This window comes from Ammospiza nelsoni, chromosome Z, assembly GCF_027579445.1.
Source record: "Ammospiza nelsoni isolate bAmmNel1 chromosome Z, bAmmNel1.pri, whole genome shotgun sequence".
NCBI lineage: Eukaryota > Metazoa > Chordata > Aves > Passeriformes > Passerellidae > Ammospiza > Ammospiza nelsoni.
Genome location: NC_080669.1, coordinates 49,553,361 through 49,697,539, shown reverse-complemented (window position 1 = coordinate 49,697,539; position 144,179 = coordinate 49,553,361). Strand labels below are relative to the sequence as shown.

Here is a 144,179-nt window from a genome sequence, read left to right as displayed (position 1 = left end):
TCTCACCCAGGAGGCAAGTGATGGTCAAAGCAAGAGCTACATACAGCATCGTAGATTTGTACTCTCTTCTTGAGCATGAATGGCAGCTGCTGAAGAAGGATCTAGAAAATGAGCTTTCCCTCGTTTTGCCCTCTGTCCATGTGCTTGGCGGCCATAGCACGCCTCCCTAGCAGAGCTGCAGGCTGGCTGTACAGACACAAGTGAGGTCAGCTGACACAGCTTTAAAAATGAACTCACTGAGGTGAAAAGATCATTTTTCTCTCCTGACATTTTCAACTACTTAGTTGCTTAATTGTCTGTCACCAGAATATCTCCTATAAGCACCAGCAATTTTGCCAATTAGCAATTAGTGAGAACAGTTATTCCACTGAACTTTGTGCAGTTGAATAATAGATTAATGTCCATCCCTCTGAGTATGACTAGATGGGGCAGATTCCCAGCTGGAGCAGGCTGACTTAGCATCACTCAGACCAAAATTTCACTTTCATGTTTAAAAAAAATAAAGGATATGTATTTTATTTCTTTTTCAAGAATAATGACTCTATCTCCTCTTGTTTGGGTATTCTACCAACTACGTACACTTTTGTCTTGCAAATAATTTCAACAGTAATTCAGTGAACAGAAAAATTTCTACCTTGCCCATAATGAGGTTGTTGATATGCTCATTTTTAGAAAGAGCAGCAATAGAAATCCCCCCAAAGACAGGGGTTAGAGTGAGGGTTAGAGGTTTAATGGAACATCCTTTACACTATGTCTTCCAGTTCCATAATATCACAAATATTTTAAAGAAATGAACTTCTAATGGAGTTATGTCACAAGCAGTAACTACACAAGACCATTAAAATTTGGATTGGAAAATTCATACCCCAAATGTGATATTACAATTAGATCCATTCTGTCATCTACAGATAAAGTAGCCATCTCCCTCCACAAATTAAGCAACCAAGTCTTGTCTTTCAAAGGCTTTGCAATACAGCAAATTCAGTATTTGTAGGTGAGGAGTTCCTGTATTAAGAGCAGACTAAAAATAGGGCTGAAATACATTTTGAAAGAAAAGTAGTATTCTTCAGAAACTCCTAAAGAGAAAAAGAAAATTGGACAAGTCCATTTCTCAGGGTTTTCCATTGAAGTTTTGATGAGGCATTTAAAATTACATCCCCAAGAACTGATCTGTGCTGTTTTAAAACTGTTCCAACTTTTGCAAGCATGCATAGATTCTGCAAGTAATTCACAAGGTTTTCACTTTGAAGAATAGCTACAGGAACATTGTCCCTTTTTTTGCACTTAAAAACAAAAAAAGAAAAAAAGTATATATAAAAAACCAAAAGCATCCTTAGGACTGCAGAGAGCTACATGTGATTTTGATTAAAGCCAGGTTAGAGAGATCAGCCCCATTCGTGTTTACGTCCGTGATTACAGAGCAGCTCCTCTGTGCTGCTGCTGGCCATGAGGCAGCAGGGGTGACACTGAGGCTGGCGTGCGTGCGCTCAGTTCCAGCAGGGAAACATGAGATAAGGGATCCGATATCCCACAGCCCGAGGTGTAAGCCAGCCCAAGACATTTCTGCCATTCGCTGACCCACTTCAGTGTCTGAGGGCAGCTGAGGGAGGCTGCTGGGTGCCCAAGCCTGTGAGACATTCAATCCCTGTGCTGCCAGGGTCACACGCCACGTTGCCGCGCACACCACGCACAACCCGGCTGCCCCGGCACGGACCCAGCGGCTCCGGCAGATCTGGACACCCCTCTCCACCCTGGGCCATCCCACAGGGCTGTCTGGGCTGTCCCGTCTCTGCAGCAAGCAGAGACAATGAGGGCAAATGGAGACGTCTGTGTTGAATTCAGGCAGATACAGAAACTGAGCTGATATTCTCTGCCACACCCTCCATGAGATGCTTAACGGGAGGTACACACCCACCCCGCTGCCTTTGGGGCAAGAGGTTAGGAGCTCAGCCGCCACCCAAGGACGGCTTTTTTTCACATGGAGAGGAAACAAAGTCAGAAGAGGCCACGAGGACATGGAAAGGATAAATTCAAAGCCTGGTAAGGGAAGTGGTGAGTTTACAGCTGGTCTCCTCAAGAAGCTCCCGAGAAAGGTTCGGTTGGAGAGGCAGTGACATGACTGACCAGCTCCAGGGATCCTGGCATGTACCAAGGGATCCACATTATGCCAGATGCTCATCTCAAATTGCCCCTAGGAAGAATGTTTACACTACTAATAGCTACTCACTGAAGGGTATTTATTTGCAAGAAACCCATACAATTTTGTGTGTGTGCCCTCCCTTTCCTACCTCTCCAGTGTGACCACATAAATGAGTGTAACACAAAAGTAAACTTTCCATGGATAAAATCTTTTAATAGAAATCTCCAAAGCATTTGCTCAGCAGTGAAGCATGGTACACGTGCACAGTGGCCTTCTTAATTTCTGAGGAAAGTGACCTTTTCCAGAGGGTTGTGCTAAATATACACACAGAACTGTGAAAAGCAGATCTTGGAGAAGAAGCTGACTCAGAAAGGGAGGGAGGGAGGGCTTGCCTTCTGAGGCAAGCCATGCCTCCACACAGACATGCTGCAGAGCAGGTCATGCCAGTACCACCACATGAAGACACCTACAGAGCAGCCCAGGCTCTTATCTCACTGGCTCCTGAGAGAGCCTCAAAATTTCTCCTTATTCCATAACTGACCATGGCAGTGCAGTACATTGGATTTTGCCATTACAGCCCTAAGTCCCTTTTCTCTGTCAGCTTTTTCAATACATGCCAACAAGTACTGATTTGCAATTCTATCTTTTTAAATAGATTTTCTAAGTTGTGCCCATCCTTTCTACCATCATTAAAGTTTTTGGCTGTTCCAGGAGAAAGTCTCTATCCTTGAGAAAAAGCACATAACTGTCTGTCATGGTTTGGGCCTGGCACAATGCCAGTGCCCCCATGAGAATACCCTCTCCCTGGTGTCTGCTGTGAGATGTGACCAGGAATAAGCAAAGCAGGCTCCTGCTTAGAAATAAAGAAAACTTTATTAACTAAACTACAAGAAAAGAAGAAAAAAAAAAAACGTAAGGGAAAAAATGAAAACCTTACAAAAGCATTTTCCTCCTCCCCCCCCACCAAATTTCCCAATGCAATACATTCCCCCAAATCACCAACTCTCAGTCCAGCACCACCCTTTAGAATACTCAATCTTCAGTCCATCAAGAGGAGAGGAGTCCTTCTTGCACCACAGGCTTCCCCTGGAAACACGCTGAAACCTCGTGTGCTTCCATGTCGCTCAGCACCGCCCAGAAAGTCCTTTTGCCATTTTGTGACACCTTCCTTCCATGCCCAGTGCTCTCACCACTGTGCATGGACCAGAGCTGCTTTTAGGGTTGTCTTTCAAGGATGCCTTGTCTCACTCCAAAAAAGGCACAGTCTCTGCTTTGGGACATCTGTCCCCCTCTTTATTTCACCCCCTGGGGCCGAGGGGTACCCACACTGAACCCTCCCGGTTCTGAGGCACTGCCTCCCCCTAAATGCAGTCTCTGTGTCACAGGAAAAAAACTGGTTCAGTCTATGGCCACACAAGAAAAGTCCAACCAGAAGGCCACAACATCATCTCTCCCCCGACTCAAGAGTCTTCTCCACTTCCCTCGTGGCCTGCCTCTTCTTATCTCATCTCTTATCTCTCTTCTCATTCAGCTCCAGGAGGATCAGCATTTGTAAGGTTTCTATCATGCAAGAAAAGGGTTAAAAATTTCAATCTGCTTGTCCCAGAGCTCCGGCACTCCCATGCTGCTCTGGCCGGGCACCTTCTCCCCGCATCCCCGTCCCCGTCCCCCCCCCCCCCATCCTGGGCCAGCCGCGATCAGATTCTGTCGCCGGCTCTCCCTCTCTCTCTCCTGGGGGGGGTGGCTGCCCGATGTCTCTTGGGGCTCCTCCACCCTTCCATCGTCAAGGGCCTCCTCACCTCCCATCTCTGTCCAGCCCCAGGCCTACCACATGGCTGCCCCTCCCCCGCCCAGCAGCAGCTGCTGAACCGGGGAGGGAGATCCGGCCTCTTTGCCTCGAAGTCCCAAGAGAGCTTGCCAGTCCCGCAGCTCTGGTTCTTAACCCCTGGGTTTTCTCAGAGGCGGATCTAATCCTCAGTGGTCGTACCAAATGCCAATCTTAAAATCTGAACATCCATTGGTGGCCTGATGGTAGTGACCACAGCATCGCAGAAATCTCATTTCTGGTCCAACCACCACACTGTCCCATGCTGCCTTTATCACGCTGGCCCCAGCTCTTTCACTCCTCTGGCTGCAGGCATGATCAACAGGCTACAACTCTCCTACCACTCTTTCTCCCATGTGTTCGTCTGGATAAACCTTGCTTTGGTCCTTTCCCCCATTCAAACAGAAATGTCTCCCCACAGAGCTGCTAAAACAAGTTTTCTGCAAGTGTTGAGTTTCAGCAGCTCTAAATTTAATGCATGAGTAAGGCATGACCCATATGTTCAGAACACATTTAGAAAAATTTGGGGAAACCTGTCTTGGGAACTGTTCCTTTCCTTGGTCTAACCACTGCAGCATACCCAAAGCTGGTATGAGCTCCATGCCTTGCGGCTGAATGTGCCCTCCTGGGCACCAGCAGAGGTTGCCACAGTTTCTTCAGGGGGTGATGGCTGTGTGTAGCACACAGCTCTTGTTCCAGGTGTGTCACCAGGACACAGTGGCCCTGCCATGGCTTGTCTGTGGTCCTGCCCAACCTGGGTTGGACCCCCAGACTGAGGAAGGCCCCATGCAGAGGCAGAGGAAGGACCTGGTGCACACAATCCATTCACCATGTACAAAGGAACATCTTTGCTGAGGCTGGGGTGGCAGAATTAAGGAAGAATAACCAAGGATCAGGATCACCCATGGCTTCTCAGCCATATCCCTGACAAGCTATGATAATAGCCCAAGCATTCTGAAGCAATGATTTACTGATAACCTTCAGGAGCAATCTGATGAGCTCTTTGGAGGCTGACAGGACCTCCGTCCCTCTTGAATTCAGTGTTTGTCAATGCTCTCTCCTTACCTGGGGCAGTTCATTTGGGTTTGGTGCTTTCCAACATGAATTTCAGTGGAAGACCAGAGAAGTAAAATAAAATGAAAGTGCAAATGAAGCCTTATTATGAAAAGCTTAGAGTGGTGAAGAGATGGAAGTAAAGCAAGCACAGAAACAGACAAAACACTTGTGTTACTGACCATGGTTGTGTTGACCATTCAGCATTGGAGACTGCAGAACCTGCAGCCATGCCCATATCCATTCTTGGATACACTGGACATTGTTATTAGAATTTATAGTTTCATATTGAACTGTTCTGAAGGCTTTGTTCTGATTCTCATTACTCTTTCTTTTAGTTACTGCTAATAGTTTTTTTACACCCTTTTAAAGTTTTGAGCCTACTTTGCATTTCTCCCAATCCCATCTTACAAAAAGAAATAAATAAGTACATTCTAGTAAGTGCACTTATAATTAGCTAACACTAAACCCACCACAGTTATTTAGCTACTTAGGTTACTGTGGAGTCTGAATTTACCTTACAATCTCTTCCAAAATTTAAAAACTTGTTGTTCCATTAATGCAAGCAGCTTTGCTCCCAGTGCAATTCTGTCTACCTTTGGCATCCTCTTTTCTAAAAATACACTGAAAACTTACAGATATTGGAGGTAAAGGTTATATAAATTAGTTCAGGACTGGAAGAAGAACAGCACAGGGAAAGATTCAGGAGTTTGATTAGCACACTTAGGAAAGCAAAGTGCTTTGCTGTGGCTCCTTTAGGCAGTGAAGATGCTCAGTCATAGAGCACCTTTTATGCTCAAGATAAAGGCACAGGTAAAACTAGTAGATGGAAATTTAAGATGGAAATGTAGCTAAGGAAGAGGTCACCATTTTAAATAGTGTAGGGGACAACTTTCAGACAAGCTGCCAAGGAGTGTGATGGCTTCTGATTGAGAGAAAAATCTTTAGAAATTTTCAACAAAGCTAGAAGAAAATGCAGATAGCATGTAATGTCTTCCAGTGTAGAAAAAATAGAGGAGTCTGGAGCAAATAGCCTTTTCTTGCTTCAGTCTTGGTGACTAAAAAGTGACTTTTCTGCAGATGTGAAAGGCAAGTTTGGGCCTTCCCATGCTCTCTGTGAAGCGCTGGGAAACTCCTTTGATACACTGAAAATCATCATGTTTTGCACCAGAAAGGAAGGTAGGTGATTTTGTAAAGATGAAATACTCATATCTGAATGCCATAGGCAGCCTTGTCTACTCATCTTACTTATTATAAGAAATTAATAAAACCATTACCTCATCAAAGCTACTCTAGCCAGATGGTTATCTTGCTAAATAGATGGCTCTGCACAGTAGATCAGCTTCATGCTGAGGCAGAAGTCCAGAAGACTTTTGATCTGTCATCTAGAAGATGCTGCAACCACTTTCCCTCCCAAGAACAGCAGGGCTTTTCTGTTCAGGCAGGTGGTGATGGAAAAGATTGCCAACAGAAGCAGGCCCTTGGTTCATGAATAACAAGGGCATTAGCTACTTTTGCAGCAAAAATTAGTAGTTACCAGAACAAATCTGTGATTTAGGGCTCCCAAGAGGAGATGTTCTTTTATTCCCTCTGTTTTTATAGCATGTTAATGATCATGGGCAAATAAAGTTACAATTATTTTCTGATGCTGCATCTTGGAACTATTATTTATAGCCTATATAATTCACCTCCAAATCCTGATGTTTTGGCAATGCGAAGCAGTAGCTAGGCCAGGAGTTAATGATTATGAGCTAAGCATTTATCTCACTTGGTGCCATTTCAGCTTGTTCTACTTTCAAATATTATTTGCTCTTATGCAAGCTGCTCTTATGCCAAACCTGAAGACAAATTGCTGTTTTTCCAAGAAAAAAAAATAAAGCACCATGACTTGATTCCAATTAACACTGTAGGTTTTAAGTGTAATCCTTGCATTGCTCCTTTTTGCCCCCTTTCTATTTATCACTATTGAGTACATCTCATCTGTTACACTCTGCACTTCCAATGCTTTTCCTCCTTTCTGATATCTGAAGATATACTTGAGGTAGAGACATATTAAAGAAAAAGTGAATTTTCAGCCTCTGATCTGAAAAGATAGGGGCCTCACAGATCATACAAGTTTTCTAGCATGTTTTTGCATGTTCAAGAGCTGTCCCACTTACAAGTATTTTCTAAGTAGCTTTCTCCTGCACTGTGCCCTGCAATCCCTTTACATTTGTCCTTACCTTTCATTTTTCATTCTGCATGATGGAGCCCCAGGTTACTTTCAGGACAGACCTGTTTAATGCTCCCCAAGTGTTACTGCTTCCTGAGCAATTGAAGAGGGAAATAGTGTGCAGGACTACAAAAGTCCAAACCAAACCAAAGCAAAACAAACCTATTCATTTTATTCTTTATCTGGGGATTGTTTCTTTGTATCTTGACTTCTCAATGTCAGTGAATTGATCCAAAGATCAAAAAGGAAGGTATATTTCTCCATGGACTATGTTCCACTCTGAGAGTATATTTTTCTCTGAAGTTAGAATTTAGACACAAAATCTCTATCATATTTTAAGTTGTTACACAGAGAAACAACAGACAGTGTATTATATAATCCACCTGTGTTTATGCTTTAATTTTGATTGAAAACTGGAGCTTTTGTAAAACTCAGTAGTGAAGGCATTTGAATTACTCAGACCTTTAATATACTGAATATGCAGTGAGAAATGCAGAATATAGGAAGGTACTACTCCCTGTGAAGATATATACATGTAAACCCAGTAAAAATTTAAGCTAGTCAGAATATTCTCATGCTCTGATTTTCCTGATCATTCCCTTCCAGAAGGGAAACCTTTGCTTGGTTTTCACAAGTAGCGGGACCTTATCTAACACTCTTTTCATGCTTCATTAACCTATTGCTTCTATCAAATTAATTCTGGATTCTAGTCTACTTTTTGTTTTGTTAGTTTTTTGCTGATGCAGTAAAAAGATTTTTAAAATTTAAAAAAATTGCTATAATTAAATTTTGATTCACACTTCTTTATTAAAACATATTTTACATACATCATTCTTGTAAGCTAGGTCTAGTTTTTTTTATTTTTCCCTTGTATTTAGCATTTTGTACAATCTAAACCAAAAGGTAGTTTATGCTTTCAGGTTTTCGGTAGCTCATGTTTTTTACCCACTTTTTACACACTTCTCACTCACTCCAGCAAACCTCAAACAAATACTGTCTAAAACTTGTCAAGTGTCATGAAACATGAGGAAAAGTCTGCTAGTGACTTTATTCATTATGTATTCATCAAACTGCAGTATCTACAAATACATTAAAAAGCACAGTTAAGTGTTGTGATTCATAAAAGGAGACAAAACATTCAGAAAATTAGGTAGATGTTTAAATTCATACATGAATTTGTGAATCCATGAATTTTCAAAATTGGATAATAAATAGAGTGTTTGACTTTTTTAGTAAGAGAGATTCAGAATAAAAAATAATGGTAATATTTCCAGCAGTGAATGCCTAACATTAGAAACCACAGCAGATAAGACCATTTTACTAAGAGAGGCTATCTGCTAAGTGATATTGCCAATTTTTTTTCTTTTTTAATTTTCTCTGAAAAACAACAATACAACCAAGGAAATAATGTAAAGTTCATTACACAAGTGATAAAACATCAGCTTTAGCCTGTTTTTTACCTTGAGGCATATAATCAAGACAAAAACCAAAACATAAAATCTTAGCAAGAATAGCAGAAATAAGCAAATCTCACTGCTATTTTTATCTGCTTTTTCAGCACCTCTTGTTCATATTGGTGCAATGATTTCTAAAATAAGAAAACCAGTTGGCTAGAAATTTCAATTCATTCCTACTCTTTAGGATTAAATAAAGCCTGAGCAGCTAGCATCATGCTAATCATACCTGGAGCCACTCCAGTGTGCACGGCATTCTTTTTGTTGAGCAGACCAATTTGTGGTGAGTCAAGGCATTGGAGGCTTCCTTAGGCCCCAGCAAAGGTGCATCTTCAGGAGAGGTGATAGGAAACTTGCCTGTGGTGAGAGAGCACGTTTTGGCCAAACCTGCAGCGGTGCCTTCAGCAGTGCACATACCTGTCTTGAGGCATTCCTCTGAGCCCCTGCAGCCTGCGCACACGGTCCTGCCCATCAATTGTTAGTGTGCAAAACCATGTCTGAGAGCAGAACCCAAATCACCTAACCTACCAGCCCCTCAACTATAAGGTGCCCTAGAAAGCAGAATCATGTGATAAAGACCCATGCTGTGTGGAGCAAACAAAACAGGTCTTCTGAAAGCCTCCAGGAGTGCTCCAAAGTGCAGACTCCTGCCTCTCTGTCCACTCAGTAGGAGGGGAGCACTGACTCTTGGCAAGACTGGTTTGTACAGGACATAAAATCTAAGTGCAAGTTTGGTGGCAAAGCCAGACACCTGAGTTAGGCTGGCCAGCCCCAAGCCCAAGATGTTAGCAGTCTGGAAGAGTCCCCCTTCCAAGAGCGCAGGGCCCTGGGCACACCGTGCTGCCCAGGGCCTCCCAGCTGGCAGCTGCAGGCAGCAAGCTGCAGGGCACAGAGCAGCACAGCCCCTCCACACCTGGCACTGCTTAGTTAAAGGCGTTCGTGAGACGTAGAGGCTTCAGAGCCCGCTCAAGACTGTGTCCCAAGAGCAGAGGAGCGCAGAGTCACTCTGCATATGTGAATTCCAGCCATCCAAGCCTCAAGCTGAAGGTGTATTAGTGTGTCTGTGATGCTATACCAGTGGTATGCAGAGTGTCATATTCTGCTCCAGATTAGCCCTAACACTTCTATGATACATGGGCTGATTAGCTTTCTAGGTAGACGCTCCTGCAGTTCTCTTTTTAAAAGAGTGCAATGTCATATGATCCTTGCTGTTTCTCTAGGGACAACAGACTGCTCCGTGAGGGAGGCTGTGCTGCATCTGTCAGTAGCTTGAAAGCTGGCATGGACACGGCAGACAGTGACATCACAAGCCCGCTCAGACCTAGCACAATGCCAGCTGGTGGAGTTCTGCCTTTTTTCCCCAAGGGCTTCTTTCCCCCTGTACAGTGCTTCTTCTCTGTGGAAGCTACAGCCCAAGGCAAGAAATGGCAATTGCACTGACAGCAGAGGACAGAGCTTGTGGGCGTCACTGCTGCATTTCAGCCAGCTCGGAATCACCACACAATTCAGGTCTGAGCACAGCAACCGTTCCTTGTGCCTGAAGCTGCACAGGCATGCAGGAGGACACAGGAGTGTGGCCAATGCTGTTAGCGCAGCCATCTGTTAACAGATCTCCTACCTTCAGGAAATGTGCTCGAACCTCCCTCTTGACCTCCTGCTAATTTAATTTAAATTGACAAACTAGTTCAAACATCATCAGAGTGACCAACCTCACCTCACCAGAGGCTGAGGCTGTGTAAGAAACAAGACATGAAAATGAGGAATGAGACAAAGACAGAGAGAGAAGAAAGTCTTTACTACTTGATTCTGCTTTCTTAGGCACCTTATAATTGAGGGGCTGGTAGGTTAGGTGATTTGGATGCTACACTCTTACACAGGCTGAGGCTGTGTAAGAAATGAGACATGAGAATGAGGAATGAGACAAAGACAGAGAGAGAATAAATGTTTTCTAGGATACCATAGATGAAATACATGTAGTATCCAGTAACCATCCAGCTAAGTAACATGGGTGAACATCAGTCACCTGGCAGTAAATGGATTCTGACTTCTATAATGCAGAAAAAATGCTTAAGAAATACTGAAAAATTAAAGCATACCCTAAAAATAATCACATTTAACATCAGGTCTGAGACAATAAAATGAAGAAAACAATACTGTGGTACATGGAAGAAAATAAGAATGGCAAATATATTTCTCATTGCAAAATAAACTTGGGCTGCTCTTTAAATCTCTTTCCAATTTGCAGATCCAGAAATGAACAGAAGGAAAAATATGCGCAGTCTAAGAGAACATTTGTTTTTAAAAAATGCCTGTCTATTTGCTGGAACATCAGAGAATCGGATAGCTAAATACTGTATACCAGTCAAAAAAAAAGAGGAATTACAAATAAGTCGAAGTTACTTTGGGGAGCAACTATGTCTATGCACAAAAATAAAAATAAAGACCTGTAAAAGCAAAAAATAGAGTTTATTGTGTTTTACCTTCTGATCCCAATCAGGAAAGCAGTTCTCTTTCCTAACTGCTTAGTTAGCCCCACCTGCCACATAAATAGGTGACAAATGAAGCTGCGACCATTATACCAGTGTCTGGGAAGGATTATTGTCACTATAATCTGAAGAAAAAAATCTAATAAAAGAAATACTGATACATGGAGATGAGGTCTCCAAAAATAAGCATAATGATTTTGTATGGTCTTTGTCAGCAATCAAATATTTTCCTGTGCAACTGACCAGCTTCCCTGAGCATGTACAAACCAACCCCTGTAACCCACTTGTCTACTGGCTCCCCTCTGCACTTCCTCCCCTCCACACTCCCCAGGATATGGCTTAAGTTGCCAATAACAGTTCACAGTAAAGACAGAACATGATTAACTTTTTTTCCAAGGAGTGAAGACATCAGTCTACCTGGCAAATTAATGACCCCATTCCACAACTTCTGGTTTGAAACTCTCCATGATGGTCACAGAAGAAAGACTGCACTGCTATCTCACTCCAGCACAGTGTCTGAGCTTTCTCTCATGACAATAGCCTCTTCTAACATTCTCCCACCTTCTGTTTCTCTTCCAGACAATTCAAAAACATGCAGGATGGTGTGAAGTCCCAAGAACACAGTGGTTTGTATCAGTGTACACATCCTATTCTATGTGCAGGAAACACACTCTGCATAAAGTGTTTCAGTATGTCCTTCAGGAAAATGGTTCATCCTTAATTTTATGTTTATTTTCTTTCTTTAAAAAAACATAAATCATCTGTTGCAAGGATACCATCACCTGGGGTTTTCTTCATCTTCACCTTTTTATGGTTGACATGGGTCATAACTCATGGCAATGAGCTTAAAAACATTTCTGTTTCTGAGCCAATACTGCATTTGACTTCTCATCTCTGAGAGAATAGGCCAAATGGTAAGAGCATGAGAACTGCCATGGGAAATGCAAAGAGTTATGAGGTGGGAAAATCATCAGTAACTAGCCATCCTAGAATCAACCACGACCTTAATGTTATTTGATACCTTCACATCATTGCCAAGTGCAGGGAAAAGGGGCTCTCCCTAACTTCTGAGAAGAAGGGCGTGGCTTCCAGCCAAAAAAAACATGGTGGAAGGGTGGGGAAAGTTGTCCATCATTGTTCATTTTTCTTGGGGTCTGTGGTGAGAATTTTTGCATGTGAATCACCCTCTCTTTCACAGTACTCCTGCAATTAATATTGTTGGTTTTCTGTTTGTTTCCTTATCTCATTGCTATTTCTAGTAAATTGTTTTTAGATCAAGCCCTGATTTTCACCTTTTGTTCCTGCAGTTCTCAACTCAATCCCACTGCAGTGGGAAGTGGGAGGGAAGAGAGAGCGAGAGATCAGCATCCGATTTGGGAGAGTTTCTGTGGAGCCCTGAATTGGGCAACACAATAGCTAAACCACAATGCTAATCAAGACAGACACTAACCAAGAGGGAGGTCTACTTAGTGATGAGACTAGTAGCATGAAACAAAACTCAGTCAGATGTGGAGACCCAGACAGCTCCACATCTCGTGGTCACTGCAGCCAAGGCTGCCCTGAACCTTCACATCCACAATTAGACCTTTGTTTGCTGGTGCAAGGTCCTGGAGCCCACTTCTCATTGTCTCCTCCACCACCTGTGCCAAAGCACTACCATCAATGCTCTGCAGGAACCTCCTGGACTGTGTGTGCCTCACTGTGCTGCCTTGGAGTGGAGTGATTGAATTCCCTCACAATAACAAGGGCTTCTGACTGTGAAGCTGCTTCCAGATACCTGCAGAAGCCCTCATCTACTTCTTCCTCATGATCAGATGGCCTCTAACAAACACAGCAGTGTCACCCATGTTAGCTTCTCCCTTAATCTTTACCCGTAAGCTCTGAAACCATTTTTTATCTACCCCTTGGCAAAGCTGGATAATTCTGGTTTCTTTCTCACATAAGGAACAGATCCACCAACTTGCCTTGATGGACTACCTTTCCTAAAAAAAAGCATGTAGCTGTCCCTGACAGCATTCCAGTAATGCAAGCTATGCCACCCCGTCTCTGTCGCTGGAACGAGACCATCATGGCAGTGACAGCAAATTTCCTGAAATTTTTTTGCATTTTCAAAATTGTTCTTTAGTGTGTTCAGAATCACCCTTTATGCACAGAGCTGATTTCTAGTGCCTAAAAAACCTTAACACTCATTTAGTACACTGGTGTTTAACTGAATGCCTGAATTTCAGTGATTTGCATTCTACTGTCAATATTCAGCTTTTTCAGTGCCAGTCATGAAAGAGGGAATCCTTACATTTAACGCTTTAAAGTGGTGAACAAGCTACTAATATGGTGGGATTACTGTGCTGATCATGGGATTTTTACACACTTCTGCCAAAATTATTTTGATTGCTTGACATTTATCTAGAACTTGGCCACCTAATATCTCTGTTGCTAGATAAAGATCAAGGGGAACTGCCTCATTACTTTATCTCTGTTGTTACCTCCTCAAAATCAATATAATCTGCCATTTCCCTCCAGAATAAATCACATTGCAAAGGCTTCCATCATAGTGTAAAGCTGTAACTTGTAAGTACTCCAGGCAAGACATGGAGTGCTATGAGGCAAGTCTGTATAAACGTATCTTCTATTGTACTTCGTCACCTGTATGTGGGTTGAAACAAAATCATGCCACTCTTCATTTACCCACAGCTAGGTGAAATAAAGCATGACTACAAGGTCACGTTCTTAACTGGTATAAACCACCACCATTCTGTTGTCTTCCATGTTTTCTCATCATCCCCATCCTCTGCACCTTTAGTCCAGAGGAGGAAATCTAAAAAGTGTCTACTACCCATTGCAGAAGCTCCATATTCCTTTCTTGTTGATGTCCCTTCCACAGTATTTCTCATTCCTTGCTATCCAAAGCTCCTGTTATGACCACATACAGAAGGTTTTGTTTCAGGATGAGATAGAATTAAAGGAAAAGAGAGAGATGCCTGTGTGCATGTAATTAATAAAAACCTCCAAAAGAAGGTCTGGTGGTTTGCTGTACTTCACAACATACAGCTAGCATTAATAACAAGGAGACAATTAATTGAAGAACAACTTATTCAGGCTGATTATCCATAGAATGTGAACTTATTAAACATATTTCATCTAATATGTTATCTCTTAGTCTAATACTAACATATTAGTTAGTAAACAAGATAAGATGGAATTTTCTGACAGCAAGATTGGCTCCCTATGGAAAAATCAAAGACTGCTGTAGATTCTTTATCACTTGAGGTATTTAAAACCTGATATTCTTCTCAGGGTAATGCTCTACCCAAGCATAAACTGTGTGTAAAAAGCGCTTTCCAGTAATCCATGTTGGATGCCTATGAGTGCTCTGACCTGAAGGTCAGTCATGGTTCCATCTAGATCAAGATCTAGATGAGAGAATCAGGTAGAATGCCCCAAAATAGATTCAGTGCCAATAAAGACATATAGCAACAGACACTCTGGCCCAGAGAGTGAGGGAAATATATCCAAGTCCAAGACATAATTAAGATGCATGGAAAGGCTTTTCTTGATGTCTGTAAGTTATGAATAACAGGCTCAGAGGGTGGGAGCAGTGCAGACAGCTTGCAGTGACCAGGCAAATCACTTCCAGCAAGTATAAGGGGACACTGCCCTCAGATGGTCAAGGCAGAGCAGGTAAATGCTTGCTAATTCTTAAATTTAACAACTGGCTAGATACATTTCAAGCAATGCACTGCAAACAAGTCTCCATCACAATGAATTCTTGAGAAAATGGCCATTTCTTTGTCTACAGCTACCAATAACCTGGAGTGAGAATATTCCAGAGAACAATGTGCGCTACAGAATAGACCTCCTGCTGCAAAGGGGGAACAGGAAGAAATTAAAAAGAAAAATCCTTCTCAACATAAAACCTTTGTACCATAGCTAAATTTGTCTAGAAAGTTAACATTTGGGAGATGAAATGGCTCTGCAAAATCCTCCATTAGCTGAAAGAATATGATATTTACAGCAGATATAGAATAAACTTACTTTTTTTTAAGTAACATAGTACTTTTTAATAAACTTACTTATTTTTAAGTCATCTTTTATGCTGAAGATATGAGAATGCTCTGCACAGAGTGAAGCTGGAGATGCTGTAATAAGTTATACCACATTTCTACAAGAATTAGGGGTAATGGGGAAGCAGTTTAAATAGACAGGGCTACAGGAGGAGATTCAGGTTCCTTCTTTAAATTAGGTGTTTACAGGTTTTCTGCATCGTCTTATCATACCAGTAACACAATCCTTCTGAGGTGCAGCAAGCTCAGGCATCTCTTCTCTGGTTGTCTTCCTGCAACATCCCTGAGGAAGGCTGGCAGCACTGGCTGCAGGAGAAAGAGCAGTTGTCACTGCTGCAGCTCAGCCTCTGGCTGTACAGTCAGGACAGCAGCACCTGACCATAGGATGAGCCATGACACTCATCCTCTTCCAGCTCCTAACAAGCACACTTGCCAGTCCATGTGTCCCTAGTGCCTGCTCTCACCAGGGAGGATGGCTGGAACCCCTTCCTCACCCTCAGTGGCTGAAATGCTGTCCTGGGCAGTGGGGTGTGGGAACACCCTGGGTCCCCAGGGACATAAGGACTGTGAACACCCTCCAAGGACTTTTGTGGTGTGACACCAACATTCAGACAGAGCAATTGAAGCTACCAGTGTGGTTCAACCAGAGACTCAAGCTGTGATTCATCTGAGCTAATCTATGCTTGTGCTTCAAGACAGAATGAATCACATTCCTGGGAGTCCCACTCGCCTGCTTTGGTCATGCATGAGCTGCAAGCGAGCCATACAGACAGGGGCATCTGCACTGGGGTGTCCAAGTTTGGAAACCACAGACAGATAAGAAGTGTCCAACTCTCTTGACTTAATTTAGGACAAACTGAGTTAGAAAGATAATTCACAATTTTTTCAAGATTGGAGGAAGAAACTCCATCACACACAAAAAAATTCAAGCCGACTCCTCTGAAGTTTGAATTGATTAATATGGAATAGGAGAGATCAGAAACCAGCTCAGAGGGCACATTTTGCTATAGTAAGAAGCTGCCATTTTCCCTTCCTTTTTGGTAAAGTTGATACCTTCCTGCTTGCTCAGGCTAAGCCAAAAAGATGTTTCTGTCCAATATTCCAAATTTGTCTAAAGCCTATGTAAGGCTTTAATAAAAACCCAAGGAGAACCAAGTTCCAAAATCCTTTTCATTTATCTTATGAGAAAACAAATAAATAAAATCTCATCTTGTGGTTAAGCAGATTAATGGTGGAAAACATGGCTGATGGCAGGAAAAACGTGCCTCTGTTAAACAGTCTGTATAAGGTCATTCTCATAATGAAAAGAAAACGAATCCTCTTCTGCTAGATAACAGGCTTAGCTAGCCAGTGATTTTACTACCTCAGACAAAAGTTGTCTGAATTCAAAGATGAAAAGCAACAGATTTCAAAATGCTTGAAATGCCTATAGCAGAAAACATCAAACCAACCAACTTTCTGTCTTTGGTTTTTTTTGTTGTTTTTGTTTTGTTTTGGTTTTGGAGGGGTTTTTGTTGGTTTGTTTTGGGTTTTTTTTTGTTTTTTTTTTTTTTAGAAAAGACAGAAATTAGGGGAGAAGGACACTATTCCACCTAGACTTCCTTCATCATCGTCGTTGTACACTGTTGTGTCAGCTGGGGATTGAACCAGGCCTTGCCAATAGCCACCAGACAAGAATTACAAAGGAGCAGTTGTGCAAAAGGCACAGTGCAAGATGTAAATTGACTGTTTTCACATTTCTGCTGCAGTGATACCTGCCTTGGCTCTAGCATATTGAAGCAATTCTGGTTTAGGCTGCAAAAACTTCCAGATTTGCCCAAAGCTAGACAGATACCTACCAGTTCTCCTGCAGAGGCTTTTCTCTTCTTTTCATTGATCAAGAAATATAAAGGACAAACGTCCTTCTCATTAAAAAGATTAAAAAAAAAGATTTGACTAATTAAAATATTAAATTTAACCCAAAACTGATTATTTGAGTTGGCTAAACTAAAGATGCAACTCTGAATAATTTCAGCTGAGTTCCTCTGCTACCTCTGAAATAAAAAGTTCAAAACTGAAACAACCCAATGCAGATTTAAAACAATTATATGTTTGCCAGTGTTTGAAAATTCTCATCATGATAAGTCTACTCTTCAGGATCTCTGTGAAATTTTGATAAGAGTTTCTATACCACAGAAGGATTATGGCAATGAAACTGCATAGAATCAAAGAATCACACAACCATTGAAGCTAAAAAGGACGTCCAAGATCATTGAATCCAGCCTTTGACTGATCACCACCATGTCCATTAAGTGCCATGTCCAGTCACTTCTTGAACACTTCCACCTCCCTGGGCAGCCTGTTCCAATGCTTAACCACCCTTTCAGTGAAGAACTGCTTTCAGGCAGTTGTAGAGAGCAATAAGTTGTCCTCTGAGCCTCCTATTCTTCAGGGTAAACTACCCCAGCTCCCTCAGCTGCTCCTCACAGGACTTGTGTTCCAGATCCTTCATCAGCTCCACTGTCCTCTGGACACACTCCAGCACCTCAATGTCCTGCTTCTCATAAGGCACAAAAATAGTGTTGAGGAAAACATTCAGTGCAGGTGACTCAGGGTGCAGCTGCAGCAGAGCTGCAGGTTGAGCTCTGGGCTGACCTCTGGCAAGAGCCCCAGGCAAGAGGCCGTGAACTGCTGGCTCTGTAGAGCAGGGGACCTGGGGGCCTGTGGCCCTGCCAGGGGAGGGGACATGGAGACATGGCGGAAGGGTATAAAATTCCTTTGTTCTGGGTCCTTCCTCAGAGGCACGCAGCTCAAGCTGTTATTCTGTTATTATGCCATGATCAAATTATTTTAAGGATTTGGACATCTGAGATTCTGCTAAGAGAAACCTGGGGTTGGGCCAGTAAGGAAATCCCATCTGGCTGTGTGGGTGTGGGGTGTGCAGCTGAGATTGGGCTTCAGTCTCAGCTCAGGTGGTGCGAGAGTGACTGACAGAGTGGCTCCTGGATGGCTGGGCAGGGACATTTCCTTAACAGCTGGACACAAGATTCAAGGTGTGGCCTCACCAGTGCTGAGTACACAGGGCCTATCCCTGCCCTGCTCCTGCTGGCCACACCATTGCTGATCCAGGCCAGGATGCCATTGGCCTTCTTGGCCACCTGGGCACAGCCTGGCTCATGTCCAGCTGCTGTCACCAGCACCCCCAGCTCCTTTCCAGCCACTCTGCCCCAGCCTGTGGAGCTGCCTGGGGTTGTTGTGACCCAAGGGCAGGACTCAGCACTGGGCCTTGTTGAACCTTTTATCAGTGTCCTCAGCCTGTCAATGTCCAGATCCCTCTGCAGAGCTCTCCTGACTGAAAGTGTGCTCAATTCCTTCATTCAGATCACTCATAAAGACATTAAAAATAATTTGGCCTCAATGCTGAGCCTTGGGGAACAGCACTGGTGACTGATCACCAGCTGGATGTAACTCCACTCACCACCACTCTGTGGACCAGGCCATGCTGGCAGTTTTTTCCCAGTGAACAGTTCCAGCCATCAGCTGACAGCTTTCCAGATAAATGCCATGGGAGACAGTATCAAAACCTTTACTAACATCCAAGTACACAATATCTACAGCTTTTCCTCCATCCACCAGGCATGTCACCTGGTCATAAATGGAGATCAGGTTGGTCAGGCAGGACCTGCCTTGCACACAGCCATGCTGATTCTCCTGTACATGCCTTGTGTGTGATGACACTCAATATGATGTTTTTCATAACCTTCCCCAGCACCAAGGTCAACCTGTAGTTGACCAGATCCTCCTCTGATCCTTTTTGTAAATGGGCATTACATTGACCAATCTCCAATCATCTGGAATGCCCCTGATTAGCTAGGACTGATGATAAATGATGGAGAGCATCTTGGCAACCTCTTCTGCCAGTTTTCTCAGTACCCTTGGATCCCATCTGATCCCAGAGACTTGTGAGCATCTAAGTGAAATAGAAGGTCACTAACTGCTTCCTCCTGAATTTCAAATCGTCTTTTCTGCTCCCTGTCAAGCAGATCAGGAGGCTGGTTGCCTTGAGGATATCAGGTTTTTCTGTAAAATGCTGAGGCAAATAAGGCCATGTTCAATAAAGGATAGAGATTTTCCTTGGACCTTCTTTAGCTGCCTAAGTACTTGTAAAAACACTTTTTATTATGTTTCAAAGCAGTGACCAGACTGAGCTCTAGCTGAGCTTTCACCATTCTAAATTTCTATCTACATGACCTAACGGTATCCTTGTACTCTTCCAGAGTTTCCTACCCCTGCTTCCAAAGGTCAGAAGTTCTCCTTATTTCCCTGAATTCACTCAAAAGCTCTCTGTACAGCCAGGCAAGTCTTCTTCTCCATTGGGCTCATCTTTCAGTACATAGGGATGCTCCTGCACCTTTAAGATTTCCTCTTTAAAGTATGTCTAGCTTTCATGGAGCCCTTTGTTATTAAGGAATGTTTCCCAAATCAGGAGATTTGCTGAACCAGTTTCTGAACAAGCCACTGTTCACTTCCCAGTGCAAGCACATATTTCTGCACAGGCCGTATGTTGCTTTTCACTCTTTCCTGTACTGTGACTATGAAATGTGGAGCCAGGCTGTAGATGGTGCCTGCCCAGTGACTGTGAACCAGTGACACTCACACAACACCACCAACACTTATAACAGATTCAAGCTATGGAGACTAATGCAGAATCTGGCCTATATTAAATGCTTCTTTAAAAGTGCTTTATTCCCAAAAGTGGGAATCTCTAGCCTCTAAGAGAGCCTAGGATCAGTGCCTAGGACTCCTTTCTTGCAAACTCATCCAATTGTATTCAGAAAGCTATTATCCAATGTTTTACTTCTTCTTCCCCTTATCTTTTCTTACACTGATGAGAAATTAGAATGTTTTCTCACTCTACTATTTCTTATAAGTTAACAGCTAGCAGTATGGTTTTGTATAGATAGAACACCCAATATATAGGCAGTAAATTATTCTGAAGGAAATGTTAAAATATGGTAAGCCAGTGAAATACATCACAGTTTTGCTTGTAAATTAGTTGAAGCTCTTTTATTTAACTTGTGAAAAAATTTGCACTTTGTTAGACTGTGATTGAAACATGGTTCTTCTGCCCACAGGCTGATGGACATGAAGGAGGAACCTGACTCCAAAATCTTGAAATGCAAACTGCATCAGTCCAGAGGAAGCATGTCCAGGGAATATAGTGTTTTTCACTATATCCATGCATTTCTATAAAATATCCTTCTACCTTGTGCTAGTTAGGCCTTTTTATTTTTTGTCTTTTCCCACTCAACTAAGATGCAACAATGATGTGGGAAGGAAAATTTCTTGCATTTTGAAAAGGGGACAACTGGTAATTAAAAAAACAGATCCTGATAGAGGTTTATTGAACAAGCTCTTTAAAACAAACCTGCATCAGTGAAATCTTGCCACCTAGAAGGGGGCCTGGTATTGAATTTATGATTAATGGTAGGCAGATGAATGGGTAGCTGAACACAAATATAAGGAAAGAGCAAGAGAAGAAGATAAAATAGCAGCTTATTTCTTGGCTTAGTTAACATCAAATTGCTGACTATCAGAAGTGATTGAATCACAGGTTGTACCTTTCTGTTCAAGCCTTAAACAAGAAGATACCTTCATAGGGGCTCCTATAAAGATCCACCTTAAGATCTCAAAGTCTTCTGGAAGCAAAGTTTCTAGACTACAAAACACAGGTCTGTTAACCTGGGTCTGCTATAGGTAATATTTGTGACCTCCCATGGTGACTCCAGACTGACTTTTGAATGGCTGTTCCCTGCTATAGATGCAATTTTAAAGCAATTTCCTAGGTATTTCTGCTGGATGCCACAACCATCAGTGGCAACTATAGAGAGCAGCAGCTGGGGCAGCCGCTTACCAGCACAGGCTAACTCTGCACCACGTTGTGTAATCTGTGTATCCCTGTCTGAGAAGCCTGTCACTGGAGTAAACTCAAAAGTTTAAATCAACAGTTTTAATTTTCCAGTATATGCACAATGAAGGCTGCTGTCAAAGTAGCTGCTCTCCCTAAGGCTGTGTTGGAACATATGATCCACTGGTCTTCACTGAACACAAGAAGTACAACTGACAGAGAAAGACAGCCCTAGCCTAAGACCTTTCAGCTACTTCACCCAACCTCAGCTAGATCCTTAATCAGTTCTTTTGCCCTCGACAAATGTCATGTCTTGGCAAGGGTGAGGAGCTGCTCACCTGAGGAGGCTGCCAAACAATGGCTAAATTCTTCTATTCTTCTCTAATTAGGGAAGGTGAGAAGACAAATCAACAAAATGAGTTGCTCACCCCCTTACCTTCCTGCATCTCCCAGAAAGATCTTGTCCACAGGAAAGTATAGCCATGAGCTTGCCCTAAAATTGTTGTGGCATCCAAGGGCTCCCCTACACTCAAAGCCTAGAAAGACTTAGCTGTCAGGCTATGCTAAGTTGGGCTTTAAGCTAGCACCTATTGTTCTTGTAATTACCTTCTGGTAGTGCTTGCCTCTAGGCACTTTAGCCAGGCTTGTCAGAAATTTGCCCAAATGTCCTGACAAATGTTACATGCTATGGCTCTGGAGACATACTCAAGATTTCATTGCAGTGATATGTGCTTTCTCTAACCTAAGGACCCAGCAGATTATGGATTTTTATTTTCTTAAGGGAAGGAATGGGGGCTTCTTCTGAATAGACTTTCTCTAATTTTTTAGTTGAGTGACTGGCTTTCCTTCAAAATTGCAGGCACCACTGAAGTCCTTGTACACAAGAAAATGGACCAGTACTTCAGCAGACATTTTCCTAAAATGGGAATATTAGTGTTTGCAGTTTTCAAAGGGAACATCCCCGTTTCAAAGATATAAGGTTCAAGCACTACCAATGCTTGTAGTCTTATCTTTGCCTCCAACCAGAGCCCCATGAACTTTCACTGGTTTGCAACACTTGGCAGCACACTGATAGGCAATATAATATGTATGAAAATGAGGGAACAAAATATATGGAAGTCTTCAATGGTGGTGTGTGACGTTGGTAACAAGGGTTGCAGGGTGAAGAGAGAGGCGAGAATGTTGACCTCATGTTCAGAAGGCTTGATTTATTATTTTATGATATATATACTACATTATAACTATACTAAAAGAAATAGAAGGAAAAGTTCTCAGAAGGATAACTAAGCTAAGAATAGAAAAAAATTAATAACAAAGGAGCTCTCTCCGACTCTGTCCCAGAGAGAGCTCGGTCCTTGATTGGCCATTAACTGTACACATCCAAGATGGGCCAATCACAGGTGCACCTGTTGCATTCCACAGCAGCAGATAACCATTGTTTACATTCTTTTTCTGGGGCCTCAGCTTCCCAGAAGGGAAAATCCTAAAGAAAGGATTTTTATGAAAAGATATCTGCGACAGTGGTGCAAAGGGCTGGGAAATACCTTGTGTAGTACATAATTTCACTGAACTTTCTGATTTTCAGAACATTAATTCTAATATTAATGCAGTCATATTATTTAATATCTCCACAGTGGAATTCCAGCATTAAAAAGAAATAAAATCTATGGCTTCTAGCTAGGAAAGTGTACCTCACTGCTTTTGACCATGCTGACTCTGACTGTTTTAGGAGTTATACCCACCTGTCCCCAGGACAGAGCCTCCAGGCTCCAGTACCTGAATGGCAAGTACCTGGTAAGAAAATCTATCATAAGCAAGTGTCATTACAAACTCACACTTAAGAAGGATAGTACAGATAGCAAAAGTGCTCTTCAGGGGCAGCACATATTATTTTGAATTTTTGCCTCTATCCTTTCATCTTTTTGTATTTAGCAACTCCAAGGTTGTGATGTCTGCAGAAAGAAGACTATCTTTCTTTTTTTCCATGCAAGGCAGACCTCTTGGTAGTTCCATACTGTTTACTTAGGGCCATCTCTCCCTGTGCAGTCTCTTTATGCAGTTCCTTATCTGGCCAGTATTAATTTGATGCTGCTCTTTTTTGCGCTAAGGCTGGTGCTATACATCTTTCAAATAAAATAAAAATTTGATAGGGGAACACTTAGAAGAGATTCAAATGACACAATTATTCTGATTATACTATTTCTACCCTTGTAAATGGCCTCTCTGGAAAATTAGGCACCATTATTCACTCTAGGGAGGACACCATTTCACCAGCCACTCCTTAGACAGTATGGACCATTATAAAGGTTTTGTGAGCCTGATGGGACAAGGCAGTGCAAAACTGAAAAGCAGAAATAAGTCTTCATGAGGATTCCTGGGGATGTGTCTTTCCTCTCCTCTTGAATGCATCAGGAGGCAGGAAGGAAATGCATGGATGGGCATTTCAGCTTCACCAGTAAACAGTTGATAGTGTGAAATAAAAGGTTTTTCTCCATTTCCAGTGGTCTCCCTCAGACCTGTTGCTGTGTATTAGCAGTTTACAGAGCTACTGCCGGATTCTTAGAGAAGCTCACAACATTAGTGTGATGACCAGGCTAGGAGGGACAGCATCTTTGAGATTTCTCCCTCAGTTTTCCTCTTGCTGAACTTGGGAACTGCCTTCAAACAAATAAAATGATCCTTTGAAAAGACATAACGCAGCTTTTCTCTGCCTTGTGGTGCTAGTGAATACCTGAGGAAATGAAGCAGCAACTCCAGGACATGGCAGAGGTGTATGTAGTCTACTCCCAGTCGTTCCTCTCTGCTGGGGGCACCATTTACTGTTTGGTAAACTTTCTGGAGGAGCGAAAATGACTGCAGTTCTGCTGCCAGCACTGCCTAACACAGCAGGCAATTTGGGCCCTGGAACACTTAACACTGCTGGGCAGACCCACCCTAAAAACTCCTGCAGAGAAGACATCTGCATCCTTCCCTGCCTCTATCTGCCTGACAGCTCTTGAGCTAAACAAACGTTTGTGTGCTTGCTCAAGTTTTTAAGTCACCTTCCTGGGCTGTTTTTGAAAGCTCACACGTGATTTAAGCAGTTTCTGTATTTGTCCTAGTCTGTAAAACCCTTTTGCATAACTTGAGTCTGACTAGGGACACCATCTTCTAAACAAAATACAGGGATCCCTAGAGGCTCATCCTGCTCATTCCATAACCAATGCAGAGTTCTTCCTTCCACTTTTCAAAGTTTTAAAATACAGAGAACAGTTTTACCTGTTCATAAAGATCACGAAAAATCTACACTACCTGAAGTAAAACCCTCCTTTATCTGGTGGATTGAAGAAACAATGTCATAAAATGCAATAAATATTCAGATAGCAAAACACACCTTAAGTTTTTGGGGGTTTTGTTGTTGTTGTTGTTGTTTGGGGTTTTTTTTGTAATATGCTTTAAGTCATTTGAGAGAACAAAGATTTTGACACAAAATATCTCAGGTTTTTGGTAGTATCTCTCGGGTCCAGCTGTTTGTCTCTGCCCTGAGATGCGTGGGATGGTTCTCTAGACCCAAGATGTGTGGGATGCGAGCTCCAAAGAATGAGACTGGACTCTTCACTTTTCGGTCTTCAGGTTGTTTATTATTTCTTATCTACAAAATTTTCTTTCTGCCCAGCCGAGATCTGAACAGCAAGGCAGCCAAAGGCACTCTGACCACCCCTGAGGCAGTGGTGTCTTTTCATACTACAAACTACGTATATCATATTTACTCTTAATTCCCAATACCTATCACCTATGTTAGACAGTGCACTTCTACTCTAAACCAATCCCAAAGTGCCAACATCACTGCAGAAAACGGAGAACAAGAAGAAGAAAGAAGGACTAGACATGCCCTGATTCCTCCATCTTGTCCCCATAACATCTATACCAAAAATCCTAAAATCTATATTTTCACCCTGTGAATACATCATTCCTGTACCATTCAAACCCATGTGACTCTCATGTCCTCATACACAGGTGGCAAATCCTAGAAGGATCAAAGTCAAGCCACGAGGTGTTCCTGGCAACATTCCAGGACTTCTGAGCCCCCCCAGAGGGTTCTCAGCAACTCTGGACATCCGGAGGGGTGTGCTGAGTTCCCGCAGTATCAGTATTTATAATATTCAGCTCAAATTCACCTTCACATAAAGCAGAGAAGCCCAGGCAGCTACAGAAGTGAAAGCACTTAGGATCAGAGGCATTCCATGCAAGTGGACATCAAGCATCAAAGTATTTTTGGTCTGAGTCTCAAAATGTCAATATCAGTTTTTGGAATGAAAAATCCCAACCTACCTGCTGGAATAGGTAAAGGGAGGACTCACAGGCTTATGCTGGCAGTAATGCCAGGCATTTGGGCTCTTGCACAGAGCTCAGCGAAGCCACACACAGCCCCAGACCCACGGCAGGCTGCAAGAGGAAAGCTCTGCAAACCACCAACTCCTCACACAAGAGGGGCTTTCTTCTGCCAAGGTCACTGTAGTGTCTATTGTCACCAAATAATGGGAGGTGTGGATCTGTGCAGGGAAGGAGCTATGCAGACTTTTAGCCAATTAATTTTACAATTGATTCTCTCATTTGCCGGCATCCTCTACCACCAGCAGGGCTCTTTGCTGTAATCCACTACAATGCACACACCTTTGAAAAATGATGCTTTCAAGCTTGCCCTGTGGTGCAGTAAATTGGAAAGTGCTCTTAATAATAACAAGGATCAACATTGACTTTAATGGTCTTCAAACCCTTCACGTAATTTCATTAGCTACCCAGAACAGATGCAAGCAGGGATGATGTCATACTTTTTACTTTGCTCTGAAACCTGAGTCAGGCGCCAGAGATAGAAAACAGTTTTATTGTTGTAATCAGATTAAAGTTTCTGGCGGTTGATGATAGATAGGTGATTGCCAGAAATAGAGGAGGTTCTTGTGAAGACAGAGCTCAGACTGGGGTGAGGGTCTTACAGATTGCATGCAGTGCAGTGTTGTGGGTGTTGTCGAATGGCTGTGAGCACTGTGAATCAGTGTGGGCAATTTGTCCTTCAGTAACATTTCTGCCAGGCAAGCACCAGAAGACAGTGCAGTTTCACAGCATGGAGAAACCTCTGTTTTCACACCAGTAGTGACTACCAGAACTCCCATTTTCATTGCAAAGCCTATTGGCATAAATACCTCATGCAGGTAGCATACCCCTTCACAGCAAGTGCCTGTGTGTGAAAGTTCTCTCCCAAGATAAACTCCTACTGTCTTCCCCTGCCTGACATAGTGAGCACCATGGATAACCCACATTTGTCTGCACCTTACCCCAGACTGACATCTTTCCCAGGAACAGGAAGCAGTCGTGGTTATCTTGTGATATTTGTGGACACAGAGCAATGTGATGACCTCTATCCCACCTTCCAGAACTCAGATGTAATGTAACGGGAAAAAAAAAATCCAGAACAGAAACAAAGAGAATTGAGGAAGCTAGGTAAGTCCATGACCATTGACTGCTTTACAAGACTTTTTCAATAAGCTGATAAGGTACAATTACCTCATCAACTGAATATTGCAGCAGTAAAATCAATGCTACTTGAGGAGTCTGACAATCAGTTAGGCACTCTTTCAATATTTGTGACAGTCAAGGCAATTCTGTATAAAAAATTGATAGCATTAAAACACCACAATATTAGTTCCCTAATGGGTAATGAGAAAATTAACTTATTCCAACTTTGGAATTATGATAAATTCAGCCCTTTGAATCTTCATTTTAGCTGGATAAAGGGGGTTTTTCTGGGGGGGTGCGGGTTCTTCAGCAATATCAGCAGTGTCATGTAAGAGGCACTCACACAAGACCCAGCACATACCTGCCTAATAAGAAGACAGAATAGAGAACAACCGTCTAGATGGACTCGTATATTAATATCATAACACTCTTATCCAGAGTGTAATTCTAGACAATCTGATCTCAGTTTTATGTCAATGTATCTGATTAGTAAATAAACCTGCGAACATGTAACAAATAAAAATCAAGGTCACAAATACCTAAATCATCACAATTAGGCAAGTAATATATTTTGATTGTTAGAAGAGACAAGCATGTTGCTGCCTTTCAGCATCTCTGAATGTCCTCTGATTTATGTATGTTACAGATGTCAAGCAGGGGAATAGATTGCTGTGAAAGGCTGTGGAATCTCCATCATTCAAGAATTCCTCAGAGTAGATTAGACAAGCATCTCCCAGGAATAACCTGGGCATAGTTGCTTCTGTGTTCAGCAAGAAATGGGTTGCACAACCTCTTGAGGCCATCCAGCTCTACAACCCTAAAAAGAAACAAACTGATACTCGTTATATGGTTTTCTGATTGTATGGGAAGTATGTCTGGACTTTCATCAGATATTTAAATAATAAACCAGCATTAATTTAGTCATAACAATCATACCAAGAATAATATGGATCGATTTTATTTCTGGCATGATATGACTTCCCTGGAATTATATAAGGGACTGATTTTGTTCAGCATTTGGATAATTAATAATCTATCAATGTGTTACATTAATGTGCATATTGAGTTTTTCTGCCATCATTTAAAACAGTAACATCACTAATGAGACTATTAACTATAGAGATCATCAAGTCACATTGGATTCATGTTTTCATTATTTCTATCTAAGACTAGTTTTTAGCTCAGCCAGTTAATAAATGCCAGGGTAGTGCTGGCACAGGAAACATGCATCTCTTAATTTTCATTAAGATGTTCTGGAAAATGCTAGTAAAGACAGATGTGATTGTTTTGTATCACAGGATCCTGCTAGACAGAGAAAACTTAAAGGTGTATTCTCATTTAGAACATGATACACAGATGCTTTTTGCTTACTATTTCTGGAATTATTTGAACTGTACCAAATTCAGAAGCTAATTAGGATCTATTTTTGAAAAACTCATCAGCTCCTGCTGGACTTCAAGTACACAAGCAGCTTCACTGAAAGGAACAACTAAATTTAAGCTCCTGAGCATTTGCAGGATATATTACCACAGTTCCTCAAGTGTGATGACAACCACAAATCTTGTCCCAGTTACCTGACAAATTAACAGAGCTATACCACCTTTTCAAGTCGAATTGGGCAGTGAGTGAGCCTGAGGTCAGACAGAAGAGTCCCCACTGGCAGATCAAAGCATTAAAATGTTTAACATTCTTCTTCCTAAAACTCAGACTTAAATACTGACAATATGAGCTGCAATGCAGAAAAAATATTGCAAGAACCTCACTAAACTGGAACTTTCAGGACAAGTTTTAGAAATTATATCATTTGGGGATGGTTTTGCTATTATGTCTCTAGCAAAAATTAAGTACTTTGAAAGATGAAAATGTCACTTCAGTGCATTATATTATGTGCCAGATTGGCCATGTAGATTCAGATTATAACTGTCTGGGCACCAGGCCCATTCTTCATTGATACTCATAAAGAATGAATATTAAGAGATCAAGAACGCAGCAGCAGTCAAGATGAAGAACATTCTAATCCCTGTTGCACAGGGTGATTCTTTAAATGTTCAGAAAATATCCCAGCAGTGATATTAGCCAGGCAAAATTGTGTATTTCCTTGGGTCCATAAAGAAATAAAAAATTACTGCAGTTGAAAAAATATCTCAAAATAATAGGGGGAGCAGTGGCTGCAGGTGTATGGTCATTGGTAACCATGCCCAAGTTCAGATTCAGACTCCATCAAGTGGTTTGCATTAGTTGTAGTCATATTTTAGGCCTGGGCTTGTCTCTGACTCAGGCCTTCTCCTTCCACACTGGCTTTGGTTTTTTGCCTTCCCACTGCTTTACTCTGTACTAAAAAGGCCAGCAGTCAGCAGACCTGCTCCCAAGTTTCCTTGCCCCACAGGCTATTGTGTGTTATCCTGTAGGATGAGAAATGCTAGGGAAGGTTGAACTGATCTATGTCTGTTCCAGAGTGCAGCAGTTCCAATATCAATGAATGTGTATTAATGCATGGGGAGAAGAAAAAAAATCAAATTTTTACTTCCATTCCTGGTTTTCTGTTCTCATTCCCTTTCCATGACCTCCACTGGTAATGAATCAGCAGGAGCTCTTGGTGACTCACACCAGACACATAGGTAGGGACTCTGGAAAGAATCACATTTTCTCCTCTTCCTTACCTGTCTTAACTTCTTGGAGCAAGGCGCAAGTTTTTTGTTTTCCCCAAGACCCAATCTCAGAGACACTTCTCACTAACAAGAAGCAGAAGTCAAAAAGTCACACCAAAAACTATGTGAATTCCTCACTATCTTTTCTCTATGCTGCACTATAGGTCTACATGGAGCTTCTCAGACCGGTAAAAAAAAAGAGATAAACAGACTTTTTCTAGTATTTCCCACACAGCTTCGCAGGTGCAGAAGAAGCTGTACCCAGGGGAGGTGACACAGGAAACATGCACCCTCACAGTCCTGCTCCCAAAAGCAGAACAAGGTGTGGGGTAAGGAGCCCCTTGGTGCTTCTGATACAGGAAGATCAGAAGTGATTCTCCTTCACTGATAGCACTGCAGGACTTAGGTGTGGAATGCATATTTCTGTTGCTGCACACGTTTAAAAGTATTTTCAGTACTGCTTTGGGAACAGCCCTCTTGTAGGCCAGGAGAACATCATGTGCTCATACCCCAAGAATTTCCCACTCTGCACTGGTCTCTATTTCTTCTATTTCAGCTTCCTCAGCAACTGGAAACTAATTATCTGTCAGAGAAGGCTCTGTGGGCTAAGTTCTTCTATTTAGCATTACATGCTGAAATAAATGAGGCCACCCATGAAATCCAACTTTTTTCAAATATCTTTGACATTATAATCCCATAGGTCCTGACTTTGCCTGGTTTTAAATCTTGTTCTTAACAGTGTAATAATACAAAAGTGGGGATGGAAAGGAGAGGAAAGAGATAAATTTATATACAACAGATCATTTTTGTCTTTTGCTTTTGAGAGACTTTGCTGTAAAAGTCATTTCAGATTTTCATGGGAACTTGGTTAATAATTATTAGGCCTAATTTAAGGGTGCAGAAAGCTACTGTGGTACTGGTTACACATCAATTGGCTCATTAACTTCAGAAAAGGTAAATAAAAGGACCTAGGTGTATACACTTCCTCCATTTTTTGCCCCTGCAGAAAATCACTCTTGCTGACATTTGGGAGAGTTTAAAGGAAAAAAAAAAAAAAAAGAGAGATACATGATGAAAGGAAAATATTAATAAATAAAACCAAGTGAGAAAACATGAGAAAGAGCAAGGATTGTGTTAGGGATGGCAAACTGACTCCCCAGCTGCGCTATTTGGAATGACGAGAGCACTCCAAACACCAGGCTCTGTTATTCTGAAGCAGGTGCAGGTAAGCCTTAGAAAATCCTTCCTGGGAAAGTCCTCACCCAGTTGAATTCACAGCAATTTGTTTATCTCTCATGGTGCCTAGATCTCTCAAACCTCTGGATATTTTTTGGAGCCTGTAAGAGCTCAAGATCCCTTTTCTTCAAGATAACAGTTAGCCAAACAGAAAAGCTAAGGCACAAGTGTGAAGTCACTCTTCATTCTCAGTGCCTTTAAGAATAAGGTAGTAGGGATATATCCAGACATACTTTTTATGCCAGGATCTTCCCACTTATAGCACAAATATTGTTATTAAATCTGTCAGCAGGTCTGTGATCCCACTGCCCATGGAGTTATTCCCGAGTTCATCTCCTGGTCTTATCAGTAGGGTGGAATCAATTGGCTCATACTGTTAATGTAAGCAATTTCAGCTGTAGAACAAAGAAACATTTTAAAATGAAGTAATTAAATAAGGAGGCATTGTAATAAGGTCATTTGTGTATTGATGATGCTGAGATTTCATCCTGGTGTTTGTAAGTGCTCACAAGGTGCCCTGACGGTTTTCAGCACACTCTGTAATAGTGCTGATTTCTTCTGGCTATGGGCAGAAAAAACTGTCAGATCTCCCACCATATGAAAGAAAAGATAAGGCAAGAATGAAAAAAGGATGTATTTTAATTCCTGGGCAAACTAGAACTCAAAATGCCAATAGCTGACCCTCAACAGGGTCAGTAAGGTCCAACAAGGAGTTGGACCATAAATAGGCATTTTGGACAGGATTAGCAACCGTGTGTTCAGATAATGAGTAAGAGGACAATTGCAGGCTTGCACAGACTGCGGGTTGGGTAGCAGTACAAAGAGCCACACTGAGCATGATTACAGCAGCCCAGACAGGTTCATAGTCCTCATCATGCAAGGAAAAGACAGGCTTTGTGCCAAAGGGGCTTTCCTTTCCTAACATTTCACAGCATGCGCCATCAGACAGCTCAGGGCCAGGAGTGGGAAGTTTATTAGCAGCAGCTGGAAGATTTTAGACAGCTGTTGCTTTCCAATATCTTTCTGAAAGCCTTGAGAACCCACACTTGTAGAGAATGTTATCTCCAAAGCACAGATCAAGAATGTGTCTGCAGGGAATTGAACTTCAAATACATAAACAGTTCCAGCAAAGAGAAAATAAACCAGCTGTCCCAGTGCCCATGGTGAAACAGACCAGACTGAGCGGGGCTACTGCAGCAGGGTAGCTAGATACAAGCTGAACATCATGAGAAGCTCCCCAGGAGCAAGCATAGTGAAGCCCTGGAACTACTCACCTCCAAGCCTGCCTGCAAAACTTTGTGTGTGAGGATGGTAACAGAAGTTACCCATTTAGTCACAATGGAAGGAGATGGGCATGGAGTGCCCCTGAGGGTCTTTACAGACTTTCAAGTTTTCACATATTTCACAGTCAGTGAAGCCCTACAGACGCTAGCATCATATTATGTTGATAGTTACACACATCTTCTTTAAATTAAATCAGAAACAAAAATTTTGTTTCAGAGAAGTTTCCCAGAATGTGCATGCTTGACTTCCACATACCTTGAATGGCTGCATACTTACAAGAGTTGTGCTCTATTTGTACCTGCTCACAATGTGCTGAAATAATAATTTTCTCCATGGAGTTAGCAGGTCTCTCCTACCTGCTCATCTTTGTTCACAAAATCTTCATCTAGCTTGCACTCCCAGGGTGAGTAACTTCAAAACTTTTGGCAGGTATTAAAAATAACTGGCAAATGTTTTGCCTGGACTCTGTAGTCCTCTACAGTTTAGCAGAGACACCTCAAAACCCTAGCATCTCTTTTTGGTGAGAGATTTTCATCTTTTGATGAAGAGTCATTATGAAAGTAGATCAAGTGGAAAGTCTTTGGAAAGTATACAGCAATCTTTTTTATTTTATAGGTAACTAAAGACAAGTAAAAACTCCAAAGGAAATGCTGTGCTCCACCATATACAAGAGAAAATGAGAAGTTTAAAGCAAGAACTTCCAGGGAAATACTAGAAATATTTCTAATAGGAATTCCCAGAGGGGTCAGGCCCAGCATATGGCACAGCAGCCTTGCAGAGTTTATCGCATGCATTTAAGTTTCCTTGAAAAGTTGAAGTGATCCTTGACCAGAATTTTTTTTAAGTCTTTTAAATTGAGGCAGTATTTCCCAGTGCTAATGAAAACCCCTTCATGATTAATTCAATATCATCCTGATATTTGAAGAGAACTGTGGCTGTGGTATTATACAACTATTACAGAAAATTACCACTTCAGGACAGATGGTGCAGTGGTGTTGATGAGTAACAATTAAGCCCAATCATTAAGGGCTCTTCTGATCAGCAAAGTCGTCCACTGAAGACATGTATATGAAAAGTCAGTATGACTTTTTTCTGCTAGAAAGATCTTCATAGGCCTTCTAGAGAACCGTTTTTATCTTTGGAAGACTTAATTAAAGGGGCTGTATTTGAATTATGACACTTGATTCTCTTTCCAAAGTGTTAAATGATTTTAGAAAATGTTTCCTGTCTACCTAGAGCTACCAAGTACTTTTAATCATCAGACTGTTCCATTATATCTCAGTGTTATGTTTCTAACTTTGACTGACTAGATGAATCAGTTCTTTAAAACTTTGTATTCTAGGAATTCTACAAAGTCACCAGGAAATGTGTCCCAACTCCATCCTCAAAAGGTACAAATGTGTTGCTATTTCAGTGCAAAACAGATTCCAAGAGTGCTTGGGTGACAAGACTCTTTACTTCCTTACCTTCCATCTTACCAAGAGAGGAAGCTAGCTGGTGATAAGTTTGACCTTAGCCTGGGTGAAATTGTTGCCTGCACAATGCAACTCTTCATTTACCCTCTGTAACACATTTCACAGGTTCTACCCTAAATCTGATATTTAGGATCTGATAGAGGATCACTAGACCATCCCATTTTCAGTCTGTAGTCCACAACAAGCCAGGTAGTTGCAGGGTGCAGCTAAGGCAGTGATTGCAGCATTTATATCCAGAATTTTTTGGATAAAACAGAGAGAGAAAAATCACTGAATTTGGTTATGGTGCTAGTCTTGAAGTCCAATACATGAGCTGAGCACTGAGGCCTTTGGAGACAGAGTCTTCAACTAAGACACAGCCAGGAATCCCACTGCAAACCAAAAGCTGCAACATAGTGGCAACATGCTAAGCAGACATGATTAAACAAATCTGCATCAGAGACATTACCTGCTCACATCGTGTATTAAATGAGGAAAAGCAGGGTACTGCTTGTAGCTGCTTGTGCTGGGATTGGAAGGAAGAGAGAGACTGGAGGTCTTGAGCAGAGATGAGGGTGGTAAGGCTAGGTTCAATTGCAGGCTCTCTGCAACCAGACCTCTTGATAAATGAGGAAAATTTAAACCCTGGGATTCCTCTGCACCGTGACACAAAATACTGCTGGATGAAGACATGTAAGTACAAAGCAGGATGAAATATCCATTCTGATATTTACAGAGATAGAGCAGAATCACAATTGCTTCATAGATAATAGTAACTATTCATCCTAATTTTCTGCCAAAAGCCTAGAGTCTACAACAAGGTCATGCTAACCCATTGCCTCTTCTCCCCAAATAAAAGAGTATCAAGAGAATACCAAGAGAATAGAAAGCACATGTTAAATATCTGACTTGTGCCTAGCTATTATCCTCCTTCTTCCTACATAATAACCTCCTCTTCTCTATTTATATTCACATCTATATTTAATGCTCACTGAAGACTATGGACTTGTGTTTGATGTTCATCTGAAGACATGATTCATCACAATCCTCATTTTTAGTAATGGGAAAAGGCTGGGGTGGAAAAAAAAACAGATGAGCACTTTTCATCTCAGTAGCCATGTAACCTTTATGTGAACTTGAAGACATACAAAAAAAATGGCAGCCTCATCCTATTGCAGTTGATATACAAAGTTTTCTGAACGCTGCATGATCCTCCCTAGCAGTATCTGATCTCTCCTTCTTTAAAGAACACTCATTAAAAAGAGACAGAAAATCATTCATTCCTTGACCTACCATGTCTGTTGTTTTTAACACAAGATGTAAAAACATTCTATTAGTTATAAGTTTTTGAAAAAACAGATGTTATCATTTCTATGTCTGTAGTCTTGAGAATGAAAAACAAGGACAATAGGTCAATTATTAACTTGTTTTCCATGCTCTACCCTGCAGCCAGAGCCACCAGTGCTGACTCCCAAGCAAATGGTCAGAGGAGAGCATGGCACTCCCTTCCCTACTACCAATAAAAACCCTCCAAGAGCAATCTATGGCAGGGTCACTGAATGCAGAGAGCTGAAGAGCCTCTGATACCAACTCACCACAAAAACAGTCTGCTGATCTTCCTTACCAGAATGAAAGGAGCGCCAGACTATTTTGTGCCATGGAACATATATGTTCATTCTCCTATACATTCTCACATGGAGAATGAATGTATGTAGGGTAAAAATATTCCTACACACAGAGCTGGTTGCTATCTATTAGATATCACAACTTTATAAATCTCTTTGCACAAAAAACAGGTTTACCCTCCTCTTTTCCAAACTAGCTAGCTCCCCTTAAAACAACCAACATCAGCCTATTAGACATCAGACATAGCTGGGTTAGATTACATTATAATTTAAGAATATAATTTAATGTGAACTTCTAATTCCAGTGTGAAAGATTGAAATTCCACTGGATATGTGAATTCATTAAACAGAAGATATTTTCATCCATCAGAATACATTCTTTACAGAAATAAGAAACCAACCTCCAAATTTACAGGCGCTATTAGCAATATTGTGGTTTTGTCTGAAGTAAAACCCTGAATTTCTGGAAAAGGAGAAGCATGAACCATCACCTCTCTCACCCTACCTTCCCCAAAGGAGCATCAGTCAAAGGAACCAGAAAACCTGGCTGAAACTGCATCTGCATGGTGGTGAAGCCAAATCAGAAGGTGTGGTCAGGATGCCTGAAGCACTAGCTCTGAAAGGGCAGGTGGCTGAGACAGGTTCATCTGATAACCTCAAACCACGCTGCAGCACCTTTTGTTTGCTCAAAATAGCTTCTCAGTTCCAAAACATTCTGGATCTTCTCTCATGCCAAGGAACTGACATCAAATACTCAAATGCAGCTCCTCCTGGGAGAGAAAAACAGCAGAACCTTAGCCTCAAGTGCCTGATGCAGTGATGGGCAGGGCAGGAATCACACACAAGCATGTTGTGCTGCCACAGGGAAGGTTTTCACACAAATCCATCAGCAGCACCAGGCCACCTGGTTGGGATGGGTACAACCAGACTGGTTGGGACCAACCTGCGTCAAGCTGGATCATCCTCCTGGGTTGGGTTTTGGGAAACTGGTTCTGTGACATCTTGCTGGCCACAGGAGCCCCAGCAGGAGGTTGGTGCTGCTGTCTATGGCTCTCTTGCCAGAAGAAAGCCTTGTCTAAGTCTAGCCATGAACTGACATGCCTGGGACCAGGAGCATCATGCAATATTTTAATCTTCTTTGTCACTTACACAGATGCTTATGCAACATGGCAGGGGGAGGCAGGCATGCTGTCCCATGATGTACCCCTGTACTTCTCTACAAAGAGCATTCCATTCCCAACATATTTTCTCCTCATTCCAGCAGACTTGCCTCTCCCCTTTCTCTTGCCATTACTGCCTGCATGTCTGACTTGGAGACCCAGTATGACAGTGCTGCAGAAAAGCTCATGTGACACAGCATGGCACTAGAATGGCTGTGCTAGAAATCAAGGAGGTCACAGGCTCTTTCTTCCATCAGCATGGGTATAACAGCACCACAAAAGGGAAAATCTGACCTATGCAACCTAGAAAATATTCCCACAGATGCATGAAGAGACTGAAACCTAAAGGGCAGATCAGGTGCTGCTCCATTTTTCTGCTATAGTCAGTCTTCCCCACATCCCTATTTAAAAGCAATGATTGAAACACATTTCCATCCTTGCTATTTCTGCACTATAATTGTTTGTAAATGCCATTTTTTCTTTAATTACCCCTTCCAATATGTGCATGAGAATGATAGGATAAAGAATAATACAACATTGCAATTGAATTACAAAAGCATAGCAAAAGCATTGTCCTATTAACTTCACAGCATTGATGTGTTATAAAATGTGAAGTAAAGAAAAAGGGGGAGTAATTTGTTTATAAATATGTTAGTTAGGTGGAGCAAATGCCATATTGCCTGATTGCAAGAGATTGCAAAGCATGCCTTCTAGCATAGATTTCATGGAGCAAAATGTAGTTAATAAAACTACCTTTATGATTTTATTACAGCCTTTTAGCATAAATAGCTAATAACCAATTTACATTAATGGTATTGGCACAAATGTAAATTAGTGTCTTTTTGTTTGTATTACTGAAGTGCAGTTCCATTGCCAGACAATTGTATTTGGCCATTCCATTAACTGGAGAGATCTAGGAAACAGATATAGTCTCAGAGCCTGCTCAAGGAATATTAATTCAGAAAAGAAATTGCACTGCATACCTCCTTACTAGCTGGGGCCTCACAAAGAGCACATCTGCTTTTTGCACCCAAGCTAGCTCCTCCATCACGTGTTGGCACAGAGACAACACCCAAGTAGGTTGGTGCTGCTTCAAATCAGGTATAGAAACCAGGTTTCCAGCCCCACACAGCATTTCAAGATTTCATCTGCTTTCCTGTTCCAAGTCACAAGCACCAAGGTCTTAGGATAACTGGTTGCCACCCACCCTAAGAAAGAGACCCCAGCCCCAGTAGTTGCGTCATTCACTTAGAAGGGGGTGCTAGTTCTTGCAGAGGCACGGCAGCTCCACTGGGGATGAGACCAGGCAACACTCAAAGAAGGGGCTGTTGCCTGTCTATGCTCTCCTGGTCAAGATCTTCTCTGCTAGCAAACACTTTCCCACTCCCAGCTACTTAGGACACCTTACTCCTCTCATAGTGGAATGGTTTTCTTCATGTTTTCTTCAGTGTGGCAAGTGATGTGGAACCTGGCACACCAGGGCTTACACCACCACTTTTCCCCTTTTCCCAGGGGATGGCTTTCCTGCTTGACACATAGAAAAAGAGATGATTATAACATTTTTAATTGGTGCAAATGGCAGGTGGGGAAAGGAGCCTTTACAGCCTACTAAATCAATGCTTCTGAAAGCCGAAGATCAAATGTAAACACTGGCAAATTACTGACAAGGCATGTGAAAGCCACACAGTCCTGCCCTCTGTAGAAATAGAGGTTTCCCATTTCAGGCCTCATACATCTGGGACCTTTCATATTCACAGGGCCTTTCTTTAGTCAAGCTATATAAGCAGCTACTGTATATACTGAAAGCAAATTTTCCCATATACTTAAGAGTGCTGCTGGAAGAACAATGCATCATTCATCTATTTCCAATTTCATTACCCTTTATGTGATATTGATACAAAAGCATCCTTTCCATTCATCTGCTTGTTTCTTAAATGAAGATTAGAAGAAAGGCTTCTTCTCCTCAAACAAATTGGCAGTAAGATGTTTTCCTTTCATCAGTACAGAAGGTGACAAACATTTTCACTACCCAAGGGTTTTGGACAAGGGATGCATGTACTGGTTGTGTGTCATTTTGATTCCAAGCATGCAATACACTGGGCTAAATTTTGCTGCTGTTAACACCAGAGTAATACTTCATAAAATCCCCAATGAACAGAGAATTTTTTTTTTTCCTTTTGAACATGAACAGCCATTTTAAAGAATCATTAAATATATATATATATATATATTATTATACATATACATGTGAACTACAACTCCCTCCTATCCTCAGCATGAGCACTGCCATTCTAGCAGATTAACAGAATAACAGTAGACCTCAGACTCATACTCATGTTGCACTACTGTATACCAAGAATAATTTCATTGAAGTTCATCAAATTCTGTTGATGCATCTCCAGTGTAAATGAGATCAGAAACAGGCTTTGTGACCTCTGGGTCCTCTTGTCCACTACATGCACAGAACAAAATGAACTAAGCAAACATAGTAGACAAGATAATGCTATCCCTGTAGCATATCAAATACTAATGCAATTAACGACATCAACATTATGAGAGGAGGGTTATGAATGGCCAAGGCTCGTGAGAAGTAGAAGAGGAGAATCACTTCACTGGAGACCTGGCACCAGAAGACAGAACCCATGATATGAGGTCAGGGCTCAAGATTGTTCTGATTTGGTATTTACTTAGGTACCATCTGATTTAAATTAGGTGGACTAAGGGAAACACTTCATGGTTTCACTTCCATTCCTAGGCAACAAGATCAATGCTCCAGCTGGCTCATGTGCCTCTCTTGCATATTATGAGCCACAAAAATACCAAATTGAGCTAATTATGATTCATGTTAAACTTATACTGTCCAATCCAAATCCCATTATCTGAATGTAAAGATTCCCAAGAGGTTCCTCAGAGTTTGGATTAGAGCTACAATGACAAATGCCAAGTATATAAGGCCAAAATGAGCTGACTACACCAGTATAATTTTGGCATGACTCTATTAAAGTCTGTGAGGCTCCTCTGATTTATGTGGGTCTGAAAGAAGAATTTAACCATTAGTGATTTGCACTGGAACAAAATGTGCTTGCCATTTTATACCAGCCCTAAAGGTTTCAGTTTTCTTTTGTTTTCTTTTTAAACCTTAATTAATTTTTCTTTCAACAGTATCTGTTATGTGTTCTTCTGATAACTTTTCAGATAAAAGATTCTGTGTGTAGTTCATTATTTCTTCTGCTAAATATATTGGATTCAACCTACAATAGGACAGGAAAGCTTTTAGTATAGCATAGTCTTTGAGCCAAATTCAGTCTTACACTTCAGGAGTACTCTGTTTTCACTTTACAGCAATAATATAGCCTAAGAGGAAATGAGAAAGGGATTTTGTCAACTATACATGCACAATTTTTTTACAGAACAAGTTTGAAAATGACAGAAATAATCATTAATGAAGAGTAATGGGAAGATTCTGGGGTACAGAAATAATTATTTACTATTTCACTTTAGAGGCACGAATGGGAGAACAAAAAATGAATGATCACAAGGGTTACAAGCCTGTCTGGCACAGTGAGTTTGGGAGTATATGGCTATTAATAAACTCTTATACCAGTATTTCTGTATGAATAATAATATCTCAAAGCTTCCAGCAGCTGCCACAGCCTTGTCTCAGATTTACTGAGAAAGCATCACCTGCAGCACTGATCGGGTTAAAAAGCTGGTAAAACAGTATTTGTTTTTCCTGAGGCTGCCTGCCTGGGGCAGCTCCCATAACTGGCAGCTGTCCTGTGCTCCCTGCTGCTGGTGTCAACATCCCCACTGGCCACCAGTGCAGAGGAACCAGCAGCACCTGCATGACTCACACACACAGGAGGCCCAGTATTTTACAGGTAAATAAAGATATTTACAAGGAAAGAGGGTTGTCCTTCATTTTCAAAAGTTATCTCCTGCAAGGAAAAAGCCCTTTTCTTTATCATTGGGAATAGAACTTTTTACAATAAAAGGACACCAAATTAGGACAGTCTTCCCTACAGACAGACAAAGCTCAGCAGAGTTCAGATGCTGATCTGATGTCTCATACAATCCCCTTGAATATTAAAATGCTTTGGCATTGTGATTAGGGGATAAAACTGTGTATTCCACTCACCTGCCTTAATCTGGCAACATTTACAAGTGCTTAAATATCCTTTTTAAAGACATACTGAGGAACAGATTTAAAAGCTTGGATTTAGTCAGTCAAAATCAAGGGCAGGTATAGAATAGCTCTAAGGGCAGGTATAGAGTAGCTCTAAGGGCAGGTATAGAACAGCATGCACACATCACATCCAGCAGAGATGGGTGCCATGATATATGGTGCAGTTCAGACTGCCCTGTTTGCCCAGAGTCACTGCATTACCTGCACAATATCCTAACTTAACTGATCTGTAAAAGTGCTTTGAAATATGGAAGAGTGAAAGAATCCATATAAAACCAATTTCTCTTCTCTTCTATTTAAAAGTTAAAGGTATTAGTAAAAAGAGAATAAATATCACTCCTTGCTTTATGCAGATGGGAATATCCATCATGAAATTATTGATAAGCCTTAGTCACAAGGCAGAGAGCCCTCAGGGCTTTGTGCTGCCCCACAAAGAGATGCAGTGCCATATCAATGGGCCACTGCTGTAGAGCTGATGGGACACCCCTGCCAGCCTCTCAGTGCCCTGGGCAGGAGCAGGCACTTCTCAGGTGTTCTGCAGAGGTGGCAAATCTGCTGTCGTGCTTTGGCCAGGGCCTGGGCAGCAGCCCTTGCATGAGCCCCATGGGTAGTCCTGCACCACAGAGGTACACTGTACCTCTCATCACAGCTGGACTGTTGCATTTCAGAGAAGGAAGCAGGAATGCTCCAGGCTATCCATTGCATCAGAAAGGATATGCAAATGACTGCCCTGTGTCTATCATTTATTGGACAGCTTCTCTTCGAAAGAAGAACTCTCCAGAGGGTGTATAGGTACAAAGAAATTGTCTACAGCAATTTCAAATGCCTGGAAACCTCTTCAGTATCTATTTGCAACACCTGCTGGGAGGAGTGAGAGGAACATTCAGCAGAGAGCCATCAGTCACTGCCAAAGCCAAATTCACCTCAGAAAGAGGACAGGACGAGATTTGCACAGAAAGGTGAGCAAGAGAGTGAAGTTGTCACACCGACATAAATTTAAATACCATCTTGTGATCCAGAACAACTGTCTGCACTGGATGTCATTAAAGCTTTGGGGGAAGGACAGCTAAATAAACTTCTCAGCAGAGAAAAAATGAGTTCCTGGAGGAAGATGCTTCAGAAGGAGTACAGGAACCTACTCCTGGCACTTAGCTGGTGAGACTCCCAGTGTGCTGACAGGGCAGCAGGGCCGGGTGCTTTGCCCATCCCTGTCAGTTCTCCCCACAGCCAGCACAGCTGTGAGCCCTGCACCCTGAGAGCCCATGGCACCTCCTGCCTGCCTACTCGAACAGCTCTGTGTTTACCTGCCAGCACTTCTGGCCTGCAATCTAAACACCAAAGTTCTGATGTCTGATGGTCTCCCTGAGGAATGTGACATCATCAGCCTCACACATGGCCCCAGGTGACCAACAGTATAAGGCTTACATGCAAAAAGTAAATTACTTATGTAAATGCCAGACTAAAATGCTGTTGAATTATGTGCCTGTCTTGTCTGTAGCTCCTGTCAAATACCTCAACAGCCAGTGTTGCCATATGCTGGCAACCTTCCTCCTCACAGAGGACAGTGAGCCTATCAGACCTGCACACCAAGCCACCTCACATCTGCACACAGACATCTTCCCTCACCAGAGATTCCATTCACATATCCAGTTGTTACCTTTAGGAAGAAGTTTCTAGAAGGGCTCACTGATCACCAGCTGGTGGGCTGCCCCTGCTACATGCTCAGAAATCTCCTTTAATTGCTAGGACATGGAACATTTAAAACAATCCCTTTTATGACTTTTGTTTGCATTGTCTATATAGGGATATTTATTTCCAAATTGTATTGTTTTCTACCCATCCATGTATAAGGGCAGGTGTTAAAGAAATCTCCTATTCAGTGTTACTTATGGATATGTTTCTTAGAAATAATAACAAGCAAAGAAAGTAACCTCGTGCATTTCAGTCTCAAAATAGGTCTCATTAACTCACAAACATAAGTGTAATTGGTAAAGATACAAATTTCTTTCTAAATGAAACCCATAAAGAAGGCTCCCTGCAAAACTGGAGGTATTACAGCAGCCCCAGCAGAGCAGCACAATGGTTCCCTTACTGAGCACAGGGGCTTGGAAGCAGATCTTTGCAGGGCATCAGGAGCGGGTGTTTGAGCAGTTGTTGAGGTGCGGTGGAGCCATGGTCCTTCAGAGGATGTCTGAGTAGCATCAGGGACAATTCCATTTATAAAAACATTGCACCAACATAACTTGGACCATCTTTCTGTAGAGGATGCCAGGCAGGATTATACCCATTACCTAATGTGTGCCTCAGATGCCCAGGGTAGAGAGAGCCTGCACTTGCATCTGACCTGAGAACAGCTGGATTTGGCCTGAGATGTTTTAGTCTGTCTGGACATTCAGTCTTGTTATGAAAACATCACTAAATGGAAACTCTGTCTTCTGCCCCCATGTTTTACCCCAGAAATAATTACCCTCCCTGCACTACAGCTCCAGCCAGTTATGCCTTTCTCCATACCTTAAATTCTCTTTTAATAGCTATTACTCTGTCCCCATAGAAGAGTTGCACACCACAAGTAAATCACCTCTCTGATAGACAACAAGAGGGCAAATTCTTTGATCCCATATTCTACACTGACTGAATTGAGGTGAGCTTAGTGAGAGCAGCTTTTCCATAACATTCTTTCAAGAGATGAAGCCCCTTGGATGAGAGTCACTACCTTAAGATTTTTCAGGTCAAATCTGGTGTCCAATGTGTCCCATTTAGTAGAGGAAGCAATTGGCTGTCTTTGGGCTATGACTGACTTTTCATACACTAAGTCTTACTTGGTTTAGGTAAAAGTCCTTCTGACTCTGTTGACCCAGCAAAAATTACTAATCAGTGTGGTGGCCCTCAGTAACCCTTGGGGTGGCATCAAATTACAAAAGGAAACTCTTCTATATTTGCAAAAAGAATTCTGATAATAATGCTGAGTAATATGAGGTTTAGGACACATCTAAGCATTACAGCCACCTCAGCTCTGTAATGCTTCCCCATTATCAACCATTCTTCCAGACCACTCAGTACTAACCCATCCATGAACTTTCCAATTTTTTTTTTCCCAAAGAAGACAGATGGATTCAAAGATTTTGATGAAGCATGAAGTCAATCACCTACATATGCTACAGCTTCAGCACTGGGCTATGCAGAAATACATCTCCTTTAATCCAAAGAGAATCTCAGAAAATCTTGATTAGAGATATGTTAATCTGAAGCCATCTCTGGAAATTAAATGTCTGTGACCATTTGAATAACCAATTCCTCTGCTTCCCAACAGGAGAGGAGTGAACAAGTGTGTTTTTCTTTGCTGCTTCAGCTTCACCAGAAGATAATTACAGTCCACCCAGAAATTAGGATGCAATGCACAGAAAATGCCTACATCCGATTCCTATATCTACAAATAATCTGGTGAAAATACATCAAAGCTCTTCTTGCTGTATGTTGCTTCAATCCACATTTACTCAGAAACAGCAACCAGAAGAAAATATAAATTCCCTTCCATCAAATGGCTCTCTTCAAGAGCAAAGTTTCCAAAGACAAAAGTCCTCATGCCCTTCCAGGTGGAAGCACTGTTCGAAGGGCTCTAGGCCCAGCTTGCACTAGGCCCACATGACAAAAATATTAATGTATTATCAGCCTGTTGGTAAGGCTGTCCCTTATGACTAGAAAATGTCTCTTCACACAGTCATGGAAGAAGAATAGAATAATTTACCATGAGTTTTGGATTTAGGACTTCCTGGCCCACAATAGCTCTGTGATCTTCTTTAAGCCACTTAGTAATTGTAATTATTAACTAATTTTTCACTCTTTAAAAAATTTAAGGATTAAAACAGTGCTCTAGTCATGGTATCTTGTAACAGCTCAGATGCTGAAGTGTTGAGATTCCACAATCGCATATGGGCCATGAAAAGGAAATGTCTGATGAACACACTGAAGAAGACAGAAAACAGGTAAAACTTAAGAAACATGTGTCAGTCTAGCCATATTTCTTCAGCTTATTCTGTTTCTGCCATGAATGGACTAAAACTATGGCCCACTCACATTACCTGCTGCCATCAAAGCAACAGCGCCCAGTCAACAGCATCAAGAGCTCCAGAGAATATCTTAACTAAAAATCAGTAGTAAAACCTGCTTGGTGGTGCAGCCTGTTACACAGAAGCAATGGTGCATAGGGAATTATTCATCACAGAGCCAGCTATATATCACGACCTCTGACAAAACCTCAAAACCAGGAGGGGTCTTTGTTGTAGAGAAGAGGATTACCCAGACATGGCACTAAGTCTTTCTGGCAAGTCATATCTGCTTACCATAATGGCAGTGTTTGCCATACATAATGGTCCGTGTTTGCTTTAGCTATACAGAAAGGTTTAGGGCTTGTTTTGAAAGATAAGAGATGCTGGAAAGCCATGGATTTCATGACAGCCTTTATGATACACAAGTAAAACTGGTAATGCTAGTAAAAACAACCTCAGGTGCATCACCTTGGGCCTTTGTGTTCAAAAATTACTTCTGGGTTTAGTTAGCTACTCATTGACTTAGGTTATTCTGAGTCCTTGCAGTGCTGTACATTGTTCAGCCAGTGCAGTATCTATAGGTTTGACCTTTACAGTGGAGCTACTCCACAACTTCCCAGATTGTCCTATTTGCTCTGACATTCACAGGATTTCAATACTGATAGCAAAATCGTTGTCGTTGTCAGGGATAAGAGTCATGTTGTCAAACAAAACAGCCTGTGACAGCACATACTAAAGAAAGATAAATGACAATTTTGTTAATAAGGAAAAGAAAAATTCTGTAGCAGAACTTGATGCAAAGTAGCTTGTAAAATTTTCAGTGGGGCCACAGAAAATAAGTTCTTAGAACTTCTTAGTATATGCCCATGAAAATAGACAAAAAGAATTTTGAGATAAACATGATGACAATGTTCAAAGAACTTAATATGAAGTATTAAAAGAAAAGCATATGACTGAGGAAGAAAGAGGTGAAAAAAAAGACCATAACTAGTACTCCACTGGTACAAAAATATCCTTGCAGGAACAACATTAAGCTGCCAGAATTTGTGGAACAAATCTGTAAATCGATTGTCATGAAAAACAAAAATAAAACAAACAATAAAAAACAGCACAGAATATTGGATCTCACAAAGTCAGACATGAACATCTACATCCAGATTGTTCCTGCAGTCTGAGGTTCCCTGGAATACACTAATGCCACGTTATAGATTGTGTGCAGAAATACTTTAGCTCATCTTTTGTTTTTATCAGAAAAATGCAAGAAAGTATTAGACAAACAACAACACTTCTGGGAAAAACAAAAGTTCTTCAGTTTTTCTACTCTGCACACAAGAACACATATTCTCTTGGGAAGCAAAAGTATTTAGATCACTTTTTTTCCTTTCTCTGAGAAAATAGGCATTTAAAATAGTTTAGCACCATTTTAAAATATATTTGTTATCTATATTTCCAGTTTCCCTTAGACTCTTTTATTTGTAAAACTATGAGCATGGGAGAGACATTCTCTCCTGGTTAAAAAAGGCGCCTCTTCTGGGATGCAGGCATGGCCACCTCACCAATCCACGCCTCAAGATCACTGTTTCTCCCTGTCAGAAGACTTCAAAAACAATCTGGACTGCCTTTTCCCCCTAATTTTTACAACAAGGGCTGATTAATTCAAACAAATAACCCCCAATTCTCATTCACAGAATGGTCTGTTTACATTTTTCTGTAATTTTAAAGGATCTTTCAAGTGGGTTGGTATTTAACATTTGCTGCTTTTCCAGCACATATTGCTATCTGGAGCCTTAAAAAGACTCATTATTTCTTCCATAAAGATGTCTTTCTAGATGAGCTGATCTTATTTGTGTTGGTGATTGAAAGTGCAATGTCCCCAGACTGCCAGTGTAAATCATTAAAGCTTAATTATCAAAACTGATTTCTTCTCCTCATAGTCTTTGGCTAAACAAGTCTGTGATGTGACAGGGCAAGAAGACAGGAGTTTTTACAGACAGATTGTACATACCCAGGGAATGTGGACAGCAAGGGCACATGTAAGATGCCTGTGTCAGGAAGGCCTGCAGGATCAGATGCTTCATACTGGGACAGGCAAGACAAAGTGCACAAGCTCAAGCACAGCTCCTCTGCCCTCAGATGGCTGTCCCATTACAGAACTGACCTGATCTTACCCAAATACATCTGCATGAGGAAACTGTTCTGTGGCTCCGCTGGTCAGATGGGGTCATTGCGGGTCTCCCTGTCCATGCGGAACTGATGACAAACTTAGCACTGTGTCCATGTCATTCAAAAGTTAATGTGGCCCTGTGAGAAAGCCAGCAGTTCATATCTGCCACCTTGACAGCCTGAAGTGCTGAATCTCTCCATTCAGGCAGTGGAAGGGCAAAAATGTGTATGTTTGCTAAAAGTCTCAGAGTATTTTCGGTTAGTATGTTGCATTAATGTCTAGAAGTTAAATTACAGTCTTTACACTTTCTCTGCCTTTTCCTCAGAATACTTAGTTCCATTTGTGCATGTACAGACAAGAGAGATTTGGGATTAATAAATGTGGTATTATGGCATGATCCTTTAAGCAACTGAGAGATGAAAGGCTGATTTTTGCTTTATTCCTAAGCATGCTGACATCAGGGGTAAATGTGGAGCTTGATGCAAGAGACTCAGCTGTGCAACTGACATTAAGGCTAATAGCAGCCACAAGAAAAACAAAATTACATTCTCTTTCTTGGACAAGAAATTAAATACAGATTACAACTTATTCAAAGAGTTCAAAGTCAATTACTTTTCCCAGTGAAATCAATGAGAAGGACTTTCCATTTCAGTTCATCAGACTTTCTGCCTGCTGAGAAAAGTGACTTTATGTGGGATCTTTATCAGCATTTGCCTTCCTGGGTTGTTGGGTTTTCTTTCTTTCTTTTCCTGATTGATGATTGGTCTCATAAATACAACATTCTAGGGGTTTTTTTCAAAAGCAATTCAACTGCTTTCAATAACTGCTAGAATTTTGAAAAATCACTAGAATTTTCCTTTAAGACACGGTAAATGCCACAACAAAGACCCATATTAGCTGGATGAAACATCCAAAGCCCACATTCCATTCCCCCCCAACAGGCCTGTGAAATGTCACAGATCCATGGAGACACTCTGAGGAGGATAAACTTTCATCCAGTGACATCTCTAAAAACAGTGTGATTTGGTCTTCATTTGTCACTGTTTGTTTAAGGCAGGTGTCACTTGAAAGGTCCTTATCTTTTCCCATCAATCAGCACACACAAGGGCAGACAGTCACTTACAAAACCACTACAGAACGCAGAGTAGATGTGCCTGGGGGAGATTAAGGTGATGTCTATGTTCAGTCCATTCCAAGATGTCAACACTATCTGCTCACATGTACTAATCCCAAATTTTGTTCTAAGAGACTTGGTTTTGGCATTGCCACCTCCAGGACCTGGACTGGTTCCCACAGTGACAACTCATTTATTCTTAACACCAAATGTCCACACAACAGCACCAGGACTAGTATAAAATTAGTTACCTCCCATCTTATGTACAGCTACTCCAGGCAGGCTGGGGATTCTGCAGCCAAATCCCAGGATCCAATTTCATTAAGCATTATTTAATAATCATCACAATATTAGCAGGTAAGTAGCCACAGTAATCACATTGTTCTCAGATTCCCTAGCCCAGCTGTTATCCTGCTCCCACAGCCATTGCTCCACAGACCACACTGGTTCTGCCCCCAGGTATCACCCTCTGATCATCTGCACCCCAAGCTTTTGCTTGTAAAGATGGATGTTCAAGGTGCACGTCCAGGGATGGGAGCAGGAGCTGATGGTGCAGATAGCACTGCTGGAGCTGTCAGGGCAGTACATAGCCTGCCACACTGTCCTTGAGGGACAGGGACATGGGGAAAAGGGGGCATAATGCACGGTTTGCTATCAGTTAGCTGAAGAAAACTATTCATGTACATGTGCCTGTTAGCAAAATTTTCTTTCACTATATACATTATCAGCAAATAGAAATTATTAAGTTGAGAGAGGACAACAACTGGATTACAACAGGATTTCAGGGGCCATTAAATTATAAGATTTTTAGAATGTACTATTAGACCAAAATAACTTGAAATACATTATATACCATAAACAATGTATCTCAACAGCTGAAGAGAACATGAAAGGTAGTCAGAAGCAGGTAAGTGCAAAGAAAACAGTGTTCCCACCACACCAGCAAGGGGCAAAATTATAATTTTTTCCAGTAATAAAATGTGACATAACATTCCTCTGTGACAGCATGCAGCGTTTGCTGTGTGTTAGCATTAGTAGTTACTGTGACAGTGCAAGTGTGTCTCCAAGCTGTGTCCATTGAAGGGCTGGAGGCGCCACCTGTTGGGTTTCCAGGGCGGGAAAGAGAGAGAAGACTCATGCCAGCTTCAGTGCCCTTCCAGCTGTGAAGGGGGTGGCTGAGGAGCACTGGGGCCAAGGTTCAGGGGCTTCAGGGGACAGCCCTGCTCCCAGGACCCCCACAGCACTCCTGTGCTCACTGAGTCACTAGGCTCCGCTGGATGAGCCACTGGCAGCAGACACCTCTCTCTCACACTTCCTTCAATGTTCAAGGCACTCGGGCTTTCTCCCCAGTATGCTGGCTGGAGTCCAGGTCAGTTTTGGAAAGATATTCCCCACAGTGGGTTTCTCAAAATCCTGCTCTCTATCTCAAGAGCAATCTCAAAAGCTTTTCATTGCAGGCAGACAAAGCATGAAGAGAGCACAGGTCCCATGACCTAGCACAGCCCCCTGCCCCCCTGAGCTTCCCAATACAGAGAAACAAGATCCACATACACTCAGAGAACCGAAATCCACGTCAAGCCCACATCTGCCCTAAACTCTGGGGTCATGCACATCTTGATACAATTTCTAAACTTTATTTTAAACCTCATGACAACATTAGTAGAGCAAAACACCCAACCATAATCATGAGTGAGCCCCCTGCTTGTAAATAAATTTCTGGGCGAAGAAAAAGAAAACACAATTTGACTTAAGTTTCTTTACCCTGTCAGCAGATCTGTAAGGTCATACAAAACAGCACCCTTTCATAACCACATTAGGGGAAAAATGACATCTGAAAATCTATATGCTGGGAAGACAGTGGTGAAGAAGGTCCCCAGGTTAGGAAAATCAAGTTAGGACAGTTTGCTACTGATTTCCTGTGGCAGATTTAACTGTTGAGTTTAAACACACTGACATCAGAGGTGACATTACAGTGTAAGTAATGAAGGTGCTGCAAGAAGCTGGGGAGCAGAGGAGAGGACAAGTTTCCCACTCCTTGCTCACATACTGATTTTCCAGGTGCATTTTGTATGTGATGAATACAAATTCATTTACAAGACATGAATCTGAGCTGCCATTTGTGCCACAAAAATGGTCACCTAAGTGTTGGGTATGAGCCCTGCTTTCCCCAGTCTCTGCATTTCAGTCCTATTTCAGTACACATAGCAATGTGCACATTCCATTAAGAACATAATACCACCTTTCAAAATTCAGGATTGAAATAAACCCAGGGGACAACAGACAGACAATTAGATGTGTTTTGTCAGTGGTGAGTGGCTGGGAGGTAATCAGTATGGAGTTCCTCTGTGAGGAAGGAGGATCATACTGTAGGGCAGGAAGGCAGTCCTGCTTTCCCAACACAGCTTTGCTGTGGGATTTTTAACCCTCTCTGGGATTTTGGCATCAATATGATCATTCAGATATCCATTGCATATGACACAGAAAGGGAAAAGCATGAAAAAAGGTGCAGGATACTGCACTTCAGGTACTTCTATTTCTCTTTTAAGACCATTCGGATTTCAAAAAAAACACAACACACAGAGAAACACTACATTGTTGATATATGGCAAGATGAAATACATGTGGGACATACTGATAATTTGTTGCAGTTTGAAATTGTGACAAAATGTGATTATCTGAGGTAAAAATACGTTATTAATCATTTGGCGAGAGGTCAAGCACCCTACACCTTCATGTTTCCCTTGCAAACCTTAACAATAAAAAGTGAGAACAAATTGTGTGAAGTATTTTTTTCACCCTAAGACCAGATTTTTATGTTCATATATATATTGAATTTTAAAACAGCTAATTTGGAGAGGGAGCCCTTACAAATTGACCTATTCTCTGCAATGCTGGTTTCCTATTTTTCATCTTTCCTAATATAATCAATAGTAACAGACTGTAAGTAAATTGCTCATGTGGGTAGTCAATAGACTGAGAGGATGTTTTAAATGTCCTAGTAACAACTAAGAAACATCATCTCAGGAGGGTGTTGCAGCCATCCATGGGGGTGGTTTAATGCAGTGTCAGCAAGAACCATGTCAGTTAGGCCAGACACCTCTGCAACACCACAAACTTCTTGGTTTTTCAGAAAATGTGTGCACCAAGTATGAATTCAGCAGCAGTTAACTTCCCTTTGCACTGTGCTTATTCCAGAGGGAGGAGCTAAGCCACACAAGCCATAGAGAGGATAGGGCAAAAGGAGCAAAAGTATCAGTGGACATCATACCACTCATGTTTTTAATATTCATTACCAACCGGACTCAGACTAGGGACCTTTCCTGAGGATCCTCCCTTAACCATACCTTCTCCTTCAGTCGATTTGTGAAGAATCACCAAACCATCAGAAATTACCACTTGACCACCAAAAATTCCAGCCACGTGCCAGCGTACAAGTTTCTTTGATCCTTCGGTTGGGCACAAGGCTGTGCTCATGTCTTCCAGGAATACCTGCCTACCTGATAGGATCTGTGTGTCAGGAAAATACCATAAGCATCCTTTTAATTGTCTACACTGGGAGCCCAGCTGTTCATCTAAGTGCCATCTGCAGGCAGTGGACTACCTTTTTTTAAATTGCAGTAGAGACCTCAAAATGGGTTTTATCACTGTAATTTTATTTGCTTATTAAAATTTAAAGTTTGCACTTAAAATAGAGAATGCTCTCAAGCTGTCACCTGTCTTCTGCCAATTTATTAGTCATAATCTGATATTAATTTTTTAGTTGTTAAGCTATTCTCCAACAGCTGGTTGTGATATTTTGGGAGGGTGGGGAATGGAAAAAAATGCTTTTGAGACAGAGACAGGCTTAGACTCACAGCACAGGAAATGCAACTGCAAGGACCCTCTGCTCCCCTGCTGGCTTACTACTCTTCTTTAATGTGATTTATTGGGCCCAGTCTTACCCCGAGAACCTCCCTTGCACCCATTTGTCTACCAGTGCTTGTGAAAGGGACAGAACTTATGAAAGGATTACTTGGCATCTGCTCTGGAAGATGAGAAGAGTTACAAAAAGACACCAACAGATTAATTCCACAATCTTTCAGCAGTACCCTAAAGCATCCAGCTCTGATGGGAATTTCACCATCTCAGTGACATCACAGTAACAGGAAAGGAGTTAGCTGTGGTTTAACTGTGCTCCAAGCACTGAGAAACTGGAAGGGTTTCACACAAGCTCCCTGAAAACTAGACATAGTTTGGTCCTGTTCAAACACAGGGTTGTTGCACCAACATACCTCTCCCTCCCAGAGCTTGGGGAACTCACTTTTGCACCTGAATCAATTTCATCTGAGCTTTCTTCTTCCCTTTCACTGTATGTTCTTGATCTTATTTTAGCTAGCTTGTTCCAAACTACCCACTGCTCTGTATGACCAAGAATTACCACTGAAATAACCACACAAGAACAAGGGAGGAGATATTAAAAAGCACAGATAAACATGAGAATCTTGGTTGTGTTTTTGAAAATTCCCCTCAATAGTATTACAAGCCTATCTTGAGAAGGATGCCTGATAGTGTCAGACCATACTGTGAAAAGAAAGACAGCGTTCAAATAACAAGAGATGGATTTGCCAAAAGCCAGTGCAGAGACACCATCACATTATATCCCAGGTGTTAAGTGCATTGTCCTGGGTGCTCTCTGCCCATACACTTTTGCTGTATGTCAGATCCTTACTCAGCACCTTCTTCAAAGAGCAGAAATTAAACATTTTAGAAAGTCTTGTGAAACACCCAGGATCAGCATTGTGACACAGCAACTTCCCCCTCTGCAGTGCCTCCAGATGCACCCAGAAAATGCAATATTCCTCTTGCTTACTCTTTCCAATTTCTATTTGTTCCATGAAACTAAAATCTCATTTCTACACATCCTTTGCTCTACAATTCACTCTCCAGTCTTTTTTTAAAAAAATTCCAGATTCTGGCTATAAACTGCTTCAAGTATCCTGAGAACTTCTGCAAAGCACAATGCAAATTTGAAAAGTTCAAGCCTAGTGCTAATGCAATAAAAGAAGGCAAATATGATTCCAGATATACAGTTGGTGTAATGCCTTTAGGAAGTGCTCCATCAGTTTGATTTAGAAAATTATTGCATTATGTTAAAACTACTAAATTGGATAAGAGGAAAAGGGATTTGTTGACATAAATCTTGTCTTTGGGCTTCAAACCCTTCCAAGTAAATACAAATAGGAAAATGCATACAGAGAGAACTGCCAATTTCCCCAGAGAAGATCTGTTTTCAGGGAAGTAAAAGTCTATATTGGAAATCAATTCAGTTGTTTATAAAGCAAGAAACCTCTATTGGAAGTCAGCAGGAAGGAACATTGGAAGCAAACCACCAAATAGCAGAGAACAAAGTGGAAAAATAACCAAACTATATAACCCAAGCTTATTGTTTTCAAATAATTCTATGATTCTGACATCATCTGCAATAAATTTGGAATAATTTGGCATGTGGACACCACCAGGAAACAAAGGAAACAAAACACAAAAACACAATATAAGATCAATCAGGAACAGCCCAGCAGTCTTAATAAAGGTTGCCCTGAGCAGTCAGCACAGAGAAGAAACAAGGCAGAAACAAACTTAGGCAGCAGAAATTCTCTGAATATTTTGCATGGACCTGATATGGTGTGCTGGCGGTAATCTTTAGTCTAACAACTGATCAAGATAGCCATTCACTTCAATACTTCTCCTGCCAGAAGAATCCTGTCAACCTAGTGAGAATAGGGAGCATGGGCACAGGCCAGTGTAGGAGATGGAAGATTTGCCTTCTTTTTCCTTTCCCCTGTCCTTACAGCTCCACAAAATCGTGAGGAAGGGAAGCAGGGAGCACAGCCGGATGGAGGCATAGTCATACATCAGCTGTGATTCAACCAATCCATTTTTCTTCTAAGAAGAAACCTTCCAAGCCTTGTTTGCCCACAATCTGCTTTTTAAATAGGTAACTGAGCTTCAGCTTGGCTGAATTAAATAGAAGATCTATGAAATAAGTGAGGCTTTATGATGTAAAAATGACAGGAAAAATTATCAATATGTGCATCTGTGAAATGCTAAACAGCTGTCAAGAAGTAAAAAAAAAACAAATCTGAAATGCCATTAGTATACATCCTCTACATAATTCATTCCCTGTAATCATTACTGCTCCTTTATCAGCAGGAAAAGATTTGCTAGGTGGTGGATTAACTCAGTAAGATTATTCAAAGCTTTGATTGCTGAGCAATGGTCAAAGGCTGGTTGGTTACTTTTCCTGATTCCACAGGCTCATGTGGCCATAGTGATTACTTACAGTCCTTTGTCCAGGGAGACAGCAGTGGCAGTGATGGTGGACAGCTGCCCATTCTCAGTAAAGGAGCAGGTGGAGCTGAGGGGAACCTCAAGCCATTCCCTGGACTTCAGAGAGTGGGATCCATTTTAAGAGATGCCAGCCTGGAAGTTCCTGGACCCTAGCATCAACACATGCTTAATTTCAACCAGACATCACACAAGCAAATGGTAGGTAGTCATACATCCCAACAGGTGGCATGGCTGCAAAGTTATTACAGACAGAAGCTGATAGAAATGGAAAAACCCATTCTTCATCTCCTCATATACAGAGTGAAATCACACAGGCATCTTGCCCTTGCTGTGAAGTTACAGGACACTAGGGATTGTGAGGAATGGGGTGTCTCAGCCAGCAGCAGTAATGAACCAACTCTGGTGCCTCTGACCACCTAGGCACCACTTCAGCCCTTTTCCCCACTGAGTGACTGCCTTCACTTCTCCAGAATTGCTTGCATCTTCTTGACAGACTGGGCATTCTCATTTTCTTGTCCCAGTGGTGTGTATCAGTACTGCTGTAGTGGTCGACTAAATCCTGAACACATTATTGGTCCATGAAAGAGTAAAATCCTCTGTCCTGCACAATACAGTAAAGGACTGCCCAAAATCCTTGCCATACACTGAATTAGAGATTGTCTTTGACCATATAGGCTAGTGCCCACTAGCCTCAATTTCGACACGGCTGCCAAATTTGAGACAAACCAGAGATTCAAAAAATCACCTTCCATTCAGACAATATTTAGCAAAGGACTTGCTCCTTGGAAGCCAGTTGTTAATGATGCTTAGAGATATTCTTGCATTGTCAGCTTATCTTTCCCAGGGGACTAAGACAACCTTACCAACATTAGATAATTTCACCTTCTATTGACCTGTTCAAACTGTGGCCATTACACAGCGTGAGGGTAGAAACTGCAAATGTGAAGGAGCCGCTAAACTCACTGGACGTCTCCCTTGGTGTTCTGTGGGAAGTTCTGTGGGAAGATATCACCTCATTGCAAAGGTCTGTCATTTATTTTTCATTACAGGAGAGGGAGTGGTTGAGATGGCATTAGCACAACTCAATTTTCACCTCAAGATGGTCTTAGCTTCCACCTGCACTTATTCTCTAACCTTACACTATCCCTGCTCAATAACCTGACCCTCTGCTTCCACTCCTGCAATGTCCAGGATCAAAGATATCATGGTCATGCCTCTGAGATGTAAAAATGTTTCTTCTTGCCCTTGGAAACCCATAATTCATTGGTACATTGCCCTGATACTTCTGTAAGGGAAAAGCATATTTATCCAAAATCCTCAGGTGCTGGAAAGAATGGTTTCCATCCTAGACCACCCCACTCTTGCTTCAGCTGCCAAAAAGAGTCATTGTGGCCCTGTACATGGCCAGTTTTCACCCCTGATAGTGATTTTTTTTCCCTAAGTCATCTGCTGGAAAATCAGCAGTAGGAATTAGACATCCTGACTCAGAATCTTAACCTAATATGGCCACTGCTTCCCTCTTCTGCCTTTGCCAGTTTTATACAGTACTACTTTCAATGATATTCATGCTCTTCAGGACCTCTCTCCTCCAAATGTAATCAATAGAAGTCACTGCTAGTTTACAAAATGAAGGAAATAATATTTTCAGTTACCCAAACAATTGCTCAGAAAGAGAAAAAAGCACTCCAGACACCTGCACCTCATCAAGCTTTCAGTAACTGCTGTTTTGGGACTGTTCCTCTTCCTTTTGCCTTTTCTGCTATCAGAAAACAAACTCAGATATAAAATTTTAGTTGATGTATATCAAGATCTACCATTCTTGGGAAAATATGGAGGGGAAGTAAAATAGCTGTAACAACCAGCTCTATGTGTGTGGCAGCCAGTCCTACACTGCTGGATAAATATACCATACGAAGATCCCTGAGAGATGCAGTAACCATGGCTTATCTGTATGGTATTTGATAAACAAAAAGGAAGTAAATAAACAGTGATTTATTTTTGACAATCTGTTCTATCTCCTCCTAGTACTGAAAAAAATAAAGCAAGCCTATTTTTAGGTACATCAAGTTCTTGTCAATGCCCCAGCACTGCGTTCTGGGCAGCTGTCACTCACCAAAAGTTTGGGGAAGGCAACGCAGCTGCTGAGAGGGCTAGCAGCTTGGACCCTGTAGCAGCACCCTCACAGCACCACCACCACCACCACACCAGGACCTCCCAAAGGCTTCAGAGGCAAGGGGCACAAAGCAACAGCCAAGAGCCCTAGAAACTAATGGCAAGATTTCTACTGATTTCAGACAGGTGAGTGTGTCATCCAGACACCTCTGCAGCAGACACATTTCTGATTTAATCTATTTCAACAGCCAATTAAATACATTTCCACTAATCCTCACCACACAGGAGCACATCATGTTGTCCTGCCTGGCACCACAAGTGAACAGGGCAGAATGATCCACCCTAGGGAAGAGAAAGACTCTGCTGGCAGCATGGGATGGAGGAATCCACACTAATGTAGCACCCACATGTCTGCATGAGACAAGATCAGAAGTCCACAATAAAGATAATTCAATTCTCCTTTGAAAAAAAATTTTAAAAAACTCACAAAGTGGATAACACTAAAGTACATAAAATTCACAAATTCACACCTGTTTTTTTGTTAAAAGTCCGGTTCCAGACTTTTTCAATATATGTATAATAATGTAAATTAGAAAAACTCTTCTTGGATGAAATAATGTCAAAAAATACCCTTCATATTAAAAATACATTTCTCTTATAAAACTGAAAACGTTCTGTAGGATGCTAATTCTTTTGTATGCATCTCAGTCATTACATTATTTGCATCCAGTTGGAGATGGCAAAACTACTCAGGGTGAAATTAAAACGGATATTTTAAGGGTTGGTGGGTTTTTTTTCTTTACAGTTTTCTATGTGCAAAACCTAGAGGCTTGTTTTTCTCTTTTATTGGAGAGAAAAAAATTATCCTGATTCAAAGCAGCACTGAAATAGAAGGCTCTGACAGATGTTACATAAACGATGATGTAATGCTGAAGTATTTCATTACACATGCAGGTCTGTTCCTCAGCCCAGCAGTGATTTATTGCATTTTGTCAATCCCATTTTATGTACCCACAATCATTTTTACATCATTTTTCTTCATGACATTGTTATATTCTCACAGAAGCACATAGAGATAACATCATAACAGTGCAGCCAATGATGTTAGCATTTTACAAATAATGTTACTAATAAATGAATATACCACTGAGGAGAAAATAGTCTTTCTGAGAGAGTGAAAAGCAAATTTACCTTTGAATAATCTGATGGGGGAAGAGGCCATAAGTCCAATAAGAAAATTGAGTTTGCATCGTCTTGGAGCAGCTCCTGCCTTCATGCACAACAGTGAGGAAATGCTGCTCTTGCCTCTTTTTGGTTTAATCTCACATTCCCTTTGTTCTCCTAATGTGTTCTGTGTGCTGCCGGCTAGATCTTATGCACCAGCTGCTTGGTTAAACAAATGCATCAGCAAGTGAAAGAAAATCAACACATAAAATCTGTTTTGATCCTGAAATTATCAAGCCGTTGGACACACCAGCTTTTTTTTCCTGATCATCCATCAAGATATATTAGGAAAAGCACACCCAACAACACTGCGTCCCAACGGGAGAAAAAGAACTCCAGAAATTTTAAGTTCAAAAGACATGAAGGTCATGTCAAAATAATGTAGCAGGCTATTTAGAAGATGCATTCCTACAGCAATATTGTTAAAGAAAATAATCCTTCTAACAAGCAACTTGCCAAAAAATCCCATTAGATAACTGAAACAGAGAATTCCTCTTTTTTAGCAGTCAGCTATTAACCTGCATCAAGCAAAATGTTGCAGTGAGAAGCTGCACTTGAAAAGAATTTAAAATTTCCTTATTTCTAAAAATATAGGGCCAGATTTTGCTTTTGCTGAGTCACTAGAAAACCAAAGAAATCTTGATTTTTAATTTTTTTTTTTTTATTTATTTCCTGACATTTTAAATGGTGTATCCCCCTTGATCATAGAAAAGGCAAATCTCTGGTGTTTTCTAGGTGACTGCCTTCTGAGGGGAACTGAGGCTCCCATGTGCCAAAAGGACCCATTCCACAGGGAAATCTGCTGCCTCCCTGGAGCCTGGGTGAGGCTGAATTTCATGAACTGAGTCAGCACACTGATTATTATTCACTGTTGTTGCCCAGGTCGGCAAAAAGTCTGGGGACAATCAAAAGGGACTTCAGGGCACTGGGATAACTGGTTCTAAGGACAGGAGCATAGATGTTGTTTTCCTCAATTCCTTCAGTAGCAGGCAAGAATGCCAAAAGGAACAGCGCCCTGATCAATATGTGGCTTAAAGTCTGGTGCCATCAGTGGAATTTTGGCTTTTTTGCTCACAGAGTGTTGTATATGGTGCCAGGCCTGCTGGAAAGAGATCGAGTTTGACTGTCTCAAAGAGGGAAAAAGATTCTAGCCAGTGATTTGGCATGACTGTTTGAGAGGGTTTTAAACCAAGTTTGAAGGGAGAATATGGTAAAACCAGGCTCAGCAGAGATAAGCCTAGAGTGGGCATGCCAGCACTGGGGGTGAAGTCAGTAGCCCAGCTGAAGAGCACCCACACTAGGGCACACAGTATGGGTAACAAAGGAGGAACAACAAGCAGGAGGAAGCCATTGGCAGTAGGAAAGCTGTGACAGTCACCATCACTGAAAGTTGGTGGGATGACTTACATGGCTGGAGTGCTGCCAGGATGGTTATAATGGCTCTTCAGAAGGGTCGGGTAGGGAAGCAGAGGCCATGTAGTGGCTTTGTTCATTAGGGAGAGTTTCACTGCACAGAGCCCAAGGACAGTGATGACAAGGTTGAGTGGCTACGAATAAGAATCAGGGGGAAGGCTAACAAGGCAGATACACTGGTGGGAGTCTGTTTACAGACTACACAACCTGAATGAAGAGGCAGATGTATTCCATGAGTGGCCGACTGAGGCTCCACAAGTGCCTTCTTTTCCTCAGTCTTTCAAAGAAAGACTAAATGTCCTCAGGTCAACCAGTCCTGTAAGCTGGTAGACAGGGATAGGGAGCAGAAAAGACCCCCTGAAATCCAGGAACAAGTAGTTAGTGACCTACTGAGCAATTCAGACATTCATAAGGGTACAGCACCAGATAAGATTCATCTAAGGAGGGAGGTGGCAGAAGATCTTGCCAAGCTGCTCTCCATCATTATCAGTCCTGGATAACTACGGAGGTCCCAGATGACTGAAAGCTGGACAGCGTGATGCCTGTCCACAAAAAGGCCCAGAGGGAGGATCTGGGGAACTACAACCTGTCAGCCTGGCCCCAGTACTAGAGTAGGTTATGGAATAAAGATCCTCTTGTAAGATTACAGCACATACAGGACAACCAAGGGATCAGGCCTAGCCCGCAGGGGGCTGTGAAAGGCAGGCCCAGCCTGACCAACCTGATCTCTATTTATGACCAAGTGACCTGCCTGGTGGATGACGGAAAGACTGTAGATGTGGTCTATCTGCACTTTAGTAAAGCCTTTGATACTGTCTTCCATGGCATTCTCCTGGAAAACTGGCAGCTTTTGTGGATGCAGGCTGCTTTTTTCTTCTCACCAGAGTTTTATAAAAAAGTTTCCTGTCCAACTAGCCAGGCGCATTAAACTTGGCAAATAGGAGTTTGATTTCTTTTCAGATAAAAGAGATGTTACAAATAAGAATTTTATCTTGCATGGAGGCATGACAAAGTATGAGACAGAATCCTTCTTGATTACAATCTTCCATCATTTTGATTTTATAATTACTGAATGGAATCAATCAGCTTTCAATTGTTACCTTGGTGAAAGATTAAAACATCATTACTAGTCATACATATTTCACACTTTAGCAAATTTTAATAAACTGAATGCATGAGAAATGTTCATATTATCTTCCACAGTACTGGGATGTTAATGGCATTTCTATTGATTCAAATTGACCCACATTTGTTGGTCAAAATAACTCAGATTCAGGCAAGGCATGGACTTCCATTATCAACACTAACAAATGAAGACTGCTGAGCACTGAAATGGCTAAAATAGAATAATTAATCAGAAACATCTTAAAACAACTGGCAATGTGCTTGACAGGTCATATCTTCCTTCTTTTTGATCTACGTAAAGGATACATATTGGTGACCTCTTTATGACAGCACCAGGGAGGAGGTGAAGGACAGCACTACAAAGTAGACAAGAAAAGCAAGGGAAGCCATCTCAACCACTGCTGCCCATCAGCCATGAGAGCCTTTTTCACCACGTTGGTACTTTGGTAGGAAGACAGATGCCTTTCTGGGGATCTGGCCTTTGCTTGCTGAGACAGAAATCTTTTCTTCATGGTGCTCATCACCCAGGTCAGTCCAGACAAATCCCTGGACTCACCATCAGTTTACCTTACCAAATCCCAGCTGGAACTACCACTAGCCTTCACAGCTATGACAATCAATGCCACAACACCATGTGTATGGCAGGTCTAGTTTATGCTTCTCCAACCCAGTCAACACAAGAGTAGCAAAGCCTCTTCCACAAAGAAAGTGATGGGGACCAAATCTGGGAGGTTTCTATGGGTTCTGAATACAAGAAATACAAATTGAAAGACAGTCTGCTTCTCTTACCACAAATACTGCAAGTAAATCAAGACTCCAAGTTATCCATTTAACTTAAATACCCACATCTAGTAAGACAAGCAGAGATACTTGCTACTCAATATTCCTAAAAGTTTTAGAAATCTAGTGCAACTGGCACTTTTTTGCTGAATAATATTTTGTTGTTTGAACTTACATTGGTGCTTTCTCTTCTAAGCACAACCTCATAGCAAGATGATGTAATCAGACCTTGAGTTACTCAGACTTCATTACTATTGTCAGTATGTTACAGAACAGTTACTAATATACTCTGAAATATTATAAATAATTTAAATTTAAATACATTTATTGAATTAACATGGTACATTTTGGGATACACTGTTTTTTCTTCTCTTTTGGTCCAGTACTGGGATGCTGTTAGCCCACAGCTTTTACAAACAATTCACCTCTAAGCGCTTGAGGAGTGCCATTAACAGCAACAGATATAGACACAGCCTTAAAGCTGAGCACATGCAGAAGTGTTTAGAAGACAAAGATTTAACTTTATTACCTTCTAGTGATCTTGAGTTCCCATGCCAGTCAGAGAAGGAAGCACATTTACCGGTCTGTAGGACAACCCAATTATACTTACTATGATTTTCATGCATGCACTCACAAGTATATGTAATTCAGTAATTTACAGCAGAATTTCATCAGCCACAGAATGCATTAGCAAATCTGCAATTTAGCTGAATTACTTTCTGATTTCTAAAATTACCACCAGAAATCTTAGTGTTCCCTCTCCCTTTTTATCGCCAGTCTTCATGGGTGAGTAGGTGTACTGTATGTCATGGTTTTAACATGTATAATGCAAACCCACTTTATTTAGTAGTGCGCTTGCTCTGCCAGCACTGTGTCTTTGTTTCAGGAGTCTCCGACACAAAAGTATGGATGTGGTGTTGTATCTGTATATTATTATTTGAGCTTTAGCAACTTTAGCAGGCATGGAGAATTCATAACTGCTGTGGTAATCCTTAGAAACCATTCTGTTAGACAGTGCACACACACACGTAGATATTCAACAGCCCCTTCCCTAGAAACTTGTTAACTCATTTGCAATGCATCACCCAATAGCAGATAAAGTGGTTTATACACATCATTCACTGCAGATCATTTAACTCCATAAAGAAAGTGAGATAAAGGTACTTAGAAAGCTAAATTGTTTACAACTTCCATCATTTTGACTTTCTTGTGTTTCTTGGTACATTCCTGTTGGAAACAAGGACAAATTGTCTGCATTCCCTCTGTTGTAGAGGTTATTGGTTACCCTGTGAATCTGACTTTTCCAAAAGTTGTGCTGTGAACACAGGCATGCCAGGGTTTGAGGCCCACTTCTAAACTGTACAATACTGAAAGAAATCCAGAGATTTCAGGAGGAACGGATGAGACTTCTTTGAAGACTTCTTTGGCACAGATTAGTAAGTATTTATGGAACAAATACTGGAAATGCAAGGAAGAGCTGCACAATGTTGCAGTGGCTGAGAGTTTGACTTGCAAGTGTTTTAAAAATGCATCAGAGTGAGTGCATGTCACTGAGTCGTGTTACAGGCTTGCACAATCCATTTCAAGATGGTTCAAATCAAGTTTTCCTGATATATATCCCTCTTCTATCAGACAGAATTGCTGTGTAAAACATTTTCATAAGCAGCCGACACATTACAAAAGCCCATTGCAAATTATTAAGATTGAAAAGATTTTAACATCTAACTCTGCTAAAGGTAAAATATAAATACATACACCAGGAAAATTGAACTGAGCTTGGAAGGCCTAATAAAAGGAATCTCTTAAGCAGTCTGTGCTTTGGACCATCAACACCAAAAACCAGTGGACTGTATATCATAGTTTACAATCATAGAATCCTCACTAGGAAGGGAACTCCAGGCTTTGCCCAGAACACCTCCAAGACTCAAACCACATTCCTGTCAGTGTTTTCCAAATGCTTCTTGAACTCTAGCCAGCCTCCTGTCATTACCATTTCCTTGGGAAGTCTGTTCCAGTGTCCAACCACTTTCTGAACAAAAAAGCTTTTCCTAAAATATTGAACCTAAACCTATGCGTGTCAGGACACAGCTTCCTGCCATTCCCTCAGGCCATATCCCCAATAATAAAACATAATTCCCTGGCTCCCTGCACCTCTTCAGAATGGGAGATACAATAACGTTCAAATGCTTTTGCAGAATTGTTGGGGATTTTGTGTTTCTTCATATTTAAAAATCAGGGTTCCAAGCAACACCCTTTGTGCACTTGCTTCACTTCAAGGTCACAGGCAAAATCTCCTAAACAACTTGCTCACATTCATAAAATCAAGACATTCCAGTCTTTGAACTTCTTTGCAGTGAGTGAGCAGCCAAGAAAATATCCCTTGATATCAGCCCACAAAATTTCACATGCTCACTAGGAAAGCTTAGTACCAGAAAAATAAAACCACACTGACTCCTAAAGAAATCAGCAGCAATTTTCTTCTGATTATATTGTCTCAGGAACAATCAGGCACCGTCCCTCACACTCAAAAGACACAAAAAGAGACACTTTTATCTTGTTCATGATTTGTTGATTAATGGCTTCCAAACAGCTGAGGTCACTTACTGCATATCCAACATGACTGATGAAACCCACTGTGGTAATAATCTCAAATCAGAGACATCAAAAATAAGCCTCAAGGACAGAATTCTCCCTCCCCTATTCCCACATAATGGCCATTTATAATAAGCCTTAAAGTGCATGTCAGAACACCAAATTTAAACACAGGAGGCTGACTTGCAAAGTGAAATGGATGTAGAAGATTTTACTCACTATATGTTTTAGCTTAAGAGGCCTCTTATGGAACCACTGTTAAAAGAAAAAATCAATAAAATTACAGCAGTGGCACAAAACCAATAAAGCAGATAAATTTGGAATCAAGGAATCACTTTTACACTGCATCACTCCCTAAGAGAACAAAATGTGTTGCTAAACTAAAGCCCCATTAAAATGCCATCTACTCTTCCTATTTCTCCTTCCATGGTCACTGTTAACCAGGATTTCTACTTTCTAATCAATTCACTTTTAATATCTTGCTCATACCATGTGAAGTATTGGCTTTAGAGCCTCCATTCACTTCAGGAGGACCACCTCACACTAGGATTTTATTGGGCCTGTGGTTCGGCATAATCCTGCAGCAGTCCTGCACCTAGGCCCACTACCTGCCCATCCCAACATCTACTGGGATATCCCACCAGATATCTCAAATATCCCACCAGATATCTCCACAGCTTCAGCAGCAGCAAGAAATGCCTACCTCTTACTGAGCACATATACTTACATATATGTGAATGGATATGGATACAGATACATATACAAAAAGATCCGTGTATGTATAGCTATGATTCCAAGGAGGGAAAGATGAAGTGTATATAGATAAACTAAAGATTTCAAATATGTATAGGTCCCACTGCCCTATGAGCTCACACAGTTATCCTGCCCAGCAATCCAGCTGCACAGCCTAGCTAACATTGGAGCACCAGTACAATGGAGGGGTGTCATCTCCTGGTCCCCAAGTTTTCTCTTCCCCCTGCTCTAAATTAGGTGAAACTCGGACCACAGAACCTGCAGATCTGATATGTACCCAGGGTCATGGGTATTATTCTGTCCTACCTTCACCAAGGGTCATGGCTCAGCTGGGGCCCTCATTTTGAGTAGTCCTCTGCTTGTGGACTAACACAGGTGAATCACCACCTAGGGAAGAAATAGACATGTGTTTCAAGGCTGGGGAGGGGCTGCAGGTTATCTCTTGTAACCTATTCATTTTGCTCTTCTTTGTCACAACAAAATACAGTTTTAACATCTTTACAGATGTATGTGGAAATGTGAATTCTGTTGTTTTGATGTATTGTTAAAGAAACTGCAAATGCCTTATTACTCAAGGATCTCCAGCCAGAAGAGAAGAGCTTAAAATGGAACAAAATTGCTATCTACAAATTTAATGAGCAGCTCTCCCACTGAAAAATGCTTTTCAATTTAAACTCTATTAACAGGAAATTAGGAAATCACCCATCGCAGTGTTTTTGTTTATTTTAAAATGAAAACTAAGAACATCAAATTGCTATCAGCACAAATGTTTGATGGACCCAGAAATAAATTAAACCATTTTATTATTTTTTTTACCCCCCATGTTTATGTTATAGTCTCCAGCAATTTAAATTTAATAGACAAAATCATTAAGAAGGTGGTGTAAATTGAGATTTTGGGCCAAATCCTCATTGCTCTGGAATCAATGACAGAACTGGCACTGATTTCCATATGATCAGCATTTAGAGTAGGATGTTTGTGTTAACAGTACATACACCACAAAAAGGGGCTGACCCTTGATTCTTCACTTGACCATCCTCTCACTGGTATCAAGAGGAGAACACCACAATGACCATGTTTACAAAAAACTTTTGTACTTGCTGTCTGAATTTCTTTGTAAAATATATATCTAGATATAGTTGTATCATGCATATATTTTAGAGGTAAATGCATGCCTGTGTGTGCAGCTCTGTGTCTGTACACACATCAGTGTTAAGTATTGCACTGCATTGCCCAAATGGCAAAGAGGCTGTCATGTAAATGGAAATTTAGTCCATGTTAAATAGTTGCATGTGCAATGTATGGCTCAGTAAAGCAGGTAGTACAAAATTCCAACATACAGAGTCCTGTGATTTTATTTGCAGAGCAACCAGGACCTGAAGCATAGTTTTCAAGTATCCAAAACCACCTGGTTTAGAAAAATGACATCACCCCATGCCTTTTCTTACAGGAAAGATTCTGAAAATACTTTATTTCAGCCTGGCCAGAAATATAGTAACAAAAATATTTCTCATAATTCATGGCTTCTTCTGCTGTAATTTCCAAAACCAAGAAGCATAAGGAGACACAACAAAAGGAGAAAAAAAGGACCAGCTAGAATCTTGTAAACTTCAGGAAAAACACAAACTGTAATTGTATTCACAATTACAATGTTTCAAATCAGTGCATGACAACAAAGAAAGTTCCTGTCTTTCTTTGGTTTAGTACTTTTTATTTTCATATGAACTGTATTGGCTCAGTCATTCCTGTATCTAGTTTCCATCAAAGTTTGTTTTTCCAATACTGTGTTTTTAGCAAAGAATTTCCACATGTTTACAATAAAGAAACGTGACTTCTGGCAATATGAGGCTGCTTGTCTTTCTAGCTCATATCCCTTGTCATGTGCCTTGAGGGCTTGGTCTCTGTGAACCAATGAAACCCCAAAGAGCACAAATAAAACCCGGTAACAACTCACGCTGTCAAAACATGCAGGCAAATGAAACAAGGCCCTTCAGTGAGCTACACTTAATAGGTGCACTCCCAAAGAATGTAGAACGGGGTTGGGTCTTCCATGCCTTCAGAAACAAAACCTGCTCCATCTCTCAGGTTCACTCCTAGTCCCTCTCTGCCTCCTGGCTGCCTCCAAGTCCTGCTCACAGCACATCTCTGGCGTGGCAGCACTACAGTGAGGTGAGCTTCTCTGCCTAGTTCAGTTCCTGTGGTGTCAGGATGCCCAAGAACTATGCCAAACTCACTCTCAGTTTGGCATGTCCACTAAAGAGAGCAAGGGAAAAAGGGAGAAGTAGCACTGAAAGTCACTGAGCTACTGGAATCGGGTTTCCTGATGCTCTGTCTCCTAGGCTGGGGTTTTCCAACAAGCACAAGCTCCAAGAGAAGATTTCTTTTATAAGAAATATCAAAAATATACCTTTCATATGTAGGTTTTCTCTGAAGTTCAATAAAGGGTGAATGCAGAGAGGCAGAGGCCTCTCAAAGGTACCCTCCATGGCATCTCTTCTCTCTATGCTGGCTGTCATTTCTAATAATTTTTTTTAAAATAAGTGCTTCTACATCTCCACCTGGATGGCTTCTACATCTCCAATGGAAATTGGTCCATAGATCCTGATGAGAGGTACAAAAACACAGACATTTATGCACTCTGTATGGCTGTAACAGGCCAATTTCTGTGGGGGAAGTGAGCAAAAAGGATTGGTCTTGGCTATTATTGGTAACACTGCTAAAGTTTCAGACAAGGAATACCTACAGTGGGAGGAACGTTGCTGTCTCAGTGCTGCAGATAATACAAAGCTACAACACATATAAGTTGTCCCAGTTACATTCCTGACTTTTCCTTAGATCCTCTTGTGCAATGTGGCTACCATCAGAGCTGAAATCTCTCTCTCAGCAGCTCAGATGTCTGTGCTCCTCTGCCACCCTCATCACTGTATCCCCTCTGCAGCTTCATGTTTCTCCAGCAGCTGCATCTCCAGAGTCTATAGGGCTAACACATCCCCAGGTGAGATTCTATCACTCCTCTGATGATCCCACCTTCATTGGAAGAATCTGAAGCAGCTGGCAAGGCTGAAGTGAGTTTCATACCAGCACTGTCCCAGATATGTCTACAGGGTAGATCAAAGTGAGGAACAGGCCTGAATTACCTTCTTCCGCTACACCACATTGGGAAGGGTGTGCTCACAGTAGCCTGATGCTGAGCTGAGCAAGGATCCATCTACATCCATGCAGGATGCACTTGCTCTGGCTGAGCCTTTGACCACAGCACACTCAGGCTGAGCTGCAGGATGCTCAACCAGCTCTGAGCACAGCCAAACCTAGCACCATCCTTCCAGCCTGCCTGTCACTGTGTTCTTTATAGCTTGATACTCAAGCTCTCCAGGCCATAGCACATTTTAAGTGCGTCCAGCTGGTTCAGCCATGAGAAAAATGAGCCTTCTTAATATGCTACTCTAGAAGGACTGAGACATGTCATCTCCCTTAGCTCACAACCCCAGTTACTGTTTATCAGGAGACAGAGAGCAGCTTGATCATCTCCAGTATGGACTAACTACTCAGTCCAGTGCTATTTCCTGACTTCTGGTAATCTTCCTCTTCCACATCCCATATGTCTTTGTATTCACTACCAGATCCAGATTTGACAAAACAGGCCACTCTGTTGGTTTCAGAGCATCCACACTTGCAGATGCCAATGTCAGATCCCGCTCTTCATCATCTATGATCCTAGCAAGCCACCCATCATTTGCTGCTGTCTGAGTGCAACAGTTCAAGCAGAAGCATACACTGTGAGTGAGCTCACTGATCGCAGGTTGTTTCAATAATCTTTACTGAAATCCTTTCTCCTTTTCTTTGCTAAATCCACTGAAAGAAAGGTCACTTCAAAGGGAGACTCTTGCTCTGCCTGACATGATTGCATGCTGAGATAATTCAGAGGAGTTATGATAAATGTTCTGACTACTGGCATGAAGAAACAGTCAGGGGGCTCACAGCAACATAAGATTAAACATGTTTCCACAATTATCTGGGGAATCATCTGGCTGACCATACCCCTTTCTTAATAGTTTTTACTGCCTGAAACAAAGAGAGTACCAGAGAGGGTTTTGTGAAATATAACTAGAGTGCTCTAGACTTTCCAAAAGTTAAGGAAGCTCTGTTAGAGAAGGATTGTCACTTGTCAAGTAAGAAAGGATGTGTTTGTAGTCACCTGACCCACAGGTTCCACTTGGTCCACTTGGGAGAGAAGCAGTGCTGAGCAATGCTTCTTGCAAGGGCTAATTTTCGCTGCTGGAAACGTAATGCTGCACCATTAGCTGGGTGGAGGGAGATACACTCAGCCAGGTAAGAACAAGCCTGGGTGGCAAAAACCAACAGGATTTGCAATGAGAGGAAGCGTAGCCTGCCAAGCCAGAATGCAAAGCAATTCTTGATCCCAGCTATCAGCTGTGCCAAGAGCTTAGTACTCTGCAGCCCAGTCATGAAAACACTCAGCCTTGCCAAACAGCAAGTGGGAGCAGATGAAGCAAGCTGAGATGTACAAAAACATTATTTCAGAGCTGTAGGCAGGATCAGATTATGAAAGAAAAGGAAGCAATAAGTAGTTCATCAGAGCACCTCCATTTTAATTCAACTGCTGATTTCGTCAGGATCTCCCCTGCAGCATTTCTACTGTTCATTTCCATTTCCATTGTTTCTCCAACAAGAACTAACCCCTCAGGCTCCCTTCCTTCCTCAACACTAGGAGAAGACACCTTATTTGGTACCCAGCAACTCCACAAACCCCCTCCCTTAAGCAAGCCAGCCAGCCACCCTCCATCACACCAACCTGTGAGATCTCACAGAGTGAATTAGCTGTGAGCAGGCATTTTGATGAGTTCCCTTGGGGCTAGAGCCAAACCCACACCTCAAGACATCCTGGCCACATGTGCCAGAAGCCAGCCAGACCATTTCACAGCTTAATTTCCTAACTAAGTTCACTGTTTCTGGATCCCTGAATGTGTTCACAGCCAGGTTGGATAGGATGACCTGGTCTAGTGAAAGGTGTCCCTGCCCATGAGTTGGAACAAGATAACCTTTAAAGTCTCTTCCAATCCAAACCAATTTATGATCATCTGTGTGTTTTCCTACCAGACTGCTCTCCCAAGTATTATCTATAGGTCATTTCAGTGGCTTTGCTTTCATCTCCTCCTAAGATATTTTCACTTATTGGCCAGCTTTTGTTACTGGTGGAGCAACAGAGATCCTAGAGACATTCAGTTCCCAGAGTTTTGTGAAAATATGCACCCAGGTGGAGGAAAGAGATCTAGACTGGCGTCACGCTGGGGAAAGTCTTCACTATGAGTTTGACCCAACTACCAGACAAAAGAGAATCCACACATAGTAAGACCATCCCAGCCTCAATAATAGATAAAGTTTCATTCAGGATTAATTGATTCAGTGGTTAGAATGTCATTCCAGATAACCTGCTTGTTATTACCTGCTATGGTTTTGGTGATAAAAATGTTTCTTTGTTCACAGTGCCTTCTTTAATTCCTCTTACTTCCTCTCCTCACATTACCTGCTATCATAATGAGGTTTTATATTTAAAATAAAATAAAAAACCCTATGTTCCAATATGAGCAAAAATGCATCCCCAGCCTAAATCCTGGCTCTCCAGAGATGAAATCCTATTATACAACTTGTCAAAACAAGACCCGATGAATACCAGTATGGATCTTAACAGTATGGAAAAAAAACATGATATATCCCAGGACAATGTAAAACACCTGCCTGTTCAAGCAGTACACATACATTCACACAAGAGCTCAGCAATGGTCAGACACCTTCCACTCTCCATCCTGATAAAGTAGTCCAGCTGTCCCCCTCGGGCCTGCAGAAGAGATAAATGCGCAATGTGAATTCTGCTTTCAATTTATGGCTTCATTTTAAAATAACTGGAAATAAGACATGAAGAGGAATATCACCCACAGAGAATAGTATGAACTCTGCTATCTGTTACTTTTCTACAGCTTCCATTTATCTATGTCAGAATGGATAGCTTTCTGACTAGGCTTGTTCGCGAGGCAGGGCCTGCACACCATCCACATCATGTCCAGCCCATACATCTGTAGTCCTCCATAGTCAGGAACTGGAGGTCCAAGCAGTTACTCATGGGCCACACATGGCTAATACCAGAACAAAGCCACATACAGTGAGGCACAGTCAACAAGTACATAGTCCAAATACAGGGGCTTGAAAGCATATTTTATTGTATATTTTTGTAACAAATGCCCAAGGCCTTCTTTTTTAAGCCCTGGTAGTTTCTGAGGGAAGCCAAGAGGGTGGTGAAGCAAGTCACAGGTTTCAGACTTCTACTGCCATGAACTCACCACATCTCCATCATCTCTCCTGCCCGCATTGCCAGCTCTCTTCAATTTTATACAATTTTTAGAAAACATAAGTGAGCTGGCATAAAATAACCATTAATATCATTGCATCATCATGGAGACTTGAGAAGACAACACTTTATTGCTAACATTCCCATGATTGAGAACCCATAATTGATGCTTTCAGTCATGCTGGGAAAAGGGGAAATTTGAGTCAAAATGCTATTAAAGGACATTTATGTCATTCATCTTTTCAGCAATACAAGTTTCTTATCACTCAGGTCTGGCACTGGGAAGACAATATAAGATCAGAGCTAACTGAAGCTTCTAAATTTAGAAAGAAAGTTAGCACCATGTAATTGTCTGCACTCACACTAGCCATACTCCATGGCTTTCCTAAAGCAGAATGCACTCCATCAGCAAGCAGAACATGTGCTAATTCACATCCTTAGAAAGGAAAGCAGTGAATCATTTCTAATGATTCAGTTGCTCAACTCATAGCATCTAATTAATTCTGAATGGAAAGTTGCAAAAAATTATCTAAGACAATTTCAAGTATTTATTTCAGATTTATTATTAAATAAACTTATATGAATGAGGAATTGACCATGTTAAATCACTGGCCTATGACTGTGGGCCAGTCAACAAGTGAGATCCCTATGAAACCACATCACTTTCCTGGCCCTTGCTGTATGGGTTCCTTTTACTAAACATTTATCAAACCATACACATGACCTGGGTAGATGCTCAGCTCTCTGCATGCACCACCACTATCAAAGGGACAAACCCTGAAGGGCAGAACACAGAAGGCAGAACTGATCTCTGGGGGCTCTTGATTTTTGTGGGGACAATCCAGGCCAGACTGAAGACTAGGTCTCAGCAGGGTGACAGACCAGGGCACAGGGCTAGAAGAAGTAGTGCTGGAACCAGCCAGATCCCCACCAGGGGCTCTGTCTGTGCCAAGCATGGCAGAGCCTGAACCACATCAAGGAAGGTGGTGCCAGGCTGCAGCAAGCACAGGGAGAAGAAGGAAAACTACTGCCACAGTAGTAAGTTATGTTAATGAGTCCAAGTAAAAAAGTCTGCTTGTATCGAAATTCAAGCATTCTGATGATGCAAAATTAAACATTTTGCTTCTTCCTACTGACAGGGAGCAGCAAACATGATGGAACACAGCCTAACATACATTTTAGCATGCTTTATGTAAATTTGAACAGGCACCATCCTCTGTGAATGGTTTGATAAAGAACACAACCCTCATTCTAGCACAGAAACCTTCAAGTTTTATTTTCTGCTATACTGACCTCAGCTACAAGTTTCCCAGCAAAAATACAATAGGTGGTTTATGTCACATTACAGGAAATCACAAAAGTCTCTAAAGTGATGCTGATTTTCAGGCACTTCTGTTTTTCTACCAGCCACTTTTTCCCTTTTCATGCCTGCTACATAGTTAATATTGGAGCTTTATTACAGAAAAATGACACTTTAAAATCACAATTAGGCTTTCTTGCTACATCATTTTCTCTGAATTGCTACACCAAAGGATTTTTTTTTTACTTTCTCTTCTATTTCTCTTCTATCACTGTAATTTCACTAGTTTGCATAGTGATGCATTGATATATATACAATAGCAGTAGCACAAGAAGAGATGGAGATTCACAGCAATCCAAGTCACAATGTTATTTCAGAGATAGCTGTTCTCCTTTCCTCACTTCCTCAGACACCAACTGTCTGAAATTTCTTGCAAAATTATGTGTGTTGCTTTAGCATGATGACAGGAACAATGGATATCTGTGCATTTCCCAATAATACCACTCTCTACTTAGATGTTCTCTGCTAGCTGAACAATGAAGGACCACAGCTTGCATTAGAATCAAAAGGAGGAAGAGCAGAAGTCTTAGCAAAGTCACTGTCCTCCTAACCCGAGTCAAAAAGATATTTTCTGCCATTCCAATTACTCAGTTAATCCCAGTGAGTTTTTCCTGGAACAGGTATCTGTGTCACCATTACTCAATAAACACAAGGCAATTAAGATATTTCCCAAACAAATCTCTTCATAAAAGCACAACTTGAAATAAATGCCCATTGGATGCACTGCTCTACCAGAGCTCCCTCACCAGGACATTTGCCACTGTCCTGAGTGTGCCTCTCCATAGACTTAAGTCCAGAGCAATCTCCAGAAAACTGTTCCTGCATTTGGCGGCAAATGAAGACATCATTTCTTTCAGTGCAAAGCAAAAATGCTTGATGTTTCTTTACAGAACAAAAGTCCAAACTTGAAATGACTGCAGTTCTTCATTGAGCACAAGTTTTGTTTTCACAGGAATTTTTTTTCCCCTAATCTACTATAGCTAACTGTAATCCTGAAATAACAAAAAGAAGTACATGGATTAAAAAGCGGACGTTTTTGCTTCCTTGGATTTTTGCTCCAAGATCTCATTTAGTGGAGAAAATGCAAAAATTTATCCTCCCAAATTTCTCTGAGTCTTTTCCTTCCAAATTTTCCCTGGTCTCACTAGGTTGCAGTAACAACCAGATTTATCATTTCACAGGGACATTTGTTACACCTGTGTTCTCCTTCTTACCACATCGTATTCTCACTGAGGAGAAACACAGACCCCTTAGGACCACTTCAACTACTCTTTTCCACAGATTTCTAACCTTTTCGATACTCTGATTTCACAATTTAAGTCTTCAGGAGTACACAACATTCAAGCAAAGAGAAACCACAGTTTAGTACACATTTAGAACAAAATGAAACAACAGATCTTTTGTGATACATACATATACATTATGTTTTGATTTCGGACCTTTTCTGCATGTTTTGCATGGTTTAAATAAGAGTCCTTTCAAATTCTATCCAAGACCCTCATACTCTGCACATCTTCCTTTTCAGTCATGAAGTCTGGGGGTTTAGGGCTATTCGTTCTGGGACTTCAGCTTCTCTCTCCTTCAGCTGTTCCTGTAGACACCAACTTTGCTCTCACTAGTAGTCATTATTTTCACCATTCCCTTGAACAACCCAGACCAGTTTCACTGTGTGGTTTTTAATACTGCAATTTTCTTTTTTAGGTACCTGACCCCATCTTTGCAACAGGATAGTAACCATCTGTGTGTGCAATGGTGCTCCACTAGAATGTATGAATATGCACATCTGATAAGCCCTGGCAGGACCTAGTAACGTGTATTTTCAAAACTAGTGAAGTTATTATGTGTTTTCACACATAATAGAGTTCACATGCTGATGCCAAGACATGTCTTGGCCAAATCAAGTACAATTGCAACAGGCTGACAAGCCAGGAGTGGATTTCTAGTATGTCAAGATTACACCCTGGTCTAAGTTCATGCCCTATGTATGTTTTATGTAGATACAGGTGAGACAGGACCGCTTAAGTGGCAGGACACGTCCTTCCAGGAGTTTCCTTTGAGCCAGGGGTCCTGCTGGGGTGCAGACCCTAGGCAGGGATGCCATGCCACCCCTCCAGCCTGGGATCTCCAGCCCCCAAGAGGATGACACCTGGCACAGGTGCTTGAGACACATGTTGGGGAGGCACTCAGTGGTGACCAGCGAAGTGAACTGGCAGGCTGGCAACTGTAATACCATCTGTCTGAGGGGGAGAGCCACTGACGGGCAGCAGCCTGCCTCAGTATGCCACATACACCCACCCTGAAAAAGCATTGTGGATGCATACCTGCATCCTCCGGGCTTTGCAATGCTGTCATTTAACTCATACCTTTCTTTTTGTGTTTCCCCGTTTTGGTCCCAGAAAGCGCTCCCCTGTGCCTTACTAGCCTTTTTCTCTCCTCTTCTCCTCATGTTTGTGACCCAGAGGGTGATTCTTACCCTGTGCACGGTTCCACAGCCCCTGCTCTCCGTGCGCGGCTCCCGGACCGTGCAGCGCCGCCGCCTCTCGTTCGCGGCCTCTCCGGGGCGCGGCTGGCCAACACCTCCATCTCCCGGACACGGCGCACTCTGCACCGAGCTACACGTCTTTTCACCCCTCCCCTGCTTACAAACCTTATCGACATCGTGTGGTGGATCCATGAGAATCAGGATTTCCAAGTTGTTAAATGAGGGTATATTTGACAGGAGACCAGACCAGTGGATTAAACTTTGAAGGGGTCCGCACAAGACAGCTGGAACAGAGAGACGGCATTTTAATAGTCTTATGCTTGCCATGCTGAGGTCTTCACCTGTACTGGAAATAATTTGAAAATCTGTAAATAAATTTTTAAAACTTTTGATTTTTGACCAGTGAGTTCTGAAAATTTCATTTGCCAGCAGTGATACCCCCCTGTTCTCCTATATCTCTATCCCTTGCTGGTTAAAATCTATCCAAGTCTTTTTCAAAGAAATTCAATATGCAGCTGACCATTGCTGAGCTAATTCAGTACATTCTTGACTTCTTTTTCCTGCCTCAGTGCTGAACTGTGTACCAAAATCATGTGTTGGGAACCAACACCGAGAGGGCTTGCGACACGGCTGAAGAGAGCAGTTAGCTCACAACATGGACATTTCCCATCTTCCGCCTCAATTTTCCCATCTGTTTCAACTGGGCATTTGAAGCGTTTGACAGGGAAACTGTCTCCTGATGCTTGATACTAGCGCAGAGCTCTGCGCCATAATAACACAAACCGATTTGCATAAAAAAAAAAAGAAAAAAAAAAATCCTCTATCACCGCCCCGCGCCCCGCCCCGAGGGGAGGGAGCCGCTCCCCACACGGCCCCGGCCCCGCCGGACGGCGCCTGCGCATTGCTCCCGCGCACGCGCGCTGGCGGGAGCTCTGCCTCACCTATTTCCCGTTCCCCGTCCCCGGCTCCTGTCCCGTTCCCCCCGTTCCCGCCTCGCCGCACTGCCCGCGGGCAATGCGGTGCTCCCGGCGCAGGGCAGGCGGGCCGCGCCTGAGCTCCTCCTGAGCGCTCGCAGCCGTTCCCTGCTGGAGCTGCCTCCCTCCGTCCCGCCATGGAGCAGCCGTACGGCGGGCAGGCCCTGGCCGGCGGCGGCGCGCTGGGGCCTGTGGATGTGCCCAGCGCCCGGTAACGGTGGCGGGGGGGAGCGGCCGCTCTGCTGGCTCCGGCGGGCGGCCCGTCGCCGTCCCTTCTTCAGGGGGGCGGCGGGCATCGCCCCCCGCCCTCCCGGCGGCGGGCAGCCGGCCGCCTTCGCTGAGGCGTCGGGGCCGGGCCGGGCCCGGGCGGCGGCGTGGCAGGTGCGAACCGGCCTCTCTCCTTCCACAGGCTGACTCGATACATCGTGCTGCTCTGCTTCGCCAAGGTTTTGAAAGCCGTGGGGCTGTTTGAATCCTATGATCTTCTGAAAGTGGTCCACCTCGTGCAGTTTATCTTCGTAGTGCAGCTGGGGTGAGTGTGCAGAGGGTGGAGCCTAGTGCCCCACGTGTAATTCTTTGGGTGTTCTTTGACAGAGTCAAGGTTATAACCTGCATTATGTTGTTATCATTTACTCGAAGAGGAAAAGGCATAATAATGAGTCCAGGAAGTGCTCTGTTCATAGCAGTGTTTTTGCTTCACATTTCTGTTCACTGTAATTTCAGTGTCTTGCAATGTCTCAAGTTGGAAATGATCCATAAGGTCCATTGAGTCCAACTCTGTGCTCCTCACACAACCACCTGAAACTGAAACATAGGATCAGGAATGTTCTCCTGATACTCCTTGAGCTCTGACAGATTTGGAGCTGTGACACTCCTGGGGAGCCAGTTACAGTGGCTGGCCACTCTCTTAGTGAAGAACCTTTCCGTAATGTACAGTGTGAATTTACCCTGATGCAGTGTCATTCCCTCTCATGCCCTGTCACTGGTCACTGGAGATCAACATCTCCTCCCCTGTCCCTCCAGTGAAGAAGGGGCCATGGGCCACCCCTCAGCCTTCTCTAAGCTGAGCAAACCAAGCAACCTCAGACACTACTCTTGCTCTTGAGACCTTACACCATCTTGGCTGCCTCCCCCAGATGTGCTCTAACTGTTTGATGTCCTTCTGATACAGAGGCACCCAAAACTGCACACAGGACCTGGCTGGGGTCCCATCAGTGCATTGCAGAGCAGGACAATCACCTTCCTTGAGCAGCTGATGATGCTGTGCTTGAATGTAAATGCCCCCCAGCATACAGCTGACCCTTTTTGTTGACCCATAGTCAATTTTCCATCAACCCAGACCTCCAGATTTCTTTCTGTAGGGTTGCCGTCCATCCTTTTGTTCCCTGCTTTATGCATACAAGCAGGGTTACCCCACCACATGTGGAGAATCAGCACTCTTTTGTTCCATATCATTGGCAGTTGTCCAGCTTTCTAGTCTTTCCACATGTCTCTGTAAGGCCTTTCTGCCCTCAAGAAACATCAGTGTTTTTCTAGCTTCAAAGTTGGGCCTTTTCTGACAGTGCTGTTGGTGATGGTGTGACTGTTGCTCCAGCAGGCAATCCACCATCACACAAATGTACTCTCACCTTCCCCCACCCCAGGGGGCTGGGGAGGACAGTAAGGAAGAAAACAAAAAGTAAAGCTCGCAAGTTGCAATAAGGAGAGTTTAATAATTGAAATTAATAAGCTAATAAATTATTAATAAGTTAATAAGCAAAATAAAGTAATAAAAAAATTATGCACGGTGTGCATCTGCTCAACACACAATGGTGATACCTGGCCCAAGCCCAAACCACAGTCAGACCCCATGTGCATACTTCCTCCAGTTTTTGTATGAGTAAATGGTATTTATGGCATGGAACATCCCTTTGGCCTGTTCAAGGTCTCCTAGTCATGCTGCCTCCTAGCTTGCTGCACCTGCTTGCTGCCAGAGCATGGGAAACCGAAAAGTCCTTGACTTTGGATAAGCATCACTAAGGAGCGGCCAAAACTGTGTTATCAACATTGTACTCACACTGAATCAGCACTGCACTAGCAGTAGCACTGGAGTAGCAGATACTGAGAAAAGTTTATCTCAGTTCAAGCTGAAACTAGGACACTCAGGCATGTCCAAATTTTGTTAACAAGAGTGTGGAAGATCAGCTTTCTTCCTTATAGTTTGTATTCCTGAAGTTGTTGTGGGATTCAGCTGCTGTTTTTCCCAGATTGAGGGCTGAGGTGTGAAAACTGATAGCAAATACACCGACACAATCTTTGCAGACAAAATTCTGCTTTGTGTTTATCTGATGAGATATGGAAGATCATTTATGTAATAAACTTGACAGAGTTGGAACATTTGGAATTTCATTTTTTCTTTTTATTTCATATTGAAGCATATTTATGGACTTCTTTCTTGTATGTTCCCAAGCACCATAGTTTTTTTTGCCCATCACTTTTGATCCCACTTGAAGAAGTTGTGTGCTGTATCTTTTATTCCTACAGGACTGTGTATTCAGCATTCTATATATGAGTAAGCCTTTTTGTATACCTATCTTGCTAATAAAAATCAGAGTATTATTTCTCTTCAAAACTTCTGAGATCGGTTATTTTGATTTTTGTAAATCACAAGTCAACTTATCATTAGCCATTCTCTCAAGAACTGGCACTTGAAGTTGACCAGAACTGAAGTTCACTTGGCATCACTGTAGTACTGGTAACTGATGATGGTAATGCAGCAGGGAAAATAAAACCAGTGACTGTTGTCAGTGTGGCCTGTTGATGGATAAAATGTAGAAGAAGCTGTCTTGTAAACTGGGCCAGATATGAGAAACCTAGTTGTTTAGATCTGGTTTGAATAAAAAGCTGACTGATGCACAAAACTTTCTCCTTTTGACAGGTCTGCTTTTTTTATGGTTTTGTTTCAAAAACCATTTTCGTCTGGAAAAGTGGTAACCAAGCGTCAGGTGAGTTGACATGTAGGAGTGACTTGCAGCTTTGTAAATATTCTTGGCAGTATGGCTCTTGCCAGAAATGAAAGGTGAACAAATATTATTCCACTTAGAAGATGTGGTTATGGGTTCTAGAGGTATAGTACTAACTCAGAGTCTTATGGGCTGAAACATTCATTCTTAGCTTTTGTCAGCTTCTTTTTGAGAGTATAGTGAAAAGGCTGGTCTTTATCACCAAGCCAGCATCAGCTGTAGGGAGTGGATTTTCAAACAGAGCTCAGTCTACTTAGCCAACCTGGACAGTTAGACAGGCAATTTCTGGACTGCCAGGATGTCAAAATGCTCCAGTCTTGTCACTCAGAACAGAAGAGTCCCATCTGCATGTGACGAGGGCCTAATCTAGCTGCTCATCAGACCTTGGTGAGTTTGCAGTATCCCAAGGAGTTTGGAGTAGAGCCAGGTTGGAACGTGCTGATTTGTAAGAAATAAATTTTCTTTACCTGCTTCATATGCATCTTGGATTTATGTAATTGTGTGCACAAAAACTTGATCTAGTGTGTGCAGTAAGTAGACAGAATCTGAAGGATAGCCTCAAAGTGTTCCTTTTGTCAACTGCTTTCATGACTAGATGCATATGGCAGAATTTTAACATGTAAACAGTAATAAATGTCATCTTTGATTTGAGTTCAGAAAAATCTGTCCATATATGGTTTTACTTTTGCTAAAAAAATTCAAATTTTGGATTTTGAAGATGTTATATTTGTTGTAGGTGCTTCCCCTTGTTTAGCATATTTCCAGAATTAATTTTTTCTAAACTTGCATCTGAAGTTAATAAAGTATTGAATATCTGAATTACAGCCTAATTCCTGAAGAAAGAATATAACACATGCATAAATATTTGTAGGCATAAAGTCTTAGCCTCAATTTGTACATTTTATCTAGTTCTTACTCTGTTTATCTTTTTCTGATATATACAATAGATTACAAAAGAGGTAAATGGACTTGATTTTTTTTAACTAATTTTCAGGCTTTTTCGTTGAAGAGAACTCAGACAATGTTGCAGAATTTAGGACTGTGGTATAAAAAAATTCTGGTTCATAGTATGGCCCCATAAATCTTAGTTGCCTGGCAAAGTATCCAAGAAAATAATCATACTTTATAATTATGGAACTTGCAAAGCACATGTTTTCCCCTCAGTTTCTTCAGCTATCGTACTAAAACAGTGCTAGTAATAGAGTGTTTATTTTGAAACTCTGGAGAAAATTGTAATGAAATACCTTTCTTTTGCAGTGGATCAAAATTTTTAAGCATGCTGTTGTTGGATGTATCATTTCACTCTTATGGTTTTTTGGCCTTACTCTATGTGGACCACTGAGGTAAATACATATCTACTGTAAATACTGGTTCTCTTTTGTGATCCTTCCCTGTCTTGCTCCTTTGGGATTTTTTTTTCTGTCAGACAATGCTGCTAGCCATTTGATGTATGTACAAAAACTTACTGAATCCTTATGAATTTTCATGTGACATCTTTAGTGGTTGGGAAGAAGTACATATAATTTCTGTAGAACTAGTAAATTTCTTCTACCAGAAGAACTACTTCTTTTATGAGATGCCAGTGAAATTCTTGATAGTGCTTAAACACTTGTTGTGAGTGATACATCAAGGTGCAGTTTTTGTCACTTCCCTGCTTTCATTAATGTAATGCCAACTGTTTATTTACCTGTTTGGAGTCCATGGCTTGATGGCTCATGGTAGCTGCTGGTATTCTTTGACAGGTGACTAGAATCAATTTCTGCACTTGTTGCAGAGTACTTCTTTATCTGGTTGGCTGTGTGCTCTGTGTTTAAATTGGGTAACCGTTTGTGCTGTATGTTAGTACTAATGGCTGAGTAACTATGAAAGAGTAGCTAGACTTTCAAAAATTAAGGTTAATGTGTTGGAAAGCATCTTTCAATCTAGAGAGGAAAGTAAAGCCTTAAATTATATCTTTTATGAAGGTGATTTTTTATCATCTACATAGGAGAAGGCATACCTAAGAGTAATAATACTGTGATTAATTATATTAATGTAGTTAATACTCTTAGGTCTTTCTGGATGCTGGCAGTCTTCCCAAACCAAACCAGATACATGGGTCCAGTCATGTTGTATTGCTGTAGAGAGGGTTGCAAAAGCATTTGGTAGACTTGAGGGCAAGAATTACTTTCATGTTCTGCTCAGGGAAAGCTGTCAGTACAGCTTGGTAGTTAGCCTTTGCTGTCTGAAGGAGGTAGCATGGAAGCTAGAATGTTTTATTTTCAGCAATTAAGTTTTGAGGTGGCATAAGCTACTAGGTCATCAGCACCTCAATGAACAGGACACAGTAGTACAGGACAGGACATCTTTTTTTCTCTGGGAGCAGAAACTAGTTTAGAGGAGGTATTGTAGTGGGAATAAGAACTCCATCTTGAACAAGTTGGTATCTTGTTGTGTTGCTAGAAGAAAATACCATTTAAAGTTATCCATAAATGAATAATTATAATCTGTTACTTGAATTAGGAAGTTCCTGTTTTGTAACATGTATAGTTGTCTGCAGCTAGATCTATTGCTAGTGAAAGCAAATTGATTTATGTTTTTTCTTTTGCATTTTTAAACCTGCTGTTGTAATCATAGGATAGATGTTTGTTGGGTCACAAATTTTAACTGAAATAGTTTATATCAAGGTTTTGAAGTAAACTCATTGTAAATAGAGTATTTATTTGGTTTTTTAATAGGACATTATTACTGTTTGAGCACAGTGATGTGGTTGTTCTGTCACTCCTTAGTGTCTTGTTCACAAGCTCAGGTGGAGGACCAGCAAAGGTATTTAAAAATCTCTTTTACCAAATGTAAAACATACTAAATCCTATAAATTCAAGTACTTCTTTACCTGGAACAAACCTTGTTTTGGATCCACATCATAGAAAATGTGATTTTTTAGTTTAATTAGTGGTGAAATAGTAAGATGTACTACTCACAGTGGTTTAAGTCTGGGTGGTGAAAGCTCTGGGAGCTGGGATTTCATAGCTACCTCCTGTCCTTTCCCAACAAAAGAACTTCAGAGCAATTCTTTCTCACAGTCTTTGCATAGTTCTTTAGCCTTTAGGTCCCGTAAGACAAAATCCAACAGTTTGTAGATCTTGTTGGTAGCTCATTGATGCTATGAAATATTAAATCATCAGGCTGAAGTAGCAGTGCATTCTGGCAGGCAGAAAGACACCATGAAGAAAGTAATCACACTTAATGTTCATAAGACCGGCATCTAGCTTGCTGCAGTGGTGATGTGTCCTGAGTTATCTGGTAAGTTTGAAAAACAGAAAAAGTGTGAAATTATATTGTCAAGGTCAAAAACAATAGGAGTTTCTTTAATGGTTTTCTTACTGGAGCATGCTTACATTGATCAGGAAGCAGGGAAGGAGAGGACCAATTTCTTAGATTTTTTTACAGTAATCTGTTGTACCAGTTTAGAAATACTTGGGGTTTTTTGTTGTTTGGTTGTTTATTGTTTGTTTGTTTGGGTTTATTTTACAGACAAGAGGTGCTGCATTTTTCATCATAGCTATCATCTGCTTACTACTTTTTGATAATGACGACCTCATGGCTAAAATAGCAGAACATCGTATCCTTTCTTGTGTGAAAGAGCAAGTGACTTAGTACTGGAGCAGAAAAATGTGAAATTGAGTGTACTGAATTAAATTATAATTAGAAGTGATTTTGAAGTTAATTTTCAATTGATCAACTCATCATAGTGTACTGACAAAAGGTAGTACATCTATAGATGGGCAGTAAAAACAAACAACGTGAAAGTAAACTTTCCAAAGGAAGAATAAAAACATGGAATTACGCAAATGGTCTATTCTAGAACCTTATTGATGAATTTACTGAAGTTTTCTGTGAGTAGAATCACAATACAGAGTGAGTCATGGAATGGCCTTGGTTGGAAGGCACCTTAAGATGATGAAGTCCAGCTGTTCACCCAGCACTGACAAACCTGTCACTAAATCATATCCCTAAGGCCTACATCCATGTATTTTAAAAGCCAGCAGGATGTTCATTCAGCCACTTCCTTGGGCAGCCTGTTTCAATGCTTGATAATTCTGTCTGAAGAAATTCTTCCTAACACTCAATCTACTCAATACTAATACTAATACCTGATACAACTTAAGGCTATCTCTTCTTGTCCTGTCAGAAAAAATTGACCCCCATCTGGGTTCAACATGCTGTCAGATAGTTGTAGAGTGTGGAAAGATCTGCCCTGAGCTGCCTCCTTTTCTCCAGACTAAACACCCCCACCTCCATCAGCTGCTCCTTGTAAGTGCTCCCCAGCTCTGCTGCCCTTCTCTGAACACACCTCAGCATCACAGTGTCTTCTTGTAATTGGGGACCCAAAACTAAACACAGGATTTGAGGTGTGGCCTCACCCATGTCCAGTACAGGGAGACAATTACTGTCCTGCTCCTGCTGGCCATACTGGGCATGCCCTGGCTCATGTTCAGCCACTCCCAGGTCCTTTTCCACTGGGCAGCTTTCTAGCCACTTCTAGCCACTCTGCCCCAGCCTGTGGAGCTGCCTGGGGTTGTTGTGACCCAAGGGCAGGACCCAGCACTGGGCCTTGTTGAACCTCTCACCATTGGCCTCAGCCATGATGCAGCCTGCCCAGATCCCTCTGCAGAGCCTCCCTGCCCTCCAGCAGATCAGCACTCCCACCCAGCTTGGTGTCACCTGTGAACTGATGGAGGGTGCCCTCCATGAGATCACTGGTGAAGATGTTAAACAGGACTGGCCCCAGTACTGAGCCCTGGGGAGCAGCACTGGTGGCTGAACACCAGCTGGATGTAACTCCACTCACCACCACTCTCTGAGCCTGGCCATCCAGGCAGTTTTTTACCCAGTGAACAGTGCACCTGCCCAAGCCAAGAGCAACTGGTTTCTCTGGAAAGATCATGTGGGAAATGATGTCCAAGGCATCCATTCATCCGCAGCTTTTCCTTCATTCACTAGGCAGGTCACTTCATCATAGCAGATCAGACTGGTCAGTCAGAACCTGCCTTTCACAAACCCATGCTGATGGCTGGGCCTGATCTCTAGTTGTCCTGCACATGCCAGCACAGCATAAAGCTCAGTTTGCTTACCTCTGCTTTCTGTGTTCTGCTACCTTTGCCTGTTCTTGCTTAAAAAAAAAAATAAAAGAAAATCTAAAGAAATTCTTCCTTAATTTTTTTATTTAGCTGAGGGGCATCATGACAGTGCTCTTACTCATGTTCTGTATACAATCATTGCTTTTCTGGGTGTTGCAGATCACAAGGTAAATAACATGTATTTTAGAATCTTTTTCTAAGTTTTCAAGGTAAGAATTTCACCAGCTCTGAGCTAATCCAAGCCTGAATCAAAACCGAAAGGTTGGACATCCCTACCCCATATTGGAACTGAACTAGCACTGTAATTTTTGCACACTGATTGGAGTATAAGGAGCTTCAGTACAGCAAGCCAAACCATACAATATTCAGCCTTTATCAGTTGATAAGGACTTTGCTGTAATGCAGAGCCTAACAAGTCTCATTAAAATTATCATGAAATATTCTGTCATCAGTGTTCTTGGTGTTTATAATGCTTTGCCTACCAACCACTTCTTACTCACTTTTGGTACCTGTGTTTTGTTTCTGCATCTTTAGCTTTCCCCAGTCTTTCCTTTACATTATACTTGTATTTGAAGACACAGATTCTGATACTTCTCAGTAAGATAATCCCATTGTATTTGGTGGTATGAATAGCTGAATATCGTAATCTGACTGTACAGGGTTGAACTGCCTGATTGAGTTGTGTTAGCTTAGTCTTGCTAAAGTAGTTTAATTGAGGACTAAAACAGGAAAAAAATATGGAGCAGCTGAAAATGTATTAATATAAAAATACATCAAATATTAGAAAGACTGGTTAATGGTGCAGAAAGGCAAGTGTGATCTAAGGGAGATGAGAACCTGTGTATCTTGTAATTCATCTAAAGAAAAATTTTGAAAGAGTATATTGTGAAGAAACACGGTGTGTTCAAAGGTAAGTGGATGAAAAGGCTTGAAGGTTCTAGAGGACAAGATGATGTGAATCTTTGGGGGTTTATGTATGCTTTCAACACACTTTTAATAATGGAAGATGGGAAAGCTTTGGATGATTTTTCTTGTTCCTCAGAAGCTGTTTTCTACCATCTTGCTGCTGGTGTATGCCAATTCACATTATTGAGAGTTTTAAAATTCAACTCAGGCTGTTGTGAATAGTGCTAAGGCACAACTCGGTATGCTATGTTGCTGTTTGTAGCTAGAGTAAAATTACAGGAAATATCCTAGTTTTGGCTTTTGTTTCCAGGTTAAGGAAAACACATTAGTATTTCCTCCTTGTAACTGTCACTGTGTTTGGAGTGAGGTTTTTAGTACTTAAGAAATGCTAATAGAATCTTGTTATGTTTCCAGGGTGGAGTATTGCTTCTGGTACTGGCATTATGTTGCAAGGTTGGTTTTCATATGGCATCCCGAAAACTATCTGTAGATGTAGGTGGAGCCAAGCGTCTTCAAGCTTTGTCCCACCTTGTTTCCGTCCTTCTGTTGTGCCCATGGGTTATTGTTCTGTCTCTGACAACAGAGGTAAGATAATAAGTAAAAAAGTAAATAATTTTTTGTAATGGTTGTGAATTGTAATTTAAATCTTTTCTTTAAAATATCTTTGAAATTACCAATGTTGCTGTCTTTATTTTTGTAGTAAGCTTTGTTTGAAAATTTTCCATTATGCTTTTCTTATATATTTGTTTTTTATCTGTGTGGTACTTTAATTTCCTTGTTTGTATGATAAATGTGTTTCATCCTTCTAGCTCAGATACTATATCTTGGGTTCATCTACTAACATTGCTCAAGCGTTAAGGACTTTATAAAAACAGTGCTCTTTTATCCCTGAGCAGTAGATCATTTATTGTCATTTTAAAAAATGCTCTTTATGCTTGCATGCATGGGGAGAGTAGGCCATTGCAACCATGGCTTTATATATAGAATTCCTTTTATGAACAAAAAAGTATTTAAAATTAAGTGCTTCAGTGCATTTTAGATATGTATCTTTTTATATCTGGAATTACATGTTAATGTGATAAATTGAAAATATAAAAGTATTTATGTTTTATGGATTAGTGAAAACACATGTAATTTAAGTGAACTGCATTTAATGCTATAAATACAATCACTCTTCTGGTGGGCAGTCCTGTTTGAAATTTTTTTTTGTTGCAGAGTAAAGTAGAGTCTTGGTCATCTCTCATCATGCCTTTCATAACAGTCATCTTCTTTGTTGTGATCCTGGATTTCTACGTGGAGTCCATATGCTCTGTGAAGATGGAAGCTTCCACATGTGCTCGATATGGATACTTTCTTATTTTCATTAGTGCTCTGCTTTTTGGAAACTTTTGGACGCATCCAATAACAGACCAGCTTCGAGCTATGAACAAGCCACCACACCATGAAAGCACAGAGCATGTTCTTTCTGGAGGGGTGGTAGTGAGTGCTGTCTTCTTTGTTTTATGTACGTATTCTTGTCTAAACTATAGTAAATCTGTGGTCTGTGTGACTGGGAAGCCAATCAGAAAATTGAGGTGTTTGGAATTCTTTTGGACAAGCTTTTATGGATTCTTTGGCATAAGGCAGCCTGTAGCTTTTAGCTCTTCTATTGTCTGTCTACAAAAAAAAAAAAAAAAGGAATGTGATCTGTTGTGGAAGCAATGATCTAATTTTACATAGCAGTGAAATCCAGTAATAAACCTCAAGATGAAGTTGGCAATCAATTTGCTGCCAGAAAATTTCAAACTTTGATGGCTGATTAAACACATTATAAAATAGCTGTGAAGCTTAGAAACAGCAACAAAAACTTCAATACTTTCCTTGCAGCTGCCAATATCCTGTCCTCCCCCTCCAGGAAAGGGCAGAAGGGTACCCTTATTGGCTATTCCCCTGAAGGCACTCCTCTCTATAACTTCATGGGTGATGCATTACAGCAAAGCTCCCAGTCATTGCCCCGGTTTATTAAGGAGTCACTGAAACAAATCCTTGAGGAGTATGATTCTCGGCAGATCTTCTATTTCTTGTGCCTAAATCTGGTAAGTGCATGGTTTTTTTCTTCAAACCCAATCACAATAGTGCATATATGACGAAAAAAGAAGAGTTATTCTTTAGAAGATTCCCATAATTGGTTGTGGCGTTTGACAGGGCAATTTAAGTAATGGTCACTGATTTGTTGTCACAGTGCGGCACTGGTTCTGTGTGTTAGGGTTATACCAGTAACTGAATACTTGTATGATGGTATGTTAAGGTTGAGATACATCAATGTTGCCTGCAGGTGAAACTGATAAGGCCTCAGTGAAAATGATAAGGATTAGGACAACAAAGTAGAAGTTGTGGGATTGATTAGTGCCGTATTGGAGCAGGTTAGTTTTATTTTTAGCTTCTCTTTTTCTTGAATAGGAAAAGATGATGCAGTAAGCAAAACTGGTAGAACCTCATTTGCAAAGATCTGGAAAATAAGGGGAGAAACTTGAAGTATCTGTGTTAACTGTAAGGAATTCCATTATGGAATATGAAAAGTTGGAAAAAAGTCTTTGAGCAGATGGATTAATAATAGTAAAATGTACAGGGTAAATGTATGTATTAAAAATGTTTCCTTGTGTACCTTTCTCAGAGCCAATACCTAAGATTTAAACAGTCAACTTACTAGTGAAGAAATGTTGGCATTAACAGATTTATAGACATTATTTTTACACTAATAATGTATCAGATCAGAGCTCTTGTATTTTTAATATAAAATGCTTAGAATTTGTCTGCAGAATGTCAGTCCAAAATTTGAAACAAAAAATTTACTCCTGTAAAGAGTTGGTTTTTATGTGTGAGTCTGTAAGGAGAGTGGGTTAAAAAATGTGTCTTTATAGACTTGGAGTGCATCATGTATTTCATTGGAGGAGAGGAAAAATGGTCTAGAAATACTTAGAACGATACCTTTGAAAAATATTGAGTGTTCTATGAAAAGAATATCCTTCTATCTACCAAAACATTAATACACAAGTTAATATTTAAGGAAAAATTTAAACTCTGTTTTGTTTTAGGCTTTCACTTTTGTGGAGCTTTTTTATGGAGTATGGACCAATAGCCTTGGTCTTATTTCTGATGGATTTCACATGCTTTTTGATTGTTCTGCATTAGTGATGGGGCTTTTTGCAGCTCTGATGACAAGGTGGAAAGCAACTCGCATATTTTCATACGGGTATGTATCTTGGGTTCTTTAAGGACTGTTTGAAACTTAACTCTCCTTGCTCATATTCAAAATGTCTTGGTATGTATGGGATATTTTAGTAATGCATGCTTCTGTGTGTTTTTTGCTGTGTCTCTTCTCTTCCATTTATACTCATGCTATTCTCTTCTTACCTGTCAAAAAAATGTGTCTGAAATGTAACTTTCATTTATCTCTACAAGTAAAACTTTTATCACTGTGAATATTCTTCAGAAATTGCCTCATGCTAAACATTTATGTCAAACAGAAATCTATGTCAAAAACCCTTGTTTGTATGAAGATTTATATTCAGCTGAAATAATTTAACTTTATATGTTTGCATAGCAGTTTAGCAGTTTGAAATCCTGTATGGGCAGTATATGTAAGAGAATACTTCTACATTGTTTTATTATAATGGAGTTTGGACAGTTGGAAACTGGCCACCTCTTGACCAGAAAAAAATAACTCAGGAATTGAGACATGATTATGTGACATTGAGGAAAAAAAACCACAGCAATCTTAATGCTGTGTTGAAAGAATTATAACTTTATCTATTATAACTTTGACATTTGTTCAGAGTACCCATTCTTCACTCTCAAATGTATATGTGCTTACTTTCAGGTATGGACGTGTAGAAATTCTCTCTGGATTTATAAATGGCCTCTTTCTGATGGTGATTGCTTTCTTTGTCTTCATGGAATCAGTGGCAAGACTGGTAGATCCTCCAGACATAGATACAAATATGCTAACTGTAAGTTTTGTCCTTCTGTTTCAGTGTAGTTTTGCAGTTAATGGTTCATTTATGTTTCATCTCCAGGGTGATAGTCCTGCCACTACCTGAAGGGAGCCTTCAGGAGAGCTGGAGAGGAATTTTTTGCCAGGGCATTTAGTGGACAAGGGGAAATGGCCTCAAGCTGAAGCAGGGCAGGTATAGATTAGATATTAGGAATTAATTCGACATTAGGAGGAAATTCTTTACTGAGGAGGTGGTAAGGCACTGGAACAGGTTGCCCAGAGAAGTTGTGGCTTCCACAGTTTTCCTTAATTAAGTGCATGGTGGTTTTGGCTACCGTGTTGTAGAAAATAAGTTTGAATACCTGTGAGGATACAGTGGAGCTAAAGACTTTTCTCCTTCTCACAGCCGGTGTCTGTTGGAGGGCTCATTGTAAACCTTGTTGGTATCTGTGCCTTCAGCCACGCGCACTCACACGGCGCTTCTCGGGGAGGCTGTCCCACACATGATCACAGCCATTCTCACCATGGCCACAGCCACAGCCATGGGCACGGCCATTCCCACAGCGACCATGGCCATAGCCATGGACATGCCCATGGGTCTTCTGGAGGAGGCATGAACACCAACATGAGAGGCAAGTACAGACTGTTGAATCGTAAGGCATGTTCATGATTTGTAGGAGACTGAAGATTTTCAGGATCAGACCTATGCAGTATTATGTCTCAATCTAAAAACGCTTTTGAGGAGTGATCTTACAGTCATTAAATGCATATATAGGAATTGCTTAAACCATTTATGAATTTAACTTGAAGAAACATGAGATATTTCTGTGCATATGTATGTAATACCTAAGGAACAATAAAAAGCAGTAATGCATAGTACTCACTAACATTAAAAAAAAGGTCACTGTAAACCATACTCAAAGAGTTTTAAGTCCTTGTTTCTAAGTTCAAACTGGAAATGAAGGTACAATGTCTCTATCTATAAAGATATTACCATGTTTCTAGGAATCATGTGACAGCTGTTTGTAAAAATACTGGGAAGGGGATAAGAAGCAGGAGGGCGAATACAGACCAGCATAGCATATGTTCTTATTTTGTGATTTGTAGCATATAAAACATAGCATTTGTTTTATATTATTGTGATTCAGAACATAAAGTGGTAAAGAAAAACTTGAAATATGAAATCTTGAAGCTAACTGAGATGGGCACTGTATGTGAAAGTTCAGCATAGAATTTTTTCCCTAGTAGTTAGAAAATAGTTATTTACCAGCTGTCTAGCTTATAAAAAAACTCTTTAAAAATGGTGTTTTCTGTGTAAGCTTGTCAGAATATGGTGAGCAGTCTCATGTTTCATATGTTATTTTATGTCTTAACTAGATTATCCTGGTTGTTCATATTCATCATGTCTGTAATTTTTTTAAGTCTGCATATAGTCATGTTTCAATATTCTTTAAAATCCTGACGCCTAACTAGTACTAATCTTACCAGTGGTTGAAGAGTATTTTTCTATGCCCGTTGAGTGTACATTGAGAATGAGCTCACAGTTAAAGCAATAGAAAGTGTAAGATTCATAGTAGGAGCGCAAAAACAATTCTCTTGTAAAATTGGAGTAGAATTGGCATACAAAAAACAGCCAGTATATTCATGTATGTCCACATTAGCAAGCAATGTACACTGATCTTCTGACTCTCTGTTAGGGATCAATGAGTCCTTATATAAAGAGGTAAATGATTATGCTGTATTGTACAAATCCCACGTATTCACATATACTTTAGTCTGTGGATGCCTGCCCACACCATTGGCCCATAGATTAAAAATCATTTTTTACAATAATTTGCAATTAAACATTAGAAGAGCTAAATATTTCGTGTATTTTGTCCCAGGTTAGGCAAAGAGTCTACTCTGTTTAGCTTGAGGATACTTAGTAAGCCTTACTAAGTTTCTGCTATTGAATATATACATACATTTTAGACAGATCTGTTAATCACTCTGTTTGTTTTGGTTTTAGGTGTGTTTCTGCATGTGTTAGCAGACACTCTTGGCAGTGTTGGTGTTATCGTATCCACAATATTTATTCAGCAATTTGGATGGCTCATAGCTGATCCGCTCTGCTCTCTCTTTATTGCTACATTGATTTTTCTCAGTGTTATCCCTCTATTGAAAGATGCCTGTCAGGTGCTTTTGTTGAGGATACCTCCAGAACAGGAGAAAGATCTGCATGCTGCTTTAGAAAAGGTACAATTATAAATGGTTTTGTATACAAACATACAAGGCTGTAACTATTTTTAATGATTATTAAAATCAAGCAGATCAGTCAGCTTCTCTTGTCTTAGACAACTTCATGTCTCAAGTTGTTTAAAATCTATTTTTCAGAGAGGTGACAGGATGACTAGTTCTAACTATAAAAGTTGCTTTGCAGCAAAAAAGACTTCCAGTGTTTTTTGGTTTTATGGCTAGCCCATAATTTCAGACAAGCATGGTAACAGTTTGGTAAATGTACCACACTGTAGTACTAAGAAAGTAATACACAGTTCCCTAAACCTGCATCCTTTTTAAACTTGTTACAAACATTCAGGGTACAGATTGTATCACAAGCTTGTAATTTCAAGTTTTCTGCTTTATCCATATCATGAAGGATATACTGGTTCACAGTAGGTGGGATGGCAAAACTTAAGCTGTTTTTTCTAATTATTTTCTCATTCTAGACTGTTCTTTTCCTGTCTGATGCAGTATGGCATCTGCCTTGAGGCTGCAGCTAGTCTTTGCTGTTGCCTCATTTTAAGTTCCTGCCCAGAATAGTAATATGGACCTCAGTGTGGAGAATTCCTCTCTGTAAAAGAATGAGTTAAAAGTTCTTTGAGGATGCCATCAACTAGAGGCTTCAAGGAGGACTATTCTTATGGTGTCTTGTCAATTACCAGATGGCAAAATGTGTTTTTGTCTGCATGAGATAAAGAAAAAAGAAAAGAACAAATGGGAATTGTCTGGGAGAGATTCATGTTGTGAAAGGACAGTGACATGCAAAGTGTGGTTTCCCTTTTTGATGAGGGAGGACAGTAACTCTGAGAGACTGGGGAGAAATAAAGTACTTCTTGAGAACAATCAAAGACCAGTTGATTAAAAGATAATAGGAAAAGCATTTTAAAAATTACATCACAGTAAGACAGTGTGTTTGCTGCAGGTTGACCCTGTCTAGCAGCCAGGCATCCATACAGCCACTTGCTCAATCCCGTCCTTTACCACCACCACCAGCAGTGGGATGGGAGTATAAGCAAAAAAACCCTGGGAGCAATATAACAGGTGAAGGAAGAGCAGTGGAAAAAAGAAAGAAAAAGCAGTCCCCAAACAACAGCCATCTTGGAAGCCATAATCCTGCCTTCATCCTCTACCCCAGTTTTCAATGCTGAACAAGGTGTTACATGGTGTGCTGTCACACACCATGGACAGCTGCCCTGGCTGTGTCACCTCCCTGCTTCTTGCCCATCCCCAGCCTATCTGCCAGGGCAACGGTAAAGTGGGAAAGATAGAAAGCCTTGAAACTGCGTGATAGAAAAGAAATAGCCTGAGCAGTTCAGCAGTAGCCAAATCACTGGTGTGTTACCAAAATGGTTTTAAGCAGGAATCTAAAATACAGCACCCTATCAGCTGCTCTGAAAAACCATCACAGCCAACCCAGAACAAAGATCAATTAAAAAAAATTAATGTATTATGGAAAAGAAGTTATGTCTTAATAAAGTTCAGCTGTGATAACTAAATACAGCTTCTAAACAGTGAGGTAACCAGTGCCCTAGTAGATGCTGGACCACTATTCTCGATTAGCCTGTCCATTTGTGTTCCTGTGATCTGTTCATAAATCAAGGGATTTTTTTCCTCATCCTATTTAGCATTGCTCTTCTGGAGTTTTGATTTGACTTTTACCTTCTAGAATTTTACAGAAGTAGCAAAGTAACCTTTCAATACAAGATATTTCTGAATATAGCTTAGTTGGAAAGCTGCTGTGCTACAGTTTTGTTTCCTTGTGAAATATTATCCACCAATAGACATGTACAAGGTTAAAATTACTTAATTTTTGCTAATGAAATTTCTTTGCAGATTCAAAAAATAGAGGGAGTTATATCCTACAGAGATCCTCATTTTTGGTGTCACTCTGCAACTGTTGTGGCAGGCACAATACATGTGCAAGTGGTATCAGATGTGATGGAACAGAGAATTGTACAGCAGGTACAGTGCAAGGTCTTGAGACTCTTAATTCCTTAATTTCCTACTCAGCCTCTCCCTTTTGGTCACAGACTGAAGTTTCAGTCTGACATGTAGGATTTTTCTTGTAGCTCTTCATTTTTGTCTCAGAGCTGGTCTCTAATGCTGTACTGCCCCCTTTCCTGCTAGCTTGAAATTAGTCGTGTAAAGAGTTATTTGCTAGAACATCTGCCAAAACACTGACTGACAGTGGCACTATATCTACTCTGAGAAAAGAAGGGGAGGTGTTAAAACAGGCCTGCAAAACAGGGAATAAACAGTAGAGATACCTGTATGCTAATCGTGTGTCTAAAACTGGATACTACTACGTATCTGCCATGGGTTTTTCTTTTCCTTAAAAAGATATATATTTCCTATGCACAACACTGAGAGTCTCCTCAGTGTTGTACATAGGAAATATATATCTTTTTAAGGAAAAAGTGTGCAGAAGTTGCAAAGCCATACCCTCTAAAGCTAGTCTTTGCTTTCCAAAGAATTGAATTCTTCACAATGATACATGGGGGTTTATTTTCTGCATTGCAGAGCCAGTATACCGCAAGTTACTGTGAGATACATGTGAAGTGCAATACTAATGTTAACTGTACCATTCTGTTCAGGTCACAGCAATTCTGAAAGATGCTGGTGTAAACAACTTAACTGTCCAAGTGGAGAAAGAAGCTTATTTTCAACACATGTCTGGACTCAGTACAGGATTTCAGGATGTCCTTGCAATGACGCAGCAGCTAGAATCCATGAAATACTACAAAGATGGTACTTACATCATGTGATACAAATTTGTATTTGCCAAAGGAGATGTAAATGGTCAAGCTAATTGAATCCATATTTGTATTTTTGCGGGGAGATCTTGCACATACATGTACAGAAACAAATGTACTATATATTTGAATTTTTGTAAGTGTACTATCTTTGTTAATTGGATTGAGATGCTTTTATAAAGGAAACAAGAAGGACTTGAGTACTTGCTGTAAATGTGAAAATAGTTGAAATCTTATATACTATACTTGGTGTTTATTAAACAGAAGTCTTGAAACTCGCAGATGAGCACAGATGTATTCCATACTTTCTCCAAAGTGTGGAACATCGCTATTTTAATTTCTTGTTAGTAGTGGGAAATAGAAGTAGTTTATATTGGAATGCAAACAATCAACAGCGCACTACTTTTCTTTCTTTCAAAGATTGCTTGAAGATTCTTGGAATGAAAAAACCACTTTATTATGGGGATTAAAAAACATCAAGTCCTGTGTTTTGCATATTTTGTTAGATAATAGAAATATACAGTTTTTATATTATGTCTCAGCATACAAATATGATTTCTATACTTAATGCACCAGAGCAAATATATGTTACCATTTTACCTTTGTATTGAACTATTTTTTTTAGAAGAAATACACAGATTTAACAACGAGAAATAGGGAAGGGAAGAAAAATGAAAACACTTTTTCCTGGGAAGACTCAGAATCATAACTCAAACCACTTAAAATAAAACTTCTTGTACTTTTTATATGAATAACTGCAAATGAAATACTTGAAATCTAGAAGTAATAAATCAGTGAGCATCCTAGCACTCTGCTAAACTTCATCTTTTCAAGATATGTTATCCTGTACTTGACTCATTTTTTTAATAATACCATTACAGCTGCAGATGTACTGTAGCCAACCGTACCTCCATGTATTACCTAGGGAAGAAGTTCAGGTTTAGAATGCTAAACTATGAAAGTAGTCTTGAACTTGACAAGTTGCTGAAATGAACAGTAAGTTGAGACTTCTTGACTGGAAAGTGAAAGAGAGTGCCTTTAAGAAAGAATTATGGATGTTGAGTACTTAAAAAGAAAACACATCCATATGTTTAATGAAAATCTGTCAATGCGATAATAAAATACATCTTCAGAGGTAGTTGTGCTTACATCTGTTCACAGGCTTCCTGTGCCCCCCTCTTCTTGTCTGTAGCACATTAATATTTTCCCTGAAATTTAAGAAATTAATTCAGTGGTTAACAAGAACAAATACATCTTTCACCATCCCATGTATCATGGCAGGATTGTTTTGTTGTACTGTTTTCTTGTTTCTGGTGTTCAGTCGTTCTTGAATACCATAATAAGAATAGACTTGATATTAGTGAAATTGAAGGACAGAACAGAGTGATAAAGGAATGATTTAACTGGGAGAGATTTACCAGGAATGCAGTTAAGGATGTCCTTGAGCCATTCTGCTTGTCTTGTTATCAGATGGTTATACAACTTCTGTGGTTTGTTTTGTTACTCTTAAAGGAGTTCCTCCTGACCTATGTTAAAACACTGTCTGCAGTACAAGACTGACTTGGAAAACCATGGTCAGAAAACTTCTAGAAGTTGCATTGCACTTGTGCACAGTGATGAATATAAAGTGCATAAATTGCAATCCCTCATATCTTGGGACAGCGCTGGAGAGCCAGCCACCGCCTCAAAGCTGGATCCTGTTTTCCACCCTTTTAACAGTGTTTTTCTTACCTTGTCTCCTCCAGAAGGCTTATCACTTGATGAGCTACAGTTATGCTCAGTCTAGAACTAGGGTGATGTTTTGCTTTAGAAACCAATCTCAAAGCTTCACTTAATGTTTACATATGCCACTCCTGTTTTGAGATGGTTGTACTAGACGTGATAATATTTCAGTAAATCCCATTGTGACATGAAATGAAGATGATGAAAAGGAGTGTATGTCTTTTAAAGCATTATCTTAGCGTAATTGTAAAGCTTTTTTGCTTGTCACAGCTTCCTCTGAGCAAATGGCCATTTCCTACTTCTGTAGCGGCAGAACCCAAAACAAATCAAGGTGGCTGCCCCTGTGATTGTGGCAGTGAAGATGAGCCCGTACCTGTATACTTCACAGGCAAGTGCAGACCTGCACGTTGGCTTGCATTTGGCAGGTTTTAGTAAGTTACCCAGCACACATGCACAGTGTTCTTCCTGGCTCTCCTGGCAGGAAGATGATTGGCAACAAGCATTGTCTCTTTTTAAACGTCCATTTTAAATTTGTTTAGTCTGGTCCACGAAAGAAGGGTTCAGGATTCCCCATAAGATTTGTTGGAATTGTGCTGTGTGGGCAGGTTTTCAAACCGCAGGTGGAGGCCAGTTCGTTAATATCTTAGTACTGGGAAGGCATGGGGACGTTCAGTCGAGTCACCTGGTCGCATGCAGAGAGTTGCAACAAAACACTTTGAAAAGATTAAACAGGTTTAAAAGGAACTCCGAACGAGCAGTCATGTGTATATAAAGAGGAAAATGTTCGTGTTTTCCAGTAAGGCTTTATTCCCTGGTGCAGAAGCCATGGGGTCGTGAACAGGGCGCGAGTTGCGGAGGCGCGGCTGGCCATGGGCGGCCAACCAGAGGCGGCGCCTGGGCGCTTGAACCGAGCGGTGCCGGCAGCGCGGCCCGTGCCGCTGCGCTCTCCTGCCCGGCGGGCTCACCTCGGTACGTGCGCGGTGGGGCCGGCTCGGCTCGGCTCGGCGCGGGCGGGGGAGCGGAGCGGGCTGTTGCCGTGGCTCCTGGGGAGGCACCTGCGCCGCCCTTCGTGTCCTGCTCGCTCTTTCCCTTCAGCCTGGCGGGCCGTGCGGGGTACAGCCCGGGGGCAGTCCAGTCTTTGCTTGGCGGGGAGGGCGGTGGTTGTTTCTCTTTCTTTCTCTGGGACAGCCCGTTGGTTCCCTCACTCTGCCCTCCTTCAGCCCTCTAGTGCGAAGAGAAGCGGCCGCTTCAGCCCTCTACTGCGAAGAGAAGCAGCCGCGAAGCCCCTCAGCTTCGCATCTACGGCCCTTCGGCTCCGAGGCCCTGAAGAGATCTTGCCCCGGCTCCGTTCCTCCAGCCCGCCGGCGCTGCCCCGGCTGCCCCGTTCCCGCGGCCCGGGCTTGCGGCGGTGCAGCGCAGACCCCGCTCGCCGTCCCGCTGACCGCCCTTCTCTCTGCAGTCCCGCTCCGCAGCCGACCCCTCGAAAGAGAAGAGCACGCCGACGGTCCCCAAGAATGGAACGGCGAACGCCCCCACGATGGGGGGGGACATCGGCACTGCATGGCTGGCCGAAAGTGAGCCCAGCCGCCAAGTTGAAGGGAGACCACGGGCAGCCGAGTGTCAAGTAGGTCGCCGCTCCGGGGCGGATGGTTACCAGGAGGCTTTCGCCACGGAAAACGTGCCGTCCCAGCCCCACCGCCGACACCAGTCCCGGCCTCTTTGTACTATGTGCCCCTTCCCCAGCCCAGTGCTTGGCTGCCGCTGCGGTAGAGCCGTGCCTTCCGTCTGGTGCCCTGAAATAGGGGTCATGAGCCCCTGCAGTGCTCCACGCTGCAGGATTGCACTGGGCTGTGAAGGGAGGTGCTGTCAGCAGTGATTTGCTGAATGTCCTTGTAGTCAGAGCATCAGTCTCCAAACTCCACGGAAATACATGAACGCCATCCAGTAGAAGACACATACTATGTCAGGCTTTTTCTAATGTCTTGCTTGAGTCTGAAGACCCTGACATAGATGACAGTAATGACCCAAAGCTGTGTAGCAACTATGTGAAGGGCATCTACAACAATCTGAGACACCTGGAGATTGGTAGGCAGCACCTAAGGACATTTGCAGTAAACTGTCCTTGTAGGTGTGGCTTGCCTTAGGGCTGGGATTCACTTTCACTGATGATTTCTCCAGAGGCATTAGTAAGCCTCCTTCAACTTTGAAATGTAGGATTGAACTCAGCTGATAATATGAAGAGATGCGGGTTGTTAGACCAGTTAACTACTAATACTAGTACTGTGCTCTTTCTAGCCCATGTCTTGTGAGCAAGGAAACCTTGCTGCCTGTGGTCTACACCCATGGGTTATGTCTGTACCAAACTTCTGGATAAGGACAGGAGAAGAGGAAACGGCCACAAGCTGTGCCAGGGGAGGTTCAGGTTGGACATGAAGAATTTCTTTACTGAAAGGGTGGTCAGATACTGGAAGTGGGAAAGTCACTCTCCAGAAGCATTCAAGGAGTGACTGGATGTGTCAGTTGACAAAGGGCTTTTACCCTAGGCTAAAGCATGAATGCTGGTCAGTGACACCCTACATGGTTGTACATACACTTAACAATACAGATGACCAACAAAGGACATTCAATTCCCAATTGTATGTAACACAAAAAGCTCTTGGCTATCAACAGTGAGTTGATGTATCAAAACTGCTTATTCCTCTCACTGATTTGAACTCAAAGCCTTCTAACACACCTGCAGGTGCCAATAGAGGTAACAGAAGATTACCTCTAGTAAGTGTAGTTATTCTGTGCAAGTGGGTGTGGTAAATAGGTATGATTCATGCTGACAAAATTGAAACGGTAATCAATATTGATACAGTAATTAATATTTGGAAATATTAAAACCGTTAAAAGGTGTAGTGCCAAGAAAGAAAGGGAGAGGAGGAGTTCCACCCCCCCTTTCCTGCAGATGTTCAAGGCAGGAAAAAGCAAGACATAACAGTTACCAAAACTTAACAGAAAGAAGGGAAAATCTGGTTGGGTCCCAGGAAAATGCTAATCATATGAGATTTATGCTTTGATGCTTAAATATATGTATATAAATTATGTTAGTTTTGGCTTACATTATACTAGCTTGGTGCACATGCGTAACCCAAAGGTGAATTAAAGGACATCGAGGAAGAGGAGAGCCTTCATCAGTGACGACCCCCAAAGAGTGGTGTGACCACCTAAAAGAGTGGTGGAGCATGCGCAGTAATGGTGGCGATGAGGGTGGAGGTAGAAGTGTGATGAATCAAAAATGGGAGGAGATAGCATTGACATATGGCATATAAGGGGGAATTTTCACTTGGCAAGCTTGTACGTGAGGTGGCAGGGGTCCAAGGACCCTGCACTCCGTACCCCGCGCGGTTATTTTTTTGCTTATGTGCTATTATTGTAATCAAATTATCCCTTATTTTAACCAAATTATATTTTCAATATTTTAAGTGTATACGATTTTATATATTCTAAGCTATTCAATTAAATTGCTGCTACCTTTAATATTGTTTGGGTTTTTTTGATGATGGGATAATTGGGCAAATAAAACATGGGTATGAACATCCTGCCATATAACAAACCTTACACTGACTAACTTGAAAACCTGTGTTCTGAACCAAGTAATTTAGATAAATCTGCTTCTTTCTACAGAACAACGCTGTTTCCAAGTTGAAGTTGCTGCTGGTTGGTGTCATACATTGGTGGTATGACAATGTTGGTGGTACATTGCCACCAAATATGAAGAGATTCTTCACCCATATATTGGAGACTTTGCTAAGCAGCTGACCACACTTGCTCAAAGGTCCATATCCACCACATGGAGATGAAGATCCTGAAAACCCTGGACTTCTCTCTGGGTTGCTCCCTCAGCACTGCCTAAGAAGAGCTTCAAAGATTGCAGAAGTGTTGAGAACAGGTGTTACTGTAAATTGAATCTGGAACTGTGGCAACTTGTTAAAATGGCTCAAAATTTGCAACTGAGCCTGGCTGACACACGTCTTCCACATAGAAATTAGTTTTATTTATCTGTTCCTGTGACATGAGCCTAACTTACCAAAATTCAGTGCTAAAATGCATGCCTGATTGTGAGGAGCCAATTTAGTTTTGATTTCCCTCAACAATGGCTGTCAGAGGCACACGGAGGCGGGGTGCACATGAGCAACGTGTAGGAGACAACTAGAAGAAGCCTTGTCTCTGAAGGACTTCTCCTGGCAACATCTCCCATGGGCCACGTAATAGGAGATGCTGAACTCCCTAGAGGGACTTCTCCAATCAGATGGTGAAAGGTTGGACTAGGCCAATGGTCTCCTGCCAAGCAGATGGGCTTTTGGAGAAGCCAGGGGCATAAAAAGTAACTGTGTCACAGTTGCTCCAGGCTTTTTGAAACTTGCACTTTAAGTGTGGGTTTTGGGCTTGGGTCCTTTTTGAGACTCTGGTTTTGTATTTGAGGCTTGGTAATTAGAGGGGCTTTTTGAATGTTATATCTATGCTTTGGCTCCAGCCTGCCGAGGTCTGTTTCTTGCCCTGGTCCTAGCCCTTTTTTTTTTTTTTTTTTTTTTTTTTTTTTTTTTTTACTGAGTGAACTAGGTTGGAAAAGACCTTAGAGATCAACTAGTCTAACCTATGACCCAACCTAGCACCTCCTCATCAACTAAACCATGGCACTGAGTGCCACATCCAGTCTTTTTGTAAACATATCCAGGGACAGTGACTCCACCATCTCTCTGGGCAGCCAATTCCAGTGCCCAATCACTCTTCCAGTGAAGAATTTTTTTCTTACCTCTAATCTAAACTTTCCTTGGCACAGCTTAAGGCTGTGTCCTCTAGTTCAGTCAATGCTTGCCTGCAGAAAAGACTGACTCCCACCTCACTGCAACTAGGTAGTTGTAGAGAGTGATAAGGTTTCCCCTTAGAGAGTGATAAGGTTTCCCCTAAGCTTCCTTTTCCCAGGCTAAACAACCCCAGCTCCCTCAGCTGTTCTTCATAGGGTTTGTGTTCCAAGCCCGTCATAGCCTTCTTGCCCTTCTCTGGATGTGTTCAAGTGTCCCAAAATCCTTCCTAAATTGAGGGGCCCAGAAAGGGACCTGGGGGTACTCGAAGTGCAGATGTTCAGTTGGCTGTCAACCAGTACCCCCAGGTCCCTTTCTGCCTGGGCACTGTCCAGCCACTCTGTCCCCAGCCTGTAGCACTGCAGGGGATTGCTGTAGCCAAAATGTAAGACTCAGCACTTGGTCTTGTTAAACTTCATGTTTTTGGACTTGGCCCATTGATCCAGCCTGTCCAGGTCCCTTTGCAGAGCTCTCCTACCTTCCAACAGATTGACACATGTTCCCAGCTTCTGTCGCCTGTAGATTTACTGCTGGTGGACTCAATCCCCTCATCCAGATCATCAAGGAAGGTATTAAACAGGACTGGCCCCAGCACAGACCTCTGAGGGACACCCCTGGTGAGCAGCCACCAGCTGGATGCAGCACCATTCACCAGCACCCTCTGGGCCCGGCCATCCAGCCAGTTCCTAACCCAGCACAGAGTGCTCCTGTCCAAGCCGTGGGCTGCCAGCTTTTCCAGGAGTGTGCTGTGGGAGACAGTGCCAAGGCCTTGCTGAAGTCCAGGTACACAACATCCACAGCCTTTCCCACATCCACCAGGCAGGTCACTTGGTCATAAAAGGAGTTCAGGTTAGTCAAACACGACCTGGCCCTCTAAACCTGTGCTGGCTGGGTCTGACACCCTGGCCATCCTGTGAGTGCTGTGTGCTGGCACTCGGTATAAACTGCTCCATAACCTTCCCTGGTACTGAGGTCAGGCTAACTGGCCTATAATTGCCAGGATCCTCCTTCCCATGCTTTTTATGAATGGGCATCACGCTGGCCAGCTTCCAGTCCTCTGGAACCTCACCAGTGAGCCAGAACTGTTGGCAAATGATGGAAAGTGCCTTCTCAAGCTCATCTGCCAGCCCCCTCATCACCTGGGATGGATCCCATCTAGTCCCATGGATTTGTGAGCACCTAGGTGGCTCAGCAGGTCTGCTTCCTTCTGAGGAAGGAAGGGGCTATTCTGTTCCTTGACACCATCTCCCAGCGCAGGAGGACAGTTGTTCTGAGGACAACCTGTCTTTCAGTTGAAAACTGAGGCAAAAAAGGTGCTAAGCACCTCTGCCTTTTCCTCATCTTTAGTTACTAAATTCACTCCCTCATCTAATAGAGAATGGAGGTTGTCCTTGCTCTCCTTTTGCCATTAATGTATTTATAAAAATAATTTTTATTGTCCTTTACAGAAGTGGCCAGATTGAGTTCTAACTAGGCTTTTGCCTCTATAATTTTTTTCCTACATGACTTAGCAACTCCCTTAAGCATTTCTTTAGATACCTGACCCTCCTTCCAAGAGTGATACACCCTCTTTTTTTTTTTTTTTTTTTCTTTTTCAAAAAAAGAAAAGCTCCTTCAAAAGCTCCTTGCCCATCCAGGCCAGTCATTTTCCTCATCGGCTCATCTTTTGGCACATAGGGACAGCCTGCTCCTGTGCCTTCAAGATTTCTGTTTTGAAGCACACCCATCCTTCCTGGACTCCTTTGTTTATAAGGGTTGCTTCCAAGGTACTATTTGAATAAGTCTCTTGAATAGGCCAAAGTCTGCCCTCTAGAAGTCCAGCATGGAAGTTTTACTGATGTCCCTCCTTGTTTCACCAAATATTGAAAACTCTATAATTTCATGATCGCTGTGCTCCAGATAGGCTCCTACCACCACATCTCCCACCTGCCCTTCTCTGTTTGCAAACAGCAGATCTAGCATTGTCCCTCCCCTGGTGGGCTCACTCACCAGCTGTGACAGGAAGTTGTCCTCCATGCACTCTAAGAACCTCCTAGACTGCCTCTTCTCCGCTATGTTGAGTTCCCAGCAGATGTCTAACAGGTTAAAGTCACCTACAAGAACAAGGGCTGCTGATCCTGAAACATCCTCCAGCTGCTTGTAGAATAAGTTATCTACCTATTCATCCTGGTTGGGTGCTCTAGAACAGACTCCCACCAGCCTTGTTGTTGTCCTTGATGTCAGCCTTGTTGGCCATCCCCTGATTCTTTGCCCTGGCCCCAGCCTGTCTTTTGACTCTCATTTCCTCACTGGCTCTTGTCACCTTTGTGTCTGCTCTGCCTCCCTGTGTCCCTGCCTAAGCCACCTGCATCCAACCCTGCTGGCCTCTGAGCCAGCCCACTGCTGTGATCCTCACTGCGACCCTCTCCAGGCTTCTGGGCCTGAGTGCCCCCTCACCTCGAGCCCAGTCTCCCGTGAAGCAGTGTGCACACCCCCCACCTCGTGGATGCACTCCCTGACCTCCAGTGGCATCTCACTCACTCACTCACTCACTGGCTCGCTCGCTCGCTCACTCACTCACTCACTCACTCACTGTCTTCCCCACCCCCCATTCCTCTCCCGTTTTTCTTACGCTTGCTCTGTCTTGTCTAACCCTCTTTAGTAGAGTAACTCCCTTACATTTTGTTTTTCATTAGGAATAAACGGTTCTTAGATGCAATGCTTGTCTCGTTTGACTAAACTTTGTTCCTGACCATTTAATTTTAAAATAACTCCTTGCAGTTTCCAACAGTGAAACATGACACATTGCAGGTGACTGCTAGACTGCCATTGAAAGGGGCAGTCCTAGACTATGAGCAGCCAAATATAACACAGAAGTGTTCTGTGATAAAGGCACTTGAATTTCAACCCTGTACTCTCTAAGGAAGTATTTTTTCCTATGTAACTAAACCAAGATGACAGGATGCTCATGCTCTGGAGATAGCCAATATTCAACTCTGACTTACTGCAGATAAACTGAACATTCTGGCCAAGTACCTGATGGAGCTGTGCATTGTGAATTATGACATGATTCACATCCCACCATCCATGATTCCAGCAGCTGCCTTCTGTTTGTCTCTGAAACTCTTTGATAGATGCATGTTTGTAAGTTGTGCTTGTCAGGCCACCTCCTACTTTGTGACTCAGTGTGCCTAAAGGCCACTCTTATAAGGTGCACACTTCCTCCATTCCTCATGGTATTTCACCATGTTCTTGTCTCCCTGTGTACTACTAAAAGAGGAGGGCAGTAGCTTTTAAAACCTCCCACTGCGAGACAAGAGACCATAATTGTCCAAGAAAAACTGCAAAGAACCCAGTGTACTTGGATTATTCTAATAGGCTTATCTAATGGATTTCATTCCTTTCAGTTACCACTTCTGCAATGCTACACATCTCTCACTGATAGTGACATTCTCTTAGTTATACAGCATATGTCAAAGAATATAATCAATGTGAATAAATGTGCTGCCAAGCAAAAGGTAAGAATCTTAGGGTGCAGGGGTGTGGGGGGAATATGTGTGGTTATGTGTCAATACATGGCACATAGAGGCTGGTTCAGTAGAGTCACTGCAGACAGACTTAAATAAGATCTGCTTGCTTCTGAGCTGAAGATCTTTATCTTGTGTAGGTGGCATGGACCATCCATGAACGGGGTTTGTGTACTAGGATGGGCCTGGCTTGATCACTGAGAATTAAGTGAGCTGAAACAGTGAACAGGGTAAACATAATCAACGTTATTTCTCTGTAGGCAGTTACAAAGAAATATGCCACTGATGCCAGAATGATTTTTGCTGTTACACTTCCTTCACATATATTCATAGCTCTGTAGATTATTGTTGTACATCATTCCTTTGCTGTTATACTTCCTTCATATATATTCATAGCTCTGTAGATTATTGTTGTACATAGTTCCCAGCTAGCCCAAATACTTCCCTTCAGCTTTTCCCTACCCTGATAGGCAGAAAGATAAAACAGATTCCAGAGGCTCCAAACCCCAGGGGTTCAAGGCCCCTATCCTATCTTGGTTCTTTCTGGGAGCCAAGATTGAAAGCAGCTCTTTGAGACACATTTTCAAAAGCAAACTTTAGCTCCTATCCTTAGATAGCAGGGGGTGGGAGAGGATTCAGAGATGGCTGAACAGGTGGGAATTACTTCATCACTTGTGCATCTAATTGAGAATTCTTGGCAGTTATGTTAATTTGCTAAACTTATAAAACTGTATTCACCACATGTGGGGGGAAGGGCATTTTTCCATATCTTTCCCTGGAGGCCTCCAATAAAGACCAGTTTTTATACTATCTCCCACATTAATATTGGCTCAAAAGTCTGTTGTTTCATTTCTAGGCCTTTAAGATATTACCAGCACTGCCAACACCAAGATAAGCACCATTGAACAGTTGTAGTCCCCCATTATATGGGATCTGGCTAAAAATTTTAAACTTCTATATGAATTTAAGCAGAATGCTGCTCACCGTATATACAAAGTACCTTATTTATATTAAACTTATTAAAGCTGTTATAATTTTTGTTTGGTTGGGTTTTTCCGGTGGGGAGGGCAGCACAGTTACCTTCCTCCTGCAGCTGAGGCATCTCCCTGGAGCCTGTGAGCCGTGCTGAGAGCTTGGCTGAGCTCGGGCCAGCTCAGGTGCCCTGGCTGGCCATGCAGCGTGGTGCATGGACAGCAGCACTGCCGTGAGCTCTGCTATTTGGTGGAGGAGTGTCTGCCAGATTAGACTTGGGGGCAGCAGAGAAATCAGCTGTGTGAGGTGGTGATCTGCTCAGCCTGTTGGCAGAGCTCAAAGAGGAAGGAGAAACTGTTGAGGACTCTTGGAGACTGGCTGGGGGAGCTGCAATGTACCCGCCCTTAGACAATTACAGAAGCTGTCCAAGGTAGTCAGACATTGGAACAAGGTGCCCAGAGCTGTACAGGAGTCAGCATCCCTGGGTGTGAAAAATGCATATTTTATGATTGGCTTTTCACAAATATTAAAATTAATATTATATGTGTTGTGTTAGACAGTAATGCTGTAATAATTCTCTTAAGTAGTGTGTTAAATATAGCTTTAGGTTATAAAAATGTTAAAATAGAAACTATGCTATGTAGGATCCCTTTTTTAAAAAGAAATGACCTGCAGTGAGATAGCAGCCACAGGACACCAAGAGAACTTATTGCTCTCTTGTCAGAAGAAACAAACTTCTTCCTGCCTCGAAGGCGCTATTAGGATTCAGAGGAAGAAGCTGACGATGACCAGACATAATCCTGTGCTTGAATGGAATTTAGGCATCATGTATGAGGTGTATGAATATGCAACAGGCTATTGTTTTTAAGGGTTAATCCTTTGTAGACGTGTGTCGTTTTTCGGGCTTGTGCTGCACCAAAAAAGACACCCCAACGTCTGTAACTCTTCAGTTCTATTGTCTCATATTTCTAATTGTCCTAATTCAAATTGTCCAAATTATTATTACTCTAATTGTATTACTATTTTTATAACCATTTTATTACTATTCAACTTTTAAAATTAAAAAAACACAAGTGATTGGTGTTTTTCGCACTGGCCGTGTTCAATAATGTGTGAATATGACACATTTCACATTTCAGGTCATGGTTTAATGGTAAACAGGATCATTGTGCTGGGTTGGCAGCTGCACTTGCTCTTAAACCCAATTAAGTCTTGTTCTATGCAGCAGCTCTCTTCACTTAGTGCTTATTTTTTGCAGTCAATTTTTTACTTCCGTTAGTAGCTTGCATCTATTGCTTCTATCTCCATGTGAGAACTAGGTCAGAGGGAAGAACTATTGCGCTTTACCCAGTGCTCTGACAACGTTACTTTCTTTTTTCGCTTGCACGTACGGGACCAGGCCACTGAGGGCAGCGCCACCCCGCCGCTACTCTGCGCAGGCGCGGGGGGCGCGAGGCGCGCGTTTTGAAAGTGCTGTCATGGCGGGGCTGAGCCGGGAGTCGGCCCCGGCCCCGGCCCCGGCCCCGGCCCCGGTCCCGGTCCCGGTCCCCGCCCCGGCTCCGGCTCCGACCCGAGAGCTGGAGCTGACTCCGGCCCCGGCGTTGTACCAGGGCTGCGGCGACGGCTCCGGCGACTTGGATGTCCCCACTCTGGTCCGGTTAGTGCTGGCGGGACGCGACGGGGAGCAGCCCGGGGGTGGGATGAAGGGATGCGCAGCCTCTGACCGTTGTCTCTTTACTCCCGCCGCAGCATGAGGGACCAACTGAAGGAGCAGCTCATAGAGCACAACACGGCTATTCTTGCCGGTAAGTATATCCCTCCCCGCTGTGGGATGTTGCACTAACAAAGAATGGGATGTGGCATTTATATTTTAATATATAAATATATATTTACATAGTTTGTTAATCTTTTCTTTAATTATTTATTAAGAGTGTTCCTTACGATAATGATGGGGTTTTTTTTCATGGCTGTACATTTTAACACATTTTCTATGCAGCTTTTGAGACATATTTGAGTGTTTGCAAAGATGCCATATAGCTGCTGCCCGCTGTCCTCTCCTTCCTTTTCTGGGTTTGAACTTTAGGTTCACCTGACATGTAGTGATGGTTTTCAGAAATCTGGTCACTGGGGCTGAAGTCTTGCCAAAAGTTTGTCAAACTGTTTGGCAGCAATACTGATTTAAGGTGTTTCCATTACCTGTAGAGTCACGAGATTATTTGGGTTAGAAGGGACATTAAACACATCTGGTTCCCACCATGCACAGCCACTTCCACTAAATCATCCTGCTCAGAGCCCTATTCAACCTGACAACCTGATCTTGAACACTCACAGGGATGAGGCATCCACAGCTTCTCTGGGCAATCTCTCTACCAGTGCCTCATCACCCCACAGTATATCTAATTTAAACCTACCATCTTCCAAATACAAACTACATACCTTAGTAAAAAGCTCTTCTCCAGCTCTCTTGTAAGCTCCTTCATTTGCAAGGACTCAGCAAAATCCCCATCCTCCTTCTCCAAGCTGAACAACTGCTCTCTCACCCTTTTCCTCATAGGAGAGGTGCTCCAGCCCTCTGATCATTGCCCTCCTCTGGACCTTCTCTAAGAGATCCATGTCCTTCTTATGTTGGGAATCCCAACATAAGATGCAGCACAACAGTCTGCCAAGAGCTGTGTAGAGGGGCAGAATCACCTCTCTTGACCAGCTGGACACATTTCTGATACAGCCCAGGGTGCAGTTGGGTACATGCTCTTCCGTTGAACTATCCAGTGGCATACATAGAGTGATGGCAAAATCAGCTCTAGCTTATCTAAAAAATGCTAAATTAATTATTTCTCTGATACAGCTGGTTGATAGCGTAGCCTCATTAACAGTAAAAGATAAAAAAGCTTTGAGGTAGAAGTAAGAAATAACTTGTTCACACAAAAATGCTAATCGTTTGTGCTCTATAGATTGTATTTAAAAGTCTCTGTTGTGCTTGTTTTAGCAACATTGTCTTTTGCAGGTCAGGAAAATTTCCTTGATCATGAAATTGAAGAAAACTTTAGCCAGAGGTATGTCACCGGATAGCTTCAAAATTCTCTTCTAGTTATTCCTTCCTAGTGAATTGCTGGATTTACAATCAGTACTTCAGAAAAGATTGGTGAAAATAATGGAAACTAAGAAGAATTGTGGGGAAGAAATGCTGTATTCATCCTCCCAATGTACTTCTGTATCTGATGTGGGTTTTAAATTTGCAGTCCTTTACATGATGGCTAGAATTTGCTAATATAGTTCCACATGCTAAATTAATCCTGGCCCTAATGATTTGTGGCTCACATGAAAAATTCTAAAATTAGATATGTAGAAAGCAATTTAAAATGTGACACTGCTTTTAAACTCTGTTATCTTCACACTCAGTTTGTCTGTCTAATTGCTTTTTGTCTTTCAGTGCCACACAAAATTTGAAAAGAGATCTAGAAGATGCAAAAGTCTCTTTACAGAACAGGACGTTGGCCTTGCAAAGGTAGAATTTTCTTCACCCTTTACTTTGAGCTTTTCTCTGTATGTGTGCATACATAGATGCATATATACATAGGTACAGGATTTTAAAGTGATATGGGAGACTGGGGAGATTTTAAGTACCATTGAACAATAGGAATGCTGTAGAAAACAAAGCAAAAAAAAAGCCCACCAAAACAAAAAAACTTACAGGTTGAAATGTGTACACCCAAAAGCTTCTTTACAGTTGAGAAAGAGTGACTGTACAGATCAGTAAGCATATTTCTTGGCAGTATTTTCCAAATGCCTATGAGAAGATGGAATTTAATAATGTTAGGCATGTGTTTCATGGCTATTTATTTGAATTTACACTTTTGCCCAGCTTCCTTTCTGTAGACTCTGGGATTAATGGTGTCCAAATATGTTGGTCAAGAGAAAAAGGAGTTGTCATTCTCACAAATAATCATTGATGTATCTTTCCTGTCCTGAGAGTTAAGCCCCATTATTTAAGGAGTGTGGTATTTTAAAGGTACTGAGTATTTTGTTTATATAATTCCAATGTGAAAGTGGACGAAAGTGGAATCTTGGAAATTATGTTCTTATATTACTTATTTAAATCTTCTTCTCTCTGTTTCCTGCTTTTCTCAGTTTCTTATGAGTTCTCATCAGTCATATGCTATTTCTTGCAATATGCAGGACCCAAATTGTGGATGCCCTCAGAAACAAATTGAAACAAGATGATGAGGACTCACGGTAAGGTGTTCTTGGGAGTCAGACAGCTAGAAAACAATGAACTTTGCACAGTTTATTGTGACACATTTCTAGATTATTTCATTTTACCTCTTGTGAAAGCAAGCTTCCTTTTTCTAGATTTGACAGAATGATATAGTGTCTACCTTCTGGCTAGAATCAGCATGATCAGACTTCATACACCCATGGTAGATTTGCAGTTGGGCTCTGAATTTACTCACCTTTGATTACAGAGATCATAACTCTTGATTCACTAGTGAGAACTGCTTGTAGCCAAGAGAGCTTTTTGTCTTTAGTTCCTAAATTACCTGCATTTATGATAGCCGAACACATTACAGGCTTGTAACAGGGCCTTGCCTCTGCTTTGCTGCCTTTATTAATTAACTATGTAGGAGCAAAATGTCTTTGAAATAGAACTGAAAGCTTAAACATTTTTAAAAGTAGCTTTTTGTTGCCTGCCAATTATTAACAGGTGGATGCATATGAAGTGTAATATGAGAAATTTAATTTCTGTCAGAAATACGGGTAAGGGATTGCATCTCCTTGATTTAGGAGCTTTAATTCATAGCTATTTCCAGATGGCTAGGCTTTCTTGATACCATCCAAACTCTGTGATGTAAAATGTTGGGTAGACTTAAATGAAATCTTAGAGGAATTGAGAGGGAAGTAACTGAACTCTTTGGCCTCTACAGTGACACTGAGTATATTAACTGTAAAAAGAAGGGATGTTGTAAGTGTAAGTGCAAAAAGAAGTGACACGTATTACTAATTTGCTATTATGAGAAATCATAAATTCTTTATTTAAAGTAAATAAAGTCGATTTAAACATTTATGATATTGACGTATATTAGTGGTCTTAAGGTATGTAACTGTTTCCTTCCTTAGTCTGATCCTGGCAAAAATGCGACACATACTATTGCTCAGCTGGACAATAATTGACTATCAGCAGGTGAGTGGCAGTTGAAGCTTCTGTTACTGTAGTGCAGGTAAATCAACCTCAGCGTGGGAAGGAGTGCACTTGGACAGCAGCATGACTGCACAAGTCATTCAAAGCTAAATATGTGGTGACATGTGTGCAGTTCCTACTGCTGTCAAAATTAAGGATTACTTCAAGTGATCATGGGGATTGAATTAGCATCTTTCAGTATTTTTGAAGACAAGAGTCTGGAAAATACTTTTTGTTTTCTTTCAGCAAATACATCAGAAGGAACAGCAGCTGATTGACATTAAAACAGAAAGACTCTGTAAGTGTGTTACCTGTATTGACTGTGGTTTGTATTTTAATGTAGAGTTCATATAGTTAATATTTTAAAGTTACTCTTGTAGTAATATTAATTTACATGGGAAGCAGCAAAACTCAACACAGTTATAAAACTTGTTAAAAGAGTAGAAAGAGATGAGCTGTTGTGTTCCCTACTTGTGAGACTGACACATTAGAATGAGAGATGCAAGACAATACTCAAAAACAATGTGGCAGCATTTTATTATTTCAGGTAAGCTCCTCAGAAAGTTACACATTATTTAGTCATTTAAATCAGCCTTACAGCACCTAAAAGATACTTTTTTGTCCTATGGCACATTTATGAGGTATTTGCAGAATAGAGAGGGAATTTGCTTAGAAAGAAGTATACATATATTGGTTTTCAGTAGTCTTGTTAGAGTGGGTCAAATTTAGATGTGACATCAGTATTCAGAGCTTCATATGGTAAATGTGTTCTTTGAATGTTCTTTCTTTCGTGACCAGGTTTGCCATCAATTCTAACAGCTATTGTTTGATTCATGTGCAGGGAGTTGTGTATATGTAGACAGTAATGAACGAACACAGTGAAATAACTGTTCACATGGGAAAAATGAACATACTGATATCTCTGCAGACAAAGGAAGGAATGCTCTGCCGGCATTCTTTCAACACATGAACTGCCCCTAAACACTTTTAATCAGTCTAGTTTTTAACCTGGTTTCCTATGAAAATAGTAATATTCGCTGGTCATGTTCATATTCTCCTTGTATGACTTTGGAATTTGGTTTCAGTGAAATCTGAAAAAGGAGTAAGGGTCTTTAAAAGATATAAAAAAGACCTTTTTTATATCTTTTAAAGATATAAAATGTTTATGTTTTTGAGTGCCATAAAAGTTGTGGCACTCAAAAACAGGGTATGGGAAAGAGATGCAAATTACTCCCTGTGTGAGGGAAATGCAGGCAGCATACAATGTACATTCTGTTTTACAGTTGGCCAGGGAACCAACTGATATAGTTTGATAACCAAGTAGCCACAGCGTGTGTTGCTTCTTTCATAAAAGAAATATATTGAGGAATATATGAGGGAAGGAGTGGAGTGTGAAATAAGGATTATGCACTGGAAGTGCTTTAGGTGGCTGTGAGGAAAAGAGTATCTTCAGTTCTACTGTACACATAACTATTTAATGCTTAATTTTCCTAATAATGTAACAGCACTGACAAAATATGGAGGAGAGAAACTACAGCAAATTCATACCATGAAGAAAAGGCAAAAGGAGAAACAAGCATATGTGAATGTATGTGAAACAGAGAAGATGCTTTATAAATTAGAAAAAGAAAGATGGATTACTACAATAATTCAACATGTGTTCCAGGTAATGTTGTGTGGCTTTTAGAACCAAGTTTACAATTTTTGATTACACTCAATATATTATACTGTATGGCAAATATAACTTAGAAAACAATTTTGTGTTGTTAAAACCTTTAAGTTTAACAATGGAAGAACTGTGTATAGAAGAAAAACTTCTGCTTTAAAGGCTAAGAGAATGAAATGGTCACAAGCATCTTTGCATTATTTTTTTGTAGAGTTTAGAGACAGTCTTACATCTCAAATTCAGAACAAGAAATTTAACATTGTACTGGCATTTAGATAAGAGTCTAAAACTATCTCTTGGCTTTGTATTCCTGGAATTTTCTCAGCCCTAAGTAGAGCAAATTCTCTTTGGTTAAATTTAAATTCCCCTTTTCGATCCAGAATGGCAGGGTGAGAATGTTAACTGTTATTTTTGTTGAGGCAAACTTTATTTCATATCGTTAAAAACGTTCTCTAGGTTTCTGTATTTAACATAGAGGTAGTATGCAAGGCCTTCTAGAAAATAAAAAAGCATGGATTTGGGTTTTTTTTGCCTATGTATCAACAATAGGATCTAAAGCAATACTTCCCTTTCTCCTTTTTCCCTCCATCCTGCCTACTTCAAACACTTGTGAATTTCAAGGGCTTTCAAATTAAAATTATAAAGCAGACTTTCTTTAAGATATTTTACTAGGAATTGTCCTTTACAAGGGCTTGTTTTAACCTGTAAATCTTTCTCATTTATAGAACATCATAATTGGAAGCAGAATTAACTGGGCAGAAGATGAATCTTTAAAGGCAATTGTTCTACAGCTTGAAAAAAATGTAGTAAGTCAGTGAGTCAGGAGATGTGGTGTTTATTTTATACATTGTGTGCATTTTAACTAAACTTGATAAATTTCATGTATCTTAAATTTTAAAATTTGACCTTTCTGGAAGATGTTGTTCTTTCCAGAGAAACAGACTGTGTCAAAGGGGGCAGTACAGCTGATGAAATGAAACTACCTGAAGATTCGTTTCTCAAGCTGTCCTGTCTAAGCACTTCTTTTCCTCTGAGAGGCAGCAAGAACATAAGAAAAGTTTCAAGGTTTCATGTAGAAGTGGACTTAAACTGAGGATTTGCTGTACCCCTTCCCTGGGGACCAGCAGCCATAGAGCTCAAGCAGGGTGCACAACCCTGCTCAGTCCCAGTCAAATGCTCAGTCAGGAAAATTTATGAGCAAGTCTGGAGTTGGGACTATTTTTGGGTTTTAAGGCATTATGTGTAATTTTAAACCCCAAAAATTTTTGCTCCTGTTAGCACTGACTCTTGTCTGCAGAGGTGACTTCATACTGTTGACTGTGCAGCTAAGCAATGTCTTCACTAGAATTTGCGCTTTTTTAACTTGGTGTTCTTTGTTTGATGTTTGAAGGAAATTGACTCTTGGGGCATAGCACAGTTTAGGAATGTGTAGTGTCCCTTATTATCTTGGTGTGTAGCTTCACTTTTAACTTGGTGAGTGATTGCCAGCTAATTTTTGTAGGTGGATGCCTTGATCTAATAATAAAACGCTGATTTTACTGAAAATGTTTTGCTTGGTTTGGAGTTTTTTTTAACTCACGGTAAAGCGGCTGGTTTGGCAGGCCAGGTCTCCGGTGCGGCCCCGCCCCTAGACAGGCCCCGCCCCTAGACAGGCCCCGCCCCTAGACAGGCCCCGCCCCTAGACAGGCCCCGCCCCTAGACAGGCCCCGCCCCTAGACAGGCCCCGCCCCTAGACAGGCCCCGCCCCTAGACAGGCCCCGCCCGTACCGGCCTTGGTGGCTGTGGGCGGGGCCCCGAGCTGCCCCTCAGGCTCCTCACCATGGGCAGCAAGATGGCGGCCGCTACAAGGGCGGTGCAGGTAAGGGCGGCCCCGGGACGGCGTGTCTGAGACAGCCGGAGCTCTGGCTCGGGCGGCGGGGCTCGCTTCTGCTGCCGCCGCCGAGCAGCAGGTCGAGACGGCCGCAGGATGAGGAGACGCCGCCGGGGCGGCCGGTGTCCTTGGGGAGAGCTGTGCAGCCGCGTGCACACGGTGTCGCAGGTGCCGGACGCTGTGATAGCAGCGGGTGCGGAGCTGGCTGGCAGCTCCTTCCTAAGATGGGCCTCTGTACGGTGAAAGTGCTTTGTACAGGCAGAGCACAGGTCGCGATTCCGTGTGCTAAAGCACTGTGGAACCACGGCCTGGTTTGGATCGGAAGGGACCTTAAAGGTCACCTAGTTGCAGCACCCCCCTGCCGTGGGCAGGGACACCTTTATTAGACCAGGTTGCTCAAAGCTCCATCCAACCTGGTCTTAGGCACTTCCAGGGATGGGACAGCCACAGATGCTGTGGGCATCTTCTGCCAGTGCTGCAGCACACTCAAAATAAAGAATTTCTTCCTAATCTTCCTAATGTTTTTAATCCAAACCTGCCCTTTGGATTGTAAGGTCTCCCCAGTGCATTCTTCAGGCTGAACAACCTCAGCACTCAGCCTGTCTTACAGGAGAGGTGAGGACAACCCTCTGAAGATCTTAATAGCCCTGCTTTGGACTCACTCCAGTCCATGTTTTTTTTCCTTTGGGGACCCCAGAGCTGCACGCAGCACTCTGGATGGGTTCTAACCAGAGCACATTGCATTGTGATTGCATTTATGCGATAGCAGTGGCTGTTTCTGCATACACACAGACTGATGGGAAAAGGAAGACAAAGCCTGTACCTGCTCTGGACCTCAGGGTGCAGGACTACTTTTTAAAGTGGACTTCTTCCTGAGGTGAACTTAGGACTTCAAGAAGCAGTAAGTGTATCAGAGTAGTGCAGCAGAGAGCAGCTGTTTAGAGTGGTTGGTTGATACATTTTATTATTCACGGTAACCTGTGTCTGTTTCTCCCACTGCCTGGTCTCCTTCTAGGTAGTCAAGCCACATACTCCATTAATAAAGTTCCCAGACAGAAAAAGTGGTCCCAGACCTAAAAGTAAGTATTTTGGATATGGATACAGCTTGCGCCACATTTCTTTACATGGACTGTTGTATTTAAAAACCGGGACCCAATTTCTCTCTTTCAGCTACACAGCTGAACTGAGTTGGAGTGAGGTTTTTGAAACATGCTTGGTTTATTTTGAAGGCAACTCTTGAACTTTCTCCACAACTTCTTTTCTGTGCAGCTGTGTGTAGACACATAGTGCATGCAGATCTATATTTTTTTTTTTGTCAAGGATTTCCAGTGTTTGTGTTCTACTTTATATAAAGTCACATTTTCCCAAATATTAATATTTACTGAAGTTACTGTGCCCAAGTCAGTTTGAAGCAGCTTTAGTTATTCAGTGATATTTGCATAAATGATGTTGCATTTTCCTCATTTTTTCTTAGTTAAAGTGTGTGATGTATTTTCTGCTGTTTTTTCAAAACATAATTATAGCTGGGAGATCCAACCCTCTGTACATTTTAAGAAGTATTTTCTTGTGTTTCTAACTAATGTTAAGGGAAAAAAAATTCATTGCAATCTTTGTCATTAACTTTTATACCTGTGTTGATATTTATGGTATTCCCAATACTATTATATTTAAACAACAAACTTATATTAGCAATATGTTGATTTAGAAGTCCTTTTTGGTCAAAAAGCATCTGAAAGAAAAGTAGAAGTTGTCTTTAAAAGCTCTGTTACATTATTCTCACTTCTTTTGATATTATACTATGCCTAGTTATTTGTCAGGATTACCAAGCCCACAGTTTAGCTTGAAGTTTAGTTTAACATTTGAAAGCCTCCACAGTGCATATAAACGCCTCTTCTGACTTGCCTGTGAACTCTTCAGGAACTATTTTCTGCAATAACTTTCTGTAAAACTTCTGCACATTTTGCACAGTTCAGCCAAATGCACCACCTCATGCCAGTGAACTACTTTCTCAAAAGCTTGAAAATGTGTTTCTGACCTCTTGTTTATCTCTGTGTCAGAAGACTCTTGTGACTGTATCTTTTAAGTATGTTAGACTTTTCTACCTTCATCAGGATCTGTTATCTTGTTAGTAAACTGCAACCTACTTTGTCTTGCTTGAATGCTGTAGCAAAATCTGCATTTAATTGTACCAGATTGTTGCTCCTACATCACTAAATGGCTCCTCAGAGCAACTAGGGATGTGAAAGGCCAGCCAAATTCCAGTGGGCCTATTAATGCTGCAACATTATGGTCTCAAACAGGGAAGGGAGAGATATAGTAGAGACTGTAATAGAACTAAAGCAGCAACAGTAAAATTTCTGATTACTGCAGTTCTCATGTTTTTAATTCACTAACGAGTATTCCAACTACACTTCAGACTGAAACATACAGTAGAGGAAAATCCTTGACAAATCTCTAGACTTTCATGGTCGGTGAAACAAACTTGGAGAAACTGCTTTTTTTTTTTTTTTTGTAGTATGTAAGGTGTATTATTTCTTGAAACAAAAATACTTTGCCCCCTGTTCACAATAAATATGCTACTCCTGATGGGCTCACTTCTGCCTTGCTCTGTTTGGGATCTTCCATTATTACTGAACCACCTTGGGACTTTCAGACCTAATCTTCTGACTGGCAGCTTCTTAATATGCCTCTCAATGGTAGTTTCATCACAGTGCTGCAAGTGTTTGATTGTTTGTCCCAGTCCTGCAACTGCATCAGATTCATTAAGGCTAAAACTTAATTAAGGCTCCCTTCTCCTTTGTGGTCATTGGTCTTGCTGGAGCCAGGAAGGGCAAAGGCAGGCAAAACTGTGCTGTTGTAGCTGCTCACATGCTTTTGCACATGCTGTTTTCATGCTGCTTATTTTATAGTTATATAGAGCTTCTGTCCAGCTGTTAGATGTTGCACTTGTCTTGCTCAATTTTCTGGAGCATTGGGAAGGACTTCTGTGGAAGCATTCAGCTTTGTCAGGTGTTATACCCTTACATATCACAGGGTGACTAGACAGTTGGAAGAGAACTTCAAGATCATTGAGTCCAACCCATGCCCTGACACCTCAGCTAAATCATGGCACTGAGTGCCACATCCAGTCTTTTCTTAAACACATCCAGGGATGGTGACTGCACTACCTCCCCAGGCAGACCACTTCAGTACTTTATTACTTGTTAGTTAAAAAACTTTTTCCTGATATCCAACCTCTACTTCCCTTGGTGCAGCTTAAGACTGTGTCCTCTCATTCTGTCAGATTTTGCCTGGACAAAGAGACCAACCCCCGCCTGACTACAACCACGTTTCAGGGAGTTTTAGAGAGTGTTAAGGTGACCCCTGAGTCTCCTTTTCTCCAGGCTAAACACCCCCAGCTCCCTCAGTTGTTCCTCACAGGGTTTGTGTTCCAAGCCCCTCTCCAGCCTTGTCACTCTTCTCTGGACGCACTCAAGTGTCTCAAGGTCCTTCCCAAACTGAGGGCCCAGAGCTGGACACAGCACTCAAGGTGCTGCCTCACCAGTGCCGAGTACAGGGAAGGGTGACCTCCCTGCTCCTGCTGGCCACACTGTTCCTGGCACAGGCCAGGATGCCACTGGCCTGTATGGCCACCAGGGCACACTGCTGGCTCGTGTTCAGCTGCTGTCACCAGCACCCCCAGGTCCCTTTCTGCCTAGGCACTGTCCAGCCACACCATCCCCAGCCTGTAACATTACTGGCGGTTACTGTGGCCAAAATGCAGGACTTGACAACTGGACTTGTTAATCTTCATCCTGTTGGACTCTGCCCATCCATTCAGTCATTCCAGGTCTCTCTGCAGAGCCCTCCTACCTTCCAATAGATTGACACACGATCTACAAATTCACTACTGAAAGCCTCAATCCCCTCATCCATGTCATCAATAAAGACACTGAACAGCACTGGCTCCAGCACAGACCCCTGAGGGACACCCCTGGTGAGCAGCCACCAGCTGGATGCAGCACCATTCACCAGCACCCTCTGGGCCCGGCCATCCAGCCAGTTCCTAACCCAGCACAGAGTGCTCCTGTCCAAGCCGTGGGCTGCCAGCTTTTCCAGGAGTGTGCTGTGGGAGACAGTGCCAAGGCCTTGCTGAAGTCCAGGTACACAACATCCACAGCCTTTCCCACATCCACCAGGCAGGTCACTTGGTCATAAAAGGAGTTCAGGTTGGTCAAACACGACCTGGCCCTCTAAACCTGTGCTGGCTGGGTCTGACACCCTGGCCATCCTGTGAGTGCTGTGTGCTGGCACTCGGTATAAACTGCTCCATAACCTTACCTGGTACTGAGGTCAGGCTAACTGGCCTATAATTGCCAGGATCCTCCTTCCCACCCTTTTTATGAATGGCAGTCACACTGGCCAGCTTCCAGTCCTCTGGAACCTCACCAGTGAGCCAGGACTGGTGGTAAATGATGGAGAGCAGCTTTGCAAGCTCATCTGCCAGCCCCCTCATCACCTGGGATGGATCCTATCCTATATATAGGACTGAGTCCTGAAACGAACATATTGCTATGATCTCTGTCCTGCCTAGTGGGGCAACTGCATATTTCCATTGTAAAATCAGCTATGGTGGGACAGACCTAAGGTTTGGAACACTGACTGTGACATTGCCCTTTTGTCATCTCTTCTATCTGCACAATCAAGGCAACTTTTCTGATGTGAATTCCTGAAGCTTAGCTCCTGATCCTCACCTGTGAAGAACTTCATGCACTCCTTGGTCTTTACATTTCATTAACATTGACTGCTGATGCCTCATACTTGGTGGTCATTCTGCACATCACTAACAAAATGTGATAGGATGGCATTTTGTAATATTAAAAATGGGTGCAGCCCTGCATTGCATGTTGCGGCCTGTTCTGGCTGCGAGCTTTATCTTTCTGTAAGCCTCTAGATCTTTTTCACTTGTCTGTCTTTTCAGTTGTAGTAAACTAAAAGCATCATCTCAGTTATCTTCTACATAATTGCCCACACACAAACATTTACATAACTTTATGCTTTTACTGAGAAGTACAGCTTCTCAGTGAAAAAGCCATTGTTAGGGTGTATGTTGATCTTTCGTCTCCACATCAGCGTTTCTGCCATTCATACTACTGTCAGCATTTTTAGAGTCTGCACTTGATACATTTAACAACAATAAAAACAGGTTGTGAGAAGTAGAGTAATTTAATTCTTTTAGGTGTTTGTTGTAGTGAATAAGATTTTCAGGCAGTGGTAGATTTTATTGGCTGCTTATTAATTTTACAGTCTAGTAATATTTCTGTAAATGGTTTTAAAATCTGGGTTTCAGTACAGGAATCTCTACAAGCAAGTATGCCATCTCTCCTTGCTTCAAAAGCACAGGAATCTGTAGGAGGCACATCACCGGCCTTTCAAAATATTTCACGTGTTAGTAGAGTACAAGGCACACCAGACACTTCTGAATTAGCAAGAAGTTTACCTCAGAAATACAGAAGGAGACAAATGTCAGATGAAGAGATTGAGTATATTCAAGTAAGTTTTCTTCTTTAATTTCTACTTCTTCTGGTATGGTATTACATAGTAATTCTTTATAAGAGTGTGCCCTGGGCTTTCATGGTTTTCATATGCAGTACCCAATGTACCAATTCTTAATACAGAAGGTACCAAATCTCACTGCATAGTAGCATGGTACCACTGAGTAGAGAGATTTGGACTTAGAACAGATGTGCAGGTAAGCTGGTGATAGTCACAGCCTGCATTAATTGTCACCACTACCTGTTTTATAACAGTTGTTTAAAGTGTAATTTGACTTTGCTGAGCAGGATCACAGAAGTTCTTAGACCAGAAAAGGCTATTACCAGGTGATCAAAGTACAAAATATTTCTCAAATTAGTTTTATAAGTTATTAATTAGTAAATTAACTCCTGCATTTCTAGTAGTGAAAACATTTTATTAAACTTGATATAAGTATTTTCTGCAATACTTGTAAATATGACATTTTACATGAAAGGCAAGAAAAACCTGCTTCTATTCTGCAACAATTCTCAGTTGTAAAAACTGATGGTTGAAAAAGGACAATGCAGAAAATTTGAAGAATTTGTGAGGTGATGGTGAGTTTGAAATTAAAAGATACTTGCAAAGTTTTGTTAAATGGTAAGGGCATAAATAGCATAACCGTGTTAGTAGAGGAAATCTAGAAATCTTCTTGTGTGCAAGTAGGCTGCATCTATATAGTAGAAGTAAAATCAGTTATTTCCCACAGTAATACACTTTTTGACTTTTTGCATGTTTGGTTAACAGTGAGGTAAGTTGTAAAATAATTTTGTTGGAAAAATAATGAACTGAATGCCTTTCTGCTTTCTCATTAAGATTGTAATGACTCTGTTTGGCTTTGTTTTTACTTTGCAGTTTGGAATGTAGGCAGTGAAAGTTATTTTAAAACTTGTGTCTGTTAGCATTGCGTTTGTCAGACCTTTTGAAGGATAAGAGTCAGGTTTCTTCAGAGAAAGAGATATGGAAGCAGCTGTAACTGTAGGTGGCATGTGTTGTCTTGCTCAATTTTTTTGTACTTTCCCTTGAAAAAAAGGTAGTCATGACTGGTGGATGCTGATATCCACGCTATCTGTTCTTATATAGGTCAATATTTAAATCAGAAATTAAAACTAGAACTGTGTCTCTTAGTCTATAACAGTGTAAAAGAGAATTTTATCTCAGTTTCAAGTTCTATTAGTGGAATATATTTAACTGTATGATTTTCTTTTACAGCGTGGAGGTCCAGAATAAATGTAGAAGATAGTTTCTTGGCCACTGTTGAAGAATGAGGTATTATATTCACAATAAAGGCGTTAAATTAAAATGCCTTAATATTAAAAATTATTGTATACTAATAGCTTTAATAAAATCCCATATGATGGGTGAGAAGATTGACACAACACACAAGATACTGATTTGTTTGTGACTGAGAAGGATTTTATGTTGATGGCTAATAGCAATTGAATATATATGATGTCTGCACCATTAAAATATTTTTTCTAATTAGCCATTTGAAAAGTCAACAATCTAACAGGGTCATTTTATTTTTCCACTGGTTGAGTGTCGGTTTCTCGGCTGTTTAGGTGGCCTGGAAAGGCCCAGGGATGGCCTTGAAGAGCCGACGCTTCAAAGGACGAGAAGAGACTTCAGATCTTTTCTCGGTGTTTATTAATTGTTTATCTAAAAGATTTTCTCTCGGCCCAACAGAGGTCTGCACAGCAAGCCAGCCATGGGCACACTGAGAGCCCCCGGGGTGGTCACCTATCTTTATACTCGAAGTTACGTACACAATAGATATTATTTTTCCCCAATACCTTTTACCCTTATTAACCGGTGCACTTTTAGTAATAACCAATCCCAAAGTGCCAACATCACCACAGAAGATGGAGGCCAAGAAGAAGAAGAAGAAGGACAGGACACGCCCCAATTCCTCCATCTTACTTCTTTAGACCCCCCTGTACAGAAATCCTAAACCCTGTGTCTTACACTCAAATTAACTTATCCCTTCACCATTCACCCAGTGAAATCCTCCCATCCTCATACAGGTGTCGTCTGCCATGTAGGATCAAAGTCCAGCCACCAGACACTTCTGGCAACATTCCAGGACTCCCAAGCCCCCCAAGGGTGGTCTCGGCCACTCTGCACCTCCATCCTGAGGTGCTGAGATCCCACAGTTGAGATCACAAAGTCACAGAATGGATCAGGTTGGAAGGAACCACAATGGGTCATTTTTATTGACCTTCCTGCTCAAGCAGGGTCATCCCAGAACATATGGCACAGGTTTGTGTCCAGATGGTGCTTGAGTATTTCCAGTGAGGGAGACTCCACACCCTCTCTGAGCAATCTGTTCCAGTGTATGGTTACCTGCACAGTTAAGAAGTTCTTCCTCATGTCCAGGCGGAACTTCCTGGGCATCAGTTTCTGCCCACTGCCTCTTGTTCTACTGCTTGGCACCACTAGGAAGAGCCTGGTCCATCTTGGCAATTTCCCTTCAAGTACTGCTAAACACTGATGAGGTCTCCTCTCAGTTCTATTTCCTCGAGGCTGAATGGCCCCAGCTCTCCCCGTCTTTCCTCACAAGAGAGATGCTCCAGAGCCCTAATAAAATTTTTTGCCCTTTGCTGGACCCACTCCAGGAGCTCCATGTCTCTGTTGTCCTGAGGAGCCCAGAACTGGACAGAGCACTCCAGGGGAGGCCTCAGCAGGGCTGAGTAGAGGGGCAGGATCACCTCCCTCCACCTGCTGGCAATGCTCTTCCCAATGCCCCCAGGATACCATTGGCCTTCTTGGCCACCGGGACACACTGCTGGCTCATGGAGAGCTTCTTGTCCACCAGGACCCCCAGGTCCTTCTCCACAGAGCTGCTCCCCAGCAGGGCAGCCCCAGCCTGTGCTGGTGCCTGGGGTTGTTCCTCCCCAGCTGCAGGACCCTGCACTTGCCCTTGCTGAACTTCAGATGGTTCTTTGTCCATTTCTCCAACCTGCTGAGGTCCTTCTGAAGGGCTGCACAGCACTCCAGGGTATCAGCCACTCTGCCCAGCTCTGTGTTCTCAGTAAATTTGCTGAGGAGGCATCTGCCCCTTCATCCAAGTCATGGATGAGTAAGTTAAACAGTACAGGATTGAACACCACTAGGGGTGACACTAGAGGGACACCACTAGGGACAGGCCTCCAATGTGACACTGATTGTAACCCTCTGGGATCTGTTGTTCAGCCAGTCCTTGATCCACCTCACTGTCCACTCATCCAGCCTGCATTCCTGAGTTTGTCTATGAGGATGTTAACAGACAGCGTTGAAATCCCTACTGATATCAAGTAGACAATATCCACTGCCCTCCCCTTACCCATCCAGGTAGTTATTTCCTTGTAGAAGGCAATCAGGTTGGTCAATATTTGCTTCTATTGAAGCCCTGTTAATATTCCTGATCATCTTCTTGTCATCCACATAGGGAGAGATGGCCTCCAGTATGAGGCACACCACCACTTTTCCAGGGATTGAGGTTAAGACTGACTCACCTGGATGTGTCACTGAGAATGATTTTACAGGCAGGAAGACGCTGAAGTGCTCTCAGAGATGTTGGCTATTCTTCATAGTTGCACAACTTTGTTGGTCTTACAGACTAATTAGTAAATAATAGCAAAGCTTGGACGTGTAGGGAAATTAATTTTCAAGTGAGAATTTCTCCTGTATGAGAACTCTTACAGTAGTAGTATTGATGGTATTGACGGTAGTTTTAAGTACTATATTGTAGGTAATTTTTCATAATGAAGAAACTATAGAAGTACAATTAAGAATTTCCACTAGAACCTAACAAAGTGCCTGAGAGCACCCTTTCTATAGAATAGTAATTTTTTAATTAAAAAACTATCCCTCTAAGCACAGAAGTTACAGAAATGTCCCTGAATGTCAGACGTGAGATGAGGGTGAAAACAGAAGCAGCTTCGGGGAGGAGCTGCTGCCCGCTGCAGCAGAGAGCCGCAGCGCGAACCGCGCCGCGCACCCGAGCCGGGGCCGATCCGTCAGGGAACGGCGCCTGCGCCTCGCCGCGGGCCGCTGCGCGCGCAGGGACCGGGCCGGGCCGGGGCCGGAAGCGGCGGGGCCGGGGGGTTAAAGCGCCGAGCAGCGCCGCGCAGTGCTGCCGCCTTCCCGGGCATCCCCGCCGAGCGGCGCCGCGCAGTGCTGCCGCCTTCCCGGGCATCCCCGCCGAGCGGCGCCGCGCAGTGCTGCCGCCTTCCCGGGCATCGCCGCCGAGCGGCGCCGCGCAGTGCTGCCGCCTTCCCGGGCATCGCCGCCGCCGCCGCTCCCGCCGCACAACGCGCCAGTCATGGATGCGCGGGCCCGCGCCAAGCGCTACGAGAAGCTCGACTTCCTTGGGGAGGGGCAGGTGAGCGACCGCTGCGGGGGCCGCCCGCGGCCCTGGGGCTGCGGCAGCCCAAGCTGGGCCCGGCCCGTGTCGCCGCCCGCCCGCGGCGGGAGGGAGACGCGGGGAGCGCGGGGCGGTGCCCACCCCGGGCCCGAGGAGGGCTCGGGGCCTCTCCCTCGCCCAGTCTGTCAGGCCCTGCTCACGGCAGCATCTCTCTCTGTCCCCAGTTCGCTACCGTTTTTAAAGCCAAGGACAAGACGAACAACCGAATCGTCGCTATTAAGAAGGTATGTTGTCAGAATGTCTTCTCAGCGTGTCACAAAGTGTCTGGTTACTCTTGACCTACCTAACGTCTTTTTTTTTTTTTTTAACCAACTTGATGGGAAATGGCATGATATTCATTTTTATCTCTTTAAGCACAGAAGTTTGTTTAAATGATCTGGTTAGCCTGTTTGTAATGCCCACCCACCCCAGAAGAGGGAGTGGCTTTGCTGTGTTTCTGAAGGGTTGCATGGTCTGTGACTTGAATTTCTAGTTATTTGTTAGGTTTATTCAACAAACAAACCAACACACACACATTACTGAACTGCAGACCTTACTGTGCCTTGATAGTTGTTTTTTTTTGTTTTATTTTAAATCGTTCCTGTGGCAGTGTCCAATTTCCTTCATTCCAGAATGTTATCCTTTATAAAGTTCCTTAAAATTTATAGAAACATAGAATATGCTGAGTTGGAAGGGACCCATCAACATAATCAAATCCAGCTGTCATTGCTGTGCCGGACAATGCAAGAATCACACCCTGTGCCTGAGGCAGTTGTCCAAACACCACTGGGTGCCATGGCTGCTTCCCTTGGATGAGGAATCTTATCCTAATATCCAACTTAAACTCCTCTGAATCAGCTTTGTGCTGTTACCTCAAGTCTTGTCATTTTTAGACAAACGTTTCCTGAATAATTGAATTAGCAGAGCCTTGTTTCTTGCAGCTTTGTCCATTGAGGTTGGCCACCATCTCAATAAAATCTCATATTGATTCCCCTTCTAATAATAAGTGTGTAGCAGCCTCTCTGTGTTCTTTCCATGTCACCTGACCTGCTTCCATTGAGCGTATGCCTTCCTTCTTTACCTTATCTTCAAGAGGACATCCCTGTTCAGCCAAGTTGTCCTTCTTCCTCATCTGCTTGACTCATGACATTTGGGAATTGCCTGTTCCAGTGCCCCTAGGAGGTGATGCTTAAAAAGTAGCCAGCACTGATGGGCCCAGCACCTGCAAAAATGTTTTTCCAGGGGACTTTACTTATCAATTCCCTGAGTAGCCTGAAGTCTGCTCTCCTCATGTCCAGGGTTGAAGTTTTGCTGGCACTTTCCTACTGTTAACAGAGATTTTAAACTCAATGGCTTCGTGACTGCTGTGGCCAAGATGGCCTCAGTTTCCACTTTGCTCATGAGATTCTCTCTGTTGACAAGCGGCAGATCCAAGAAGGTCCTTTTGAGTCAGCTCCCGTGGGACCTTTTCCACAAAGTTGTCCAGATTTTCAGGAATCTTCTGTCCCAGGCTGTACCTGTTGTGTGATGCTTCCAGTTGCTTTCTGACAAGTTGAAGTCCCCCATAAGAACAAAGGCAGTTTATTTGGAAGCATCCCTTAGTTCCTCAAAGAAGAATTAATTGGCATCGTTGTCCTGACTGGGAGATCTGTAGCAGACTTTCACAATGACATCCACATTATTTGTCCCTTCTTTCCTACCCAGAGGCTCTCAACTGCACCATTTCCAGCTGTAAGCTTGGTACATTCCAGCCCTTCCATTACCTATGATGCCACCCCCCTGCCCCTTTTGTCCTGTGTGTGTCTCCTGAAGAGCCTGCAGCTGCCCAACAGGGCACTCCAGTCTCAGGACTGATCCCACCAGGTTTCACTTAAGTCAACGATATCAAATCTGTGGGACTGAATCGAAGCTTTGAGCTCCTCTTGTTTGCTCCTCATGTGTTGGTAGAGAAACATTTCAGGTGCTGTAATTTGTAGCCAGCCCCTCATGAAGCAGATGGAGGTAGCCCATTAGTGTTCATTTCCTCAAGTTTTGACACACTGTCCCACTGATTATCACTGGTGAGCTGGGTATTTTCCTTTTCTTGCTTTCAGGCCAGTTTAAAGCTCTGCCAATGAGCCCTGCTAGCTCCTCTGCCAGAGCTCGTTTTCCACTCTGAGAAAGGTGCAACCCATCAGGTGTCAGTAGAACAGGTGTTCAAACTTTCAACTGTCAAAGAAGCCAAAGTTTTTCTTGTAACACAACCTCAGAGCCACATGGCAACCTGATGGATCTGCCTATTCCTATCAGTATTATTTCTTGATACCAGAAGGACCATTGTCTGTGCTCCATATTCTTTTATTAATTGTCCTGGGGCCCTCAAGTCTCTTTTGAGTACCCTCAGTCCTTTATTTGTTACTGTGTTGCTGCCAGCTTGAACAAACAATAATGAATAGTAGTCAGAGGCCCTTACTAGACTTCAGAGTTTTCCAGTAATGTCCCTTATCCAGTATGATTGTTTTTTGATAAAATATGACAAAAGTGACCTTGGATATCTAGCATGCTGGTTTGCATACAAATGATGAAAATGCTTACATTGTCATGAAGTGTTTCAATTGTTACTATCTGAAGGAATTGCAGGAAGTTTTTATATTAAAAATGGGTCTTCAGCTGTTCTTTGTAAGGGATGAAAAATGCATGTTACAATGGTTTCTTTATTTGAAGACTCAAGGTTGAATTGTGTTAATAGTAAGTAATCTTGTTTAATGCACTAATTCCTTTAGCATTGCAATATTTGTTTTGTATGGTTGCTGCTGGTAGAGGCTGTGGTGGAGAGCATTCTTTGTTTTATCAGAATATTTTCTTAACTTTTATCATCTGGAAATATCAATGGTAGGATTCTAGACTTAAAATTTCAAGTCATTAGATGATTGAGACAAAAAGACCTAGAGCCTGCCTGAGTTTACAGCCTATGCTAATTTTACTAGAATCACTCTAAGATAACTGTCAATTACTTAGCTCTCATTTCTCCCTAAGGAGAAGCTCATTTAGTGTTGTAATAAAGCTTTGTAGCTACAAAGTAGTTTATACTTGCATTATGTCTGTTTTTAGTGCCCTCATTGCTATTTTTTGTCAAAACTAATGCTGTAGAGACAGTTATTTTTTAAGGGGGAAATAAACTCCAGTTAAAGCCAACCCAGCTGGTAAAGTGCTTCATTACTCAAAAACTAATTCTGTCTTAGAGAAGCAACACTAAAAAAATGTATTCTCCACCATCTTAATCTTGCTTAACATGAAATATTTATTTTCAGATTAAACTGGGGCATAGATCAGAAGCTAAAGATGGTGAGTTTTAAAACAAATTCATACTGTAGAAGCTGTGCTTTGTTTGCTTTGTTTTTGTGAATTGAGACATTAATTTCCCATACCATTGGCTGAGAAAATTGAGCTCAGTAAGGCTTAGTAGAGGTTTGCTTCACAAGCTGCAGGGACAACCAAAAACAGCATAGACACCTGCATGAATGGTATATGTTTAAATATAACTTCTCAATTTTAATGGAATTCATACATGAATATAGCATGGACTAATAGTAATAACAGCACTGAGTTTAGAATACCTTTTTGTATCAACACATCTCTATTCCTTAAATACTTAAGATGAGTGAGAATATTAGCATGTTTTCAGATGTTTCCTTTGTTCTATTTTTGTGATGTGCACAGAGGCAAAAGTGGATAAAAACAAGATCAAAACTTTTGTCTCTGTGTCCTGTTTTTTTGATGTTCAACCCTATGGAGCATGTGCTCTCACTAACCCTGTGCCTGTAGGTGTGAATATGGCAAATTGAAACCAAGTAATCTTTGTCTTATCTCCTGCAAGGTGCAGCAGAATTTTATTTGTGTGCAGGCTGCTGTCTTTCAGGACTCCTTCATCAGCTTTCCAGTGAACAGTCTTTGCTATCAACTCTCCAGTTCTTTTCTTTTAAAGAGAAACTGATCACTCATCCCAGAGTCTCACAATTGAGCCAGCTGCCTGAGAGTTGTGATCTACTTGGCTCTCAATGGCCTAATGGCCCTTAGGGACAGTCATTGCTTTTGCCCTCTACAGTGTCTAGCTGTAGGTGGAAGATGTTATTCAAAATAATGATCATATCTGCTTTCCCTGTGTTATCTGATAACATGGCATGCTTTTTTGTTTTCATCTAAGACTGTGCCTACCCAAAAGCAGCCTTTGTTAATTTGATTCCAAAACATGTAATTAAAACAGGCAAAGCAGAAATGTAAAGTAATCAATGTAGCTTGACCCAAAACTTTGCAAGTTTTAGCATTGAATCATATGCCAGCTTTTAGGAGAGCACTGTTTTTCAGCTCATGTGCAGCTGGAATTTCCTGCATGATACACCACAGGAGTATTTGCTTGCCAGTTTTCATACAAGCCACACATTCTAGCATTTTTGAAGGAGGAATTGGTACCCTACAGGAACCATGGTTTGATACAGTGCCATCAGTGTGACCGCTGAAGGACACCATTTGCTCCCTGTTGGCCCCTGGTTTTTCCTCTATAAAATCTGCTTATGGGGAAATTCAAGTAAGAGTAAGCAGGTTTTGGTTGCTCTCTCTTTTATGCCTTGTATATGCTACAGAATAAATGTAGAAAAACATATGCCTTGCATTATTAGATAATGGTATGTCAAAAAGAAAAGAGGTTTATTAATGAGGGTTGACGGTATGCCTCCCTCTGGAAGTGAGACATGTTGAGGGACTAATTGCAAAATGAAACTTTCCTTTAAAATTAAAGGAAGCCTTCCAATACCCTGAAAAAGGTGAATTTTTTTTCCTACAACTTTCCCTTTTTGCCAAAATGTGTTGCTTCATAATCTAAGCCTGATTACTATGGTGTGAAATGGACTTGCCGTGGAAGAAAGTGTATGCCCATTTCTATTTTGCAGCAATTTAGTTAGTTATGGCAATGTCCATGTTATTTAGCAAATTGACTAGTGTTAGGAATGTAATTTGTAGTAGTAAATAGTCTGTGAGTAGTAGAATGACAAGTTTATTTGGAGCTTAATCCAGAGTTTTTATTTTGTTCTTTCATCTTCTTTTCTTCTTTCCATCACTGTAGGAATCAACAGGACTGCCCTCAGGGAGATAAAACTGTTACAGGAGCTAAGCCATCCAAATATTATTGGTGTAAGTAAAACAAATGCTAGTTCTAGAATCAGTCTTAAAATACTTTCAGTAATTCAACAATTGTTATGTCAATTATTATGTGCCTATTTCAATAACAAAGGCAGAGGTGTTGTTTTTGGTTTTTTTTTTAATCATTTCAGTTTTTTGCCTGGGCCTACATAGATGCTAATGGTAGAGCAATTGTGAGAATGTAGATTGCTTGGTTTTGCATCTCTGATAGGATTGCTAATGAACACAGTGCTGAATTTACTTGATTGATTGCTTCATAGGGAACTGGTGACAGTCAAAAAGCAGGCTTTTTAAAGCAATGGTAACAGGGAAGTCATGTGGCTTATTAGTCATGTATAAAATAGCAGGCTTATTTTAGCACATAGATATGATGTTTAAAATCTCTTTTGGAAGGAGTAAGACTGATATCTTTTTAGTTTCAATTGCATTTTGGTATACTTACACCTACAGATACACAGCTGGAGCTAAAGACACTAAAAAGTTAGATCATAGTGATATTTAGAAAGTGTCAATATGATTAAGTACATGAAATACTAATTTTCCATATACTTTTCAAAGTGGAAATATGGTTCTCTTCTGGATTGTGACCCTACTTTCAAAGTGGTTGCTTTAGCTATCAAGGTTAGAGAATATGCAGGGGGTGACAACTAAAATGGCAGAGGGATGGAGCATATTCTTTATGAAAAAATGAGGAATTAATCACTTTGGAGAGGGAAAAGCTGGTAATGGGGAGGTCTACAAAACCAAGGTGATAGGTGATGTCCATGCAGGAATTATATTTCCAAACACCATTGTCCTAGAAATAAGATGCATTTAAAACCTATTGGCAGCAGGAGTGGAGACTGTACTGCTTCACTCAGTGTGTAATGAATTCATAGGATGTGTTGCCATGGGTCGTGTAGAAGAAAATTGCATCAACCGTTCAAAGAAGAGTTAGACAAATTTATGATCAGGAGTTCCAGAAGCAGGTTCTAAAAACAAGAGATGGTGTTGTGCTCCTCTTAGTAGTCCCTACAAAACTTTTGTGGGTTTTGGGAGTGTAAGGGGCACAGTCACTGCTATTCTGAACTATTCAAACAAATACCTTGCTATTTGCCAATTTATGTGGTCATCACACTGAGACTGAGGAATGAGCTGCACTAGTTGCACACATATCTTCCTCATCTTGAAGGAAGAACACCAGGCTAAATGATCTCTTGCTTTTGCTCAATATCATGCTTGTGTTATCTCAAATTAGAAATTGATTGTGTCATTACACAGCTTCATCCTAAGAAAGGGCTGTTTGGATGTCCTCGAAAGAGTTTTTATTTACCTTGGAAAGCTAGCTACAAAAATGAATGCAGATCTAAAAATGTCTGAAGTTCATAAGCCTAACACTTAAAATTTCTAAATATTGTATGCTTACAGGAAGGAGATGCACAAAGCTGAATCCATGGGTAAACTTAGTCTTGTCTCAATGAAGGGTAGTTAGAACAGGAAAGTTTGGAAGATATGTAGTTTGCATTACATTATCTGTTGTAGATAACATGATAAAGTTAATTCTTGCTCTTTTGTCTATCTCCAGGAAGGAAGGGCAGTCATGTGAGATGTTATTGCCATATTTAATGGGAATTTTTTTCTGGTTTGGAAACTGAGTTAAGAAGCTAAACTGAGTAAGAATTTTTGTGTTACAAGTCAAAGAACTTGAACAAATTCTCAGTAAGCTGAAAATCCACGTACAGACTACAGTAGTGTTGAATTTCAGAAAACTGGAAGAATCAGAGCATGCTTAATCATAATGTATTTTGTTTTGCAGCTTATTGATGCATTTGGGCACAAGTCTAATATTAGTCTGGTGTTTGATTTTATGGAAACAGATTTAGAGGTAAGATTTTTAAAGACTTTTTATTTCCGTATATTAAGATGGTTTATGAAAGTGCTGCTTTAACAGGCTTATGTAAAGTGCTGCTTTAACAGGCCCATATTCGAAAGGTGTCTTTTATTATGTCAGTTGATTAAGGTCATGTCTTAAAAGTAGCTTCAGTAATTTAAGTTTTTGAGTTCTCATTTGATTAATTCCTTTACTTCGAAATACTTGTCAGCATGATGTTAAAGAAAGAAATTGTGTTGACTATGTTCGTTTTCTGGAACTCCAGTCAGAGTGTAGAACCTCTGGATCATTGCTTCTGGAATGCAGTTGATAAGCATAACACCAAACATGTTCACATAAGTGTGACACTAAAATATAGTAAGAGACAAGCTGGTCGTAAAATCATGTGCACTTTTAACATGTTTTCAAATGTAGCAATGCTAGGTAATTGCAAATCGGTGCCTTCCAGGGACAGGCTTGCTGAAATTTAGGTGAATGCAAGTCATGAAAAGGTTAGATCAGATTTTTGCTAATAGAGGTTAGTAATGAGTAGACTTTTAGAGGATTCATTCTGTTTACATAGTAGTTAGGCAAAGTTTAGAGATGAAGATTGATCAAGAAAGAAAAATTAAATACTCTTGGATTGCATGATGTACATGTGTGCAATCTGTAAATTGTACTGTGCTATCACTCAGGCTGCCACTGAGACTGCTGCCTGTTGTGATTAAGCATATGCTGCGTACATGAAATTTGTGCAGTCTTAGCTCTTCTGTAACTCAGCTTATGGAAGGCTATTACTGAGCAGGACTGTACTATTAACAAACAAGCTTTGGGGTCTTTGTAGAATTTTAATGTTAAAAATCAAAGAATGTAGAAAACTGAAGTAGATTTTTTTTTAAATACAATCAAGTGGCCATACCCTCTGGTCTTTTTGGAAATAGAAGAGGAAACCATTGTATTTACAAAGATTAGTTACTTAAATTGCAAAGAGAAAGAAGGAATAAGTGGAAACATAATTTCTAGTTTATTGTCACTTTTATCATTCTTGTCCTGGGTATCAACATGGAACTGAGATTGAATGCTAAACTTCTGTTTCCCACGCATTTTTTTGTTGTTGGGTTATGCAAAGTCCACGTAAGCTATCTGGACTCCCCATTTCAATTCTGATCTCCAGAACTGACTATTTTTCTGGGAAAAGGGTGAAATGGTAGAGAATATATGACTGTCAATCTGAAGCCTGTCTTAAAGGTGGAAATAACTTTTGAGCTGAAAGAATGGAGATGAGATTGTCTTGTGTGCTGAGCTTTACCATGACTTCAACACTTTGCAGGTTATTATAAAGGATACAAGTATTGTGTTGACGCAGTCTCACATCAAGGCATATATGCTGATGACGCTTCAAGGATTGGAGTATTTACATCAGCATTGGATTTTACACAGGGTAAGCATGTACTAAATTGACCGCCTTCATCCTGCAACAAAAATCACATTGGGTGGATTTACAGTCTAAAGCCTAATGAAGGTAGTTTTGGAATTTAGACAGTCTCATTCCATAAGCATTCATATTTGCTGTTTTGGAGAGATAATAGCAGTACCAGAAATGTTAACATTTACTGATGTGGTTATGACTTTGATACTTGCATAAAAGGTTCTCCAGTTAGATGTGACTTTAATTATCACTGTGAACTGGGTCTGCCTGGGATGGATTGGACTTTTTTCATAGCAGCTGAACTCTTGAGGCTTTCTCCTTTCTATCAGGCAGTGTCAAAGCTCTCTTTTTCTCACTCTGCCCTTGCCCTGATGAGTAGGCTTGGGGCAAGAAGTAAGGAGGAGACACAGCTGGAGCAGCTGACCCAAGTTGTTCGTAGGGATACTGTATGGCATGTAATGCTTTGGTCAGTGGTAAAAACTGGGGTAGAGGAAAAAGGGGGAATTTTGGTTTACAAGCTAGCTGCTGTTTGGAGACTATGTATCACTCTCCTTTTGGAGGGTGGTGAAGGATTTCCATGGCCTTGCTTGTTTGCTTTGATTTTTAGTTCTTTGCTGTTAAACTGCCTTTGTACTGCTCCTAGAGTTTTCCTGCTTTTGATCTTCTCTCCCCTGTACTGCTGAAGGTGGTGGGTGGGATAAGAATAAAAAGAGCAAATGGCTGTGTGGATACTTTTGGGTTGGGTACTGTTGGGTTGATCTCTGTTGGCCTGAGGTCAGCCCACAATATACTGCTACTGTATTGAACTGTGTGACTTCTGTGATTTCTGCCATTATTTGAAGCATCGGCCAAGTCTTTGTATTATTCATTTGGCAGCTGTGCAGATAACACAACTGCTGTACTTGCAGAAAATGTAAAACCTATCAAGAGGCTGTTTTAAACTCTGCAAGTTAAATGTGTTAATATTAAATGGGTCTGTCTCACTATGGTTTTCATATATAATGAAATCCTTATATCCTGGGGGGGTTAAATTTTTTTGCTCACAATGTAGGATTTAGGATAGAATTAAATCTTTCATTTTACAACACTGTTATGATGTGTCTGCCAGGAGATTCATTATATGTCTGTTTTTATCAATACTGGCAAATCTCATTATTTGTTTTCTATACTGACAGGATCTTAAACCAAATAACTTGTTGCTAGATGAAAATGGAGTTTTAAAATTGGCAGACTTTGGCTTGGCAAAATCTTTTGGAAGCCCAAACAGAGTTTACACACATCAGGTAGTAACAAGGTAAGGCACTCTATTTTGTTTCTTACACAGAGATTGTTTAGTTGCTTTATAGGTATTTCTTGAAATATGTCATGTCAAATCAACATATTCAGAGTGGTATCTGCTCATGTGATGTGGCAAGAGCTGCATAAAAATACCACAAGGAAGCATTGTTTAACAAAGTCTCCATAAGAGCTGCTTGAGTATATATCTGTGGGGGTGGTTCCTGTTATCTATCAAAATTATACTCTTTTGAAATGTCTGGAAATAGCACGTGTCTGCTTAGAAGCCTGGATTTTGGAGCAAGAAAGACAGCTGCTACTTTCTGCTAATCACAAGAACCTAGAACCATTTTTGGAGTTATTCACATTACCTATTTTGAGACAAACACTTGAACCAGTTTAAGTATTTATGAATGGTTTTTATGGCATGCTTATTTAAGGTATGCTCTAAAAAGTGGGGCTGCAAAATATGCAACATTCTGCTTTCTGACTGCTGGGATGCTAAAGCTATTCAGGCAAAGCTGGTTTAACACCTTTATTCAAAAGACAGAAATTCTACAGTGTCAAATGCAGTGCCATTTTGTTAAATTTGATTGTTCTTAGGCAGTGTGAGTAGTTCTTTCAATAAAACAAGGCTCATTTTACATAGAAGTAGTCTCTATATTTAGGTTTGTTGATATGGAAATTCTTGCGAGATGGAAAGAATTCTGTCTTACTGTGATTCATTCAACATAAAATTTTAAGAAAATTTCAGTTTACCTGCATGTTAAAAACTTTCTTCCTTGCGTGTAAAGTATTAAACAAAATACTTTACAGAATAGAACTCTTCAATGTTTGAAAAGTATATAGGTAGAAGATATATCCTTTTCTTAGCTTTTGCATTGCAACAGTATGTAGCATTTGACATGGGCAAAGCCAGATTATTCTTCCAAAATGTGTTTTCTTTTCAGGTGGTACCGAGCTCCAGAGCTATTGTTTGGGGCTAGAATGTACGGTGTTGGTGTTGATATGTGGGCTGTTGGTTGTATTTTAGCTGAATTGCTCCTCAGAGTAAGTATTCAAATGTAAGCATTTTTTATTTGCCCTTCTGTTCACTACAGCTTTTTATGGGTTTTTTTCTTTCCTGCTAAAAGCAGATGAATACAGGCCAGAAAAAACTTTCCAAAATCTTATTAACTGTAATCAGAGTGGTTTTCTGGAATAAACTGAGGCTTCATAAACATCACAAGCATTGGAAGTCTTTAAACACCTGGGTTAAAAAGTTGCCACAAACTGTCACAGTCTTGCCTTGGGAGAGGTCAACTCTTACAGTCCACAGATACCTATTTTAGTTCACTACTGTTCTAGTAATGTAACATCACATGCATATACGTGCTTGGGCTATCCCTTATACACTGTTCCTCAGTTATAATCACCAGTACCTTAATTGTGGTTTTATTGAAAATGAATGGAGGACTAATTTTCTTCTAAAATGCGATTAGTTGACAATACTGGAATGAAGCTGTGAAGCTTAACATCAGGATAATCCTATGGCACTCTTCAGTGTGGTACACAAATATAATGATCCTTGAGTATTTTCCACTGAAGTGGAATGTTTATTGTATAGCTCTTTGGAGAAGACATTAAAGCGTGAGGGGAGCAGTGGAGAGTTGGGGTACAGACACAGCTGAAGGCATGAAATATCCTGCACTTCCATGACTAAGTGACTTCTGCTTGGTTTCTACACCTTTGAATGCTTTTGTGGCCATATCATAACCAGACTTGTGTGAAAAGACTTTGAAAGAAACCTTTTGCTTTGACTGGTCACACCAAATAGGTGTGCTGGTTGAATTTGATTGGCAGGTCAAGATATGGAAATGAACAGTGGCTCTTTAAGCAGCCACTGGTGATGGATACATAAATATGCATTAGACCTGCTAAATCTGAATGCATTTAAGCAAAGTTAGTAAGCCAATAATTCTTGAATTCATTTGATTCTTTGGTTTGTCACAAAACACAAAGTGCATTATGGTTCAGTTTTTATCATTGTGATATTTTGAAATATATGTGTCCTTTTTTGGGACAATGCAACTTCCGAGAGCTTTTTATGAAAGCAGTTTATATTCAAGGGGCTTTCATGATGCCACAATGTAGTATGCTGTCTACTAGGGATATCCGTTATGGTTTTTCGGTCCTAATTAATTAAACACTGCCTTTAATTCTTCATAAATTTGCTTTGGTCACCAAGTTTCTTTTTCCTTACATTGTGTGTCTGATATGTGAGCTAGAAGTTGGACTGGACAAATATGCCCTTTTCAGTTTTTTGCTTTATTTAAATGTCATGTGACACTGATCAGACAGTTTTCTCTCCTAGTGGGTCTCTACTTTCCTTCAAGTTTTCATTTAATTTTGTAAGGCAAACTTGTGATTCACTTTAAATATATATAAAAGCTACCTCCTGAGAACAAGTGGGGAAAAGATGACCAACTGACTTTAGGCTGACTACTGAGATATAAGATCTTTTCTGTGTTTAGTAAATTTTACATTAATGTGGTTGTGATTAAACATAGTCTTATGTTTAAGCTGACTGCTGTCAAGTCACGGATACCAAGCCTGGGTTCAGGAAACTTTCAGAATCTATTTGAGCATAAATAGAATGCCTCAACTATCCAGTGTACCTCTTTGTGGGGAGATGGTATACAGGGGGCTTTTGCCTTACAATTATGCAGTATCATTCAAAGCTTCTTTCTAAAATTGAAGTTCAGAAGCTAATTCAAATACCATGTCCTTCTTCCAGGTTCCTTTTTTGCCTGGAGACTCTGATCTTGACCAGCTGACAAGGATATTTGAAACACTGGGCACTCCAACAGAAGAACAATGGCCTGTGAGTTGTTTTGTTTAACAGACTGATACTGGTTTTACTTGATACTCTCTATTTTAGCTCTTGAAATTAAGTGATTATACCAGAATACTTGAGTAGATTTTTCAGAAGGCAGTTGCTTCATCTCGTAAAGCAACTGAGATTTGTTGTTTCTCTTGCCAAACCTCTGGTCAACAGTAACAGTATCAACACTTCCTTTCTATGTGCACAGTATCACATGGCTACTAGTGTGAGATTGTTGTTGCTGCTTAAAGTTTTTGAGGTGCTTGTTTAATTAGCATGCTTTAACCTGGAAGGCTTTAATCACTTTCAGAAGTAGGAACCATTTGCAGGGACCTAAGTTGGCCTTGGTAAATTATAGTTTGGGGATAATACGAAGCGGAGACCAACAGGATAAACAATTTGCCTCAACAATAATCCTAAAACAAATACAATCAGTACGATTTTCTCTGAGATGACAGCAAGTTAAGTAACACCAGGCCAAACTTACTGTCACGTCACACAATGACCTACCCAACCGTGGTTATTAAACAGAGTGACGGGAGGCAAGACAATGTCTGATGAGCTACTTGTACCAGTTACCAGTTCTGGACACGGGGAGTCCAGAATTCCCTGATCAGGATGTTGTCTTTTGTTGCTGAGTTGTGGAAGCACTCACTGGACTTGTTCACTTCTGCCTTCTTTCCATGCAGCTTTTCTTTATTGTAAGTGGTGCTGGAATGCTATGGTATGTGATCATGAAATGGAGCTATAGCCAAATGGAGAACTGCTGTGTGAGGCACTGCTAGGCCCCCACAATTCTGATATTTCTTGAGGGTTCTAAACGGAATGCATGAAGGTTTTTGCAATGACATTTCTCCTTCCTTTGGAGAGGAAAATTTAAGATACTAGTGGGAAAAAGAGAGAATAGGAGATTGGTTAACATAACAAAGATGACATAATTCCCAAGTTCATTTCCAAACATGTGCATTTTAATAATTGCAGCCTTTACTATCAAGATTATAACTGATTGAATACATATTTGATGTTGTATTAATATTTTACTTTACTTGGACAAACTTGAAGTGTGACAGCTAAGGCTTTAAATACTTAAAACACTACAAAATCATTATGTTTGTGTAATTGTCTGTTACAATTGTCTGTTTAATTTTTATGCTAGAATGTGAACACAATGGGTTTGATCTCATACCTAGAGGACAAAAAAGTGCAGTTCATTTTTTGTTTAACTGCTTGATGCATATTTTCCTTCCCTGCTCCCATTATCCATATAAAGTTTCAGTTGTGCATTTAAAATCAAAATGCACATGATGTTCAGATAACATTTATTAATGTAGAGAAGGTGAAGACTGACTCTTTTGTAAATATTTTCCCTCTTGCCATGTCAGTTCCCTGAAGGAGGTTTTATTTCATTTGTCTGACCCAGTCTAAAATTCTTCATACTTCTTTGAGCAGTTTTTCCTTTTGGACTGGTCACAACTAAGGCAAGGGAAGTGACCAGTGAAGGTCAAGGGAAGTGATCATTTGGATAGTTGTTTCACACTGTAACAGTTACTTTAAAAAAAGCTTTTATGACTTTCTATTCCTCTAGTTATTTTATTTCAGTGACCAAGTATTAGCAATGTGTTTTGAAAGATGAGTTGCTTCTGGTGAAAGAGCCATATGCAGTTCATTTTCTGTGAAAAGCTGAACTCTTTCAGTTTAGAATATACATTCTATTTTTGGTCTTTGTAGGGGATGACAAGTCTTCCAGATTATGTCACATTTAAGCCATTTCCTGGAATGCCACTTCAGCATATCTTCAGTGCAGCTGGTGATGATCTGCTCAGTCTTCTTCAAGGCTTATTCACGTTTAATCCTTCCACTAGAGTAACAGCTACTCAGGTATAGTACATTTGGGTTATCTCCTAATGTTCATTAAACCACTGTTAATATCAGATAAATGTTTTTTGAAGCCAGTTAGCCATGTTTGAAATGAAACATGACATGAATTACTAGAAATGTAATCCCAGTGTTTTATAGAGAGAACTGTGAAAGGCATGGATAGTACTAAGTGGTCATCTCCATTCCCAGTGTGGAGTCAAGGTAAAGAACTAAAATGTGTATGAGCCATGGCCTTCCAACAGTGATATTTGACATGCTGAATTCAGTCACCTAAAAATCGAAGGTTAAGTCTTAACATAGCTTATCTTACTCCCTGGGTTTGGAAGATTTTTCTCCTTACTTCATCCTGTCTCTTCTTCAATGTCTTTTAAACTTTTATGGTACTTCTTAAACATAAAATTCTGTGGTGTTTAAACCATCATTCTTATCTAATTATCCTTTTCTGTGATACTTTCAATTTTACTGCTCCGTGATGGGGAGAAATGGAGGACTTGGAAGAAAGATCTTGCCGAATGTTCTAGTTTGCAGTACTGATTTCTGAGATGAGGCAGATACACCAGTTGGCAGTTAAAGCTTAAAAGTTAAAAGTAGTTGGCACGCTTCCCTATCACTTTACACTGATAGGGAAGCGTGCAAGAAACCACTGTCCCCTTTGAGCCAGGACTCCCTCATTGCTGCTTAGAATGGAATCCATGAGATCAGTGCATGTGTTATGTATCTTTTTACTAGAAGACTTTTCCAGAGCACATTCATGTTATTTTGGCCACTATCTTTAAGAATATTTGCTCTTAAGTTTCCAGATAATTAGTTCTGCTATGCTTGAGACATCTCTCTGATAGTTCAAAAGTATATAGTCATTTTTCAGGTCATATTGTAGGATAGTGACTTGAATATATATTACTTTTCTAGTCTAAACTTTATAGCTGACATTGAATATCATGTAACTGGCCAATAAATTATTACCTAAGAGACAGCTACTTTTTTATTAATCACACTTCATGGTTCCAAAAATTTAAAGTAAGGTATGTAATTCTGCTACATGAAACCAATCTTGCTGACTAGTGTTTGTCTTCTGCTCTAGTACAAGTGATTTCTTTCTCACAGTTTACAGGGTAGAAACAGCACAGTTAGAGCAATATGGGGGAAAGGCCCATCTTAAAAACTAACAAAACAGCTGGTGTCCAGCTTGTGAATCTGATCAAGACTTCAAAAATGTTCCTTTAATTTTTCATTATTCCTACTTTTATATCATCATCTTATATGATCTGTCTATTCAGAATGTAAGCTCTTCAGAGCTAGAAGCCACTTATACAAGACTTCTTACAAAATAATCTAGCTTTGTCAGGATGTCTGAACACTGGTTAAAAATAGGAGTGTACAATTATCTCTTGCTTTACAGATCCATGTGGGGTGGATAGTAATTGTGAACACAACCTTTATTTGCCTCCAGGCCACTCTGTAGTATAAAAGTGTTCAAGTAGTTTTTAAGGCCCAATTAAAAGTGCTTGGTTTCACTATAACCTCTTCATACTAATTACTTGTTTCTGTTTCTTCGGTTATCATTAAGGCATTGAAACAGAAGTATTTCAGTAACCGACCAGGACCCACTCCAGGAAATCAGCTTCCAAGACCCAACTGTCCTGCTGAAGCTGCAAAGGAGCCACAAAATAGTCTTATAAATTTGAAAAGGAAAAGATCAGAAGCAATAGATCAAGGTAACTTTGTAATACGTCACCAATTTTAAATAGGAGCTACGTGCTCAGAGAGAATGGGATGCTTCCAGTGTTTTAGAAGAAAAACTCTCTAAATGAACTAATTCCCTGAGCACTGGCTGAAGCCCTTTAATGATATATGGTTTGGGGTCAGAATTACTTAGCCCTGTTTCTGACAGAATTAGCACTAAAAAGGCTCTTCAATGATGCTTAGGAGTCTATTAGAAAAAATAACCCTATTCCATTAATTCTGTAATGGAGAGTGGTACTCCCCAGTAAATTATAGGCTATTATGATGAACCCTTTTTTTTTTCTTCCTGAGACCTCTTACTCAGATGGAAGTAATTTAACTTCATACCACTTAAGAAAAGAGAGAGAGAATCTATACCTGGCAAAATAATGGAACAGTTCATATTACGTGCCATCATGCAAGACTTGCAGGATGGCCAGGGTATCAGACCTAGCCAGCACGGATTTAGGAGGGGTAGATCATGTCTAACTAACCTGATCACTTTTTATGATCAGGTAACCCGGCTAGTGGATGCAGGGAAGGCTGTAGATGTTGTTTTTCTGGATTTCAGAAAGGCCTTCGACACTGTTTCCCATAGCATACTCCTACACAAGCTAGCTGGCCGTGGTCTGGATAGGAATACCCTTTGCTGGGTTCAAAACTGGCTGGATGGCCGGGCCCAAAGAGTGCTGGTGAATGGTGTCACATCTAGCTGGCGACCAGTCACAAGTGGTGTCCCTCAGGGTTCTGTGTTGGGACCAGTTTTGTTCAATATTTTTATTGACGATATGGATGAGGGCTTAGAGTCTTTTATTAGTAGTTTCGCTGATGATACCAAATTGGGTATGAGTGTAGATCAACTAGAGGGGTGTAGGGCTCTCCAGAGAGACTTGGAACGGCTGGTCAAATGGACAGAATCAAATGGGATGAACTTCAATAAGTCCAAGTGCCGAGTATTGCACTTCGGCCATAATAATCCCCTGTACCGATACAAGCTGGGGATGGAGTGGCTGGATAGTGCCCAGGTGGAAAGGGACCTGGGGGTGCTGGTTGACAGTTGATTGAATATGAGCCAGCAATGTGCCCAGGTAGCCAAGAGGGCCAATGCCATCCTGGCCAGTATCAGAAATGGTATGGCCAGCAGGAACAGAGAGGTCATTCTTCCCCTGTACTCGGCACTGGTGAGGCCTCACTTGGAGTACTGTATCCAGTTCTGGGCCCCTCACTTTAAGAGGGACGTTGAGTTACTTGAGCGTGTCCAGAGGAGAGCAACGAAACTAATAAGGGGCTTGGAACACAAGCCATATGAAGAGCGACTGAGGGAGCTGGGGTTGTTCAGCCTGGAGAAAAGGAGACTAAGGGGTGACCTCATCACTCTCTACAACTTCCTGAAGGGTGGCTGTAGTGAGCTGGGGGTCGGCCTCTTTCTCCGGGCGACAACGGATAGAACAAGAGGACACAGTCTCAAGTTGCGTCAAGCTAGATGTAAGTTAGAAGTAAGAAGGAAATACTTCACAGAAAGAGTGGTCAGAAACTGGAATCATTTACCCAGTGAGGTGGTAGAGGCATCATCCCTTGAAGAATTTAAAAAAAGACTGGATGTGGCACTTGCTGCCATGATCTAGCTGAACAGTTAGAACATCGGCTGGACTAGATGATCTTATAGGTCTCTTCCAGTCTTGAAAATTCTGTGATTCTGTGATTCTGTAATCTGAAACATAGCATTATATTCTGTGAAATGACAGGCTGGAGAGGGTAGATCAGATTCAGAGGAGAGATTTTTGCTCACTCTGTCTTAAGGTAAGGAGGTTAACTTTTAAGACCACTCTGGGTCAGGAACATTAAGCACACTTCTGTGACGCACCTCCAGTCTTCTCCAGACAGTAGGATGTATTTCATACCTTTATGGCAACACAAGTGCTCAGGACTCAAGACCTGTGTCTGACACTAAATTACTCAGGTCTTCTATTAGGGAGGTAAATACTATTTTTAAACTTGGAGTTGGTCTTCTTAACATCTGGAATATGCTAGATAGCAGTGGTCAGGTTAGCATCAGCTTTTTCTTATTGCCAGTATGAGACTCAAGTTTTAATATGAGTGATATTTTTTTTGAATGGAGCTACTTTGATAGAAGTGTACTTCCTCTTGAGTTCAGAGAGAAATCTCCCTTATTAGGGTTCAACTTGCTTTTTAGGCACTTTGAATTGTTGTTTCTGTCTTCATCAAATTAGAGGTAAAATACATTAGGTTCACTACTTTGAGTTTTCAATCTCAAAAAAAAAAAGTTATCAGCTGACTACTTGCACATTGTTTGCTGACCCCAGTACCATGGGTGTCCTGGCATGTGGGGACTTGTCAAGTTAAAATAGCACAGACAATTAATTTAAGCATTTTATCTCCTTTTCCAAAGATCATGGAGAGTTTCTGATAAGTTTTTGGGGGTATACATCTGTTAACTAAAGGACAGGAAAAAGGAGAAATGAGTGCTTGATTTCTGTGACTTAATGATTTGAATTTGTGCATTTGACAATAAGCAGAGTTTCCAGAGCTATATCAAGCTAGAACAATTGTTGCTTTAACATGTTTCCATGCTTCTGTGTAAATGCTAGGAGTTTTGAGATTGGCTAGAAATGAGGCGGTAAGGAAGTTAGCATTACTTTTTGAGACCTTTGAGTATTGCTATAAAAAGCATTATAATTTCTACCAACTGGGAATGGAGACATGATGTATTTTCTAATGTGGATTTTCATAATGTTCTGTTACTGCCTTTGATGGGCTGACAGATCCAGAAGGTTTCAAAGGTAGTTCCTCTAGTGCCAACAAATGTTAAAGTAGAGAGCCAATGATAGAGCTAGCAAATCTGCTGTCCTGGATTTGCTCTTCTTACATAGCATTACCATCTAAACTTAAAATCTGAATAGTAATTTGGAAGAATAATCCTCTAGTCTTGGTTTAAATAAAAATTTGAAGGACAACATTGCTGTAGGGCGTGGAAATGTGCAAATATAATTTCCAAGAAAAATAAGTTGCATTCCATGAAACTCTTAGAATAGCCTTGCATCCTACAGAGCACATTTCTTTCCCCTAGCCCTGTTGAGTTAGCACTCCAGAACTTGGCAGAATAAACTGAGTGCTTGCTGATGGGTATCCTCTTTGAAATTACTGGCACCGGGAGCTGACTGTTGGAATAAAGATTCATGCCATTGCCATATGTGCTGCTTTTCCACAAGAACAAACCCCTGTAGCCTGTGGGGTGTGTTCACCAAATCTAAATACTTCTCAGAAAACAGTCTCTATTCTCAGAGGAAATCTATCACTAGATGGATGACTGCCTGAGAAAAGTGTGAAACGTACGTGCTTTGTATCTGCTGCTACCACTTACTTCTGATCAGTGAGGTTTTGGGAGACACTGATTCTATAATGACATAACTGCCCATCTCCTCTCTGTCACTTAACCAGAAGCAGCACTGCTTCCCCAGAACACCTATTTCTAGTCCTGTTAATATGCATTCCTACAGAGCTGTAGCTACACAAAACAGGGATTATAAAGGATGATGCACTGAGGTTTTCCTGTGTAGATTAAGCATAAGGAATCCGGTATCAAAACTATCGGTTTTGAAAAAAACCAGAAACATTCTATTCATATTTAAGATTAAGAATTTGTCCTAGATTTGACAGCACATAAGAAAAATCCTTTAGAGTATGTGTATGGTGGGACAAACTTAAGCCTTAGAACAAGCTTGCTTTTCTTGAGTTTCAAAGTAGAATTAGGTGGTTAGCTTTGCATATCAACAGTTAGGTTTTTGTATGAACGAAGAGAAATATTTACATGTATCCTAAATGCAATTAAAACTTAATTACAGAATTGATGACTTTTGGAATATACATATTGCTTCAAGTGAACTTTTATTCTAGCACTCTCTCATGGATTTGTTAGAAAATGTCAAGAAGTACTGTCACTGTCATAAACAGCATTCAACAGTTAAGAGTAGGAGGGGGCCTTGAGGAGGAGGCTGGACCTCTATACTTTGCTAACATTGTGATTTACACTTTTCAGGATTACCAAAAAAACTGATTTTTTAATTGCTGTGGATGATGAGTGAAAATGAGTGAAAATGCTCCAAGTCCCAGCCATTGATAAAACTCTGTAATCGTCGCTGGATGGTTATTTTTCAATATTTTCGTATGTAAAATAGGAATTTATTATTTCCTTATGGACAGAGAGTTTTATTAACTGTTCTTTTTACAATAAATTCATTATTGAGAAAAAAAGATTATCTGATTTGCTGTCTTGTCCTTTGAGAGTTGTGCTCTGAAACAATAACTGTCAAAAGTGCTTGCAGGCTACAGGTGTACATAGAGTAATTTTGCAGAACCTCTGTGCTGAATCACGTGCTATTCTGTACACATATGCATCCTAAGGGGGAAAACTACAAATAACATTTTCTTCTCACATGCTGCTTAGATGAACATATGACTGTCTTCTAGACCTATAATAAAAATGTATCCCTGTAAGTAAAGGGTAGGATATGTTTTTGTTTCAGTTAGTAGGCTCAAGTATTAACAAACAAGTTTGCATATGCTCTCTCCGCAGTCATGCATTCAGACTTCTGCAAAGACACAGCCACTGCCTTGAAAACAGTGTGAAGTGCAGATTTAATGTGAATTGTTTGGAGGGGTTTTTTTCCCTATTTGATTGTTGCAGGAGAAGTTACCAGAGAAAACATACAAATACTGTTTCCTTCAAAGCGTTGAAGATTGCAGTGAGAGACAGAGGAAGGAGATCCAGCTGGTGAAACTACACTACACTAGTCCTGCTGTCAGCCTGTGTCTGTAGGACAGTCTATGGTGCAGACACCGCACTCAGCTTTGCCTAAATTTAAGAGGTAGCAAAGTTTCTGCTGGGTAACTAGACTTCTGCAGTGGAGAGAACCAAGATTACACACGCTGGTGCTGCATCTTAACTGTGTACCCACCTGCTGTTGTACAGTGGATTTCAGGGATACCTGCTGAGCCATTGTCATCTTTCTGCCTTGGAACCACATTCAGCATTCTCTTTGCTAATTTTGTGGCAGTATACTAGTGCCAGACTTTGAGGCTTGTAGAGGAACAGCAACCATCATCTTGCTCATGTGCTCCTTCATTTTGCTGCTACTTGAGCTAATGCAAAGTATTAGGGCTTGTAAGGGAGAAGAGTTGGTATTTTCCCAGTACCTACTGTGTTCTCTATTAGGTGTTGCCAGTT

The 144,179-nt window shown here is 41.4% G+C and overlaps 4 protein-coding genes across 5 annotated transcripts; all 4 read left to right on the top strand.

The window, feature by feature from the left end:
• The first annotated feature begins 75,008 nt into the window (after positions 1-75,008).
• Positions 75,009-94,185, top strand: SLC30A5 (solute carrier family 30 member 5). The gene is made up of 16 exons (XM_059492893.1): positions 75,009-75,245; positions 75,444-75,566; positions 77,952-78,018; positions 79,294-79,379; positions 80,754-80,841; positions 81,550-81,637; positions 83,247-83,323; positions 84,477-84,647; positions 85,278-85,566; positions 85,929-86,137; positions 87,137-87,294; positions 87,922-88,051; positions 88,442-88,667; positions 90,044-90,270; positions 92,128-92,256; positions 92,889-94,185. Exons 1-16 carry the CDS (start codon positions 75,172-75,174, stop codon positions 93,057-93,059), a joined length of 2,313 nt encoding a protein of 770 aa, XP_059348876.1. The 5' UTR covers positions 75,009-75,171; the 3' UTR covers positions 93,060-94,185.
• An 11,387-nt stretch (positions 94,186-105,572) lies between these two features.
• Positions 105,573-112,457, top strand: CENPH (centromere protein H). The gene is made up of 9 exons (XM_059493089.1): positions 105,573-105,751; positions 105,844-105,899; positions 107,099-107,147; positions 107,525-107,599; positions 108,271-108,327; positions 109,210-109,273; positions 109,517-109,568; positions 110,776-110,936; positions 111,662-112,457. The coding sequence occupies exons 1-9, from the start codon at positions 105,573-105,575 to the stop codon at positions 111,752-111,754; spliced, it is 786 nt and encodes a 261-aa protein (XP_059349072.1). The 3' UTR covers positions 111,755-112,457.
• Positions 112,458-112,690: 233 nt separating this feature from the next.
• Positions 112,691-119,844, top strand: MRPS36 (mitochondrial ribosomal protein S36). Its single transcript, XM_059492516.1, has 4 exons — positions 112,691-112,794; positions 113,822-113,885; positions 118,136-118,338; positions 119,572-119,844. The coding sequence occupies exons 1-4, from the start codon at positions 112,756-112,758 to the stop codon at positions 119,587-119,589; spliced, it is 324 nt and encodes a 107-aa protein (XP_059348499.1). The 5' UTR covers positions 112,691-112,755; the 3' UTR covers positions 119,590-119,844.
• A 2,606-nt stretch (positions 119,845-122,450) lies between these two features.
• On the top strand, positions 122,451-143,206 carry CDK7 (cyclin dependent kinase 7). 2 transcript variants are annotated; one of them, XM_059493034.1, is made up of 12 exons: positions 122,451-122,722; positions 122,929-122,988; positions 126,034-126,067; positions 127,842-127,909; positions 129,714-129,782; positions 131,098-131,208; positions 132,372-132,490; positions 133,422-133,521; positions 135,248-135,334; positions 137,063-137,212; positions 138,780-138,927; positions 142,992-143,206. In XM_059493034.1, the coding sequence occupies exons 1-12, from the start codon at positions 122,663-122,665 to the stop codon at positions 143,015-143,017; spliced, it is 1,032 nt and encodes a 343-aa protein (XP_059349017.1). In that variant the 5' UTR covers positions 122,451-122,662; the 3' UTR covers positions 143,018-143,206. The 2 variants fall into 2 exon arrangements, with proteins under 2 accessions (XP_059349017.1, XP_059349018.1); XM_059493035.1 differs by lacking the exon at positions 126,034-126,067 and having other exon boundaries at positions 122,650-122,722.
• The last annotated feature ends 973 nt before the right edge of the window (positions 143,207-144,179 follow it).

What these genes read in the sequence shown, in the direction of transcription:
- CDK7 (XM_059493034.1), top strand. Translation starts at nt 122,663, where the DNA reads ATGGATGCGCGGGCCCGCGCCAAGCGCTACGAGAAGCTCGACTTCCTT. An exon ending in TAGATCAGAAGCTAAAGATG is followed by an intron (nt 126,068 to 127,841) that starts GTGAGTTTTAAA and finishes CCATCACTGTAG; the next exon opens with GAATCAACAGGACTGCCCTC. An exon ending in ACACATCAGGTAGTAACAAG is followed by an intron (nt 132,491 to 133,421) that starts GTAAGGCACTCT and finishes TTTTCTTTTCAG; the next exon opens with GTGGTACCGAGCTCCAGAGC.
- MRPS36 (XM_059492516.1), top strand. Translation starts at nt 112,756, where the DNA reads ATGGGCAGCAAGATGGCGGCCGCTACAAGGGCGGTGCAG. An exon ending in CCGCTACAAGGGCGGTGCAG is followed by an intron (nt 112,795 to 113,821) that starts GTAAGGGCGGCC and finishes GTCTCCTTCTAG; the next exon opens with GTAGTCAAGCCACATACTCC. An exon ending in AAGTGGTCCCAGACCTAAAA is followed by an intron (nt 113,886 to 118,135) that starts GTAAGTATTTTG and finishes TCTGGGTTTCAG; the next exon opens with TACAGGAATCTCTACAAGCA.
- CENPH (XM_059493089.1), top strand. Translation starts at nt 105,573, where the DNA reads ATGGCGGGGCTGAGCCGGGAGTCGGCCCCGGCCCCGGCCCCGGCCCCG. An exon ending in AGGACGTTGGCCTTGCAAAG is followed by an intron (nt 107,600 to 108,270) that starts GTAGAATTTTCT and finishes TGCAATATGCAG; the next exon opens with GACCCAAATTGTGGATGCCC. An exon ending in CAAGATGATGAGGACTCACG is followed by an intron (nt 108,328 to 109,209) that starts GTAAGGTGTTCT and finishes TTCCTTCCTTAG; the next exon opens with TCTGATCCTGGCAAAAATGC.
- SLC30A5 (XM_059492893.1), top strand. Translation starts at nt 75,172, where the DNA reads ATGGAGCAGCCGTACGGCGGGCAGGCCCTGGCCGGCGGCGGCGCGCTG. An exon ending in CAGGTGGAGGACCAGCAAAG is followed by an intron (nt 80,842 to 81,549) that starts GTATTTAAAAAT and finishes TTTATTTTACAG; the next exon opens with ACAAGAGGTGCTGCATTTTT. An exon ending in AACAGAGAATTGTACAGCAG is followed by an intron (nt 92,257 to 92,888) that starts GTACAGTGCAAG and finishes CATTCTGTTCAG; the next exon opens with GTCACAGCAATTCTGAAAGA.